At 35.1% G+C, this 121,896-nt stretch overlaps 1 protein-coding gene and 1 long non-coding RNA gene across 6 annotated transcripts; one reads left to right on the top strand and one right to left on the bottom strand.

Annotated features, from left to right (window-relative positions):
- The first annotated feature begins 1,462 nt into the window (after positions 1-1,462).
- SCN3A (sodium voltage-gated channel alpha subunit 3) lies at positions 1,463-118,387 on the top strand. Of its 5 annotated transcripts, none has more exons than XM_055380245.2 (28): positions 1,463-1,730; positions 19,143-19,340; positions 29,402-29,715; positions 35,304-35,422; positions 37,026-37,115; positions 41,355-41,483; positions 42,166-42,257; positions 43,035-43,307; positions 43,491-43,554; positions 49,920-50,061; positions 51,147-51,353; positions 58,759-59,049; positions 64,799-64,999; positions 66,188-66,320; positions 67,679-67,917; positions 74,393-74,566; positions 75,511-75,867; positions 77,701-78,171; positions 90,303-90,423; positions 91,905-92,059; positions 92,818-92,991; positions 105,463-105,585; positions 108,363-108,635; positions 109,367-109,420; positions 110,239-110,376; positions 111,417-111,521; positions 113,373-113,643; positions 114,551-118,387. In XM_055380245.2, exons 3-28 carry the CDS (start codon positions 29,452-29,454, stop codon positions 115,744-115,746), a joined length of 5,856 nt encoding a protein of 1,951 aa, XP_055236220.1. In that variant the 5' UTR covers positions 1,463-1,730; positions 19,143-19,340; positions 29,402-29,451; the 3' UTR covers positions 115,747-118,387. The 5 variants fall into 5 exon arrangements, with proteins under 5 accessions (XP_055236220.1, XP_055236219.1, XP_018878330.1 ...); XM_055380244.2 differs by having other exon boundaries at positions 64,799-65,095; XM_019022785.4 differs by having other exon boundaries at positions 64,799-65,176; positions 66,185-66,320.
- On the bottom strand, positions 64,999-75,704 carry LOC129532107 (uncharacterized). Its single transcript, XR_008677722.1, has 3 exons — positions 75,603-75,704; positions 66,087-66,197; positions 64,999-65,066 (listed from the first exon to the last, which is right to left on the bottom strand). It is a non-coding gene; the product is annotated as an uncharacterized lncRNA (long non-coding RNA).
- Positions 118,388-121,896: the final 3,509 nt, after the last annotated feature.

Raw genomic sequence — 121,896 nt, 5'->3', positions numbered from 1 at the left:
ACAATTGAAAATGAAGTATGTAATTAACAGTTCTTGAACACATGGCTGGGAAATATGGTATCAGCTATATTTGTTTTTCTTCTTTGTATGAGCTCCTTTATGGCAGGCACTGTGTGTTTCTCTCTGTGTCTTTTCAAGTCTAATATAACACTTGACATCATTTTTGTCCATCCATACAGTGGGTTTGTCAATATGAATGTATTCATTTAATTGACGATAAACTGTAACAAAATCATAGTTGTTTGCTCTAAAGTAAATATGAAAGGTCAGATGAAACAATAACATACATCTGGATTGAGAAATCTTAATAACTGATGGATTATTTTTATTTTCTTTATGTATTTTGTGCTTCAATATCCTAATAAATAATATATTTTCTTAAGTCTTTTATTTTATTTATTTAGTTTTGAGACAGAGTCTCTCTGTCACCCAGGCTGGAGGGCAGTGGCAGGATCTTGGCTCACTGCAACCTCCGCCTCCCAGGTTCAAGCAGTTCTCACGCCTCAGCCTCTCAAGTAGCTGAGACTACAGGCACATGCCACCATGCCTGGCTAATTTTTATATGTTTAGTAGAGATGGGGTTTCACCATGTTGGCCAGGCTTTTCTCAAACTCCTGACCTCAGGTGACCCGCCCGCCTTGGCTTCCCAAAGTGCTGTGATTACAGGTGTGAGCCACCATGCCTGGCCTTTTAAAAGTATTTTAAAGACATAATATAAATCATTGATTTGCATTACCTCATTTAAGATGAATTTCCACTGTTCCTGCTGTCATACACACACACCAAAATAATCCAAACGTCTACATTAGCTAGGTTCACTGATGTATAGAATATTTTTCTACATTTAGATATTTCTTGCAAATGTTTTACCAGAAAGCAACACAAAAATACTATCAGTGAGTATGTGTTTACACTGTTCTCTAAGGAGTCAAATTCCTCACCTTGAAAATAATTCATCCCAGGAAAAGAAAAGGTTTTCAAAATACCAGAGCAGGCCACAAGGGAGCTTTTGCAAAACTCTACACGTAAAGGGTAATGTAAACTTAAAACCTAATTTTCAAACAGTAATTTATATATCTTTTAATTTTAGTAGTTTATGTGTGAAACAATCATGCAAAACAACAAAGTGATAAAATTTTTTAAAAAAATTAGTGAGATGCAAATAACTGAATATGTAAAAGGTCTGATACATATTTATATGTAGTAGATAAGTTACATTTTTTTAGTGTGTTGGGAAATTTTAGCTCACATCACCTCTCTACTGTCATCTTGGGGCACTTTCATGACTACCTATGCTTCATGCAGGTTTACTTTCCTCCCTGTGACAGAGGATAATGGGAATGTTTTTTCTTTGGCTCAATTTTGTGTGTGTCCGCCAGTAGATGGCGGTACCACTTTGAGTGCGATCGGCCTTTTTTTCTTTCTTTCTTTCTTTTTTTTTTTTTTCCTCAAAGCTGTTTTCTGATATATGTTGGGTACCATAGAGTGAATCTCAGAACAGGAAGCGGAGGCATAAGCAGAGAGGATTCTGGAAAGGTCTCTTTGTTTTCTTATCCACAGAGAAAGAAAGAAAAAAAATTGTAACTAATTTGTAAACCTCTGTGGTCAAAAAAAAAAAAAAAAAAAAAAAAAAAAAAGCTGAACAGCTGCAGAGGAAGACACGTTATACCCTAACCATCTTGGATGCTGGGCTTTGTTATGCTGTAATTCATAAGGCTCTGTTTTATCAGGTAAGCTGACAAAACATTTCATTATCTGCACCATAGAACCTAGCTACCAGGTCATTTTCCTTACTTTAAAATCATCTTCATGCTGCTATTTTTAACCCAGTGTTGTTTAAATGTAAATTACAGGAACCAAAGGCATCGTTTGATGTGTAAACTGCTTACTATTTCTTTATCTTTCAAAGAAAATAGAGCCTGTCTGGAAATGGTGATTTATGGTACATACTAGGCATCAATGGTCTTGTGTTTTTGTAGATGCTTATGATTAATCGTATTCAGAAAAAATATTTTTTATTATACTTAAAGCTAGTCTAATGAGTTTCCTGGCTGTATGTCATCTATTTAAATGCCCAGTGTGTCCAGTATTTTTTAAATGTAAATGTATAGTGAAATTGGAACTATCATTCTTGTGCTTTAGTCTTTTATTTAACAGCTTTAGAGAGGCCATGCATATAGGGAGTCATAACAATATAGAGGTGTTTGGCTTTGTGAAACACACTATCATTTTTCTCTAAAATCTGTTTTCATAGAGAAAAGAACACCAATACTAACCATTTAAAAGAGGTTGAACCTTCAAAAAATAAAATAATCTCTATATGTTCCATAATATGCTACTTCTTTATCCTTTAATATATTCATTTTATATTAAATGTTTACCTTTTAATTTATTGATTTAAAGATTATTATATATTCTTAATTGTTCTATAAGCTTGATAGATTGCTGTTTTTCTGTATATATTTAATAACTGTTTATTTTTATTAATTACCAGGAAGAACCACTGGAGCCATAAAACAATAATTTACTTTATCTATGATCCATATTGTCTGTAGTTGTATTTAGAATATTCTATATCATAACCATAAATGTTTCATTCAGTTAGCCACCACATAATTAGAATAAGAAATTATTGACAGAAAATCTATACATATTAATTGAAAGATAAGTTTTAAAAATCATACAGTGTTTTAAAATACACAACAGGTAGTATAATGTGGCTTATGAGGACAAAGATAAAGGCATAAGTGCTTGTAGGAATTTGCATGGAAACATTTCATCACATTCACTCCAAATAGAGTGTGCCCTATATGAAATGAAGACTTCTGATTTCAACAGGGCTTCCAGTCAGTACTGGCTAAAAGGGCTTCAAAAATAGAACTTAAGGCCTCCAAACTGTAATTTCTAATGATATGTTGAAAAATATTGACATCTCACTTAATATTTTACATTGAGTAGCAATAATAGTCCCCCCAAAAACATTTCAAAATAGTGGTTGCCTGAGAGGAGAGCCCTGGGTCTTGTCTATTTCAGAAGAATTCCTACCATAGGATATAAGGTAAACTATTTCTTTGGACAGGGTTCCCAAAAACGGCTGTTAATTAACTTGAGTGTATTGTACACACCATGCTTCTCTACAGGTGACTAAATGTGAGTAACTTTGTTCTGAGTAAGCATCAGAGCTGGTCTTGATTGAACTGGTTTACATTTATGAATGAATGCTTAATTTTGGCCCCAAATGTTAGCTTTTATTTTTCTTGGTATAGTTGCAACAGTCTCTTAGTTATTCATCTATACATGTGGTCACCATGTGAAAAAGCAAATACACACAGAGTTCTTCACTTCACAAAATGCGCTCTTTCAAAAATTTCGGAAATTAAACCTGCTTTGATTAAATGATATATCAAACACATTTGAATAACTTACTCTTTAAAAGAATGTAGTGGTGATTTATTTGTAAAGTTGAGAAAAATGCTGTGATTTATTTGAGTACTGAGGATAAAAAGGTTGAACCCTGAGCTGAAAGTCTTGGGATCTGGTTCAAGTTCTGCTACTAGTGAGTTTTGTTGTCTCAGAAAATACCCCAAGTATCACTGAAGAGCATTTTCCTTGCCTACAAAGGAAGGAAATTAGAATCAAAGCTGTATAAGAATACTTTGTTTTTAAAATTTTCTGATCCTCATTTATTTGGATTTTTCTTCAGTTGGTTTCTCAGCTTAATTAAGATACAACTTTGACTCTCACTGAGTTGTAAATTATGATTGATGTGCTAAACATGAAAGTGGTAAAATAGAGAAATAGGGGCGTTTCTTGGCCAGTTCCTTCTGTAGTGGAAACAAGCAGGGAACAACATGGAGAAGTGGTTAAGAGCAAGAGCTTGGCAGGTTACATTTTATGGCCACTATTACCTGACAAGTTATTTAAACTCTCTGAGCCTTTATTACATCATCTTTAAAATAGGAATAATAATGCCTGTGTTACTGGATTGTGTAACTAAAATAATGTCTGTTCAGTGCTTGGTATAGATCCTGGAACATGATTACGAACCTCCTTCCTCTCTCTCCCTGCCATCCTAACTCACATCAAAAGGAACAGGACAAACATAAAGGCATAAATTTTCATCATTGTTATTATTGTTATCGTTAGTGCTGGTGATATAATATCTTCCACCACAACAGGAAGGATAGAATAAAACTGCCAAATAATTATGTACCTGAAAAGTGAATAATTCTCATCCTGGAAGGATGCCCTTGCTGAAACAACAACAATTGTGTACCTATAATAATATCACTTAGTGTTAACATTCCAGGCAATTCCTGGAGAGTTTATAGAACTCATAATACCTTCCAGAAGACAGTTATTTATGCCCAATATGTTACCATGGACTTCAAAACTTTCTTCTTCTTATGAAAATAGAGGCAAAGGGCCTTATTTCACATTGCCTTAAGAGGATATACCTGTTAGACGAAGTTTCTGTAAAGATTCACAAAGGGAATCTAGGTTTCACCAAAACCACATTTAAATGCCAAGTAATTTCTACTAAGACCACCAGATAACTGAACCTAAATCTCAGGAAAGTCTTTGCTATGTGATCAACTCACAAACTCTCTAATGCTTCAATTCTATTAACGGTACAATAAGATGTGGAAAGGCAAATTGTGCTTGATGAATGGTTGATGGACTGCAAAATCCCTGCTTTCCTCCAAAGGTTGTTTCTAAGTGTAGCTTCGTGCTCCTGACAGCTGTGTGCTACTGGGGTCTTTGGGAGCTAGAACTTGGATGACCTTTCAGCACCCCAGGCCTCCTAATCCTTCCCTTCAACCACCCTAGGCCTCTTTAAACTGACTCAAGTAACTGCGCTGTCAGCTTCATCTTCATGGCAGCCAAGATGACTTAATGGACTCTTGATTAGGCAGATCTGAGAGGGCTAAGAGCTTGGGAGGCTTAAAAATATGAGGGTAGTGTTTCTCAACTAGACAAATGCGGTGCTTGGAATTTGTTGCTTATCTGTCTCTCAGTTCTAGGTCACTCCCAACTCTTACGAGTTCTTATTTTTAGGGTTGATGTTAACTAAAAGCATCCATAAGAATAAGCATTTAAAGATTTTTTTCACCAAGAAATGAACACTTGATTATATAGTGATATTTCTTTACATACGTAGCTGTGAAGATTACTTTTTTCTGATTTTCATTTATGTATAGAAACATGAACTCACTGAAGGTTGGGAATTCATGTTTCATTTGTCACCTAAAAATATGTTATTCATTCGCACCTTAATATTAATGGTTGTTTTACCAGTTTTCCAAAACTGTGAGGATTAGTTACCCACCTACCAGTGAAATATAATTACTTAACTCTATTTCTGTACTTTTAGGTTCGTTTTAAATTTTCGATTAATTTTAATTCTAACTGCTTTCATTTTCAAAATTTCATGCTTACGTTTTACCTTATAAACAACTTTCATGGCAAATCCATATGGAACCTGACATCTGAATTACTTCTTGAGGTAGACTGAACAATTGTAACTTGAGGTAGTTAGAAAATTTGGAAGAAAGAAAATCATATTCTTGCTTTATATTGTCGGTTCACACATTTATCTTTGATTGAGAAGCTACTGTTTTAGTTCAGCTTTACCTGAAAATATTTTTCCCTCTGGGATGAAATTAACACATTCTTTGTTTATATTTTAATGGGATGTAACAAGTGCAGACACCTATTTCGGAGCAGAATAGTGTTTCCTCTTAATAATACAGCAATAAATAAAATATTGCTCTTTTACTAAGCACAGACATACTTTGTTTTATTAACTTCCTGATAGGCACCAGCTCTTTGGATACCTAAAATCTGAATCTACATCAGAAATATAATTTGTTAAAGTAGAATAATTCTTTAAAATTTATATGAATACCTACTTAACTGGATACCACAAGTTTCAATGTGCCAAGTATTTTTTTTATTACTTTTTTTAATATCCCACTTCTTTCCTGTAAGGATTTGAAATGATAAAGGACATTCTGGAAAGAACTTTAAAGAAGGTTTTACCCAAGATCTATGAATAAAGAACAACTGAAAAGTAACTTGCAAGCAAGTTTACAATATTAAAATACAGCACATGTAAACATATGCTGGGTGTGGTTGTATAAATGAATTTTCAGGGGTTTTAGTCAGAGAAACCTTATGAAATCTGGAGTTATTTCTGTAAGAATTGAATTAGGTTTTCATTTTTTTGGAGACTGCATATAGGGAGCCCTTCATGTGATTAAACTCTGTGCTGGAGCAAAGTTAGAGAAATGATGGTCCCTTAATTATTAAATAGTGGTTTAATATTGTTTTATTCAATGGGTGAATTCAAAGTCACTCTTTAAATAACTTTGACCATTTTCTGCCAAGAAGCTCCCTTTTGGGAATTTTAATCTCCTGATTTTCAGAATATACTTTATTCTTACTTTGGTTGTACAGAACATTTTGTCCTTTTCCTTTCCCAAGAAAGAGCTTGAACTGGAATAATTCACTAAATTCCAATTCATATTTCTAACAAGTGACATTGCGCTTCTGGTCTAGAGTCCAACATATTCTTGCATAAGGTTTAATAGGACACGTTTTGTGGGCTTAAGCCTCTATTTGAGGACTAGTCGCCTGTTTGTTAGTTTCTCTGTCTCCTTGGTGTTTCTGCTTGTGACATTTATTTTTCTCCATATAAGTTGTTTTTATTATGCCTAACTAAACATGTTCCCAAGTACTCTGAGCATTTTCTTTTCATGGAATTTATATAATGGTTGGTCATGACCTTAAATAATAAATTCTAGAAGAAACGAACATAAATCCTACATGGGCAAAGTAGGTAAGAGAAAGCAGTAAAGCCATTCATGTTGGGCCTGAGGAACTAGAAAGTGCATGCATGCCCTTCTTAAAATGGAAAACGCCTTCTCACTGCTAGGAGACTGTTACATCAAATGACTTCCCTGAAGAAGCTGAAAAATCCAAATTGTTAGTAAATATTTCCCTCTGTTGTTAAATGGAATCATCTATTTCAAATTATTTATAATACCAGATAGATTCAATAAAACACATGTGTAGGCAGGATCTGGCCAAGGAATTGCAAGGTTTCTTTTTCTCCTTTTGCCAAGCTAACCAGTATTTTCGCCAGTTGGGGAAAATAAACCGCATGGAGAGGAAACCTGTTGACCATATTTAGAAGCACAGCTACATTGGCACTCCGATTCCTTTTCTCCTAGTCTAGGCTCAGTCTGTTTCATTTCAAATCCTTGAATCTAAGCATTACCTTCTTGATTTCTAGTTTTCTTCCCAATATTAACATCACCACAATACTTAGCAGCATTGATTCTTTTTTTTTCTTTTTTTTCTATTGCTATTTTCTGTTGCTAGTGATATCTTGTTTCTGCTATGTTGTTTGTTGCAATATGTAATAGTCCCACTTCCACTCTGTTCTTTAAATACTATTGAAATTTGTTTTTAAAGTTTAAAATTTAGGGCAAACACATTGCTGTCCTTTACCTCTGAAAGGGAAAAATACTATTGATATGATATATACATGTCCTTGAGACCTGTATGGTCTCAAAATTCTAAACTGTTTTATTGTCTTTTGTCATAGCCAATAATAATTACATTTAAAATAAATCCTTCCTTAATATCCGTTTTTGACAATGGCCTTAGTTTCTACTATTGATCTTTTTATATTTATACCAAAAATTAATGTAAACTATTAAATTAGCTTTGGAAGAACAGGCAAAAATATAATTCACCATCATATTGTGTTCTGTTACACTGACATAAAGCATGAATAGTATGGGATAAGAATATAAATCAAATATATATACCTGGAATGAGAACTTCTTGGCCAGTAAATAGGAGGTAAAAAAGAAAAAAGCAAAATGAGAAAAGAAAAAAATAGATTTATAGGACCTCACCAATAAAAATGTCAGGAGAAAAAAAAACACAGCTAAAGAGAAAGAGATATGCAAACATACTGAAAGAAAACAAAATGGGGTAGAACATTACCAGCTCATTCACAGAGTGGCCCACAGCTGTGGATGCACATTAGAATCATTTGGAAAACTTAAAAAAGAGCAATGCTTGGCTCCACCTTCAACCAATTCAATCAGATTCTCTGAGGCGGAATCTGGGTATCAATATTTGTTTAAAAGCTCTGCAATTGTAGTTCAAATGTGTAGCCAGGTTTGAAAACCAATTGACTAGAGAAAGACAAAGAAAAATAACAGAAGCCAATGAAAACTTGGCTAGGGAAGTGAAAGATAGTTGACAAATGCTTTTCAAAATAATTTCAAAGTGCTAACCAGCGGGCATGTGTTAAGTAAAGATATTATGCAAATACTTAAGGAAGCAACAAAAAATACACTTGTGTCCATATCTCCCTTGGTTGAACACACTGGCATTTATTTATGTGTTTAAATAATTTTACATTTGAAATTGTTAATTTGTTATCCCAATGATATTTGAAAGTTGATTCAGCTACTGGTTATGGTATATTTTGCAAGCTAACCATACAAACAATGTACACATTTGGAGCTGAGCATCCATAACTTTAAGTTTGTACAACTATACATTCACTCACTGATTTATTTCTTACTTACAAATTGCTATCTGGAGAACTAAGTCTTGAATAATCAGATAAGAGTAGGTCTACTGAAAGATATTCTTTGAATCTCCAAATCATCAGTTGGAAGCAAAACACTTTGATTTTTAATTTTTTAAAAGTGCAATTTAGGCAGATTTGGAGGAAAGGCAGATTCTGTAAACGAACATATTTTTTAAAGCCAAAATGCATTTTAAAAGATATTTTCAGAAAATGGTATATCTGAGAAAGAAGTGAATTAATCTAATAGTGGAGCGAAATTAATAATTAACTGCATTTTTTAAAAAGAATCTCATTCCTAAGATGAGTCAGCTTTTAAGGAGACATTTCCTGGGTTAACACCCCAGTTGCTGTTCCAGATTGGTTTCCCACAGCTGGGTAGGAGACAGAGAGGGCAATCCTCTACAGGTCCTTCAGAGAAGATTATATCCTAAAGTCTTTTCTCTAGAGGATCATCATTTAGTATCAGTATTTAACTATGCTTTCTTCACCCATCTCTAACATTCTGCCAATGTGGTCAGCAAAATGATTATCATAATAGAAAATATCTGTTAAATCTCAAGATGAGAATATCCACATTTTGAGGCAGGTCGCTGGTGCTTCTGTGATAAACAGAAGAAATACTGGCCAAGGAATTGCAAAGTTATCATGTTCGAGGCCAGGGTTATGATGAATGTGTGTGACACAGTGCTTGTGTCCTCTCATTGGGATTGGATCATTTATTAAAAAAAAAAATCCAACCTTTATACACAAAGTATTTGGGAAGTCTGCAATGAAAATATAAATAAGAAACCAATGAGATATTGATAAGAATGAAAGCCTGAACCAGGGGAGGAATGCTTTTATGAAGAAGGGTCACCTTAAATAACACAATCAGTGCAGAGGGGGAATAATTTATGGTTGATATAACCATTCCCCTCTACCAACATGATGACAATTGTAAGAACTAGCTAGATTCTTTTGAGGAAACATTCCAACTCCTTATTCAAAAGCACTTTGAACATTTTGAAAAGGAAAGGGTAAAGCATGAAGGTAAATGAAAAGTGGCAGAGCACATCCAAATCAAGATGCAGATTTTCATGCAAATAAACACTAGAGTTAAGATACACCATGAAAACAACAATAGTCAGCTCCCTCTTATGCATTTGTAAGGAATGGTTTTCTACTCAGTATCTTAAAATTATCCTGTCATTGTAAGACACCTTTCTTTTAAATATCCCATTAAATCTATGATAGTGGTGCCAGTTCAGAAAACACTGTGAGATCAATTTAATCAGAAAATAATACACTTCCTCCTCTCCCCCAACAATACACATCCCTCAAGAAAGCTAAATTTGGGAAGTTTCACACTTAACAAAATAGTTTCTATTTATTCTCTCAATTTATTTCTCAATAAAAATTTTGAAGACAGATATTTAAGACATTAAAGAAGGCACTTGATGTGGGAACTCAATACTTTCTGATCGACTTTTCTGTAAACCTAAAATTGTTCTAAAAAAAGTCTGTTAATTTTTAAAGAGGAGTGACACTTGAAGAATGAGTGAACTCAATGTCTGATTTTGCACTGGCAATTTTATCAGGATCCTGAATCCTCCATGTCCTTGAGGAGACAGCTCAGGTGGCACACCTGGCACACGGCAGGGCATCTCTCCCTCCTGGCATCTTCCCTCTCACCTCTTCTTAGGTTTCTCCTCAGGATTACTGCCCTCACTAGTCAGTTTCTTACTTACCAGGTCCTCTATCCTCTGGAGGGTGAAGACAGACAGACCACGCCAGTCTTCAGCAGTTTGGTTGCTACAATCCCTGTTTAAAACAAAATTTTTTATCATATATAATTTTCTCTTACCTGTGGAATTCTGGATCTCCTTTAGCCTCAAAAGAATTGAGCACTGAGCAGCATCCCCTTCCTGTCCTTATGTGCAGAGACCTTTTACTCTGCATTCCCCGCTGCAGTAAGTGGCATCATCCACACCTAAATCAGGGCAGTGCACACAGTCCTTTGCTCTATTTTGGTGCCAATGATGTGCTCAGAGCCTGAAGGAAAAACACAGATTCTCTGGGTCCTGAATTCAGATCCCAGGAAAGACTTTTTTTTTTTTTTTCATCTTTTCTTTATTTCAAAGGGCCCTTTTTGGGGGAGATATGGCCAAGTGACTGGTCATATTTCACTGAAAACAAGACTTAAAGTTTTCTAGGTTTTTCTTTTAACTGCAATTTGTATGGAATTTCTCAGTAGGAGATTTTTTATATTACCATTTCATGAAGATGTCATGTGTACAAAATTGAATATCTAGAGTTAGAAAGGATTCAAGGGATAGTTCTTTTCAGCAACTGATCTTCAAGTTATATTCTACTCAAGGCATTTATATTATTTATTTATCAAGAAACAGTTTAAATTTGGCCTGCAGAGGACCTATGCAAGCATCTAGTTCACTAAAGTCTTCTAAAAATGAATATATTCTCTAATAGATGTGACACACCTACCTCAGGGACATGATTTATATAAGGTTTAGTGACCCACGTTCAGGGTATAAGGGTATTGCTATACCCTCAAAAGTTTCTCTCAGAAGGGACAAACATTTGGAGTAAGCCTAGTACAGAGTCCCAAAGTCTGGACACTGAACTAGAGTTTTAGTGATAAAAGAGGTACTACAAATTAATTGGTCAATTTCCCACCTCTCCCTTCTTTTTTACTCACACAAACACTAAACATCTGAGATCTCAAGTGTTCAATATATCACACAAGTGACAGCAGAGACAAGTCTAGAATAGTTTGTCTGATTTGCAACTTGTATATCTCTCCTTCTGTTTTCCTCTCTCTTATCTTTTCATTAAATCTCATTTCTAATAAAGATAGGGCAGGGGCATGTTTTTCTAGTATATTGCATTATCTTCTGAGGCACCATCTTGGAGTGACCCACTCTGTAACATTATAACTGTGTACCTAAGGGGCCTGCTTAGTGGGGAAGGCCTCTTTATTTATTTTTTATTTTTTATTTTTTTTGAGACGGAGTCTCGCTCTGTCGCCCAGGCTGGAGTGCAGTGGCGCGATCTCGGCTCACTGCAAGCTCCGCCTCCCGGGTTCACGCCATTCTCCTGCCTCAGCCTCCCGCGTAGCTGGGACTACAGGCGCCCGCCACTACGCCCGGCTAATTTTCTTTTTGTATTTTTTAGTAGAGACGGGGTTTCACTGTGTTAGCCAGGATGGTCTCGATCTCCTGACCTCGTGATCCGCCCGCCTCGGCCTCCCAAAGTGCTGGGATTACAGGCGTGAGCCACCGCGCCCGGCCGGAAGGCCTCTTTATGTGATTGGTTTTTTGCTGATAAAGAATCAAATGGCAGCTGAACTTCAGACATACCTAAATCATCCTGTGCTCCAGTGTGGTTTACCATTTGCACCCATCTGAAAGCAGTGATTAAAACCTCTTTGCTCTGAGCTAGACAAATCCCAATCCTCTGTATTTTAAATCTCAAAGGAGCGCAGATAACATGTGGAGTAGTCAACACCGCCATCTTGAAGTAATGTAAGTCATACCTCAAGTTCCCAGTTCTCAATTTTCCTCAGGTTGCCAAGTGAAAAAGGCAATCGACTCTCAACATTCAGTTGTGAAAACAGTGCGCTGTCATTTTGATTACAGTCAGTAAACAGTCTGTGTTTGCCTGGAAAGAAACTGCCTAAAGCACATGGTACCAGCAAGCAGTAGGAGACATGTGGCTGAGGGCAACACATAGGGCTGTCTATTATGGCTGATGTTGGGGTAGGAAAGGGATCAAGGATTGTTCGGAGAATGCTGTTTGCTTTATATTTGTCATGTTGCCAATGTACTTCAAAATAGAAAGCTTCCTGTAATGCTGTTATATTCTGATTTGCATGTGGTTTCTGCTCCACTGCGCACACAGAGAGAGAATGTTCACTTATGGACCAAGTAGCTTTTTCACTATGGTGTTTCTTAGACCAAAAGACAAAAGCAGCAACCTGACTACATAAAATAGAAAAACTATTGATCCAGAGACAGCCCCCTCCCCCATGTAGAACATCTCAGAATAAGGGATTCGCCTCTTGCTTAATTCATGCATTTGTTCATGGGTTTGATCCCTTGGAGGAGAGTGATGGAGTAGGAAACAGGTATATCTGAAAAAAGCACAGTGCATTAGAAATATAATGAGTCCCATGTATGTAATTTTAAATGTTCTAGATTTTAATATCAAAAAAGAAAACAATAAGATTGATTTTATTAATGATATATTTTGTTTAAGATGATATGTCCTAAATATCATTTTGAAATTTGGCACCTACCCACATTTCAAATGCTCAGTTCCTCATGTGGTCAATGGCTACCACATTGGACAGAATGTTTGTAAGATTTGTTTGGGCAATTGTATCCACCATATATCTGATAATGCCCTGCTTACTGTGGTAGGTAGTCAATACATCCTTCTCCTCAAGGAATTTAATAATAAATGTAGAAGCAATAAGGCACATCTTCAATAACAACAGAAGATAGAATATATATAATTACTGTAAAAATTTTAGTAGGATTTTAAGAGGTGACAGTTGGTGGGCAATGATATTTCAGACAGCGTGAACATTTTTGAACGCCAGATGTCAGAGGCTGGGGTCTTTTAAGGAATGGAAATATACAGAGTATGTAAGATGTAGCTGGAGAAGTTCATTGGTAAGATCATTGTAGAGAGGTTTTGATTAATTTTCCCAAAGAAAAAATTATAGAATTTGATGGCAACATTTACTAGTCATGTGACCTTGGGCAAGTTACTTGTCCCCTCTGAACATTATAGTTTTCTTATCTAAAAAATACAAACAACAATCATGTTTATCTTATATATTTGTTATGAATATTAAATGAAGTAATCAGTCCCTGATAAGTGACCAGTGCTTAATCACTGTTCTCTATTATCATTCTTACTTCTCTAAGATATTTTAGAGTGGGAAATACTTTAGGTAAAGTATTCAGTCTTCAATTTGCTTTGTTTTCAAGAGAGTCTAGTAAACTTGGCATAGTTATATAATTATTTTTGAGGTAAAGAGGATTGTAATGTATGTATTTTGATTTAGATTAAATAAGGCTACATAATTAATAAATATAGTGCCTATAAAGTTTGACTTTGTTTTTCCTATATTGAGTCCTTTTATGTTTTATCATCTTAATATCTATATAATACAAAACAAAGTTATCTGATTTACTTAATCAATACCCCATTAGTGGATGGTTTCATTTTTTCTAGACATTGCTATTATAAAATACGTTGCCATAAATAGAATATGTGAGTTTCTAAAGATTGGGCTGAATTTCCAAATAATAAATCTAAAAAAAAAACTACTAAATTTTTCAGAAACCAAAATTAAATAATTCATTGATTTAAAAAAGTATTCATTGAGCACTACTATGTGCGTGTACTGTTCTAGACACATGAGATTCATTGGTGAAAATAGACCCCAAAAAGGCAAATATTCCAGCCCCTGTGCTGTTTCTGTGCTATCCAGGAGAGACATAAAATGAATAATAAACATTATAAGTAAGTTATATAGTACCTAACAAAATGATAAGTGACTTGGAAACATCAGAGTAGGGTAAGAGATTAGAGGAGAAGTGTGAGCAGGTCTCTTTAAGACGGTAAACTTTTGGCCAAGACTTGAAGGAGATAAAAGAGTTAGTCATTCAGCTTCCTAGAGGAAGAGCATACTGGAATAAGGGAATAGTCTGTGTGTGTTTCCAGGTACAGAGGACAGCTGGAAGCCAGTTAGGCTATAGAGAACTGAGGGAGGAGGAGAATAGAAGGAGGTGCCTTCCACTAGATAACCAAAAGGTCAGACAGATTATAAGGCCTTTTAGGCAATTGTAAGGATTTGGGACTTTTTTTCTGGGTAGCTTCTGGGGGCTTCTGAGCAGAGGAATGATATGATTCGATTTCTATGTTCTCAGATCACTCTGACAGGCGAGGTAAAAACAGGCTATATGGGAGTCAGGCTGGCAGCAGGGAGACTGAAAGCGATTGCAGGCTTCTGTGTAATACTGCTGTAAATCATTTCAAGGTTCCAGGTGCAGCGAAATTACACCATAGGGCATCAAATGAATAAATAAATGAGACTGAAGAAGCTATGATTGTCATCTTTAAGAAACTGCAAAAATGAAAGTGATATGCCCAGTATACATGTTTCTAACCTGAAAAAAAAAAAAAAAAAAAAATGTAAAATCCTGGATTCAATAAGCCAGGTATTGTCAAAGTGTGGTTCCTGGGCTGGCAACATCAGCATTATCTGTGCATTTGTTAGAAATGCAAAATTGGGTCCCAGCCATATATACCTGGGGTGGAGCCCAGAAAGCTGTGTTTTAATAAGAAGTTAGCCCGGTGATTCTGATGCTAAATTTTGAGAACCACTGCTTTAAACTAGGTTGATGAAACTAGATGGCCTGAAAGATTCTTTTCAATGTTAGGATACAGTGCTTCCAAGTTCATTTCTTAATATTTATTTTTATTATAAAATTAAGTATAGTCCTTGAGAAAAAAATGGTTTATAAGAAGTATAGAATCATGCTAAAGAATGAAAAAGCCTTTTAAATCACATAGAGGAACTTGATTTTTATTTATTATATCTCACCTCTTTTAAAAAGTGATGCAAAGTTTTTTATATATATAAAGTTATATATATATAAAGTTTTATATAAATATAGTTATATATATAGATATATATAAAGTTATATATAAATATAAAATTATATATATATAAAGTTTTATATATATAAAGTTATATATATATATATCTTTGTGCAATAGGAATCTCAAGACAAGGAAAATGGAGAAAATGTATGTGATACATCTGTTAAGGACTGTAGGCTAATGAATTTACTCTTTCAAAATGTACACTTAGCTCTCAGCCTCCTGAGCTCAACATTTTTAAAGGAAGAAATGAACTTTATACAACACAAAGAAAGAAGTCTCAGACTTTAAGTTAACATGAACCACCACGAAGGTGATCAAAGTTACTACAAGGAGAATCTCTGGAGCTCCCCAAGAAATGAATGGACAACTTGGCTTCCTAGACAACATTTCAGTATTTCACCCTCTAATATCTTGGTGATTTGCCCATTTGAAGTTACCTCTTTAATAGGGACCTGAAGTCTTAAAACCAAGTGAGCAGATGGTAATTGAGACTGTTACCTCATCACAGAGGTTGAAAAGCCAACCACATTCCCACCTAGATGGAAAGCTGTCCCTTCCTCATGGCAAAGCTGTGAGTTCCTCCATGACCACCTTTGGATCTGCTTCTGTTCTTGTGCAAAATGCTGAACAGCCAGAATTTTACAGCCTACTGCATGACACAAATGGTTGTAACCTGAAAAATTCTGAAGCAGGTATATCATGTCATCAGTATAAAGGAAGATAAAACAATTGAAAGAAAATAAAGTTGCATTCATGGCCAGAGATAAAGAGTAAAGATGCAAAATGATGCTAAAAAATAATGGAGCCATAGTAAGACAAAAATTTTACAACACTGGGAACTAGAAGATCTTAAAGGATAAATAAATTTTCAGGATAAACTAAAATAACCACAAAAGAGGATACAAACTTGCCTCTAGAATATTCAATTGTTGATATTAGCATAAGCATTAATAACAATACTAAGTAGAAACGGCTTAAGAAAAATAAAATTAAAGATTTAATTTGTCTAAAATTCCTCAGCTGGTGACATCTAGCATTTTTAGGGTAAAATTTCTATCATGCTGTTTGAGCTATCACTTCCTTATTTGAAAACCAAAGAATTTCTCCTAAATTACTAAAATGCTGAAATTTTATTAAGATAATTTCAAATGCAGGCTAACCGTTTTTGGGGGATCTCCAGATCCAATAAATGTATTAGGTCATCTGAAAGCAAAGTTCTGGACCATCTTATCTCATCACCTTCTAAATGAAATTCACTTAGTTTAACTAATTGCAACCATCAGAGAAAGACTTTTTTGCATCTTGTATGCATCTGTGCAAAATAAAATTTAAGATGTCTGTTGAGCATGTTGCCTCATGTCCTTTATACTATATCCTAAACAAACTTTCCTCCCTTCAGTTTAGTTCTTGAAAAATGTTTGCTTTTTATATACAACTTTTAGGAAATGTGTTTGTTTTGTTTTTTCCTAAAATAGAACAAAATTCGTGTGATCCAATATGCTTCAATTTTTTCTTAGTTACTGGGGACATTACAGCAAAATTCCAGGCTTGATTGCCAAAAGCACTCAGATCATATTCTTTACTCATTCCTTTAGAGCATCCTTTCTCAAATAGTCATCCATGCATCGCTTGCACAAAACTCACTTAGGGAGTGTATTAAAAATGCAGATCCCTCGGCCCTACCTCAGACCTACTTTTTGCAGAATCTCCAGAAATTGAATCCAGAAATCTGCATCTTTTACAAGTAGCACAGGTGATTCTTTTTTTTTTTTTTTTTTTTTTTTTTTTGAAGTGGGGCGGATGGGGTCTTGCTCTGTCACACAGGCTGGAGTGCAGTGGCGTGATCTCAGCTCACTGCAACCTCTGCCTCCCAGGTTCAAGCAATTCTCCTGTGCGTCAGCCTCCTGAATACCTGGGATTACAGGTGCACACCACCACACCTGGCTAATTTTTGTATTTTTAGTAGAGACGGGGGTTTCGCCATGTTGGTCAGGCTGGTCTCGAACTCCTGACCTTGTGATCCACCCGCCTCGGCCTCCCAAAGTGCTGGGATTACAGGCGTGAGCCACCGTGCCCTGCTGCACAGGTGATTCTTATGCTCACTGAAGTTCAGAATTGCTTAGAGTCCAATTTTATATAATAGTTAATTTGTAAGCCAGGGCTGCTTTTAAAAATAAGTGAGATGCAACTCTTATTAAGATATAACGCAGTTTGAAGTATGTGGCCTAAAGTGGAGTATGAATCCACATGCAGGAATCACTGCGATTTCCCATGGATACTTGGGATTGAAAAAGGAAAAAAAAAAAATACTCTCTCCTGTTTGAAGCCAAGGCCATAAAATATATTTTCTCCAATCTGTAAATCAGTAATTTTCATAACGGTAGGAAAAAGAAAGATAACTCAAGCAAATCAGAAACTTCTGGGATGCTTTTTCAAACTCCACCCTTCTGCTCCTCCTTATTCCCTCTTCGATATCCAGCCCTCCCTTCCTCATCCCCCTCCACAGCCCAGCAAAAAGCTCTCAAATATTTTAAAAATGTATTTAAATTGATGTTTTGGTTATTTAACATACTTAACATCATGTTCATTATAGCTCAGGCTGAAGGTCAAAGTATTTAAAACTTAGTTACCTGTGTACTATGAAGACAAGTGAAATAACATTTATTAAGCTTGTGGCTGTGAAGTAGAGGGAACTAACATTTATTGAAGAATTATAAATTTATGTAACAATCTATTGCTCAATTTCTGATGCAAGGTGTGACTTATGGGTATTATTATTAGCATTTGTGTTATTGTTACCACTTAGTGAGAGGTAAGAGAAGAGAGGCAGAGGCCAGATCATGAAGGCACTTCCATACTTTGCTAAAGTGATTCTGAGTCACTGAGAGCCACTGACAGATTTGAACAAGGGTAGGATATGTGTTTTGAAACCATCACTCTGGTAACAGAACAGAGAAAAAAAATGATGGCTTAGGAGAGAGTTCATCTGGAGACAAAGATTTTATAGACCATGTATAAAATTGTAAAAGTGAGATTTAATGTTTTTTTGTTATGGTAAGTGGCCAAGGGAAATTTACTGGTGAGAATTCATGACTAGTTTGGCTTATGAGCATTGTATAAATGAATTGCAGTAAATATTGTTTTAAATGTCAGTTACTGATTTTAGAATTATATATATTGCCCTTTGAAATAATTATTATTGGTTTAACTCTGCTAAGCCATTGCTATTGGTTATAGTGGAAAGGAGTATGACATCTGGTTATTACATTTAGGTTAATATTTAGCATGCTGGCTTTTTACCTCAGCTTGTCTAAAATATACTCTTATAAGCTACTAAATGGGTTTATTTATCTTATTTTAGTAAGCCAATCAAACTGGGTTTTAGGTGGAGAGGAGAAGGAACTAGAAAATGACCTAAAACACCAATGTGAACCACGTGTTCCACTAGTCTACCTCTTTGGTCTTTGAGATGTATGAGGAAAAGAAGCAAAGGGGAAGATGTAAGGAGGGAAGAGGAGAGAAGGAAGCAAGAGGGAAGAACAGAAGGATGCTCAGGAGTGCCAGCATGCCTTCAGAAAGACTAAATGGATCAAGGCTGCCAAAGAAGGGGGAGCACCCCTGTCCCAACCCTAGGATCCTGGCAGTGGTTCCTGGTCCCATTCTTCCTAAATCATGCTAGGGCATCATTTTAACAAGGGTCAAATATCTTGCTTTGCATCATCCTTGCTTTCTCGATCCAGGGCTATAAAAAAAAAAAAAGGAATAAAACCCAGACACAGAGCCAGAGCACCCCTATGCCAAATGTCAAAGATTATAGGCTAATTTCACCTGTATTCTCTTTCTACAGAGATTATGGAGCAAGAAAACTGAAGCCAAGCCACATCAAGGTTTGACAGGGATGAGATACCTGTCAAGGATTCATAGTAGAGTGGCTTACTGGGAAAGGAGCAAAGAATCTCTTCTAGGGATATTGTAAGAATAAATGAGATAATTCACAGAAGGGATCTGGAGCTTTTCCGGAAAAAAGGTGCTGTGACTATCTAAGGTAACTAAACAACTTCTGGGTATAAGTTTGTTTTTGTGGAAAATAAACTAAAATCTCTACTATTTAACAAGGACAGCTGTATCAGGACCAAAAGAAGGCAGAGGGGTGTTTTCTTCCTTCCTCTACCAGTTTGTTCTTCCAAAGAGGCAAATACATACAGGGAGACATAGCACAGATGACCTTAGGGAATGGAATGATGCCAAAGGCTATTGATGTAAGAAAGAGAGATTAACTCAGTTTTTGTTTTGTTTTGTTTTGAGACAGAGTCTCTCTCTGTCGCCCAGGCTGGAGTGCAGTGGCATGAACTTGGCTCACCGCAAGCTCTGCCTCCCGGGTTCATGCCATTCTCCTGCCTCAGCCTCCTGAGTAGCTGAGACTACAGGCACCCACCACAAGCCCGGCTAGTTTTTTGTATTTTTAGTAGAGACGAGGTTTCATCGTGTTAGCCAGGATGGTCTCGATCTCCTGACCTCGTGATCCGCCTGCCTTAGCCTCCCAAAGTGCTGGGATTACAGGTGTGAGCCACCGTGCCCAGCAACTCAGTTTTTTATATATTTTTCTTTTAAGAGAGACATTCATCCTGTGTATTTAGTAAATTACCCTGGACTGTATTTACTTTAAATTTTATTATATTTATTTGGTAATTGGATCTATGGCTCACCTGACTGTATGGGGTAAAGGTCATCCAAATATGTGGTGAGTACTTGGTTGTGAGCTGGCTTCTGAATTGGTCAAGTTTTTGAACTGACCAAAGACTATTTATTTATTTGGTGTATCATCTGCAACTAACTAGAAAAACTGTCTAAAACTGTCTTAGTCAAGAAAGATGTTTATTGAACAGAACAAGCAGTGCAGAGGTTGTTCAGGTCCACGAGCTGAGTGATCCATCAAAGGCCCAGGGGTAAATATGTCTCTGTGACCTGCCACCCTCAGTGTGTCAGCTTTGCTCTCAGATTGGCATCTCTTCTGGTTTTAATTTGGCTGAAGTAGTGCCATGTATTCCATCCCAATAGAAAAGGGTCCAGAGGACAGAGAATGCTATCTTCTCTTTGTTCTCTTTCTTGGGAGTGAAGAAACTTTTTACAAACAATGACTTGACTGAAGTCCCCTCACCTTTCCTTGGCCAGAATTAGATCATATACCTGGTCCTTAAACAAAGATGGGCAAGGGACTTGAAGGAAACATCTGGAATGGAATGAATACTGGGGGGTCAAACACACAGTTTACTTTGCAAGCATTTAATAGAAACATTAAAGAGATAATAAATCCAATGATGCTGATTTGTCCTTTAAAATGTTGACTTAATTTTTGTTACTAGTTAGCAGTTATCTCTTCAAGCTAATAACTATCTGATAAGGACGAAGCCACAGAAAATATCAACCCCTAAAAATTAATTAGTTCCAGGATAATTATCTTGAAGATAGAGATGAACCCATGCTTTTTTTACTAAGCTATTTTTTTTTCAGAGCCATGACATGGAGTCCAGGTACAGAAAAACAGAAATAGATCATCTCGTTAAATAGTTAACACATGTTGGCAATCATGTGTTTAGCTAATAGAAACAGAACAATAACATAAAGAAGGTCTAGATTTCATCTGTGTTTGGCTATAATGTAGTGATACCCTTGCTGTAGAGTTACTTTCTCAATAGATTTATTCTGACTAATAGTAATGCTGATTTCCTTGACAACACACTGAGAGCAAGAGGTACCTGACATAGAAGAAGCTAGCCTAGGTTTTTAATTTATCATTAAATAACTCCAAAGTGTGTAGCATACATGTGAAAGTAGACGTGGGTTTTATGTTTGTTATTAATTCATTCCTGTTTGCTTTATCTCCTATGTGGAAATAAAGATGAGGACTATATTGCTACATTTCTTAGATTATACCACTCATTCCTGACACAGGGCTTTATACATAGTAACCTCCCAGTAAGGTAGCTGATTTATCCTGATTTTGTTTCAGCAAACATCAAGAATCTTCTCATTTTGCAGGCTTAGGTACCTAGGCTTTTTTTTTTTTTTCTGAACTAGACAGGTTTAAATCTTGGCTCCTTGTCTTATCTAGTCTACCTGCACCTAAGTTTCTTGATCTCTAAAGTGGAAATATTAATGGTATCAACCTCATGAAATTGTAACAGTGATTAAATGGGCTAACATGCATATATGGCATGACAGTGTCTGAGATATAGTAATCATTCAATAGAATTTTATTTATTGTTATTCAATCTTCACAGCCCCCTGATTAAGGTGTTATTTCAAAACTACTGAAATTATAGAAAATAGTGTTTAATTCTGCCTTGGAATGTGTCCAGTGGTTATCATTATAATGTGCTGAGTGCTCTATGTATGCCTTTGATAAATCTTATGCTGTTGGGTGCATATGCTGCCTGAGAATATATGGTAAATAACAGACAATCATTAGCTCTCAGTGAAAATTTCACTGGGAAAAATAACTAATTTTCTTCAACAGGTAGTTCATCGGTCAATCTTGTCTTTTACATTATACCCTTACTATAATAGTCTCTTGTAGATACCAAGAAAATACAGCATCCCATCTCAGTAATGGACCCAGTCCTCCACAGCAACTCACACTCTCCTTCTCAAAGATGTGAAAATACATTACAGATTTTTTTAATGCTATCTCAAGTTGTATGACATACAGCAACTTTCCATCCATAAAGATGAAAAATTTACAGCCTTCTGACACAATCTTGTTTCCATGGAAACAGACCAGAACTAATCGATTTTGACTGCAACACAATCATAAAAATCCCGACAGAGAGAGGGAAAGAGAGACACTACTAATACTACAGGTTATGGACCAATACAATTTGCCAAACTGTCTGCTGTTCTGGAAAATTAGGCAAGATGAGAACCCATAGGCCATGACTAATGGAAAAAAATAAATTTTTCCTTAGTAACACCACAGCATATCTGAAATGTTTACAATGCTATTTTTCTAGATTCTGATTCATTAACAAATATTAGTCTTGTACTCATTGTATTGGCTGGCTTCAAGTACTTTCATAAGATTATGTTAGCATCATAGTACACTGATAGGTGAGGCTAGGAAACTGAAATGAACTAGTCAAATCTATTTTTCTGTAGTTATTTATATACAGCTTAGATCTTTTAGAACAAATCATATAATAGTAAGATTCAAGACAAATATGTCAACTATAATAGAAAAAGTCATAATTTGTGTTTGTCAGTAGACATTTTAGAGATTACTTAGCTTCTTTGGGACTGTTCTTCATTTATTTTACAGGCAGAGAGTTGGACTAATTGTTAAATCCCAGGTATGTCTTTTAATTAGCATCTTGGAAATTCCTCTTTGGCATCTAGGTAATTGTTCTAACTTCATTGTATATCATCCTCTCTGTTCCCTTTACTTAAAAATTGGTAGTTGTGTGAGTCTTGACTCTTCACTCATCATCGTTTCACTTTTTTTCCTTAAGCAATGCCATGAATATTCTTAGCTTCAGCTTCAACCAGTGACTGCTCTTTTTTTTTTTTTTTTTTTGACAAGGTCTTGTTTTGCAGCTTAGGCTGGAGTGCACTGGCAAGATCATAGCTCACTGCAGCCTTGAATTCCTGGGCTCAAGCAATCCTCCTGCCTCAGCCTCCGAAGTGCTGGGATTACAGTCATGAGCCACCATGCCCAGACTCATCCAGTAACTTCTTAATCAACTTTACCCGAGCCCAGACAGCTTTCTGAGTCTCAGATCCATATTTTAATTCTATATCCAGATGTCTCACAGCTATCTCAAACTGAACAGGTTCCAAACAGAATTTATTATCATGCCTTACAAACCTCCATTTCTCTGTTGTGTTAATGTCGATTTGTGGCTTAAGCTGGAAACCTGGAAGTGAGCTTAACCCTATAACTTTAATTCACATCTCCTATCAAGTCAGTCACAAAATCTCATTGTTTTTCTCTCTCCTATACTTGTGCATTAAATACACTCTTCTGGCTGTGGTTTTTCTCCCTAACTTATTGATGGCCTACTATTAATGTATTCCAGGCACTGTGCTCATCCTTTAGGTTCATTTTCTCATTTAAATGTTATATTAGCTCTATAAAGTATGAACTATGATTATCTCCATTGTACAGCTAGGGAAATTATAAAGAATAAAAAAGCTTCAGGAACACAGCAGAGTCAGGCCTTGAATCCAGTTCTGATTTCTAAGTCCATGCCTTTTGGTACCAGAGCTATAGTCAGATCCTTTACTTCTCTTCTTTTGACTATTGAGTGGTGTCTAACTGCTTTCTTCTAGGGCAGTTGTTCTCAAAGTATAGATTTTAGACAACTGGGGATTCCTGGTGCCCTTTGTGTGGGAGCTTTGAGTTCTAAACTACTTTCGTAATAATACCAAAATGGCATTTGTCTTTTTTCACTGTTTTGGCACTTGCACTGATAAAGCAATAGGCATGTGCTAAAACTGCTAATGCTTTAGCAGGAATCAATGCAGTAGCATCAAACTATAGGCGTAGTCTGCATTTTCTTCATTGCTGCACACTCTCAGTAAGAAAAATAATGCCAGTTCACATAATACATCTCTGATGAAGCAGTACATATTAATTTTATTCAAGCACAACCCTAAAAATACATATTTTTAACATTCTGTATGAAATAGGAGGACTATATAAAGTATTTGACTGCATACTGAAGTGTCCTAGTTGTCTCTAGGAAAAGCACTTGTGTGATTGAGTCAGGAGCTGAATAAGCCACTTTTCTTTTTTTCATGGAACACCACTTTCACTTGAAAGAATAACTGACAAACTATGGTTATTCAGACTTGAGTATTCGGCACACATTTTCTCAAAAATGAACAAAGGGAAAGCCTGTCATTTCAGGAAAAGCAAATGACAGCATTTGTTGTCAATGTCAAAATTTGAGCTTTCAAGAGGAAATTGGAATTTGGGAAAACTTTTACCTGCCACTGGGAGCTTGACAGCCTACCCATACATTACAACTTTTCTCATGACATTAGTGGTGATAGTAACAAATGCGATTTTTGGATATTATATAATAAAATTTGTCAAAATCTGGAAGACCTTCATAACAATGTGCCATTTTCCAAATAATTCGTGCATGATTAGGTAAAAGACCTATTCAAAGGACAAGATAAATCAAAAGTTCATTGATATGGCTTTTGATTTCACACAACTAATTTAATAAACTACCATTTGTAGAGTTTTGACATGATATTAAAGAAGGATATTCACAGTTATCTGGAAAGGCAATTAAAACACTCCCTTTTCCAGCCACACATATGCGTGAGAATTCTCTTCATATATTTCAATAAAACAACATATTCTATCAGACTGAACACAGAAGCATTTATGAAAATCTAAATGTATTCTCTTAAGTGACATAAAGATATTAGACTAAATGTGAAACAAATTCATTCTTCTCATTAAATTTTTTTCTGTTTTGAATAATATAGTTGTTTTCATTAACCATCTATTGTCTGTATAAACATACAAGTGCTTATTATTAGTTAATAAGAATTTTTATATTTTTTCATTTTAATTTTTAATATGGTAAGTATGGATAGCTAAGTCCCCCAATAAACAAAAGTTCTTTGGGTTCATGAATGATTTTAAGAGTGTAAAGAAATCCTGAAACCACAACATTTGAAAACTACTGCTCTAGGATCACTCCCTGCCTGTCCACGCTTCATACTGCCACCATCTTTCCAATCTTCACATTGATCATAACACTCCCCATCCATGGCATACTTTCATGTGTAGTACAGGGTCCTCAGTGATCTATCCTGCCTAACTTTAGAGTTTTATGTCATACCACTCCCTTCTGTGCAGGGTGATGTCCACCCATAACGAATTGCTTGTCGTTGCTCCCAAACTCTCCATGCTCTTTCTTGTCTCTGCATCTGCACACATGCCACCCCCACCCCACCTGCTCAATGTGTCTCTACTAATGTGTCTTCCTACCAATCCTTTCCCAACCACCACCACCATAAGACCACAATCAAATTCCAACTAGCCTGCAAAACCTACTCCAATATCACTTCCTCAGGGAAATTTCTCCAAACCATACCTCTCTCTCCCTTCCCTGGGATGAACATATTGATACTTTTTATGAACCTCAGACAATAACCAGCCATATATAACTGTGTTATAATTATCTGTATAAAAATCTGCCTCCCACATTGGACTGTCAGCCCCAGGGAAGTGACCATGGGTTCCTGGTTCAAACAGAGTACTGATTCGTAGAATCCCTCCATAAATATTTTCCAAATAAATGATTTTGAGATCCTTTCCAGATTTGGAGTTCTGCAGTTTATTCCTCAAATACGATATACTGAACCATAATCTTTTTACTAGTTAACAAAGGGATGTATTTGCTTTACCTACACACATTCATCCACAGGCTTTTTGGTTTTTAGTTAAAGAGATCATCTCCTAAGATTTTTTTCATATCTTTTTTGTCCTTGCAAAGACAGCTCTGGAGAAAATTTGATATATTAAATTTTATGTATTTTAATAAATTATAATGTGCATATAATCATTAATAATACATATATTCCACACCAAGGCATCAGTAAGAATTAATTTTTAAAGTCTGCTCTAATATGAATATAAAATTATGTAAGAACTCTGTATAATAAGCTCACAGAGTACAAGAAAGGAGAGGAAAAAAGTAAAAGAGAACTGCCAAAGAACTATGAGGGATTTCCAAACAGCAAAATTGTCAGTGAAGTCATGAGAAACTCTACTCACTAAATTCTTTAATTTCTCAGCCTACCCAAATATTGGGCAAACCCTAATTCCCTTGCAGGGGAAAAGCTGAGAGTCTGGAACTAGCCTATCTTCCGAGGACTTAGAGACAGCAGTATGGGAATTTCAACGAGACGTTTTTACTTTCTTTTGACCAAGATTCAAATTCTTTATTCCAGCCCTTGATAAGTAAATAAGAAGGTAAAGGACTATTTATTTGTAAAAAGTTTTTCATGATTTTGTGATGGCACCTTGTTCCATATCATCTCAGATAAATCAGAATAATTTGTGAAAGTTATTCGGTGATTTCCACATTAGATATTTTAAACCTAATTTTATTTCTAAAACAAAAACCAACCAGGAGAATCCAATTAAGTAAAATGTATGTATTAATATAAATTAGCTATTCCCATCTGGAAAAGGGCAGCCATTTCTGTGTTGAGGTGCCTCAACGATACTGAGGCTGAGACAGGTTAGATGATACAGGCATACTATTAGCAACAGACTCAATACTAACCCAGATCTCCCATTCCAATTGCAGTGTGTTTTTCATTCATTGTCAATAAAGACATCAAAATTAGTTCAAAACCAAATCCTCAAATCAACCTTTTTTTTGTTTGTTTTTCTCCTCTAAGAAAGCGACCGTGTTTCATAGAATTTCCTTAAGACATGTTTGTCGTGCTGTTTCATTTTCATTCAGCACTGGAGAAGAGCCACAGCCATTCAGTTCATGGCAGGTGATATCAGACAGATGGATTACACATCTTTAGGTACTTAAGGCTTGCAGAAAATGCTCAAACTCTTTCTGCACTCAAAAGCATAAAAGCTGTGATTATTCCACACAGCTTAGAGTTGGATTGATGATGTGATCATCAAAATTGACATAAGATTGCTAAAAATATTAGTTTTATTTTGTGCTGCCTCCCATAAATTTAGAAAACACAAAATAAATGATCAGCTGACTTTTGAGTAAAACAGAATTTTTCTCAAACCTTTCGATTCATGTGCTATACAACCTGATGGAGAAAAAAAATGTGCTGCCCAACTATAGAACAGAAGTTCTGTTCAAAATTAGTAGAGAAAAATAACATAACTTTTGACAGGCCTGCTATTTTATTTTATAACTTATATAGAATATACCTTCATAGTAGCAAAAGATATAATGACAATGTTATATCATAAATACTAACTCAAAGAAAAGACATATCTTACGTTAAAAACACTTTTTGGGCCCAGTGCATTGGCTCACCGCTGTAATCCTAGCACTTCGGGAGGCCGAGGCAGGCGGATGGCTTGAGCCCAAGCGTTTGAGATCAGCCTGGGCAAAATGGCGACTGAAACCTCATCTCTACAAAAGATACAAAAATGATCCAGGCATGGTGGAGGGCACTTGTAGTCCTAGCTACTCAGGAGGCTGAGGTGGGAGGATCACCTGAGCCTGGGAGTTCAAGGTTGCAGTGAGCCGTGATTGTGCCACTGCACTCCAGCCTAGGTGACAGAGTGAGACCCTGTCTCAAAAAAATAGTAATAGTATAATATAATAAGTAATGTTATAGAAACACTTTTTTGTCATTGGAATAGATCAGGGAACTAGTAATTAAGATATAAACAAAAAAAACCCACACACATAATAAGCTATATTGTTTTCTTATGTTATTAATAGATCCAGAGCTTCTGATTGTAAGCTCAAATATATGTACTGAGCTGCCAAGAATTAGAGGGCCATTTAGGGATAAACTACTATGGAGCCTAGAATAAATGCGGGGGCAAAGGGGAATGGTAGGAATGGGGAAAATGTCACAGATGACTTTGATCATGACTTTGGTGCCATAGTGGTAGGTTCTTTTATAAGATGACTGATGTACTTATTTTATTTGGTTTGTCATTGTTTCTATATTCTATCTATCTTGATTTTTTAAATGTGATTTTTGGCATAATGCAAAATAAAATAACTCATATTTCGAAATTTACATAGCTGATTTCTTGTGGTTTTGATAGTTCTATTATGTATCCTGCAAATAGATTTTTGTTCCCTTCCCTGAGAAATTGAGCAGGGCCACTCCATCAGTCTGCCTTCCCTTCTTTCTCATCCAGGTGATCGGCATGTGTGAGTGTGCCTCTATACACTGCACTTCTCAGTTCATTCCTTTAATTCCGTAGTCACAATGTGGTTCCAGCACAGCAAGAACTTGTTTAAAGAGTGGTTTGAATTGTGAGGATGCTTGAAACCATAAAAGAGGGAAAATAGCTAGGGAAACTGAAGATAATTTAATTATGATAGTTTACAATAATATAGTGCTTACTAATTCCAAAAACTATTCTAGACACAACATAATTAACTCATTTATTCCTTATGATAACCCAGGAGGTCGGTTTCCCTACTACCCTCATTTTATAGATGAATTCAAGCAATAAGGGGTTACTTTGTCCACGATCACACAGCTCATAAGCGGCAGAGCCAGGGTTTAGAACAGACAGAGTGTAGCACCTGAGTCCATGCTTTTAACCACTATACTAAATGGAAGATTCAGGGAAAACGTCAAAATTGTCTTGGAATAATTGAAGGGCAGCAGATTGAAATAAGGAGTAGACATATTCTCCATTGCCTCATAAGGAAACAGAGTCTGGCTTAATAAAAGAAAGGAAATACTAAAGATAGGTAGATTTTTCTGGCAGCAGTGGCTTCCATGTCCCTGCTGGTTGGTGATCAGATCTTTTCTGGAGCAGCAGTTGTCAATGATGCTGACAACGAGAACAGTGGTTGGGTTTGGCAAAACTTCATTTTCTATCCTCATTTGTATGAGTCAGGGATGTATCACAATAATTGTATTGTTACCAGTACTTCTTTATTTGGGGAGTTACAAAGTTATGAAAAGGCGGGGGGCAGGATGCAGAATAATTAAGCAATTTTATTGACAAACTTTACTGGCATTATTCTTTTGCTGAAAGTACACTATATTTTGGCTTAAAGTGTCAAAACAGAATTTTTTAAAATGCTTTTAAAAAATGGACAAAATTATATCTATTCTTGAGGTAAAATATAATGTTTATATATTATATATACTGTACATTGTAGAATGGCTAAATCAAACTAATAAACATTAAGTACAGACTTTTGATAGATTTATGAACTTGGCTTATTGAGAATGAGGTTGAATGATGATATTTTCAAGTTCAAATGTGTAGTGCAGTACTAAAAGCATGACTTAATGTTTATAGCTTTAAAAAATTACTAAAAAATTACATTTTGGTTGATGTTCTTATGCCCAATCGCTTGCTTTCCTAACTCTTGTGCAATTTTTCTTTTATTGCAGGTAATTCGTATGCAAGAAGCTACACGTAATTAAATGTGCAGGATGAAAAGATGGCACAGGCACTGTTGGTACCCCCGGGACCTGAAAGCTTCCGCCTTTTTACTAGAGAATCTCTTGCTGCTATCGAAAAACGTGCTGCAGAAGAGAAAGCCAAGAAGCCCAAAAAGGAACAAGATAATGATGATGAGAACAAACCAAAGCCAAATAGTGACTTGGAAGCTGGAAAGAACCTTCCATTTATTTATGGAGACATTCCTCCAGAGATGGTGTCAGAGCCCCTGGAGGACCTGGATCCCTACTATATCAATAAGAAAGTGAGTATTGATTTTAGACTTCTAATAGATCTTTAATGAAACTCTTAACTGTAATATACTTTTCTGGGCCTTATATACAGCATCACAATTTTTCTTCTGTTAAAGATTTTATAATACTCTTCACTGTCACTTATTTTTATCACAATATAATAAAACAAACATTTATAAGAAATGAAGTCAAGAGTTGGTTACAGTGAGGAAATATGAATAGATGAATGATTTCTACAATTTCACAGTGATAATTCAGATAGTCAAAATTAAAATTAATATCAACAAAGTGAAATATCTGTTATGGCTGACATATTCAAGCACAGGGTAGACTACAGAATAATATCTATGCAGAAAAGAATTATGAGCATATGTTGTACTTAATTATTTTTTAGTTCATGACTGACTTGATGTACCTTCACAATAATTTGTATTCTAGAGGACAATAAATAATCTTCTGCTTAGCATCCTCCTGTAGCCAGACAATACATGAAGAAGCATGTTCACCCAGAGATTCCTTTCCCCCCCAGTAACCTAGAATATGATTAGGATCTTCTCTTAACCTTATATAGTTTGTGGCATGCTAGATTCTGGATCATGTATACCATTAAAACATCACCCTGAAGAAAAAAATGTCAAAATTGGAAGACCAAAAAGAAAGAACTTTCAAATTTTCTCCATCCATACATGATTTAAATTAGTGGTTATGACTGTGTTTTCCTAATGCTAAAATAAATGCATAATTGTATCAGAATTAGCTGGTTTCTATAGTTAAACTAGCTGGGTGATATTTTATAGAAAATATAAAAAATAGGTGGTACACACTATGCTTTCTAATTGGATATTAAGGCATTTTATAACCACGATTTATATTTTACACTTACAAGCGTAAAATAGCTCAATGTAGAAACTAAAGATAAATTAATATCAACTATGAGTTGATGACTTATAGATTATGGAAGATATTGAACACCTTTATTAGTCAAAGCACATCCTTTTAAAAGTTTATAATTTATAAAATCAGTGATGGCTAAAGGCAATGACAACCATTCAGACATGGAATTAGTCCTGTTGTTCTAAATAAGTACTTCTCAAACTTGCACATCCATACAGAATACCTCAAGATGTTTTAATTTGCGGATTCTGAATCCATAGATCTGGGCTAGGGCCAGAGATCCTGAATTTCTTACAAATCATCAGGCTGTTACATGGCCACACTTTGAATAGCAAGCTTTAATGTTTTATTTAAAGTCATAAGAGTACATGTAAATAGCTAAACAGAGTCTCCTTTTTCCCCTTTTATAGCTAGTTTCATAAAAGGTGACATTTAACACATTCATGTACTTCTAAAAATAACTTATTTCAACAATTTACTATAGAATTGATAAAGAAAAATTTGAAATGTAGTTATGATGATTACAATAAGTCACCCCCGAAGAAATTGGAAAAAATATCCGGTGAAAACTGTTGCTCTGAAGGATATGTTTGTAAAGATATCTTTAAGAAAGGAGGCATGATTTACTCTGCTATGATTAAAAGTATTTGCTACTTAAAGAAAGGAAGTGTCCTTAAAAAAGAGACTCAATCAGGCTGGTAAGATTAAGCGGGAAACAAAAGGAGAACAACAGAGGCAAACGTTAGTATTTTCCAAGGGAGACAGAACTTTAGTAATAGCACTGAAAGCATTTTCTTCCCAATGGCCAGGCCACCTCATTGTGGAGGGGCTACACTGAACTACCTAACACATGCTCTTAAACATTCCACATCATTTGATTAGGTCAGCTGGCTTGGGCTCCATATTCAGCAAGAAACCTTCTGACTACAATTTGTTTTCCCCTAAACCTGCTTGAAGAAAAGAACGTGATCGTTACATCACTACAATTATCTCAGTCCATATGAAAGTAATGTATCTCATTGTAAATAAATACACTGGAGGCCAAGCATGATGGCCCACACCTGTAATCCTAGGGCTTCGAGAGGCCAAGACAGGAGGATTGCTTGAGGTCAGGAGTTTGAGGCTGCAGTGAGCTATGACTGTGCTACTGCACTCTAGCCTAGGTGACAGATCAAGGTCCTGTCTAAATAAATAAATAGGTTGGCATTCTTATTTTATGTACCAGGTTTTCAAGTTTGGTTAATGTGAGTCTGCCACTAAAAAACAGAATTGTCCTCCGTTGTTGACAAAGTCAATTTTTATTGCCTCCATGGCTGAGAGCCAGACTTAGACCCTGATTTATTCATAGTGGCTGTGAACCATCTTGAGAGACATCTAGACAGTCTTTACGGTTGGCTGCACTGCTTTCGTTTATGAAGTATCCATAAAGATGAAGATTGAGGTGCTATTAAACAAGGAGGTAATTTGTCATTCTTAGCATAGAAGGAGTAAAGTAAGAAGCTAATGGAGGAAGTTTTAGAATTTAAAAATATGTTATGAAGCTGTGTTAATTATATGGAAAAATACAAGTAAAAGGCATTTAAAAACTTTAAAGCATTATGTAACTCTTTACCATCATTAATTAGTGATACATTTTGAATACCTAATTTAATTAAATGAGTAACATCACAATGTATTTTAATGGCATTTAATTTGACCAGGGTACTATTAATAATAGTGACAGTGATAATCATAACTAACTTTTCTTGTGCTCATACTGTGTCAAGCACTGCTAAGTTCTTGAACTCATTTACTATATAGTGAACCAGTGAGGCAGGTCCTATTGTTAGCTTCAGTTTGTAAATGGGGAAGTGAAGCACAGAGAGATGAGGTAACTTGCTCAAGGCCACACTCCTTAACTGGTGAATCCAGGATCTGAGCCCAGGCATTCGACTCCAGAGCCAGAGCTCTTAACCACTAAGTGAAATTATATGCTATGCCTATTAACATAATAAAATAAAAGGGAAAGTTAAAAAATTGGCTGCATCATTTTTTGAGTTCTCTGATTGATGTGGTCCTAATCATTGAGATGTAAATCTTATTCTTGCCACAAAGTAGTAAAACTTTTAGTAAACTTATAAGATGTGCATCTAAGTAACATTCTAGGAAAAAGAAGCAAGTAACATTCCAGAGTACAAAATAGCTGGTTTAACATACTTCCAGCTGTAGCAATGACGATCTATCTCTCCCCTATTCATCTGTCATTTTCTCAAGTAATTTTCAGTTTAGGTATATGTCTTCATATCATCAGAGCCCCAGAATTTCAAATTCTTGCAATTCTTTCACTATGCAGGACATTAGTATTTTATTCTGCATTTCTCAGAACTCAGGGTTCTCTTTGTGTCAGGTATTGTTCCTGAGACAAAAACTGGGATTGTAGTCTTAAGGCCTGCTCGGTTTTAGAACCTATAAATTCAACGAAGATGCTCTTAGCATGTCAGCTGTAATTCCGCTAGTACTACGAAGGCTAATCTTGCAGGAGGAGCAAAGGGTTGATGTTCAAAGGGATAATTTATTGCTGTTCACTCTGTTTTTGGAGATAGTTCAAAATGAAACTCTCTCCTAATGTCGCAAGCAGAAATTGCTTTTTCAGGGAAATTGTTTCAAAAGAGCATGAGTACCTGAACCTTAAATTACGGTGAGCTTTTTCAAGTTATGCTGTTGTGTTGTTGAATGCCTAAATGGATCTTGACTGTTCAACTGTAATATTAAATAATCTAATCTTGTGACTCCAAGGCAACCCTTTAATGCTTCTGTGCTTCAACAACAGTCTTTCCAAGGTCCACTGTCCTTTACACATAGTCCTACTGCTAGTAAAGAATAGTTTGCTTGCCCGCTTCATAAAACTATTCACATTTATAGTGTGCAGTTTCTGGAAAATTGTTAGTTAAGTAATGGTTGGCTCTATGGTTTTAAATACAAAAAGGCAATGAACAGAGAAACTGTGTAGTTTCTGAAAAATGGTTAGTTAAATAATGGTTGGCTCGATGGTCTTAAACACAAAGGGATAATGAACAGAAAAACTGTTCGGTTTCTGGAAAATGGTTAGTTAAGTAATGGTTGGCACCATGGTCTTAAATACAAAAGAGCAATGAACAGAGAAATTGTTTTGCCTGCCCTTTATACTGACAATATAAATATTTTTGTCTACCTATTCAAACAAAGCACGTTGTCAGCGAACATAAATGTATGGCATATAGCCCCTAGTTAAAGGAGAGAAACATATTATTAAGTAAATGGATATACAGAATAGATGTCTTAAAGGTAAATAGTATCTTTAAGGTAAACCCACATTTAATTAAAACAAGTGTTTATTTGCAAACCAGGCTATTAAATACTGTGAAAAAAATGGAGAAAAGTAGATTACAAGCTCTTTATGCTCAATGGTTTATAACAATTTCTAACCTAGTTCTCACTGGAATGAACACTATGTGTAAATTGCTACTTGACTATAATTACAAGCAACATGTAAAAGAGTACAAATTAATATACTAAGACTTACTGGTAAAGAGAAACAATTAGGGAGTGATCAGGAGGTAGTGTGATTTATTTGGAAGGACATGATTAAGGAGGTGATTGATAGCTGAGAAAATTCCCAGAGAGAAGGGATTTTCAACCTTGATTGCATATTGGAATCGCCTCAGGAAATTTTTAAAAATACCCAAATCTGTGCCCATCCCTCAGAAATTTTCATTCAATTGGCAATTTTAAAATCTTTACAGGACAGCCTAATATTCAGGCAGGATTAAGAACCTCTGACATAATAGGGGGTCACTGTAGGTGGAACTATATTGTAATGTGTTGTGGAGACATTTCCCTGAAATGAAGGGAGTTTGCATTAAATGACCTTTCAGTTGCCACCTTCTTCTAGGAGTCTATGACATTCATATTCAGAGTCATAGGGAGAGTTTGACTAGTTGTGAGTGAGGCTGACAACTGAATTGAATTGGCCATAGCAAAGATGACTCTAGTGGGAAAAAAATAAAAGATGATTCTATCGGAACATGGTAAATAATCACTTGTAGCATAGCTAATGCTAAGTGGATGATTGTAGCTTTCAGATCATAGAATTTTAATTGTGGAATGCCCTTTGAAATGGTGTATTTCAGACTAAATTTCAATGCATCCATCTCTCTTCAGTATTAGCTGAGAAGTTGAACCCTTCTCACATATCTATAGTCAGCAAAACCAGATTATTCAACCTGTTTGAACATTTTAAATCTACAGGGACAATCAGAAGCCATCATAAACTTTGAAGTTAAAAGATTTGATGTGATTAAAATACTTATAAAAGATTATTTTAGTAGCAATGTGTACAGAGTAATCTGAAAAGTTACCAAAGCTGAAGACAGATGGTAAGCTTTAAATAGAGTTGGAATCTGTAACGCTACATTACAATTCCATAAAAAAATTTGTGTAGAATTGTCAGGTTGTATCAGCAAGTTGGAACCTTAGAGATAGATTAGGTAATAGTAAATAGTATCTTTATTTGTAACTATATGTTAATTTAAACATCTAACATGTTTGTAGTTATGATATATCAACTGGTTTAAACAAACAAGTTTGAACAAACAAATTCTATTTTTTAAAAAGTTCTTCATGTATGTAAGCTCTTTAAATAAGCCCATGTCTAATTTAGTAAATTTACTCGTATTTTCTTTTTCAGACTTTTATAGTAATGAATAAAGGAAAGGCAATTTTCCGATTCAGTGCCACCTCTGCCTTGTATATTTTAACTCCACTAAACCCTGTTAGGAAAATTGCTATCAAGATTTTGGTACATTCATATCCTTTTAATGTGAATTGTCTAAATGCTATTTCTAACAGTTGATTTTAAAGAAAATGTCAGTTATATTTTCAAGTATTTGTAAAGTTTCTTTGAGATTAATGGTAACATTGTTAGTTTAATTCATTTATTTGCATTGGTTTTCCACTATTTATAACGAGAGTATTATAGAATGACTACAGCATTATGGAAGAAAATATGTAACCAACCATGATAGTGAATGTGCAAAGGAAATACATAGTAGGAAAAAGAGCAAATCTCCTTACACCTTTATCAGCTTCAATGAGATCATATATAACCATTGCTAAAGATTAGATTATGGTTAGTATTACTATTTGCATTACCAAGTGTTCAAACTTTTATGCCTTAATTGTTTCTGTATCTTCAGCGCCTGGATTTATCCTTCTTTGTGTCCTTCCTTCCTTCTTTCTGTCCTTCCTGTCTTCTTCCCTTCCTTCATTCTTCCCTTTTCCCTTCCGTCTTATTCCCTTCTTTTTTCAGTAAATATTTATCAGACTCCTACTATGTGCTCATGTACCTGGTTGAGAATATATATCAAAAAGTCGAACTTGAAATTATTTACAATGTTAGTCAAAAAGCATATGTAAAAGGGCAGAATATGTTTGGATTTCAAGAAAATTCTCAAGTAATGATAAAATAGAATGGTGATTTTCTGAGGCAGTGTTCAAGAATGGGAATTTTGTATAGGCAGATTCAAAGCAGGCTTCTATATAAACTTAAAGACTGATTCACCTAGAGACAGGGCAAATGAAACTGATAACCTTTTGAGGTATGAATTCTCTCATTCTATGGCTTGATGTTGGAAAGTATTTATATTCTAAAATAAAATATTTATCTCAAAATAATCATAAACTTTCTTACAGGGAAGTCTGGACTTAGATCCCAAGAGAACGTACTACAGCTAATTCTCAGAAGAGCATCAGAATAGTGCTATCTGTTTAGGTGTAATGTGGACTAGATACAAGAGTATAGCCAGATGGTCTGTTGGGGTCCGCCACAATCTAAAGTGTAAATAAAAAGCTAGAAAATAACATTACCTTATCAGCACAAAATTGGATCTCCCTCTTTTATGCTATAAATTGTAAAGGAGTAAGTTACATCACTACAAACCTACTATTTATGATAGAATTCTCAATCAATGTAATCTTTGATTATACTGGGCTCTACATTCTCACACTTTTTACATTGCATTCGTTAACGTTTTATAAGTCAGTGAGGATGAATATATCTGAAGTATACCTTTTACACTTATGGCATACTATAAACTTACTAAGGGATGGTGAGTTCTTCTTCCAGAGCAATTTCACACAACTGATTGGAATGCAAAATAACTTGCATTTGCTTCAAATAGAGATCATTTTTCTATTAAATTCAGTTTTGTGAGTATATGGTATAAAATGAAAAAAAGAGTGCACCAAGGCCATATCACAGGCTTTGAAGTTTCTTATTATTTTATCATTGTTTTAAAACAAATAATATTAATTTCACAGTTTTTGCATCGATAAACTTTTTTGTGTATTTTGGATCATTTATAAATGGCCATGGTAACCTACTAACATTTATTCCTTAACTATAATCTACTTTATTCAGCATGCTTATCATGTGCACTATTTTGACCAACTGTGTATTTATGACCTTGAGCAACCCTCCTGACTGGACAAAGAATGTAGAGTAAGTAGGAATAACTTCTGGGAATGAGAAATGCACACTCAAATTCTCTAGCAATCTCCTTGTGGGTATAGTCTGACTTATGGTTTCCACTTCTGTCTAAGAAAAAGTTATTTTCATAATATGAAAGAAGATAAGGGAAGTTCTTTGGGGGAGCTATTCTTCTATGAGGTAAGTATTTTTCCAACAAAATCATGACAATATCTGTTAAAGAGAGGTTATAAATTAGTATATGCTTTCTGGTAAACTAAACCAATCATCTAGCCTAAAATTAAGTCTCAATCATGGTTAATCATTTCAGGTAAAATACAGTGATCAGTTCAGTAATTTGATGAATTAAATTATTTTATTCTAGTATATAGTGATTATTGTTGTATTCGAATAGAATAGATTTAGGTTTTTAGCTCTAAATTAAGTAGATGTCTTAATTATACATCTAAGATGTCTAAGTTATATTTAGATATGTAAGTTTTTTATACACAACATGTGTGCTGAAACAGCTTAGATGTGTTCTGTAAAAGAAATAAAATGTCTTCCATAAAACTGTGTTCATAAAATAACAGGGATTAGGGGAAACATGATTGGGGGAGAGTAAAACTTAATGGAACTTTGTAACTAGAATACAACATAGAAACCATAATAATCCCAATAAAAAGACACTTGCCCAGTTGATTCTTTTCTAATGTTTGTACCTAAAATCATAGCCATTGAGTTCTTTGTGGCCTCATATCCCAGGCCTCATCCTTTCTCCCTTGAAATGGAGACTGGGGATATTTGTATGATTTCATCAAAATAAAATGCTTCATTCTGTATTTTAATACATGGAGAAAGGTCTAAGCACATTAGTTGTTCAGGATGTTAAACCAGGCCCTTGTTGCACTAAAAGAAAACACTTCTGTGGATGTTGTGTATTAGTATCAAGATCTTTTTATTATTATTATTGCAAGGGATTTTCCATTTAAGTGTGAGAAAAAATGCCCTTCATTGTTTCAAAACATCAATATGCTGGGGAAAACTGTGCATGAACTAACACAATTTCTGCATCGTAACAACATTATTTCATTTTCTTATTTTTCAGTCACATATGAGGTTATTTGCATCAAAGAAACATAGTTTTTAGTGAAACAAAGTGGTTATATAGGCTATTTATATATAGTATAATACAATAATCAGGTATCTGACTGGTTAAGTAAAAAATGCAGTATGCTGTTTTTATTGTTATATTTTTAAAAGCAATGTACAATCGGAGATAAGATAGTGTAACAAATACTGCCACTTTTAGTTCCGTTTTTATAGATTTCTCTGAGGATTTACTGTACCACTCTAAGCCATTATTTGTCAGTTATTTAACATGTTATTTTAAAAAAAATAGTAGCTTGAAAATGCTGCCTAGAAATTATTGTAATAGAGAATCCAGCTCCCATATTGAGGAAAGCCATTTAACTTAGAACTCTCATTTACTATACATGATTTTGGAGTTAACAAAATGGACACTCCTATGTAAGACTACTCTGTATGTGGTTTTCCCAGCAGAAATTATTGAAGCATTTAAACATGTATCAATTTCATTTATTTGTATAACATTATTAAAAGATAGTTAAAAGAAGGCAGTTGGAGTTTGTGACCAGCCTGGCCAACATGGTGAAACCCCATCTCTACTAAAAATACAAACAATGAGCCAGGTGTGGTGGCAAGCACCTGTAGTCCCAGCTACTCAGGAGGCTGAGACAGGAGAATCGCTTGAACCCAGGAGGTGGAGGTTGCAGTGAGCCAAGATCCCACCACTGCACTCCACCCTGGACGACAGAGCGAGACTCTGTTTCAAAAAAAAAAAAAAAGCAATTGAATATACAGGCCTCTCTTTCTAAAGAAGCAGTAATAACTTAGAGATGATTATACCCATTATGAAGGCAGTCTTAGCTTTAGAAAGTTTTTGATTTGCATCATTCAGCTGGAAAACTTTGCTCAGGTTTTCTGATCAATTGTCTTCAGTAGCTTGAAAGCAAGACAGCAGGAAAAAAGCAAAGTAGTAGTAGTTACTACCCCAAACCCTGGGTTCAGTGAAACAGAAGATAACTTAGTTCTGAGATGAAAACTGAAGTCATCGATATTTGAAACAGTCCCTGTACAAAGATGTGGCATACACAAAACCATATTATATAGTGAGGGGAATGTTATATAAGGCAAGGCACTTCTATAGACTGCATTTTATTTAATTTTATTTATACTGCATTTTATTTAAACCAATATATTTAAAATATGAAAATTCAACAATTAAGATTAGCCAAATTTCAAGGTTTTAAAACACCAAAGTTACAGGAACATAGACAGAATTGTTCCTGTGACATAGACAGAATTGACAGCTTGATTATGAGCCTAGTGTGGGCATAGCCACAAAAGATAAAGGTCCCCTGACTCCCACTTACCTGCCCAACCTAGTTACTAATAACCATTTTTGAATACCCATTCTGTGTAGAGCTCTGTCTCAGTAGGCTCTAGGACTCTCTTCCATGGACAGCCATGAACACTTCCCATACATTCCAAATGTACCCACATATTTTCTTAATTTCCCCAAATCAAGAACAAAAGTAGGGACTTTAATCTTATTCCTAGTAACTCTATAGATAACACAGAATTGCCTCAGCATAAACCGCAGGGCACTAACCACTAATACAAGAAACAGAACATACATGTGTGGTGTTTCTAGGCCTTTAAAAGGCCAGCTATCTCTACAGACAGAAATATCACGGTGATTATGTGTGTCACACAACGATCCAAACTACAACACAGTAAACATAAGCTTGATATTGTAAAATATATCTCTTCCTAATAGTCAGCTACTTCATATAAGTAAAGATAGGAATTATTGCTTATGAGATCAATTGAATTGTTGGGGGAGAAAAGGAAGGGAATGTACTTAAGAAAACTAGACTTGAAGATATCTGCATAAATTATCCTTGATGTCTTTGTTCCCTCATATGAAAGAAACTTGTGCAGAAAACATTTCAAAATAATGATCCTAACATTTTTCATATATAAATACTGGTAGGCTGAAAAATCTAATGAATTTAATATGAGTAAATCAAATCTTTGTGGCTTGGGTGAACTGCTCTGAAAAATAAACTTAAATTGTGCTTTTAAAGAACACAATGTTGAAAAACAAGTACTCTCAACTATTTTGGGAAAAAAACGAAAACAGCAATAACATATTGTCAAGACTCAAAGAAAAGAGGGCTAGAAATACATGACATTAAACAGCAAATAGAAAAGTCTTCCACCATTTTGGAGGCTGAAAATTGAATTTAAGCAAGGTTTGAATGATTTAGCCCAATTGCATAGAGATAGTAGGTGATGCAAGGTTAGATTTAAGAATTTTGTGTATCCGTGTATTTTGGCATTTGTGCAAACACACACATATAAAATACTAGTGAACTGGAACATTTCATATGATAATATATACACACACACACACATATATCTATACAGCACGCTCATGCACACACACACACATACACTCAGGGTGGGAGGGAGGAGGGCAGGGAGAGAGAAAGAAGAGAGAGAAATGGGGGGCAGTTTATAACTCTACATGATTCTTAAAAATTGAAAAAAAAGAAATATATTTTCTATGGTAGACATGTAAACTAGCCCTCAAAATGAGTCTACTCATTAAGAAATTTGAATAAAATATTTTATTATTTAAGTAAATGAATCCAAGCTATGTTGCCTCTAAAGTTGTACTGTCCGATGAGGAAGCCACTAGCCACATATGGCTATGGAACCTTGAAATTTGGCTAATATTAATTGTTGAATTTTCATATTTTAGATATATTGGTTTAAATAAAATGCAGTATAAAAAATAAGTTGACTTGCTTCTTCTCATCTTTTCACTTGCTACTAGGAATTTGAAAATTACATTTGTGGCTTACATTACATTTCTATCAGACACTGCTGCACTAGAAGGTCAAACTAGATGATTATCCATAAGATACATGAAACTATTATTCTAAAACCCAAATAGTTAAACAAGATTAGATTCCTAAAGAATATATTTTCTCTTCAGTTTAACTCTTTACTCAGGCTTGTAAAACTAACTAAATGAATAGATTATTTGGTAAATAGAAGTAAGGAACAATATTTTAATGAACTGAAAAACCACAAAAGGATAGGATTTGCTATGATTGAAAACATTTATTTTAACAGTTCAAGCAAAATTGTTAATTTTGGCTTGGATGTTTTTCCTAGGTACACATTCACTGGAATCTATACCTTTGAGTCACTTATAAAAATCTTGGCAAGAGGGTTTTGCTTAGAAGATTTTACGTTTCTTCGTGATCCATGGAACTGGCTGGATTTCAGTGTCATTGTGATGGCGTGAGTAATTTTGAAAATTTGATAAGCGCAAAGGAGTGAAAATAGTCATAGTACAAACAAGGTCTTTGTGTCATATATTAAATATAGAGCTTTCTTGTTAGTCAAGTTAACTATATGGATTGTGTATTTTAAGAATACATATTAGAATACATATTGCAATGTAAATATGTCCAGTAAATGATCAATAAATGGGGTTATCTTCATGTCATATAGTCTTTCTCTTCATCAAAGTGAAGTTATTCATTGACTACAGTTTAATAGCAACAACTGTACTTGGATTAGTTTTGCAAACAAAAGTGTTCATATTAGTGAAAATTACATTGAAATAAAGCAACACAATTTTGTTTCTTAAAAGCAACCTTTAGCATATGGCAGCCTGAGGTCTATAGCAATTCCATTTGTTAAACTCACAGGGCTCTATGTGCCAAACCCAGCATTAAGTCCTTATTTAGTATAAACTTTGCCAAAACTATCAGTAACTCTGATTTAATTCTGCAGGTATGTAACAGAATTTGTAAGCCTAGGCAATGTTTCAGCCCTTCGAACTTTCAGAGTCTTGAGAGCTCTGAAAACTATTTCTGTAATTCCAGGTAAGAAGAAACTGGTGTAAGGTAGTAGGCCCCTTATATCTCCAACTTTTCTTGTGTGTTATTGTGTTTGTGTGTGAACTCCCCTATTACAGATATGTGACAGAGTTTGTGGACCTGGGCAATGTCTCAGCGTTGAGAACATTCAGAGTTCTCCGAGCACTGAAAACAATTTCAGTCATTCCAGGTGAGAGCTAGGTTAAACACCGAGGCTGACTTTAATTATTGAGTTTGAAATCAATTTATGTGACTTACAGCATTAGCCCTGTTGCTTATTATTACAGTTCATCCCGTTAAATAATGCAAAATGATGTTTCAATGTCAGTTTAGCTCCTAAAATTTTACAAATTACATGCGTATTTATAAAGTCAGCCTTTGAGTTTAACAGAAAATTGCATGAGACATCTTCAAAAAATGCTAATTTGGGCCTCTTGCGCTCTCTCTCTCTCTCTTTTTCACTACCACGGCTTTACTAACAGATTTGGATTTTACCATTCGCTGCAGATGTAGTTCAAAAATGGATCTCCTTTTACAAATATTATTGTTGAAGAGCATGTATATGGCATGAGACTTACATTATTTTAAAATTCTTTTCTCCTCTAAATTACTACTGCTTGGAGGCTAGAGTAAAGAATGGATTGGTGGAAAATGGCTGCATGAAACACAAAATCTGAAATGAAAAATAACTCCCAAGTTTTTTTGTATGTTTGTTCAGCATGTAAAACCACACAAACAAAACTTCCTGACTAGATATTTAAACCTTCATATTGAATTTCCAGCAAGCACACTGTTCATGTATAAAATCTGCTGTTCATCTATTTCCCAAATCATCAGGCTATCCATACAGCTTTGGTGTCTAAATAGTCAAGCAATCATTTATGGGGGAAAGAGAATGTGTGTGACTATTAAGAAATCATGGTTTCTGGCACTCTTCCTCAGGTAACCTATAGTTCTCTCTCTGCAGGTTTAAAGACCATTGTGGGGGCCCTGATCCAGTCGGTAAAGAAGCTTTCTGATGTGATGATCCTGACTGTGTTCTGTCTGAGCGTGTTTGCTCTCATTGGGCTGCAGCTGTTCATGGGCAATCTGAGGAATAAATGTTTGCAGTGGCCCCCAAGCGATTCTGCTTTTGAAACCAACACCACTTCCTACTTTAATGGCACAATGGATTCAAATGGGACATTTGTTAATGTAACAATGAGCACATTTAACTGGAAGGATTACATTGGAGATGACAGTAAGAAGTATTACATTATGTTAACCTTAGTGTTGCTGAATGAATTTTCAACTATAAATAGTTGAGACTGTGGATGTACAGTCACCTTTGTAAATAACTGAAATAGTCCAACTCTGATTTATTACTAATACTAATGTGAATAGGATTAATATGAAATAAAATGGGGTTTTTTTGTATTAACAGGTCACTTTTATGTTTTGGATGGGCAAAAAGACCCTTTACTCTGTGGAAATGGCTCAGATGCAGGGTAAGAAACATAATATATTTTTTAAGATATAGAACTCTTTGCGAAAAAAAAAGTAGGTAGGAAAACATCTACATGGTTATATGTGTAGCCTTACCATGTATGCAATAAAGAGTGGTGCTGCTCCCCTAGGAAGTGCCTTGTCTGCCTTACTGGATTGCCACTGGTCCTAAACTCACAGCCATTAAAAATCATCCCTTTGTGAAGACCTTTCCCCAAAATTTCACAGTTAAGATGTTCTTAAATTGATGCTCCAATGTGTGAAGGCCCAGAGTCTGTCTTTGCTGTACATCCATCAGAGCTGTTAGGAAACACAGGAACACAAGATGGGCCCCTTTTTATTGGTGTACATATGTATCAATGGGATGAGTTTTGTCGTGACTGGAAAAGACCCAGACTATAATGTGGTCTTCAGGGTGGAAGCACACTTGGGGAAGTGCTTTGAAATATTTAAGTATTCTTGAAAGAGCATGAATTTCTGTATACAAAGAAGCCAAGGGTGCATGTGTGCCAAAGGCATGTCCAAGTATCAGTTGACATAATGAATAGTTCTTTTAGGCCACATGTTACAATAAAAGATGCCATAATATCTTAGTCATGCTGTTATTCTCTAACCCTTAAATATTTTCCTAAGAGTATTGTAAGTTAATTTTAAATCAAAATAGGGAATTTTTTAAGAGCTGAGAGATAGCGATAGTAAGTGACTCTTAGGACATGGAACTTAAATATATTTTGAGTCATCCTTTAAAAAGGGAAACTGGTGTAGCCATAAAAATCTAAGAGAGTTAATGAAAATGTATACTAGTCATATAAATAGAGCTTTGGGGAATTTTTTTTCCTGACAGTTTTCCTAGCCTTATTATGAATGTAGGGGGTAAGAGCATAGGTTGTAGAGTTCATGTATGCCAGGGTTCAAATCCTAACTTCACCATTTGTAAGCTCTTTGACCTTGGAAAAGTGTCCTAGGCTCTCTGTACCTTAGTTTACTCATCGTTAAAATGGAGAGAGTAATATTCTGTCCCTTTAATAGTTGTGATGATTAATGATTTAATACACATAAAGTATTTGAACTATCACATGGAAAATTGTAAGAATTTATTGTATGTACCAGCCTAAGCAACAAAGCAAGACCCTACCTCTACAAAAAAAAAAAAAAAAAAAAAGGAAAGAAAGAAAGAAAAAAAAGAAAAGAAAAGAAGAAGAAAAAAAGAAAAACCTAGCCAGGCATTGTGATGCACACATGTAGTCCTAACTTCTCAGGGGGCTAAAGTAGGAGGATTGCTTGAGCCTAGGAATTCCAAGCCACAGTGAGCTATGATCATGCCACTGCACTCCAGCCTAGGCGATAGGCTGTCTCTGAAAAATGGCTGGGAGCGGTGGCTCACACCTGTAATCCCAGCACTTTGGGAAGCAGAGGCAGGGGGATTACTTGAGGCCAGGAGATCTAGACCAGCCTGGCCAACATGGCGAAACCCTGTCTCTACTACAAAATACAAAAATTAGCTGGGTGTGGTGGGGCACACCTGTAATCTCAGCTACTCTGGAGGCTGAGGCACAATAATCTCTTAAACGTGAAAGATGGAGGTAGCAGTGAGCTGAGATGGCACCAATACACTCCAGTCTGGATGACAAAGCGAGACCCTGTCCCCCAAAAAAAGTTTTTAATAAATTTTAAAAAAAAGCACACTCTCTAAAAAAAAGAAAAGAATTTATTGCCTATTAACTATTATTTATTATGATGATGATTAACATAAAAGCCCAGATAAAATTTTGGATAAATTTGGTTAATACATACTTTATTCCTATTAAACCATAATAATCTATTCCCTTTAATGAATTCCTATTATGGCTTAAGTAATTTACGTCAACAGTCCCCAGCCTTTTTGGCACCAGGGACTGTTTTGTGGAAGACAATTTTTCCACCGACCAAGGGTGGTGGTGGGAAATGATTTCCGGATGATTCAAGCACGTTACATTTATTGTGTACTTTATTTCTATTATTAGTATACTGTAACATATAATGAAAGAACTGTACAAGTCACCATAATGTAGAATCAGTGGGAGCCTGATCTCAAATGATTCACCTGCCTCGGCCTCCCAAAGTGCTGGGGATTACAGGCATGAGCCACTGCGCCTGGCCATTGGTGATGAGTTTTTTGTTTTTGTTTTTGTTTTTTTTTGAGACGGAGTCTAGCTCTGTCACCCAGGCTGGAGTTTAGTGGCGCGATCTCGGCTCACTGCAAGTTCCACCTCCCGGGTTCAAGCTATTCTCCTGCCTCAGCCTCCCGAGTAGCTGGGACCACAGGCGCCCGCCACCACGCCCGGCTAATTTTTTGTATTCTTAATAGAGACCAGGTTTCACCATGTTAGCCAGGATGGTCTCAATCTCCTGACCTCGTGATCCGCCCGCCTCGGCCTCCCAAAGTGCTGGGATTACAGGAGTGAGCAAGGTGATGAGTTTTAAATACAAAACCATTTTGTATTTAAGCGGCACATTCCATTAAAGAAATAAATGATTTGTATTTTATTAAAATTAAAAGCTGCTGTTTTACAAAGATATTCTTAAGAGAATGAAAAGACAAACCAGCAACTGGAAGACAATATTTGCAAAGCACATATCTGATTAAAAAAAAAAAAGACTGGGGCCAGGTGCAGTAGCTCATTCCTGTAATCCAGCACTTTGGGAAGCTGAGAGGGGAAGATCATTTGAGCCCAAGAGTTTGAGACTGGCCTGGGCAGCATAGGGAGACACTGTTTCTACAAAAAATAAAAATAAAAAAATTAGCCAGGCATGGTGTAGTGTATCTGTGGTACCAGCTACTCAGGAGGCTGAGGCAGAAGGATTACTTGAGCCTGGGAGGTTGAGGCTGCAGTGAGCCATAATCAGACCACTGCACTATAGCCTGGGCAACAGAATTATACCCTGTCTCAAAACAAAACAAAACAACAAACCAGTGTCCAGAATATCTAAAGAACTCTTAAAACTCAACAATAAGAAAACAAATGACCCAATTTAAAACTGGCAAAAGATCTGAACAGATACCCCACACGAGTATATAGTACAGGTGGCTATTAAGGAGGTAAAAAGGCACTCGACATCATTTGTCATTAGGGAATTGCAAACTAAAACAACAAGGAGTTACCACTGCACATCTGTTAGAATGACTGAGAAATGTATCTGGCAATACCAACTTCTGATGAGGATGCAGAATAACAGGAACTCTCGCTTATTTCTGGTGGGAATGCAAAACTAGACAACCGCCTTGGAAGACAGTTTGGCGGTTTCTTACAAAATAAACATAGTCTTACCATATGATCCAACAAGTGCACTTCTAGGTATTTAGCTGATCAACTTGAAAACTTATGTCTTCACAAAAAAACCTGCATGTGAATATTTATAGCAGCTGTATTCATAATGACCCCAAACTGGAAGTAACCAAGATGCCCTTCAATGACCCCAAACTGGAAGCAACCAAGATGTCCTTCAATAGTTGTATAGATAAATAAATTGTCCCATACAATAAAATATTACTGAGTGATTAAAAAGAAATGAGCTATCAAGATACAAACAGATATTAATGAATATTAAATGCACATTTCTAAGTGAGAAAAAGCCAACCTCAAAAAGCTACATACTGTATGATTTCAATTACCTGACATTCTAGAAAACACAAAACAATAAAGATGATAAGAAAATAGTGTTTTCCAGGGGTTCATGGTGAAGGATTATCTAGGTAAAGCAAAGGGGATTTTTTTTTTAGGGTGAGAACCTGTTCTCTAAGATTCTATAATGGTGAATATGAAACAACGCATTTGTTAAAACTCATAGACCTTTATAAAACAAAGAGTGAATCTTAATATATACAAATTAAAAAAAATCTTTTGTGAGGTTTGGGGATCCCAGGAAGAAATGGAATATGTGACAAAAATATATAAATGTATTGCAAAATATGAAACGACCTCACTGTAAGTGGTGGGGTAATAACATGCCAACCTAAGTAACTTTGGAAATGAGTGGAGTCTGTAAGACTAAAGGTAAAAGGAACAATACCCTAGTTGATAAAGTTGTTTCCAATGGTAGTATAGATTAACAATCCTGAAACCACTGTGCATGTGTACCAGTACAGAGCAATTACAAACATGTGTATCTCCTTGTTCTGTCAGCTGAGAGGGCCTAGAAGCAATGACACCCCAGCAGCAACAAACACAGCTAGCACTCAGATCTTGGTTTCTAATACCATTTTCCAATAAAAAGAACTAGTCCTTGGAGAAATGGTTGATTCTAGGACTGTGGCAGAAATTATAAAAGATGAGCCTGGAGCATCTGATAGTACCTAAAAGTAAGAAAGTGTTAAAAAAAAAAAAATGCAACCCACAACCATGGTGTATGTCAAACTGTTACAGGTGTCAACTGAAAGAGCTTCCAATGGCCAAAGATGAAGCCATTTGAACAAATAAATGAAATATCATTGAATTGTAATCCAAAATATAAAATGAATATCCATGACTACATGTTAATTGAAATGATTGAATAATTAAATAAAATATGAATGGACAAATATCCGGTGCAGAATAATTTCAAATAATTTTTGTATATACTTAAGATCATAACTGCAGGTTCCTTAAATGTGGTCTGTACACAGTGACTTTGTTTCAAAGAGCACATATGGAAAAGGAAGAAAAGGGAGTAAATTTACAGTAGAGAAACCTAACACTACCTCAAGACAGGTGGTGAAAGTTAACATCAACAGTGATAAGTCATAGTGAGTGATAAGTACGTACCCTTGGCATGATGTGATGTGACGACAGTGACATTTTACCTCTGTAGTCTCCCACCCAAAAATCCATAACCTAAATATAATCATGAGACAAACATTAGACAAATCCCAATTGAAGGGTATTCTACAAAATATCTGACCAGTAATCCTCAAAACTGTTTTGGTCATCAAAAACAAGGGAAGTCTGAGAGATTGTCACAGCCAAGAGGAGCCTAAAAAGACATAACTACTAAATGCGATGTGTAACCGGAATGGGATCCTGGAGCAAAAAAAGGACATTAAGAAAAAAACTGAGGGCTAGGCACAGTGGCTCTCGCCTGTAATCCCAGCACTTTGGGAGGCCGAGGCAGGTGGATCACGAGGTCAGGAGATGGAGACCATCCTGGCTAACACTGTGAAACGCTGTCTCCACTAAAAATACAAAAAATTAGCTGGGCGTGATGGCAGGCACCTGTAGTCCCAGCTATTTGGGAGGCTGAGGCAGGAGAATGGTGTGAACCTGGGAGGCAGAGCTTGCATTGAGCCGAGATTGCGCCACTGCACTCCAGCTTGGGTGACAGAACGAGACTACATCTCAAAACAAAACAAACAAAAAAAAAAAACTGATGAAATCTGAATAAAATAGTAACTTTAGGTAATAATAATGTATTAAGGCTGGGTGCGGTGGCTCGCACCTGTAATCCCAGTACTTCAGGAGGCCAAGGCGGGAGATTGCTTGAGCCCAGAAGTTTGAGACCAGCCTGGGCAGCATAGCAAGATCCCATCTCAATTAAATAATAACAATATATCAATATTGAAAATGGCATGGAATGTATGAAGACTGTACTATCCTCATACTTTTTCTGTAAATAAAAAATTGTTATAAATATTAACTTTATTTTAGAAAATTCTACAAAACCAGCTAATGAAATGGTTGATTCCACACTCTTTGTCTGTTTTCTGGCTTTTAATTTTTTTTTTTTTTTTTTTTTTTTTTTTTTTTTGAGGCAGAGTCTCGCTCTGTCACCCAGGCTGGAGTGCAATGGCACAATATCGGCTCACTGCAAGCTCCACCTCCCGGGTTCACGCCATTCTCCTGCCTCAGCCTCCCGAGTAGCTGGGACTACAGGCACCCACCACCACGCCCAGCTAATTTTTTTTTTTGTATTTTTAGTAGAGATGGAGTTTCACTGTGTTAGCCAGGATAGTCTCGATCTCCTGACCTCGTGATCCGCCCGCCTTGGCCTCCCAAAGTGCTGGGATTACAGGCGTGAGCCACTGCACCCGGCCTTAATTTTTAACTATTGATTCTTGCCACTTTGTAAAGAGTAGAAATATGGTAATGTCAGAGCTAAAAGTGTGTGGTTGCTAGTTTTCTGCCATTCTAAATGTCCGTAAATATTTATTCGCATCTAAATTTTCTATTGGTCTTCCTAGTGAATTTCATCTGATAAGTTTCACGGTGGGCAATCACCTAAAGTGTTCTGGAAATTAAAGCAAGATAATTCGTCACAGATAGCAGCTTTGGGTTTTGAAAATTCCTATAAGTCAAATAAATTGAAATTGCTGTAATTTCTATACTGACCCTACCTCCATTTCTCTCTCTTATAGCCAGTGTCCAGAAGGATACATCTGTGTGAAGGCTGGTCGAAACCCCAACTATGGCTACACAAGCTTTGACACCTTTAGCTGGGCTTTCCTGTCTCTATTTCGACTCATGACTCAAGACTACTGGGAAAATCTTTACCAGTTGGTAAGGTCCAAATGAGCATGCATAACATTTATTTTTATAGACATGTATGAAATGAAAAGCATAGGCTGGGTGTGCCTGTAATCCTAGCACTTTGGGAGGCAGAGGCGGATGGATCACTTGAGTCCAGGAATTCGAGACCAGCCTGAACAACATGGCAAAACACCATCTCTACCAAAATACAAAAATTAGCCCAGCATGGTGGCGCCCATCTGTAGCCCTTGCTACAAGGGAGTCTGAGGTGGGAGGATCACCCAAGCCCAGGAGGTGGAGGTTGCAGTGAGTCGAGATCATATCATTGCACTCCAGCCTAGATGACAGAGTAAGACCCCATCTCAAAAAAAGAAAGGGGAAGGGAACGGGAAAAGGAAAGGGAAAGGGAGAGAAGGGAATGGAAAGGAAGGGAAAGGACCTGCTTATAACACTCTGGAACACAGAGGAAGGTCCAACATAAAGCAAGTGTGCCAGGAATCCTAATTGCTCACTGAGTCAGTACCTATATATGTACACTGAGGACTTTTTTATGTGAAAGGCATTCTGCTAGGAACTTGGAGATGCAAATAATGTTCATGACTCTTAGAAGTTGATAATCCAGTTGTTGGTATATAAACAGCAGGTTAAAAGATTTTAAAAATCAATGATGTTGATGTGAAAATTTCAAATTAAAGCTCTAGCTATTAACTGAGACTAGAAGGGGAGGGGAGCAAAAGTCATCTATAGATAGTATGGTGAATAGCTGCAGTGCAAATGGAATCTCACTGAAAGGATTTAAAGGTTCAGTGCTCTTACTTGTCATATTATTGCTCTGCATATGAACTCTAATAAAAGCATTATAATGGGGCTCACATATATATCCACTATATATGAGTTTAAAATGTATTTATATCAAACAAGACTGCAGTCAAGCCTCAGATAATCTGATTCTTAATTTTGTGTGTTGAGCATATCAATACCAAAAAATTCTTGGTGAAAATAAACTGGATACTAAAAAGCTAATTAGTCTACTGACTATCTAACTGTGGTAATCAGATATTTATTTGGGGACATTATACTAAAATACTGATGGAATTATCCCCCATTTCCCCTAGACATTACGTGCTGCTGGGAAAACATACATGATATTTTTTGTCCTAGTCATTTTCTTGGGTTCATTTTATTTGGTGAATTTGATCCTGGCTGTGGTGGCCATGGCCTATGAGGAGCAGAATCAGGCCACCTTGGAAGAAGCAGAACAAAAAGAGGCCGAATTTCAGCAGATGCTCGAACAGCTTAAAAAGCAACAGGAAGAAGCTCAGGTACTGAGTGATAAAAGCAAAGATTTATCATTATTATTATTAGTTTCTAAGTAGAAATAGTGTTATACTATAGAGGGTAGATTGGAACTGCTTTTTCATTTTATATATAGGCATTGTCATTAGAAAAAAAAAGTATTCAAATATGAACTTGTTTCTGAAGTTAGAGTCTAACAAACTTTTTAGACACTGTATATAAAGAAATCAGCTAGCGGATAGAAAATACATTAGGGATAAGGTTTACTATGGAATTGTCTCATAGAACCTAAGAGAGGAATTTAATTTTTTACTTAATTTAGAAAAGAAATAAAACTGATATTTCCAATTATTAGTGATTCACCCCTAATTATGACATTTGAGATTTTGTTCTGAAGTTAATTGATTTTAAAGGTTGACAAGATACTTTATATATACCTGTGCTTAACAATTCTTTGGGATTTCTGTAGAAAAAAAAAAATGTTTGCTATAGCCCACATCAGGATATCAGGAAGGTATTTAAAGTTAGATGCCAACTTGAGATTTTTATTAATATTAAAGGCTGTGTGAGCTAGGGGTATAGTGAATGGGGCATTAATGTGTTGAGGAGAAGAGACGGAAACACAGTACCGTATTAAAAGACAGAAAAAAAATCCATATACTGAAAGGTGAAGACTCGCGAATATATAGTAAAAATCTGATTCATGCCAGTTAGAATTATAATTTCTCAATATTTTTGCCAACATTTGGTATGGCCAGTCTTTTTAATTTTAGCCATTCTAATAAGTATCTCATTTCTGTTTTGATTTTCATTTTCCTAATTACTAATGTTGAGCACCTTTTTCTGTTCTTATTTTCCATCTGTATAGCTTCTTTTATGAAGTGGTTGTTCAAATCTTTAATCCCCTCCTTTTTTTTTAGTTAGGTTGTTTGATTTCATATTATTGAGTTTTGAGCATTCTTTGACTCTTTGGGATGTAAGTCCTATATCACATATATGCTTCTCAAATATTTAAAGTGCAGTTTATCCAGAGTATTATTTCTTAGCTTTTTTGTTTAAATCATTCTTTTGGATCTAAGAAATTTTTGCCAAGTCAACCCCATGAGTATTTTCTTCTACATTTTCTTCTTAAGTTAGTTTTATGCTTTATATTTAGGTAAATAACCCATTTTAGTTAATTTGTATAACATATGAGTGATATATTGAGATTCACTTTTTAAAAATATGAGTATCTAATTATTCCAACTGCATAAAAACAAAATATTCATTCTCCACTGCATTGCCTTTGAACTTTTGTCAATTATTAGTTGTCCATAGGTGAGTGTGTCTATTTCTGAACTCTATTCTGTTCAGTTGATTTATTTGTCATTTTTATACCAGTACCACACTCTCTTAATTCCTGTACCTTTTATGACGAGTCTTGAAATAAGATAGTGCAGGTCCCCAACTTTTTGTTCTTTTTTTTTTTTTTCAAAGCTGTTTTGGCTGTTTTATGTCCCTTGTAGCTCTGTATGAGTTTTTTTTCTAAGTTTTATATATATATATTTTTTATTATACTTTAAGTTCTAGGGTACATGTGCACAACATGCAGGTTTGTTACATATGCATACATGTGCCATGTTGGTGTGCTGCACCCATTAACTCGTCATTTACATTAGGTATACCTCCTAATGCTATCCTTCCCACCTCCCCCACTCACCAGTTAGAATGGTGATCATTAAAAAGTCAGGAAACAACAGGTGCTGGAGAGGATGTGGAGAAATAGGAACACTTTTACACTGTTGGTGGGACTGTAAACTAGTTTAACCATTGTGGAAGACAGTGTGGCGATTCCTCAGGGATCTAGAACTAGAAATACCATTTAACCCAGCCATCCCATTACTGGATATATACTCAAAGGAATATAAATCATGCTGCTATAAAGACACATGCACACGTATGTTTATTGTGGCACTATTCACAATAGCAAAGACTCTGTATGAGTTTTAAACTCCATTTGTCAAATGCAATTTGAATGATTTCTATTGCTGTCTTTAAGTCAATTATCTTTTCTTTTGAACATTTAATCTGCCGCTAATTTCATCCAGTGTATTTGTCATCTGAAACATTGTAGTTTTCACCTCTGCAAGCTTGATCTGTCTTTTTTATATTTCATATATCTCTAATTAACATTGTGAACATACACAATACAGTTATAACAACTGTTTAAGTTCCCTGTCTGCTAATTTGAACATCTGTGTCACTTCTTGGTCAGTTTTGATTAATTTTTCTCTTTATCATGGGTTACATATTCCTGCAGCTTTATGATCCTGACAATCTTCAATTGAATTCCAGACACTGTCAATTTTACTTTTTTTAAGTGCTGGATATTTTTGTATTCCCATAAAAATTATTGATCTTTGTTTCAGGACATAGTTATGTCGTTTACACAGTTTGATCCTTTTGTATCTTTAAACCTTTGAAAATTTGTTAGGCAGGACCAGAATACCATTTATTCTAAGACTAATTATTCCTCACTAGTGAATCAAGACCCTTCCTAATACTCTACCCAATGCGCATTTAAAACGAAGTGTTTGCCAGTGTAGGAACAGACACTGTTCTGGCACAGTGTGATTGCCAGGTGGTGTTCTCTCTAATCCTCAGCCTCAGGTAGTTTTCTAAGACAAATGCTTGGTGAATAATCTTCTCAGTACTCAAGGAGAACCTGAGAAGATCCCTAGAGTTCTCTCTCTGCTCGACTCTCTCCTCTGTGGTACCCTGTTCTGTGAACTATACAACCACCCTGATTTTCCTAAACTCAGCTTCATCTCATCCATTCATGGAGTCTGCAGAGATACTTCCTCTCTACATCATAGTCTGGAAGTTCCAGTCCATAAGCTAAGAAAAGCATAGAGCTGACTGCTTGCTTTTCCATTTTCCAATATCTTAAAACATCCTGATCTGATGTCCAGTGCCTTCAAAACCACTGTAACATGTATTTTGTCTGTTTTATTGGTTGCTTCAGGAGAGAGCAAATCTGGTCTCTGTTACTCAATTTTGGCCAGAAGCAGAAATCCAAATAATATTTTTATGCACTGACTTTTTTGAGGATTTTTTTCAGATGAATGGCTCCACATATTTGAAGTATTCTTTGGATGACAGTATATAATAGAAATTGGTATATTCAAAATTTAAGTTTTTAACAATTCTGAGTTACTTTGAAGATGCACAACAAATAGCATTAGGTCCTTTCTCAAGGCATTTTTTGGTGTAATGGAGATACAGCAATGAGTTGTTTAGTGAATTATTGAGCTCAACTCTAGGCATAGCTTTTGCTGAACATGCTAGCTTGACCACTTTCATCTTACCATTGGATACAGAGTAGTAATGTGGATATACCTTATTGATTTTATACAGAAAACTATAAACAAATTTGGTGAAACTTGAAAATATTTTAAAATATACCTCATGCTTGCCAGAAAGTTCTACATTTGAATTATTTAAGAGTTTTATTCTATATCACCATAAATAAAACACATTTATAATATAATAAAATAAAAATAGCTATTTACAGGGCAAATACTTTATTTCAAGGTTTTAAATAAGTGTTATAGGAAATAATATTCATAAATTGCATATGATTGTATTTTAAAGCACTGGGTTTTTCTATTATCATTAATAAAAGCAGACAAATTAATGTGCTTGAAAATCCTACACAGATAATGAGTTTATTCTAAAATGCAGCCATTTTAGGGTAAAATATGACATCAATTAAAAAGAGTATAGTCTTTTCGAACTTAGAAATAAACATGCACTATTTCTAGTAGAAGTTTAAAGAACCTACGATTATGATGAGTTTGGCTAAAAAACATCAGTTCTATTAACTTAGTAGTCAGTTACTGAATCTTAGTGACCAAATCATCACAATTTGATTCAGCTTTAGCTTCATACATATAAAATTTAAATTTATCCAAGGTAAAGTATAATACTGATTGGAGTAGCACAGTGCCAAATCCATTTTAGTTCCTTATTGACAACACAGGTAATGATGACTAGTAAATTATCAATGTTGAAGCCAGGAGGAAGTGGAGGCAAAGACAGAATTAGTGCACCTATAATATCATTTATGCTGCAGTGTAGCTTAAGTCTCCCTAACCACCTATGACTCTTCAAAAGTTACTATCTAGCCAATGACTTCATGAAGGCTAGCATCACTTCCATCTTTTTTATTATTGGTTGAGGGGCCACCTAGGGCTAGTCATTGTGTAGGCATGAGAAAATAATGTGGAGAAACACAAACCCTGCAAAGAAATCAATGTTTTGTCCTAGATCATTCTAATTGTGTTTGACATTTAAATTGTGATATTTAAGTACCTAATGTTGCCCAGCTTAGTATATCCCATAGCAGTCTATATTGCTCTGATAGGAAAAAATTTGGGAGTAAGCTCTAGAACAAAATTCGAAATAGTAGCTCTTAAGAAATCTAATATAATTGGGGTAGAACAGAAATAGGTATAATGTCTTGTAGCTTTGAATGGGATTTTAACTGGATTATATATATAAAATGAATGAAGTATTAGTTATGTGGTTATATTTTTACGGACACACAGATACAGTGAGTTACAGAGCCTACTTTGAATCACACAAAAATGTTATAAGAAAATGTAATTTCCTGAGTAAATATTAAGTGAAATTTCTTATTTGTTAAAAGAGGAATTCAGCAAGTTGGCTGTGAAAGTAACACAGTTATTCTCATATGAAGGACATTGGTAGTGTCACAGAGTTGGGTATAAACAGGTACACAGACATGAGAGATGACAGGAAACATCTGCCTTTGAGGGAATTGGCAAATCACTGGAAGTGGAACAAATGACAGATTTGAGTTGATGAGTGACACAGAGAATGTGTCTGAGGTTACCTTTGTTGCCTTAGAAATCTGTTTTGGTTTTGAGTTATTTGAACTGTTAACCAGAATAGGTTTGGAAATAATGTCTTATGCAAAACAAAGTTTGTGGCCGGGTGCGGTGGCTCGCGCCTGTAATCCCAGCACTTTGGGAGGCTGAGGTGGGTGGGTCACTTGAGGCCAGGAGTTTGAGATCAGCCTGGCCAACATAGTGAAACCCTGTCTCTACTAAAAATACAAAAATTAGCCAGGTGTGGTGGCTCATGCCTGTAATCCTAGCTACTCAGGGGGCTGAGGCAGGAGAATCGCTTGAACCCAGGGGTGGAGGTTGCAGTGAGCCGAGATCATGCCATCGCACTCCAGCCTGGGCGACAGAGTGAGACCCCATCTAAAAAAAAAAAAAGTTTGGAAGTGATTTAAATGGACATAAGTTTTAGGATTATGGTGAGGGACTATTACCACCACTTCCTTTGTTTGCAGGAACAAACAAGTCAATAAATGATTAACACTGTGTGTTGTGTGTTTGTGTCTATATAAAATAGAAAAGAGAATTAAGGACTTTATTTGGATAAGAAAGGGTATATATATTTTCACTGTTTCAACAAATGGTGTATATTATGTACCTCATATGTATCCAGAACTCTGTAAGTATATTTAACTTGCTACAGATAAGTGATTCATTTATTCACTTTATTTTGCATATATAGTCAGAGTTATAAAATGTACTTAATATTTCTCATTTTACATCATGAATTATATTAAAAGTGATACTGATGATCAATAATTCCATTAAAAACCTGGCTATATGACTCTATAAAATTTTATAAATATCTAAATTCTGAATTACTGTTTTATTTAAATGCTGGGTATTGTCTTATATCAAGTCTTAGATTTGAGCTTCCATTATGAATATAGTGCTTAATATAAATAAATATGTTACATTTTATGTGTTGCTTGGTCAAACACATAAATTTAAAATCATATTTAGTACTAAGTTTCCCTCCCTGAGATCATTGTAATCCTAGAGAATTTGCAGCATAGTAATTTTAGATTTAAAATCTTTTTTAAATTTTTAAACATGAAGTTTAAAAATGAAAACTACTTAGGAGAGTTTGCTTCTTCTCAAGAAAGATGAAACATAAAGCACAAAGTGTTGTCAAAGCATTATAAATAGGTTTCATCTCCATTTCTTCCTAAAATATGTTGTTATATAGACTGTTATGACAGTCTTTTACGACGTCTTGAAAAGTCAAGTCTTTTATGATGTCTTGAAAAGTCAGCTTGCTATCTGTAGCAAGTTAAGTATAAGTTCTATAAAGTTCTTCAGAAGCATCAAAGTCAAGGTTAAGTATGTCTTGTTCTTCCCCCACCCCCACCCCAGTGTCTGAGACAATTGATAGCAAAGTACATTTTTAAATCTTTATTCACCAATTATTTACTGAGCCTTATTTATGTCAGGTGACATACTAGTCACTGAGCATACAATGATACAATTTCTATCTAGCTTACAGTTAATGGGAAAGATAAACAATATATTAGATAAGTTAGATTTGTTTGTATTTAGTGATGACATATGTAAAAAGTTTAACTGATATTGTCATAATTTAATTTTCACTTCTGTGGTTACATTTACAAATAGTACTATACTTAATGAGAACTCAGCTTTGATGCACACCATATTGTTTCATATCCTCTGTATTTCATTGTTAGATCATTTCCAGTCTAAAAATACTATTTGCCATGTTTCACCTCAGAGCTGTGTTTCATTTGTAGGTACAGAAATTCAAAGTGCTTAAGAATACTTAGTGCTGCAATATAGAAAGAAAATATTTGAAGCAGTTCTCATAATCCTTTGAATGAATTTATGTATTGCTATGTTAATCCTTTGTTGTTATTTATAATATTAAATAATTATGAACGTTTAAAATTTTTAAAGTGATATGTAATAAATTCTCTGGGAGTAACATGATCACAGAGATGTGAACTACAGTCCTAAATGTAATTCAAAGGAAGGAAGATGATAAGCTATCTAATACATTTCCCTACTTCCATCTGGAGGTAAAATAGTAGACACTTGAAATGTTTTATGTTCACAAAAAAATAAAAGAGACAGTCTTTTGTACTGGATTTAGAGGGGAAAAATATGACTCAGCTGCTCAGAAGTGCACACAGGAGGAAACGTTTTACAGATGGAATCAGAATGGTAGTTAGATGAGCAACCACCACGAAGAAAACATTTGCTTTTTAAAGTATAGAAGACACTTTGAAGAGAACAGTTGTCACCCCCCCCCCCCCAAAAAAAAGACAATCCAGAAGACAGGCAAAACCAGATTTTTCTTGCTTTAATGCATACACTAGCATATTGCTTTATATGATTTAAAACATAAGGATCGTTGTTAAGTAAACTCTTGTGGTGAGACAAAATAAAAGGACTAGAGGATAGACTTTTCACTTGTAGTTAATGTGTCTTAAATGGCAATATTTTAACCATACTCAACTGTTTTCAAAGCTCTGTGTTCTAAATAGTGCCTGGCTTTGTTTTATGACAGGCAGTTGCGGCAGCATCAGCTGCTTCAAGAGATTTCAGTGGAATAGGTGGGTTAGGAGAGTTGTTGGAAAGTTCTTCAGAAGCATCAAAGTTGAGTTCCAAAAGTGCTAAAGAATGGAGGAACCGAAGGAAGAAAAGAAGACAGAGAGAGCACCTTGAAGGAAACAACAAAGGAGAGAGAGACAGCTTTCCCAAATCCGAATCTGAAGACAGTGTCAAAAGAAGCAGCTTCCTTTTCTCCATGGATGGAAACAGACTAACCAGTGACAAAAAATTCTGCTCCCCTCATCAGGTATGATTTTCTACTAAGTGCTCTGGTTTCTTTATCATTGCTATTGCTTTTTAGTTGTTGCATTTTGTTTTGGTACACTTTTGTACTATCTGACTTCAGTGAGGGACAGGGAACTAACATTTAATATAGTCGTTTAAATTCTTATAATAGATTGTCTTCAAAGGGATTTTTATTAAACCATTAATAAAATGTTCACCATTTTGAGACTGATATATATATACAGATAGATATATTGATATAATATATAGATATATATAATATATATTGATATAACCTATATATATATCAACCTGTATATATATATGTGTGTATATATGTGTCTATACACACACACACACACACACACACACACATATATATATATAACCTACACTAGCAGACTTTTCAATGAGAGTTTTGGAATCTCTTGTTTACATTTTCCGTTTTGAGACCCTAGATAAACTTATTTTCTTTGAGAATGGGTTTCTGCCTTTGTTATCCAAAGTTGTGATTGTAACATACATATAAATTTTGAAAAGAAGTGTTCTTTGGGTTTTGTCTTTATCCTTTGATAAGAGAACTGGACTATGGTGAGTCTCCATTTTGCTTGCATAGGGTCATGCCATGATACATTAGAATGAAATTATGACCTAAATGTTCTTGAAGAGAACAGCATCAAAGGTAGTCTATTTTTGCTCTGATTTAATGCCAACTACCTGGTTCTTCAGCATAGTTTTAAGTAAAAGAGTAAAAACTAGTTTCAATTATTTGATGTTTAGTAAGTTTTATGGATTAGTAAGTTAATGTATTGTTTACATATGTCTGATGTAAAGAATAATTAGTTACAAAATCTGTGATAAGTACAATTATGGCTTTGAATACTATTTGGCACCATTAGAATTTCATGTGCTATGAATTGCAAATGCTTCTAATCATAACAATCTTGAGTCAGAATTATACCCTAAAAATAATGCTTCGAGAGATAATATATAAGATTAATTTAATCAAAAATGGCAAATCAACCAAGGGGTATGATATATTTTTCATAAAGAAAGAAACTTCTAAAAAAAAAAACCAGAAGTAATAAACACAAAATTCAACATAGTATTTACTTTTGGTTGGGAGAAAAGGTAATATGCAAGTTCTCAGTGAATGTTTTATAATCTATCTTTAATATGTAAACAAATATTTTTAAAGAAAAAAGTAAACTATATTAATAACTTAAAACGTGTATTCTCATATTAGAACAAAATGGACATGAATACACAAAGAGTTTTAAGATAAAGCCATTTTTCTGCAGATAACATCAATATCAAGAAATTCAACTATTACTATCTTGTGTAATACAAATATAAAATATATTATCAAATCAGTATAACATATTTGGAATTAACTTGAAGCTCTGAAGGGCAACTTGGTTTCTCAGATCAGATTTTTTTTTCTTAAAGAGTCACCCTTGATATTTTGGAATTCTTAAAACTATTAGGAGTTATTAGAATTAAGAGTATATGAAACTATAGCATAATGATGCTACAGTGAACACAAACTTTTGTGTTCATATCTCAACTCCAAACTAGTTCTGTGACCTTGGTCAAGTCACTTGTACTTTGTAAAATTTCTGTAAAATAAAGTAAGAATACCTGTGTTAAAGAGATGGGGACTAAGCAATATATAGAAAATCTGTGTGACAAAGAGTAAGTCTCTTATTAAGTTAAAATCGGTGAATGAATTTCAAATGAGGGAAAGCAAACTTCTGAGTAGTTTCAACTACTAACAAATGTATATACATAATTTGATAGCAGTATTAGTTCCTTTATTGTTTCATCATTTTGCTCAAATAAATTTTGTAGATCAGTTCATTCAATCCAATCAACAAATATTTATTGATCGCCAACTATGTAGCAAGCATAGTTCAAGATGCTGAAAATACCTCAAAGAATAAAAGAGACTCAATTCACTGACCTCATGGAAATTTTTTCCAAAGGAGACGGACAATGAACAAAATAAATAAGTTATAGACTGTGTTAGAAGGTAACAAATGTTAAGGGAAAAAAAAGTAAGCAGGAAAAGAGGAACAGGAGCCATAATCGGAGGTAAAATTTTAAATAGGGTGGTTTACAATGACCTCACTATTAAGACATTTTGGGAAAGATTTGGAGGAGGCAAAGAAAGAGGCTCTCTTAAGGAACAGCATTCTAAGCTGATGAAAGAGGCAGTGCAAAACCCTGACATGGTAGCATGCCTGGAGTGCTTAAGGAGCAACTGGTAGACTTGGTTTGCTGGAGCTGAGTGAACCACAGACAGGCAAGAGCAGAGAGGTTAGCTGATGGCCAGTGTTTTAATACTAAAGCAGAATCAGTACATACATATGGTAGATGTCGTTCATTTTATATTTGTAAATAGGCAGAAGATAGATGGATAGATAGATAATTTCAAAAGTGAAAGAAATAATCTATTAGTTTTAAATTTGCATATCCCAGTAAAGACAGACTAAGAGCATTAACAAAACTAACAAGCAGAAATATACCATAAACGGTTTACAATTTCTGCTTCTGTAAACAAAAAAGGAATCTGGTAGAAAGAGAATCAGTGAAGGTGGTGGGGACAGGAAGCGTAAGATAGACAGTAAATACTGCTCAAATCAAATGTATCTTCTGAAAATGTCAAAGCAGAGAGGGCATAAATTGTGGGTGCCCTGCCTTCTATTCACATAAATTACAAATGTTATTTTATGTTTATTACATTATTTTATTTTTAAACAGATAATATGTTAGTTGTAAAAAATAAAGAAATACTTAAAAGTATAAAATGAAACCTCAAAATGCTAAGTACTTCTGACAAATATTCACTTTCCTTGTTCCCACTAGAACATCTTAAAATTCCCAGCATCTTTTTCCATCTTGACTTTTCCCAACCCACTTTGAATCCAAACCCTACATGCATGATTGTGTCTTATAGACCTAATTTCTTCTATTTTCCCTTTTGTTACTGAAAATTAAGAAACAGTCTACATTTATCTTCTGGGAACAAGATGAAAAAGATACCTGGGAAATATGTTTTGACATGCCTGAGGTAAAGAAAGATGGCCTTTCACTCCTTAAAACATTAAAGCTGGTTTTCCCTAGAGAAAGTGTTGCCACAGCTGTGGGTATTCCCTCCACTCTGCTGCATCTTCTAGTGTGTTATTTTTGGTTTATTTTCTCTGAATGCTATTTCTGTTATCTTCTTTTTCCGTCTCTGTTGCCTTGAAAGCTGCGCTCACACCCATTATTATACATTCCAAAGAGTGAATAGAAATTTCAAATAAACTCAGAGATCTGGAACGCCTTTGAAAATACCTGACATAAAAATATCCAAATTAAAGGCATGTCCCAGATACATAGTGGATGTACACACGTACCACATACTCCCAACCAATACTGTGTAGACCGATTTTCAGTTTCCAGAGACAGTTTCAGAACATAGGTGTATTGAGGTGATTATACTCAGCCATCCTAGGGATTAATGTAAGACCAAGTTAGTATTTCTCTGAGTGTAGGATGAGGTCCACCCTGTGTTAGGGTCACCTGGAATGTGTCAGGAAAATTCAGATTCCAGAGTCCTATCTGCTACTTCCTAAATCCATATTCCAAAATCTGGGACCTAAAAATACATATTTTTAACTCTCAGAGTGATTCACATACACTCAAATGTTTCAAAACACTAGTTCTGGGCTGGGCATGGTGGCTCATGCCTGTAATCTCAGGGCTTTGGGAGGCCAGGGCGGGCAGATCACCTGAGGTTGGGAGTTCGAGGCCAGCTTGACCATCATGGTGAAACCCTGTCTCTATTAAAAATGCAAAACTTAGCCAGGTGTGGTGGCGGGCACCTCTAGTCCCAGCCAACTCAGGAGGGTAAGGCAGGAGAATAGCTTGAACTTGGGAGGTGGAGATTGCAGTGAGCTGAGATTGTACCACTGCACTCCAGCCTGGGCGATAGAGCGAAACTCTGCCTCAAAACAACAACAACAACAACAACAACAACAACAACAACAACAACAACAACACGAGTTCTGGATATAACTGTTATTATATTGATCATTTAAATGGAGTCTGAGGAAAGGAAAAACATTAGCATTCTTTATTAATGGGGGGATGAATTGATGTCTTCACATGATCTAATCTCTTGATCACTTTGCTGTAAAATCACTCTATTGTCTGCGCCTCGGTAGACAAACCTGCTACAGGAATTGAGTGTCACATAGACACAGCCTCCGATGGACAAGCTGGACAGCCAATAGTTCCTGTGGAGAATCTAACCAAATCCAAAGGAACAGAGTACTTCTTAGTGAATAATATCCTTCCAGAATATCACTGAGACAGAGGACAACAAAGATTATTCTGGCGCTTTGCAGTCTGGGAAAAGCCATGAAAATAAAGCTAAAAATGGGTCCTAAGAAAATCAGCATGACCTAACTAGGCAGAGGAACCAAGAATACATTTGACAGAGTCTGCCTTTTCTGTTTTTTCCACTAAAATCATTTTATTTGGTTTTATACTAAAGCTTAGAAGAAAGAGAAGATCCAGGAATGTTTGCTGCTGACATATGTATATGTATATGTATGTATGTATATTACCCTGGGTGTGAAGAGAAGTAGGAAAGGGAATGAGAGAGCAAGGAGGAATGCCATTGTTCATGATGAGGGGAGAAAACAAATATTCTGCAGACTGAATAGAGATGTTTTTGAAAACTATCTGCAAGACAAGAATACACACAGAAATATTTGGGGTTGCTAGTTTAAAATCCTTTCAAAATGTGAAAGAAGGAACTTCAAGCTAAATCCTCATTTTCTGGTACTAGGAAATAGTTTGCTTAATTTATTTGGGAATAGCTGTAATGAAAAAGGTTTTGAATTGTCTCTTTCTTTTTAATATAATTAAAATAAAACAGAAGTATATGTTGTTTTTTACACCACCCGCTGGTGAAGTCATGTTATATGTCTTGCTTTTATAAGCCAGTGTTATATTTTACACAAGAAGAGTAATTTGTGTAGCAGTTTAGGAATCCTCTGTGTTGTGTTTGCTATGACATATAGTCTCTCAAATAAGGTGAATCATTGGTTGCCATTTGGGAAACTGTTAGCAAATTTGGAAGACAACATCGTAGGTAAGTTTTGTGACTTCTGTTCCCATGTGGGTAGAGACAAACAGTTTCAGAGAAAGAGTAAACTACTTTTCTTTCAGAATTCAAAAGAAGAGAATGGAAAAATAGTAGTTTTTTAAAAAAGTAATTATCCTGAAGTGAAATATTGGCTACAATGCAACATTTGAAACAAATATTTTAAATTTGAGCTAACATTCTCTCTTGAGCCAAAACTTATTCTCCAGGCTACATTCCCTTCAGATTATAGCATTAAGAAGTAGAAGCTACTTATTATTTGTTTAACCACCACGCCCATCAAAAGAAATCATTTATCCTTTTCAGCATCTGGTCCCTAACCTATAGCATTATGATAACCCAATCCACCTAAAGTGACGACTAAATGAAGTGGTTGTATACTTAGTAAATTGCAAATCAGTATTGTTAGTCAGAAAAACACTCTTTGTACTTAAATTTGCTTTAATAAAAATATCAAAATATATGTGTCCTCTATAAATTTGATTATCCATGTTTAAGAGCAAGAGTATACTAACTCCAAAGAAAACAGATCCTTTAATATTAATACTTTATTAAATAATTGCGTTCTTCCCCTACCCCCATCCCATTCCTTTCCTTTTTGCTTTCTCTGCAGTCTCTCTTGAGTATCCGTGGCTCCCTGTTTTCCCCAAGACGCAATAGCAAAACAAGCATTTTCAGTTTCAGAGGTCGGGCAAAGGATGTTGGATCTGAAAATGACTTTGCTGATGACGAACACAGCACATTTGAAGACAGCGAAAGCAGGAGAGACTCACTGTTTGTGCCGCACAGACATGGAGAGCGACGCAACAGTAACGTTAGTCAGGCCAGTATGTCATCCAGGATGGTGCCAGGGCTTCCAGCAAATGGGAAGATGCACAGCACTGTGGATTGCAATGGTGTGGTTTCCTTGGTGGGTGGACCTTCAGCTCTAACGTCACCTACTGGACAACTTCCCCCAGAGGTGATAATAGATGACCTAGCTGCTACTGACATTATTCACCAATTTGAAATAATCAAAGCCTGGACAGTTTAGGCTGTCATACCGTCCTGCTTCCTCAAAATGAAAGTTGGTAAAAATAATACATGATTAATCAAAGGGAAAACAATAGAATATTGAGAATCAATTGAATTGTATGGGACCATTAGCTTTTGTTGTATGGGAATTACTTGTAAGGGACCATGGCTTTAGGTTAAAAGGGCCCCGTTTTTAGAGTCTGCTATGAAATACATATCTGCAAATTTGGTAGACCTACCGAGACAAATAATGGACATTTTCACCATCAAATCTATAAGATGTATATTCACCAAGAATTGTATAATTATCTATTCATATTCTGGAAAATTCATATTCTTAAAATTAAATATTATAACCAATTTGTTGATAATGGGCAATTTCATACAACTGTCAATATTTACAGTGCTATTTTAAAATGACTCTAAAATGTGTTGTTTTTTAATAGGATAAGATATAGAAATAATTAAAGAAATTTCAGGAAAGCACACACATTTCATCGTACATCTGTGTTTGTGCATGGAAAAAATTGGCCCACATATGTCAATATTGTCAATACAGCCTCAAAGAAAATAATTCAGCCTTGAGACTATATAATCATAATATTTATTGGGGGGAGATTGATCTGATTATTAATCATTGATAGAAGATAAAAATAATTTTCACCTGAATGAAATAAAATAATAAATGACTTTAGCATGTTTACAACAAATTTCCTTGAAAATTGTGACAGGTTAATTAAAATAGTTCTGTAATATAATTGTGTTATACAACTGCATCCCGCTGGTGAATTCCTCTTAAAGAGTACTACCTGTGATAACTTTTTTTTAAAAAAAAACTGTTTATAACTTAGCAATAATTCAATATTTTATTCCTTGAAAATTCTTACCTGGAAAAATTGCATGTAGCATGATTTGCCAAAGAAATGCTATGTGGTGTTGTATTACTTATTGGGAAGAGTGGTTTGAGCCATCAGTATTTGGTTTGCAGGGCACCACCACTGAAACGGAAGTCAGAAAGAGAAGGTTAAGCTCTTACCAGATTTCAATGGAGATGCTGGAGGATTCCTCTGGAAGGCAAAGAGCCATGAGCATAGCCAGCATTCTGACCAACACAATGGAAGGTAAGAAGCAGGTCATGGAACAGCCAACTTTCTGTGATTATGTGCTTTGTGAACTATTCCTTCTTTTCATAGAATTACTGAAATCTGTTACCCAGATCAAAACTATATATTAGACCTAAGAATGTGATATATGGAGTATATTATCACATTGATTACAAAAACTAATATTGGCCTTATTTCTTTTTGACTTGGGTCCTTAACTTACTTGCAGAGTGATATTTCAACACTTGATATTATATCAATGAGGATTTATTCTTATGTTATGTTACTCATATGCAAATAGAGTAAACTCTTCCCCCTTTCTAAGTCTTGGTATATAGAAGCATAAGGAAACATTTCTTTCAGGCTTTAGTCTGTTCTTCAGGCATGGAAGTGTTGATAGGGTTGCGGGAGCACTTGAATGAGTTGGGCAAATCAAAACCTGTCCTCCACTCCAAGAGAGATCCTACAAAAGGGTCTCTCTTCCATCTTCTACATACACAGCAACCATTACATTCCTCCAAAGGACCACGGAAAGAAATGTTTGTTGATTTTGACACAGAGGAATAGGCAGCAACTATTTATACACTAAACTTGTTCATACATCACACAGCCCTCTCTCCTTGAAGTCTGGAGAGAGAATATATTAGTACTGCCCTTTTTAGATCAATTATATGTCAATTCTAACATATGTTCTTTAGAAAACATCAATTACATTTTATATCATGTCTTCTTGGTGTATTAGATATACAGTCACATAATAATTATTTTGTAACAGGCCTCATCCATTAAAATTTCAAGCAATATTTTAAATACATGATGCTAAAATTCTAAAAGATATGTACAAACCACAAAAGTAGATTTGAGTCTGAATTTATACTAAAAAGAAAGGCATACTACATTCTCATTGTGTGCAAGATTAATGTTGATATGGAAACTATGAAAGGAGAGAATAGTTCATAAATGTTATCACACACATGAGGGATCACAACTTTAGACAATGTTTTTAAAAAGGTACTTTCAGAAGAAACACTAATTATTTAAAATTTTAATAGTTGTGTAATGCTTATTTAAAATTCTGTTTTGACAAAGAGAATACAGCACTTTAATCAATCATAACCTAGTCATTTTAAAAGCAAAATATTAAATTCAAAGTGCTTATTTTCTGTATTCAAAAGAGAAAAAAGTCGATCTATATGACATTTTAATTAACATTTTCCGAAAATATTTAATGGGATTGTCTTCTCAAGTTTCTTAAGTAATATGAACTTCTATTTTCAAATATAAGCATCAATTTTGTTAAATAATGTAAAATCTACTAGCAATAATAACTCATTTTTGTTGTTATTTACTACTCTTCCTTGTTATTGTCCCTCCAGAACTTGAAGAATCTAGACAGAAATGTCCGCCATGCTGGTATAGATTTGCCAATGTGTTCTTGATCTGGGACTGCTGTGATGCATGGTTAAAAGTAAAACATCTTGTGAATTTAATTGTTATGGATCCATTTGTTGATCTTGCCATCACTATTTGCATTGTCTTAAATACCCTCTTTATGGCCATGGAGCACTACCCCATGACTGAGCAATTCAGTAGTGTGTTGACTGTAGGAAACCTGGTAAGTACATTTGAAGTTTACTTATTTACTTTGGTAGAGGTGGGAGAGATAGACCAAAGGGAAAGATGTATTTGTGCTGTGTTGAACCCAAAAATTATATCCTCTTTCCTCATAGAAAGAAATATCTAAGGAATATTACAGGGAATCTCAGAGACACAGCCTAAAACTCAACTGGTATGAATGCTGATTGTTTAGGCCAATGTCTGTGCTGATTGATCATGGTGTCTTACCAGTTGTAAATGTCTCAAAATCTTTACAGTTGTTCTTGCTGGAAATGTGGGTCCAGATAAACCAGGAGATCTAATACTGGCTCCACAAACATGTGGTTTTAACCCACACAGCCTCTAAAACAATCATGTCCATTGAAGGGATGACCCAAAGATTGATGTATATGAAAAAAAGAACATCATTGTTTCAAGTTAACTACCTAATAAAAAGCTTCAGTGATAATCATACAAGAAAACAAATAGTTGCTAAATTTGCATTTGTGATTTAGCCATACCTCTGGTTCAAATTACTGAGCATTCATCTGTGTCTATGTGTGCTGATCAAAATGGGTGAACAAGTAAGAAAAGGGTTTACATATATTATTAATCGAGAGCTTTCTCTGTACTAAAACAAACTTGGGGCAAGGGGTAGTGGGGAAACTGGAATGGAGGGAAAAGGTAGACTAACAAACTAAGTAAAGGGCAGTATTGCAGTCTGACTTTAGGAACAGTTTTCATCAAGGGCTTAGATATGGCCCACAAGTTCACTGCATCATTTGTCTTTAGATCAACAAATGTTCAGCAAGAGCTCACTGATTTTCCATCCTACAACCTCTACACTGAAAAGCATGAATCTCCTTTTGAGTCTCATTCCAAAGACTCTCCTGGTAGAACTTAGGCATAATTTAGGTCACATGCTCACTTCTGATTTAATCAGCCTTGGCAGAGGGTGGGGTCATGTTGAAAACATGGCAGTCCTGAGGAATCATGCGTGAAGGAGCAATTGCTAACAGAAGGGGGAAAGGAAATGCTGGTGGACAACTGGATAATTGTGTGCCCTAATAAGTGACCTCAAATTATCTGCATTATTTGACTCAGTAGAACACCCACCATATTCTTGAGATTTTCTTCATCTTTGGCAAAGGCCGTGTCCCATTTTTCTGTTGCCTCTCTCAGTGTTTACATGCTAGTCACTCAATAAATAACCCACTGGTTGATACCTACCCAAAAAGGCTGCTTCAAGTAGCATGATTTTGCAAAAGAGCACAGGCTTTGCAGTGGAGTGGAATTGAGTTTGACCTTAGTTGCCTAGTGCTTACTAGTGATATGGCCTCTGGACAAGTCTGATAAACAATCTGAATCTTTGTTTTCTATTATTGAAATGAGTGTAATAATACCCTTCGTGCAGAGTTGTTGTGAAGGTCACATGAGGTAATGTGAAAGCACCTAGACTGTGCCTGGCATCTAGCATGTGCTCAATAAACAGTTTCCTTCCTCATATATATGCTATTAACCTTTTAGACCTTTCTTTGAAATAATGATGGAAAATATTTCTGGTGTAGTTCTTGTATTTTTCCCAGGATATTGGACAGTTAGGGAAGTTGAACAGGTGGAGGAAATTTGCCAGAGTGAAGCAGGAAATATAGAATTCCAATGCTGAAGCAGTTGAGTATGGAAACACAGGATAAGAGAGGCTGGATTATAAGATGATTGAATGAAAAAGCACTAGACAAAAGCATCAAATCTAGGTCCTAGTCAAAGTGTTCATGGTAAATATCTGTGTGGTTTTGAAAAGTCACTTAGATCCTTGAGTCTATTTTCTCAACACACGTATAAACAATGAATGTGTTGGACTAAATGACTTTTTATGTATGTCCCAGTTCTACAATTCTATGACTTTATGGGTAGTAACTGAAATAATGAGGTGGGAAAGTGGAATGGGAGACTGATGCCTGGTAGATTGTTTGTGATAGAACCATCTATAAGTTCAGGTTAGTGTTGGGGAAACAAAACTTGCCAAGATAGAGAGCATAAATTACAGGGAACAGACTTGAGTTATTTATTTCTATCCATAAAAATAGGAGAATATGTAAACTGACTGTCTCTATTGGTTGATACCTCCTTACTATAATGATTAACATATCAATAATGCATTGCATAATTTACAAAGCATTTGTTCATAGAACATCTACCCATAGAATTTCCTACCCATAACAACCTTTATCATAAATATTTATCCATATGAAAGTAATACATGTTTAATATATATGCAGAGAAAGAGCATGTGAGAGAGAAAGAAAGAATTTCTATCATTGGTGCTAAGCTGACTTAGGACTATATCATAGATCATAGATGATTACACAGAATGTTTTGTGGAGAGCTTATAATTTGCTCATTAAAATAAATTTAGAATATCTACAGACTAGTTTATTACTGCTCAAATTATTGCATACTGCCTTATGTTCTACATGAGGACGCTGAATTGTGGAATTTTCCATCTTAACTTAGATCAATATGCCCCATTTTGCATTCTGTTTCTGCAGTACATAAAAATTACATCACTTCCTTGTTGATGAGATTAATCAAATTTGAGTATCAAGAGACCTTGAATCTCAATTAAGTTTTGCTAAGGTGCTCCGTATTTTTGTGGAGTATTTTTTTTGTTTTGTTTTTTAATCATTATAAAATGCTTGCTCCCATCATAGGGATTCAATCAGCAAAATATAGCCTATCAATCATAGTAGGTTAGACAACATCTTCATCATAACAAACATTTCCAACTTACCTGACAATGCTAACACTAGATTAAACTGTACCAAAAACAATCCCATTGATTTTTAGGGCCTTAACTGAAAACAGTTACAGAGATATAGCTGTCATTTTGGATTGCTAGTTGTAATAAAAATATTATTTTTAATGAAAAGTTTTATGGTGGGATTACATTTTTAGATAAGCGTAAATTTAGGGCATATGTTTTTAAAGGCATGAGATCTAGTCATTTTAGAAGAGCTGAAAAGATCACCTTATGATTTTCTATAGAAAGAGATATTTGTAGATTATTTACCTGGATGGTTCTAGCTCACTTTAAATAATATATTTCTATCATCAGAGTGCCTATTTCAAATAATAGCTGCTTCTAAAAGTTTTATACATGAAATAAAATTTGTATAGTTACAACTTATTTTACATTTACCAGGCAAACTCACTATTTGAAAAAAAAATCTTTGATGTGTTATTCTATAAAATGAAAAATATATTTTTCAATAGGCATTTCACCATATACTTGGATTTTCATGTACTAGGCTTGCTTAAAATACATTTTATTTCTATTTGAGTGAATGGATGACTACCATTAGGCTGTTTTTTTTTCTGTGATGGGTATTTCCCATCTGTGATTGGAAAAAATGAAGTGTTAGCTGCATTTATATATTCATAAGGGTGGATCAAGATTTCTTTTAAGTGGAACCAAATAATTGTTATACTGTTATTTTGACAGAATTCCTTCAAGATAAAGGCTGATTTATCTTGGTAAATGCTAAACTTGACTTTACAGTCATAAACTGCCACTTGTAACTATAGCAAATTAAGAGAATTGCTTTAAAAGATTTTCTGCAAGAGTAATTTCATAATTCTTCATGTCCTGTGTCTCTCAGCCTATCGTTTTGAGTTAAAAAAAGAAATGTTGTGTTTGTTTAATTGTTTTTCTTTCTGTTGTCAAATACACATTTATCTAGCCACTCAAGTGACTTATTAATCTCAATTACATGTATATGCATACTGAGTATTTTCTCCTGCTGGTTTCAATTAAATCTGCAGCTTCTAGCTCTATTAATCCATTAACCTTAATTCTGAGGCATACATCCAGAGATCATTATTATAAACAATCTGTGGCAAACTTACTTTTGTTTCAGGAATGTTTATAAAATTATAGAAATAAGATGGTGTCCCTTAAAAAACACAAAATCAAAAACAAAATATGGTTTTTACGAAATCAATTTTTAATAACTTTCAGTAATATGTGGATTTGTTCCTGATGCGATACTGCCCAGAAATAAATTTGGTTGTGATTATGTTAGAAATGTAGTGTACCAACAAGGGCAATAATTCGGTAGCTATTATTCAATACCAGAGTTAAAATGTAGACCATGAAATGTTTAAAATTAGTGTTTTTCTTGGAAATCCAGAAGATTCATTAAATAATACCACTCTACTTAATAAAATACTCTCCTAGAGGAAAAAAAAAAAAAAAGCTAGACATGGCTGTGTGTGTTGGCTCATGCTTGTAATCCCAGTACTTTGGGAGGCTGAGGCGGGTGGATCACTTGAGGTCAGGAGTTCAAAATTAGCCTGGCCAACGTGATGTGAAACCCTGTCTCTACAGAAATTACAAAAATTAGCTGGGCATGGTAGGTAGCCCATGCCTGTAATCCCAGCTACCTGGGAGGCTGAGACTGGAGAATCACTTGAACCAGTGAGCCAAGATCACGCCACTGTATTCCAATCTGGGCAACAGAGGGAGACTCTGTTTCAAAAAAATAATAATAAAAATAAAAAATGAAAATAAACATACGTGTGCATGTGTCTTTATAGCAGCATGATTTATAGTCCTTTGGGTATATACCCAGTAATGGGATGGCTGGGTCAAATGGTATTTCTAGTTCTAGATCCCTGAGGAATCGCCACACTGACTTCCACATTGGTTGAACTAGTTTACAGTCCCACAAACAGTGTAAAAGTGTTCCTATTTCTCCACATCCTCTCCAGCACTTGTTGTTTCCTAACTTTTTAATGATTGCCATTCTAACTGGTGTGAGATGGTATCTAATTGTGGTTTTGATTTGCATTTCTCTGATGGCCAGTGATGGTGAGCATTTTTTCATGTGTTTTTTGGCTGCATAAATGTCTTCTTTTGAGAAGTGTCTGTTCATGTCTTTCACCCACTTGTTGATGGGGTTGTTTGTTTTTTTCTTGTAAATTTGTTTGAGTTCATTGTAGATTCTGGATATTAGCCCTTTGTCAGATGAGTAGGTTGCGAAAATTTTCTCCCATTTTGTAGGTTGCCTGTTCACTCTGATGGTAGTTTCTTTTGCTGTGCAGAAGCTCTTTAGTTTAATTAGATCCCATTTGTCAATTTTGGCTTTTGTTGCCATTGCTTTTGGTGTTTTAGATGTGAAGCCCTTGCCCATGCCTATGTCCTGAATGGTAATGCCTAGGTTTTCTTCTAGGGTTTTTATGGTTTTAGGTCTAACGTTTAAGTCTTTAATCTATCTTGAATTAATTTTTGTATAAGGTGTAAGGAAGGGATCCAGTTTCAGCTTTCTACATATGGCTAGCCAGTTTTCCCAGCATCATTTATTAAATAGGGAATCCTTTTCCCATTGCTTGTTTTTCTCAGGTTTGTCAAAGATTAGACAGTTGTAGATATGTGGCATTATTTCTGAGGGCTCTGTTCTGTTCCATTGATCTATATCTCTGTTTTGGTACAAGTACCATGCTGTTTTGGTTACTGTAGCCTTGTAGTATAGTTTGAAGTCAGGTAGCGTGATGCCTCCAGCTTTGTTCTTTTGGCTTAGGATTGACTTGGCAATGCAGGCTCTTTTTTGGTTCCATATGAACTTTAAAGTAGTTTTTTCCAATTCTGTGAAGAAAGTCATTGGTAGCTTGATGGGGATGCCATTGAATCTATAAATTACCTTGGGCAGTATGGCCATTTTCATGATATTGATTCTTCCTACCCATGAACATAGAATGTTCTTCCATTTGTTTGTATCCTCTTTTATTTCATTGAGCAGTGGTTTGTAGTTCTCCTTGAAGAGGTCCTTCACGTCCCTTGTAAGTTTGATTCCTAGGTATTTTATTCTCTTTGAAGCAATTACTTGGAACCAACCCAAATGTCCAACAATGACAGACTGGATTAAGAAAATGTGGCACATATACACCATGGAATACTATGCAGCCATAAAAAATGATGAGTTCATGTCCTTTGTAGGAACATGGATGAAATTGGAAATCATCATTCTCAGTAAACTATCACAAAGACAAAAAACCAAACACCACATGTTCTCACTCATAGGTGGGAATTGAATAATGAGAACACATGGACACAGGAAGGGGAACATCACACTCTGGGGACTGTTGTGGGGTGGGGGGAGGGGGGAGGGATAGCATTAGGAGATATACCTAATGCTAAATGAGGAGTTAATGGGTGCAGCACACCAGCATGGCACATGTATACATATGTAACTAACCTACACATTGTGCACATGTACCCTAAACTTAAAGTATAATAATAATAAAATAAAATATATAAAAATAAATAAATAAAAATAAAAAATGAAAATAAAAAAAGCTAGACTTGAATTGATTTGTCACATTCTCTCACTTTAAATTTTAGATATTTTTATTCCTGTTAATGTTCTTCTTTATAAATTCGTGTAGCATCAGTGTTTTTCAGTGCTCTTGAAGTAGTGCTGATCTCTATTTTTTAGGTCTTTACTGGGATTTTCACAGCAGAAATGGTTCTCAAGATCATTGCCATGGATCCTTATTACTATTTCCAAGAGGGCTGGAATATCTTTGATGGGATTATTGTCAGCCTCAGTTTAATGGAGCTTGGTCTGTCAAATGTGGAGGGATTGTCTGTACTGCGATCATTCAGACTGGTATCTATTTATATATATCCCTGTCGCTCATTGGCACATTTATTTTGAAATTGAATCAATGTATATTTATATAATTATTAATTTTAATTTTAAATTTATATCAATATGTGACATTCTAAGGAAACATGTAAACATCCTCTTTAAAGCTAAACCATTTTCTAAGAATGATGAAAGCGTTCGAAATACTTTATAATGATTAGGTATGTAGGGCACATTAGAAAACCTACAAGTACTTTCTAAAACTGTGTTTTAAGTTTATGAAGCTTTTTTGGCCTTACAGTCTGTAAAGATACGCAAATAAAAATTTTAGACCCCAGTTAATTTTAGCTTTTTATTAACCCTACTTCTAGGAATGGGGACTGTTTTAAAGCAACATGTGGGAAAATATTTGATGTTATTAGTATCTTAAATAATTGTATAAAAAACTTTTTGAATTATCGCAAAATTTTATTGAGAAATATGTAAAATTTATTCAAAATTAAGCAAAATGTGTATTTTTTCAATTTTTTTCTGTACATTTTTATCACATTATTTAGGTTATTTTACTTTTATATTGGCCTATAAAAATGTATGATTTATACTTTTAATATTTCTTTTTACTGTCTAAAATAGAATCTGAAGATAACATTCATTTGCTAATTTAAAAAGTCTCCAATCAAAATACCATTTGTTTACATGGGCATATCTTTTGATGAATCAGAAATGTTTTATTTATTATTTCTGAAATGTTTTATTTTTATTTTTGCACTTAAATGATATTATGACCAGATTTACAATTCTAATATTGTTAACACTATTTTTTCTGGATTTGAAATTGAATCAGTTCAGTATATTTTGAGTTTTTACATCTACCACGTGTGGTTCTATGATACCACATACTAATAAAATAATGTCTAAAATTATATTATGATTACTACTAAGAGCATCTTTTCACTTGATTACAGCTTAGAGTTTTCAAGTTGGCAAAATCCTGGCCCACACTAAATATGCTAATTAAGATCATTGGCAATTCTGTGGGGGCTCTAGGAAACCTCACCTTGGTGTTGGCCATCATCGTCTTCATTTTTGCTGTGGTCGGCATGCAGCTCTTTGGTAAGAGCTACAAAGAATGTGTCTGCAAGATCAATGATGACTGTACGCTCCCACGGTGGCACATGAACGACTTCTTCCACTCCTTCCTGATTGTGTTCCGCGTGCTGTGTGGAGAGTGGATAGAGACCATGTGGGACTGTATGGAGGTCGCTGGCCAAACCATGTGCCTTATTGTTTTCATGTTGGTCATGGTCATCGGAAACCTTGTGGTACGTATGTATTACAAATGCTCATAAATTAGAACAAGAGCAGACAGTAGCTAGGAAGGTGGCCAGATGTAGTAAACATATCTCTGGTTTATAGTAAGTGGCCTAGACTGAAATCCCCCTATTAGCACTCAGAGAATGAGCAAGTTATTTAACTTCTCCTGGGCTCTGGTTTCCCATTTTTTATGACATTGGAATAATAAAACTGAAATCATATCTTTAATGTAAAGATTAAATCAGATGTATTTATGAATGCCTGGGGGCATAAATATTAGATTTTCCTTTCTTCTTCAAAGAAAGTAAATTTTTATCACTAAGAAGAATTGTATCCTAATATTGTTTTGATAAGAAAATGACCTCTACTAAATCTAAAAAGACAACTATCTATTCTATAATCAAATTGCTCTTTGCATGTTCATAGTTCATGTAGTTTGCTTACTCAGAGACATAGGTTGCATAGTACCAAATTTTGAAGACACATTTCAATGAAGTAGACCATTATATTTTAGCTATGCATTGTAATTATCCAAGTAACTTGGAAGAGGACAAAATGTTTTCTTCCCTGAATTTGCATTACTATAGGAAAACCAATTATTACAGTTTAAATTATTCATATGTATGGACATTGTCCAGACTCAAAGGAGTTACTTTTAACTGTGACTTAAAATCACTAATGTAAAAGCATAGTTTATATATTTATATGTTTAATGTTTAAATTTCTCAGTCATGCGTGGGCAAAGCATTTCTTTATGCCATCATATTGGGCCTTTCCTTTGAGGGATACATTTCAGATAAACTTCTTCAAAAGAATGCTACTGGGATACCTACCAACATGTAATTTTTTTCTCCAGAATAGTAAATTAGGGAGCTCTAGATTCTGAAAAAATCTGATACAGAAGTAAGGAAACAAACTGGGGCTTTTGCCTTGCATGTCTTCCTATAGTGTAACATATTCTGAAACTCAATAACTAACTACATTTCAGGCTAAAAATATTACTATAAATTTTCTCTTACATCAGAAATAATGAATTATTCCTGCATTAACCATAACTTATCAGTTGGCTGAGTAACTTTTTCACATATCCCATGATATTCTGAAAGTTAAAATTGCCTCATACTTTCTACACACACACACACATACACACAAAGAAAGAAAGAAAAAGAAAAGTAACTTATGTGGGTCTAGCCTAAACCCTGGTATACTTTTAGATTTCTCTCCATCTGTTGAGCTATTTGAACACATAAATTTCAAAGTGTATTTGATGGGAAACGTGTTAAATTGTATATAATTTGCACTTAGAAATTTCTGCTGTTATAAAAGTTTGTGGCCATTGGGCCAAAGGAATTTGTATTTCAAGTATATAATTTGGAACACATCATCAGGCTATTAAATAAATAAGTTCATTCTTTATATACACAAAGCTAGAAATTCCCTAGAAAAAAAAAATGGTAAGATGAAGTAAGATAAAATGATTAAGATGAAAGTATCTTTTTCTCTCTCTCTCTCTCTCGTTGGCAGAATCCTTGAGGGTGGGATTTTGTCTTTGCGCTGGCAAACCTGAGTAGACACCATTTAAATCTTAGAAGCTCTGCTTTCCTATTGTCCCTCCCAATAGGAAAAAAAGAAGAGGTGCTTGTTTTATCATTTTGCCCTTAGAGCAGGATATTAGGTCCTTTAAAGAGTGTGTGACTTAGACATGGCATCTGAAATATAGTAAGCATTCAATAAACATTTGTTGAAATAATTTTAGCAAAGATCTATGAGTTCCCTTTTTAGGGTGTTATTTAAATGCATATTTCAATATTAAAGTAGACATTTTTCTTTTTTTCTTTTAGGTTCTGAACCTCTTTCTGGCCTTATTGTTGAGTTCATTTAGCTCAGACAACCTTGCTGCTACTGATGATGACAATGAAATGAATAATCTGCAGATTGCAGTAGGAAGAATGCAAAAGGGAATTGATTATGTGAAAAATAAGATGCGGGAGTGTTTCCAAAAAGCCTTTTTTAGAAAGCCAAAAGTTATAGAAATCCATGAAGGCAATAAGATAGACAGCTGCATGTCCAATAATACTGGAATTGAAATAAGCAAAGAGCTTAATTATCTTAGAGATGGGAATGGAACCACCAGTGGTGTAGGTACCGGAAGCAGTGTTGAAAAATATGTAATCGATGAAAATGATTATATGTCATTCATAAACAACCCCAGCCTCACCGTCACAGTGCCAATTGCTGTTGGAGAGTCTGACTTTGAAAACTTAAATACTGAAGAGTTCAGCAGTGAGTCAGAACTAGAAGAAAGCAAAGAGGTAAGAATGCTTTTAAAATTTTTGTTCCATTTCCTATGATAACCATGTACTACAGTTATTTACTATTTTCATTGTGCTTATATGCATTATCAAAAAGCAATATTGAAAGTCATATGTATATAGTGATGTTGGAAAATCACAAGATACTCTTTATTGGGAAATGGATTTCTAAAAATTCCAACTTTTCACAGGAAATTAAACCATTCTGAGTATTTAGTATATTCATTTTCTTGATCATTTGAAAATGTGGTTAAAAAATGTGGCCTTTTAGGCCGGGCATGGTGGCTCATGCCTGTAATCCCAGCACTTTGGGAGGCCAAGGAGGCAGATCACTTGAGCTCAGGAGTTCGAGGCCAGCCTGGGCAAGATGGCAAAATCTCCTCTCTCCAAAAGTATGAAAATTCACTGGGCATGGTGGCACATGCCTGTAGTCCCAGCTACAAAGGAGGCTGAGGTGGGAGGATTGCTTAAGCCCAGTAGGTACAGGCTGCAGTGAGCCATGATCACATCACTCTACTCAACCCTGAGTGACAAAGCAAGACCCTATCTCAAAAAAAAAAAGTAGCCTTCCAAAAAAGAGATGTTATTTAGTACATTACACTCTCAGCTACATTACGTTCTTTAAAAAATAACTTATTTTTGTCATCTCCTTACTCTCTATATTAGGTTTTGCTATGATTTTTATGTGAAAACTTTATGTACTTTTGTTAACCTCTGAAAGTCTTATTCACTATGATAGTGTTTCATTTATGAAAGTGTTATACACATTAGGAAAGTACAAGTAGGACTTATTATATTTTGCCCAGTCAAGGATGAGCAGATCTATAGTCTTCCAGAGTAACTTGAAAATACTAAGAACTACTTTTAAAAGCTTCACTTGAGGGCTATAGTTATTTTGTAGGTTAATAAACCTACTCTTACTGTTGTGTTACTAGGAAAGAGAAAAAAGAAGGAAGGAAGGAAGGGAGGGAGGGAGGGAGGAAGGGAGGGAAAGGAGAAGAGGGAGGAAGGAAGGAATGAAGGAAGGAAGGAAGGAAGGAACGAAGGGAGGGAGGGAGGAAGGGAGGAAGGAAGGGGAAAGAAAGGGAAAGAGAAAGAAAGAAGGAAAGAAAGAAAAAAGGGAAAGAGAAAGAAAGAAGGAAAGCAAGAAAGAAAAGAAGGAAGAAATGAAAGAAAGAAAGAAAGAAAGAAAGAAAGAAAGAAAGAAAGAAAGAAAGAAAGAAAAGAAAAGAAAGAAAGAAAGGAAGGAAGGGAAGAAAGAAAGAAGAAAGGGAAGGAGGGAAGGAAAGAAGGAAGGAAGCAAGGAAGGAACAAAATTGTTCCTACTGCATGATTAGTATTCTTAAGTTTCTATCATAGTAGTAATGTTATTAATTCTTCAATCCTGTGTTGTGGAAAAGAAGATTAAAATTCTTTACTATTATTTATTTATAGACGTTTAATATATATGAGTACGAAGTAAGTCTAGCACAGATGGAGTTATCAAAGACATGTTTTAGCTTGAGGGTATAATGTTGACACAGTAGGAACCAAATCAACAATGTCTGATTTCGTGATCCTATTTTGGAACTCTTTTTTTTAAATAAGTGTATCAACAAAACTTGATCTGAAATCCCTATAATAGGTAGCTGACAATCTTACAACTCATAGCTTCCTGACTATTTTCAGGTATTTTAGAGTTGCTGAAAGATAGTATAATAATAAGTTGGAAAATATTTTGAAAAAGGTAAAATACATACAAAATTAAGTAGTGATATTTTTTCTCTGAATTCCATTTAAAGTCTGCTGAGTTCAACTCTAATTTATGTTGTTCATTCTGACAAACTAAGAATTCAACTCTAATTTTATTTCCCATCACCTGGCATGAATTTATGTGAGAAGAAATACCAGTCAATTAACAAGAACTTACTGAGCACTTTTTGTGAATTCAGCAATCTGCTGGATACTAGGGGTGAAGGAGAGCTCTATAACAAAACTCTCCTTCAAGGAAATCTTGACATATTTGAGTAAGCTAACATGAACTCATGAAATTATTAAAGACCTATTAAAAAATTTAATCCTGGCTGGGCGCGGTGGCTCACGTCTGTAATCCCAGCACTTTGGGAGGCCGAGGCGAGCGGATCACGAGGTCAGGAGATCGAGACCATCCTGGCTAGTACTGTGAAACCCTGTCTCTACTAAAAAAATAAATAAATAAATACAAAAAAAATTGCTGGGTGCGGTGGCGGGCACCTGTAGTCCCAGCTACTCGGGAGGCTGAGGCGGGAGAATGGTGTGAACCCGGTAGGCGGAGCTTGCAGTGAGCTGAGATCGCGCCACTGCACTCCAGCCTGGGCAACAGAGCAAGACTCCATCTCAAAAAAAAAAAAAATGTTTAATCCTGTCAGGTTGCATATAAGGCTATAGGTATTGAGGAGAGCAAGAATAATTGCTAAATGGAAGAGATAAAATTGAAATAGACCTCAAAGTTTGGGTCAAATATAGATTAACAGAAAGCAAAATGCTGAAGCTTACTAAAGGAAAGGTGGAGCTGACAGTGAACTTGGTATTAAAGAGAGTTTAGGGTTATCATTGCAGATTATCATGCAGTGATAATCTACATGAGGTAAGTGTTGGTTGAATATATAGTGGAAAATATGTTTGAATGTGTGAGGTAGTTTCAGATTATAAAGTTTTAAAGTAAGCCAACGAGTTTGGAGTTAATAGGGAGCTATTTTCTGTTCTGAAGCAGGGGAAGGCAATTGGAAAGTGGTATTTTAAGAACATTTATTTGATATCAAAGAGTAAAACAGTTTAGAGTGAAAGATAAGAAAGATTATCTTGGGGAATATGGTGATAATCATTCGATAGCAATGAGGTGATAAAATTCTCAGCTAGGGCAATAAGTAATGAGAATTGAGACTCATTGGCAACTTGACAAACCTACTAAAGAACCTGGGAAAATGGAAAAACAGCAATGCCACTTTCTGAAATGGTCTTTAAAAAGGGCTACCCAGTTTATGTTGGAAAAGGAGTTCAATTGGGATATACTGAATTAGAAGTGTCAGTGTTGGGAAACAGAGTCTGAGTTAGAGGTTGGGGTTTAAAAATAAGGTATAATGTTTGATAATGCAGATTTTATAATTACCTGATTCCCTGAAAATGGAGGAGCTCATCAAATAAGTAATTATAAAGTGAAAGAAAAAAGAGAAAACTAGAGACAAAGTAGCATAAAAACTTGGGGTCAAAAGAGGTAGAAAAGCTAAAAGATAGAAAAACTTTTTCTAGATTAATACAATATAATTTTTTGACATCAGATTTATGGAAAGTAAATATCTTAATTTCCTCCTACCAAACAGTTGGTTTCCAAAGTATTTTTAAAATTTCATAATGACCACAGATATTTCAAATGACTGCTAATTATAATGCCTTTTTAATGGCTTAAACATCATAAATTTAGAATAACAAGATATAAATCTCTCCTTTGTTATGTACCTGGAAGACATTTCTTACCTAAACAAAAATGTCTTATGGGGTGATTTAAATAACTACTTTATCCTCCTCTTTCAAGCTAAATTTTGAATGCATAGAATTCAATTACAAAATGTAAAGAAATTATTTAAAATATATAAATATGTTAGTGGGAAAATCACTAAATAAATATAAAGGTATATATTTTTATAAAGCTAGAATAAAATTTCAAATTATCTTGCACAGTAATATTAAATTCAACAATAAATTTTATATGAATGATTTGGTAAAATGAATACTTTAAAAACCCACCAAAAAAGTAATAGGGAACTCTCATATATGCTCACACACAAGATAAAATGCAGACAGTTTTTAAAATAAAAAGCCAATACCAGCATGTTCTAATATTATAGAGCAGATTAAATGAATTCTAGCAAAGTGCATTTTTGATTTGAAATTTCCAAAAGCTGCTAGCATACTTCAGGTGCACACTTATATTGGCTGGGTTATTCCCTTTTAATAGCTATCACACACATGAACACATTTAAAATAACATATCCATAAAGTGACATTTTGGTTCATGTTTCTTAGGTTTTTGACACAAGTAGCAAGAGAACATTGAACTCTACTTTGCAGAGCACAGAATATCCTTCCTCTTTGCTAATAAAGTGAGCACTCACATAAGTTAAACCCACCAGAGTTATACATTTTTCACTAAAAAACTTGCATGAAATGTCTGCTTGAAAAGGAGACAGTAAATTAATCATTAATTTAGATGGTATTTGGAAACTCTAGTTACTGTGTTTCCTCTGTTCATTTTCATAATAAAGGATACCTGACTAGCGCAGCTAAAGAGAAATGATCCCTAAAAGTTTTTAGAGATAAACATGGGAATTGCTGTTATATATGTTATATATGTGTGTATATATATTACATCTGTATATATGAATACCACTAACATAAATAGGCTGGTATGGAAGCAAATATAAACTTTTGCATGAAAAAAGTTCAGGAAATTGAAGGCATGGATTTCAAAATAGTGATTTTTTTAATCTTGCAAAAACTTGGAATTATGCGAATCTTTTTAAGAAGCTCTAATGTAGAATTTGTTTGTTTTTATATTTTTTAAGTTCTCATAATCATAATTTCTTGAAATATTTATATAACTATGAATTTTTGCAATTTAATTCTTAAAAGATTATTGGTTTGTCTTCCTAAGTGAAGGATATAGAATAAATGCTTTTAACAATCATATTTGAAGTTGAATTCCAAACACAATCTAGCAATATCATACTGTGACCTTCACTGCTTACCATTCTTACTTCTCACAGGAGTAAAATCAAGCTGGAGCCATCAAGAATGCAGCTCTGGTGTTTTTTAACCAGCCAGAGGCTCGTGCCACCACTTTTACCCAGGTTATCCAAGCAAGTTGTACATGTACAATCACGTTCTAAATGAATTTTGACTGGCCTGCATGCTACTCAGCTATGTTCCTTCCCCTGCCATGGCAAGGAAGTGCTAGACTTGCCCAGCTGCTCTCTGCTGAATCGTGTGACACATCACAGCATGGTCAGGCGAGATGGGCAATCCCAACATCATATTTAATTCTGCTAATGAGTTTTCTAATTTAGTCTTTAGCCTTTTAAAACCAATTGCATGCTCTATAGGATTTGTAATATCTATTTTAAAACATGATAGGAATGTTTATGGTTCAATATAGTCAGGGATGTAGGAGGGCATGCATTTTTCTGTTTCTCTGCTTTTATTTCATTAAAATAAGACCACAACTTTTTATTGTTGATTCAGCCTTTATAAGTAAATTGTATTACCAAAATAAGCCTCACAGGGTTTTTTTCTGATAGTACTGCCATTTTCAGATTATTATATTCAGATCTATGAATATAATTTTCAGCCTATCCAATTCCTGTGCTCCAGATGAAAATGTTTGCTTTCATGTTTTGGGGGAAAGGTTCTGTAAAAAAGAAAAAAGAAAGAAAGAAAGAAAAAAGAAAAAAAAAGAATAGGGTGATCCTGAGGTTTGGAGATGAAGGGCCATAGTCTGTATGCATTTGGGCAACACATATCTTGGATTTTCATATAGGTTGGGAAAAGTTATGTCTGCAAAACCATAGTGATCATTGTAACTTAAAAAAGGAAACATCATGATATATGGGATGAAAATTCATTATATCTTGATCATTAAGTAATTGGCCTAGTGTACCCATTTGTTATTTGAAATGTCGATGATTTATGTTAATTTCTCCCTAAATGTTCTACCCAAAACTGACCAGGCAAAAAAGACATTTGGAAAATTTACTATTTTCAGTTATTAATTATTAATTTTAGTTTTGTGAGGAGTAAAGGGCATCTCCCAAGATTATTGTAGATTTGTGGCATAATAAGCTTTTATTTTATTCTGTTCACTCAACTTTCTCCATTGCTTACTGGAATCTCAGCCAGAGTGCAGGTTCTGGGAGGGAAATTTTGAAGGAAATGTAAAGAGTTCATAAATATTGGGCAGTTTTCAAGGCTTCTGGTGACAAGGAATATCTAATTAGTTTGGGGTTGTCTCTAGGTTTAATTTATGCATACTCTTATTTTCCTTAGGGATAATTGAGAATTAGTTGCAGAATGCAAAAAAAAATGAGAAATAAAATTATCAATGGAAAATAGTAACAAAGATACAGTCCATGGTGATTTATGCAATTTTTATTCAGCACCAAATTTTTAGATTTAGAATAAAACAACATTATTAGTCACTGAAGAAAATCTGATTTCTTTTTCTTTTTTCTTCACCAGCAGAATAGAATTAAATGGTAATGGCATATTATTATTTACACCGTGTTTATAACAGGATTCCCTCCTTTTCAGAGTCTTTATGGAAACTTTGAAAGTAGATGTTTGACTAAGGTCCGGAGCACATGCCCTTCTGGACATGACTTTGTGCTGTTTTTGGAATTTGGAAAGCAATGTGATAATGACTCTAGCTTTCAGTTTCTCTGTTACATGGCCAGTGTCTTCCAAATGTTCTTTGTGAAATTGAATGTGAGATAATTTTTGAGAGGAGCAGATGGGTGTGTGAATAGCCATTTTAAACCCATCTCAACCTTTGAAGATGGTCTTGGTGTTTTAGTGTACTTCTGCTGAAAAAAAAAAAAATTAAAGCTGGTTCAGACGAATACTTTTGTATCCTTTCTGAAAACAAATGGGCTTTTTCTTTTTCCTTTTTGATGCTCTTTTACCCTACTTTTCAACTACAACATAATTATTTTCAGTTTCACATACCATGTTCTTATTCAGGCTATTTTAAAAATAAAAGGAGCTCCGGGGATGTTGTACATTTAATATATGTCCAGGCAAACCAGATGGTGGTGGTTCATATTTTTAATCTTTCGATAAGTGATCGTGAAAAAAAAAAAAAAAAGAGCTACTGGTCTTTTTCTTCCCGCCTAGGACAAGCAACCCAATGGCTTCACTGTGTGGCTGTCTTGTTTTTCAGGTGAAATATCATAAGTCAAGATATGGTTATGTATATCCAAAAGATCAGACTAAGGCCCTGACAGTGTGTATGACCAAAACTTTCCTCTTCTACTAGCAAGACAAAAATCCACAACTTTTTAGAGAAATGGCTAGATTTTAAAGGCAATCTGTAATGGCTGAATCTTTTATTTTGCCTCTTGAATCATACAGCAGTTTGTGAGAGTCAAATATTTGATAGCTGATTGAAAATAAATGAAATGTGAGCGCATTTCAGTGGAAGTAGGCCAGTTGCTAACATTCTCTTCTATCTCTGAAAGTTAAATTTCATTATTTAATTGGATAAAAATCAAGAGCAATATTTGTCATATGGGGGAATTTCTATATAAGGTCATTCTATTGGGCGGCGGGGAATGGTCTCGTGGCCTTTTTTGGGTGTTAACTCTATTGTTTCTTATGTTGAAATAACCCATTCCTGTGAGTGGTATTTGTAGTTAACCTTCTTGAAAACTTCATATTCAGGTACCATGTCTTTGAGGACATGGTTCTTGGATCAGCGTGCGGCTTCCACAGCATTGCGCCGGGCTTGTGCTACAGCCAGGCATGTTTTCTGCGGCTGAATTAGGCCTGGAGAATGTTGCATCTTAAAACCTGCTTTCCAGCGTGCATTTGTAGAGCATAAGCCATCATCCCTCTGTAGACCCACTCGTTTCTACAAGGGATGGAAGAATTTAACCTTTAAGTGCCATAAAATATTGGAGGAGTAGGGAGAAAATAGTACAAGAAAACAAGTTTGAACTTGTACTATGTGGTTTTATATGGAAGCTTTCTATTATTATGCCTATATTCCCAATTATATTTTTCTAACTACTTCAGGACAAGTATGAATTTAGTTATTTAGTATAGTCATCTAGTTTCTTAATATGGTAAATTTAATTTCAGGTTTCTTTGCTTTTTTTATATCATTGTAGTATCACAGCTATGGCAATATAAAGAAAGTAAGTTATTCTTTATATTTATTGGTCACTTGCTTTTAAATCAGTTATATGCTTTTAAATAAATTTGAAGGTCATTTTGGTTATGGCTATAATAAGATGTATCACAAACCACCCTTGACTAGAATGTGAATGCCAAAGTGTTGAACTTATTTAGAAAATGTTTAGATTATTTAGATTATATCAGTGTATAGAATTATGTATATAGTATAGATATGTATTATATAAATGTATACAATTTAAAATGCTTATATAGTTTTTCAGGGTGTAGATTAGTGATTTAAAAAATACAGCAGTAAAGTTCTTTATGTATCCAGTGACTAAAGCATATCAGGTAGTAGATCATAATTCGTAAGCTGATGTAATTTAATAAGAAGGTGATTCACAATTTAATTTATAAATGTAGGTAAATGCATGACTTTAGAAATTTGATACAATATTTTCATAACTTCATACAATTAAAACATAGGTACTTTCCTATGATAAATATGTGACCTAGGGCATTAAAAAATAATGTAGTAGCATTTCTGACTAAGAAGATTAAATTGGCCAGGTGCAGTGGCTCATGCCTATAATCCCAATACTTTGGGAGGCCAAGGTGGATGAATCACTTGAGCCCAGGAGTTTGAGACCAGCCTGGGCAATATGGCAAAACCCTATCTCTACAAAAAATTTAAAAATCAGCCAGGTGGGCCGGGCGCGGTGGCTCACGCCTGTAATCCCAGTACTTTGGGAGGCCAAGGCAGGCTGATCACGAAGTCAGGAGATCGAGACCATCCTGGCTAACATGGTGAAACCCCGTCTCTACTAAAAATACAAAAAATTAGCCGATCATGGTGGCAGGCGCCTGTAGTCCCAGCTACTAGAGAGGCTGAGGCAGGAGAATTGTGTGAACCCGGGAAGCAGAGCTTGCAGTGAGCCGAGATTGCACCACTGCACTCCAGCCTGGGTGACAGAGCGAGACTCCGTCTCAAAAAATAAATAAATAAATAAATAAATAAATAAATAAATAAATAAATATAAAAGTTAGCCAGGCACGGTGGCATGCACCTACAGCCCCAGCTACTTGGGAGGCTGAGATGGAAGAATCAGTTGCGTCTGGGATGTTGAGGATACAGTGAGCCATGATCATGCCACAGCACTCCAGTCTGGGCCACAGAATGAGACCCTGTCCCAAGGGGGGAAAAAAAAAAGATTAAATCATGACTAAGGCAGATTCTTCAACTTGGGAAAGCTGACTTTATGTCAACCTTCATAGATAAGGAAGCCTCCCATAAAACACTTTTTAGTGAAATGCAAACTAATCTACCGTCTTCTAAGCTTTGGTTCATAAGAGTCCTGGGAGCTTGCAAAAGCTTTGCCAAGATTCCCTCTGAGCATTCCTTGAGGGGCTTTCTAGAGCCTGAAAGATTATCTTTATAATCAGAAAATCTCTGTAATAACTGTAAAGCAATTCTCCATGAAATGGGTTCTACTCCTTGGACAATAGTAGAATGGTGGCTGGGTTTTTTCCTTGTCCATTGTCAAAAGATATGTTGTGCTTCACAATGCCAGTAGGATAGAGGTGAACTGTGATCACTGTCCCTCTCTACCTTAAGATGTATAAATACATAACCTCCAGAGCTATTAGAATAGAGATTATTTATAGCCAAACAAGTTAATCACATTCACGAATATATGTAATCTAATGACCTTCCCAATAACAAAAAAATACACCCAGAGGTCCATATGTGTAAACGATAGATTCCGTTGTCATTCAGGTTAGTGGTTATTAGGACTTGTGCTGTAAAGGATTTGCTTTAAATATGTATGTATTTGTATTAAACATAAGACACCTGCAGAATACATGGAAGAATTATAATGTGAAAAATTAAACATCTCACAATTATATTAGCAGTGGTAACATGGGAAGTGAAGGGTGAGTATATTTTCTAAAGTTTTCAAATGGAAAAGTACCTGTGTGTGTATACATGTATAATTACTTTTTTATTATTAACATATTATTTTTTATTAAATCATTCCTATTTAATAAGACAATGCATTTTCTAATATAATTAGATAGACTCTCTCAGGACCAGACTTGACTTATATATCAAAATGGAGAGATAGAATTATCTAAAGACTATAATTCTCTCTATAAAGTGACATTAAAAGGTATTCAAACATTCATCGATTCACTCTTCATGAATTCAACTTAACTATTCAGTGTCTATTCTATACTTGGTGATATACTGGATCTTTTGGTATATATATGTGTGTGTATGTATGTAGTTGGTATACGTGTGTGTATATATAGATGTATGTAAATATGTACATATATTTAGGAGAATATTTGGTCAAAGGAAACAAGTATAATAGATTAAATGCTCTATAAAATTTAGCATGAAGAAAATCATGCAAGAAAGAATGGCTTCATACAGGAGGTTGAGGTTTACTATGATGAGGCTCAGAAGTTATTAAGTTTGGATTAGCCGAGAGGACAAAAAAACATGAAACTTTCTATAACTAACTTCAAATACTTTGGTTTCTTATTGTTATTACTTATAAAGTGGATATTAATAGCTGTCACTCATCAAAAGCCATAGTAATTAACCCATAAACTACCAGTGAAATTGGAAGAAAAAGTGGCTGAGACCAAACAATTATCCAGTATTTTCTTAGTTACACCAGAAGCTGCTACAATTCTACCCAGCAGTAATTTTCCTAGGTCTTTCTTAAATGAATAAAAATATCCTGGCTATAAGAAGCAGAAAAATCCTAGGAGAGGAAAAGATGTCTTGGCTTTCCCACCTCTCCATAATGTAGAGGAAATTAATGGTTAAAAAAAAAAAAAAAATTTTGTGCTATCATGACCCTAAGAACTATCAGCCAAAAGTGATGGCCTAGCTTCTCTATTTACCATACTCCAACCTAGGAGGTACTCTACTAAAAAACTGTATTTTGATTTAAAGTAATTTTCATAATATATATATTTGGACATGGCTAATGTCAGGTTAAATATCAACTTTAAAGTAACACCACAGAAAGTATCATCTGGATACTACCCTTTAATTAGTTCACATTGTAAAATATTAAACTACATTTGCATTACGTCTTCATTAAATCAGGAATTTTGAGCCAAATTTCCCCAACATGAACTGTGTTTATGGCCTTTTTAAAAATAACACAGTAACTCTTTCAGAAGGCTTTGGCAGAGTGACCCTAACACTCAGCTACCAAAGTTAATGGGGGCTTTGAAATCATTAACATGTCCATGCACTATTGTTTCATCTTAAAAGCTTTACATTATCTAGGTTGTGCTGTGTGTCATGTCTTTGCATCTGTTTTCATAAAACATTGCACAATCCTGTCTTCCCAAGTGATCTCAGAGTACTTATTATTTATTCTTGTAATATTACAGTGGCTCTTCTAGCCATGTGGCATGTCACAATGATTTAGTTAAAGGAAGTATTCACAGCCGGATCACACATTGAATTCAGAATGTGCTCCTAATGAAAGTCTATAGAGATTCTGGACAATGCCATTTATGAGGAAATTTCCATTTCATTTAGAATTCTTTGACAAGTATTGAATTCAGTTATGCAGTTCAAAAAAAGAGAGAGATCCATCATTTTTCTTCTAGTAAAATAAGAAGAAAATTATGTAAGCCAGAGAAAAATAGAGCTCAAAGTTGAAATATAATGACTGTGACTAATGTTAATGTGCTGCTCTTTCTTTCTAAAATTATAGAAACATGGACAATACTTAGAAACAACTGGTAATATTCTTTGCCCTTTGAAAATTTCCATCTGAAGAGGTGGAAATTAAAATTTGATTTGACGTATTTTAATTAACATAATCATGGCTAGATGTCAGCATACCACTTTATCCAACTATTCTTGGTTTGGCCTCAATGTATTAAGTTATATTCATATGGCATTCATATACAAATGCAGATCATTAAACAAGTTAATCAGTATAATCCGTCCATTCCAGACCACCCACACTGAATGTTGTCTAAACTTTTTTTGTCTGATTCAGGTCACTAGTCACGTTATTTTGAATAGTACAACTTGATTTATGTTAAATTATTAGTACATAATGATCAGTAATGCTAATAGAGTTAAATGCTATCACTACCATTTTTTTTTCACACAATGACACAGTATTTCCCAGTTAGTTAAATAAAAGGGGGAAAATCACATCTTTGAAATGGGATTTTGTTTCCAGAAATTAAATGCAACCAGCTCATCTGAAGGAAGCACAGTTGATGTTGTTCTACCCCGAGAAGGTGAACAAGCTGAAACTGAACCCGAAGAAGACCTTAAACCGGAAGCTTGTTTTACTGAAGGTAAACAAGCTCTGATGTGATTAAATACAATCTCCCCTTGTTCTTTACGGAGACTGAATATGCCTCATTTAAAAAAAAATTTATGAAACGAGGTGTGGTGGCTTATGCCTGTAACCCCAAAATTTTGGGAGGCTAAGGTAGGAGGATTGCTTGACCCCAGGAGTTTGAGACCACCCTGGGAAATGTAGTAAGGCTTTGCCTCTACAAAAAAAAAAATAATAAAGAAAAAATAAATTAGCTCAACATGGTTGTACATGCCTGTAGTCGCTGCTACCTCAGCCACAGCTGTATCTTAGAGCTTTTGCAGGGAGTCGAGGCTGCAGTGAGCCATGATTATGCCACTGCACTTCAGCCTGGGCAACAGAGCAAGACCCTGTCTCAAAATAAATACATAAATTAAATTAAATAAGAAAAATATTTAAAATAAATAGTGAAGGCATGTTTATCTTTATTTTCCTTTTTTGTCTTTTAAAAAGTTAATCTCTCTAGATTTCTGGATTATATTTACAGCAGTGACTATTCCTGGACAGTTAAAATGATCTGATAGGTCTTTTTTTTTCTCATTCTCCATAATGTGAGGAAGCTGACCCTATGAGATAAATGGCATTCTAGAATGTCATGTCATTGATATTGTAATCCCTTCAGAACTCCTTGGCAATGGTGTGATTTGATTTATAGATGCTACAGTAATTACATTCCCTCCCTTACAGTTCCAATGCGGTTAATGTGCTTTGGCTAGAGCTGTTTTGAGATGTAACTGTATTGTGAAGCTTTGGCAGGGAAAGCAATAGCTGTTCTCACAGAAAGCAGCACAGTGTGTTGAACACAAATCAATGAATATCTATCATTCAATGTGATTGGACTTAATCTGATGAGTAGTAGCTCAGAGACTTACAGCAGAAGAGTGGATGGGAGTTAGAAATAATGCGAAAGCTAGGAGGGGGAGGACAAAGGGAAAAGAGATACTGACTGACGAGCTGAGTCATAGGTGTGACTAAGAAAAGCACTGAGACTGAAAAATAAATTAGCTTCGGAAAATTGACAGTGGCTGATGCCTGGGAAGACAGCGAGATTTTCTGTGCATGTGTGCATGAAAAGAATTAAAAACCCAGGATCACATCAAAATATGAATAAACAAATCGAACATGTAGTTTTGCCTCAAACCTGACAGATGCACCTGGACTATTTTCATCAATGGCCTTGAGGCAAAATAATCCTGACTGGTGGTGAAGAATGAAACTATTGTTACTTAAGCAAATCTAGATAAAATATTTCCTTGAATTCTAAGTAGCTGGCTGAGTATATAAGTCTGAGAATAATTCATTATACAGGAGGGATGCTGACGATAACTAGGAAATGAAGGAGATGGTTACCCTATGAAATGATTACCTGGAAGTGGAGTGGGGAAGGAGCAAGAAAGTTTATTTTTTCCTATTTAAGATTAAAATATATATTTTTAATTAACTATATTTGATTTTTAGGATGTATTAAAAAGTTTCCATTCTGTCAAGTAAGTACAGAAGAAGGCAAAGGGAAGATTTGGTGGAATCTTCGAAAAACCTGCTACAGCATTGTTGAGCACAACTGGTTTGAGACTTTCATTGTGTTCATGATCCTTCTCAGTAGTGGTGCATTGGTAAGTGAAATGCATATTGGCAAGAATCAGATTCTGGTGAAATACTTTATTCTCCAAAATTACCAGATGCAAACACTGAGCTTCAGAATCAAAAGAAAAGGCATATCTGTGTCTTGCAGAGCTTGGCACCCAAGGTTTAACGATGCAAAATTCAGTTCCGAACAAATCAGCACCATGAAACAGCCAGATGGAATTTCTCATCTGGTGTTTATCTAACAGATGTTTTCCTCACTGAGACAACCATTTGCAGAGACATTCTGTAACCACGTTACTTTCCCTGTCAAATACCATCCAGTTCTCCCTAATAATTGTATTAACATTTATGGACTAAAAGTGTATTTTAGGTTTTTTTTTCATGTATAATCAACTTATTCTCTCAAAATAAGCCAGATCATTCAGGAAATTGTAGAAAGTAATGTTTGAATAGGCCAGTTCTGTCCCTCATTAACAGAACTTCTAGTTATTTCTGAGTTCATATTACTTCATTAAAAGCATGTCTTTGTAACAGTAATTGAGATAGAGACTTAGGAGTGAGAAGTAGGAAAGAAAGCACATTCTAAATCACTAAAGGCATGACGTTTCCCTGCCAGCATTTTCGCACTTAGTTTAGTCTTTAGATTTTGTCTGATGTTCAATGTTTATGTAAAATATCAATAATCAAATTATTGTTTTGTACTCACTATTATACTAAGCAATTTTTTTCAAATATTTAGAAGAAGCAAGCCATTTAAGTAAAATAAAATATTTTTGATTCATAGGCCTTTGAAGATATATATATTGAACAGCGAAAGACTATCAAAACCATGCTAGAATATGCTGACAAAGTCTTTACCTATATATTCATTCTGGAAATGCTTCTCAAATGGGTTGCTTATGGATTTCAAACATATTTCACTAATGCCTGGTGCTGGCTAGATTTCTTGATCGTTGATGTAAGTATCTTAAGTGATTTTTATAAAATTGTTTTTAAAAGAGGTAAGTTTGACATTTCATATATTTCTGTTATTAAAACTGACTTTCACTAATAATGACATAATTATGCAGTTATTTAAACAAAACTGTAACATATGCAACAATGAGGAATATCTCATGGGAAAGAGTAGAGGAGGGCCTAAAAACATGGGCAGTGGTAAGAGCAAACACAGGGAGAGTTGTTCTTTACCATAAACAGACAGCTTTTATTTTTCTGAAAGTTAAGTGCCTCAAGGTAAGTAATAGATAAATAATATGTTAATTGACAGATGTAAGCACTTAGCTTATTAACAGTTCAGTTTAAAAAAACAAACAAACATCTCCAAGAAGCAAAATAAAAAATGACTGAAGGTCAGAAAGTGTGTAAACTGCACTTTAATCCCTTCCTAGAGTACGTGTGACTAAATACTGTGAAATTAACCCATGTACTGAGTTCATTCAGCCACAGCCACATACATACCCACAGACACAACAAAATGCATTTCCATTTTTAAATCAGTAGTTAGATCCCAATAGCTAATCAGGTATTTACCATGCAAAGAGTTAGGTGTAGGTCTGTTCTGAATCTGATTACCCTGGGGTGAGTAGTCATAGGAACATTGCCAATTATGGAATCTATCTGACTTGCAGCCTGTTTTTTTATTGCAAGTGACAGAGAGGCACTGGGACAACATGACAGTCCTCTGATTCCTTGTAGTCTGTGATATTCCATTGCACAAGGCTTCACAGCCTCCTAACAAAACAAGGTGCTTCAAATACTATCTCTAGCCATTTCCTAGCAATCACAAAGCTCCTTATTTTTAGCTCTAACACTTGCCAATATGAATCAATGATTGCCATATGTGTGCATCGTTCTTTTTCTCATTTTTGACGAGTCTGGGTCTATCCAGATTCTACTCTTCTTCCTCCCACAAACACATATTCACAATTATATAACCAAAATGTGTTTAACCCTTTAAGTTGATAAGAAATCTGCTGTCAAGTCACTTTTAATAGACCAGAAATGACTTTCAATTTCCTTGGCTGGCCTTTCATTAATAATAGAGATGAATTTCAACATAACTCTGAAAAGCTATGCACAAATGGAAACTTAGTATTTTCACATTCCGCAGCTAGAGTGGACCTTAAGGAATATCTAGGGTTTATTCAAGACATGAGAAAACTAAAGCCTCAGTTTAAATATTTTTTGGAGATAACACAGCTTCTTAATAATGAAGTTGATATGTGTCCAAATTTACTAATTCTCAATTCAGTGCTCCTTTCCCTCACAGATTTTCTGCCTAACTGATCCATTATAAATATATTAGTTGTAATAGGCAAATGTGTGTGTGTGTGTGTGTGTGTGTGTGTGTGTGTATGTGTATGTATCAGACTGGCATCAGACTGGCTTTGAGATTTAGCATTTAAAATCTCCACCTTCTCTGTCAAAGATGGAACACTAAATACATTCAGTGATCCTTTCTGGTTCAAAAAGATTTTTATCATGTATGAAGATTATGATCTTTTTTTATTTTTGAGATGGAGTTTCGCTCTTCTTGCCTAGGCTGGAGTGCAATGGCGCGATCTTGGCTCACTGCAACCTCCGTCTTTGGGGTTCAAGTGATTCTCCTGCCTCAGCCTCTCGAGTAGCTGGGATTACAGGTGCCCACACCATGCCTGGCTAATTTTTTGTATTTTTAGTAGAGACAGGGTTTTGCCATGTTGGCCAGGCTGGTCTCAAACTCCTGACCTCAGGTGATCCACCCACCTTGGCCTCCCAAAGTGCTGGGATTACAGGCATGAGCCACCATGCCCAGCAAGGTTATTTTAAAATGTGATAGAAGTTTTCTAGAAAATTCTGACTTACAGTTACTGAACTACTGCATTGTACTTCGAGTATTTCTATGTACTCCCCTTATATAGAAAACATGATCATGATGTAAAAATCTCTTGAGGTTGGAGGTTTTCCATCATGTTTTTATCCTTGCACACCTAACACAGACATTTAGACATCTATTGAGTAATGTTTCAATGAATGACAAACGAATGGTGCCCCAAAATTACTTTGCTTTTAGTGAGTCAAAATTAGCAGATTGGAACTGGGTACTGAAAGCCTCCTCCTTTGGGCAAGTTACTGTATCTTAAATGGGTCTATTTTCTTAATTTTCCCAAAGCAGGGGTTAAATACATGAATTAATGCAACCTCAGATAACAGCTTGTCCTCAGAGTACTGGGGATTCACTAAGCTAAAGTAAATATAAGGTTAAAACAGTGTTTGAAAGTACAAATAAAATGGACTTAAAGAGTTTAAAGTTCATAGGGTATATCACTGTAACAAAATTAAAGTCACAGAAAGGTAAAGAAAGGAAGCAATCAATGAAGCAAGAAAATAAACAGAACACCAAAAAAACTTCCTTTCAAATGTATCTTTTGAAAACTACATTCACATACTTGAGAAATAGGTCTGTGTAAAAAATGTAACCTCTTCAATTCTCTGTCTAAAAGTAAAATTAGATTTATAGTGAGATATCTTTGTAATTTCCTAAAATTCATTCATTTATTCAATAAATATTTTTGAGTACCTTATAAAGGATCATATGCCATTCAAGACAAAAGAGAAATGAACAAAACAGACCTAGCCTTGTTAAGCTTACACTCTGCTGGAGGAGAGGAACAGACAGGAAACGTGTAAACAAGTAAAATCTAAAGATAAGATAAAGGCAGATCACTGCTATGAAATAAAACAGGGTACTAGGCTGGTAAATTACTGCGTGTTTGGGGAAGCGGAGGGAGGGCAGGAGCAGTGTGTCAGCTAGTGTCCAGGAGGGTGTCTAAGGGGGTGCATGGGGGAGGGTGCCAGTCATTCGAAGACCTGGGAGAAGAGAGGAGAAGAAGCAGAAGCGCTTGAAGTGGGAATGAGCCAAGGAGATAAAAGAGACAGAAAGAAACTGGTGTACTTGTATGTGACGAAACATGAGTGAGAGTGGCAGAAACCGAACTCAAAACGTACACAGTGGCCATGGCAAGAAGTTCATATTTTATTGTAATTTACTATACATCATATATGTTAACATTATGTAATCTATCATATATTAGTTATAATCACCATGAGAAGCCCCAGCAGCAGGATAAGCAGGGATCTGACCTACTGTTACAAAATGATCATATCTGGCTATGGAGAGGGGGAGGCAAAGAGTAAAAGCAGAAAGATCAATTAGGAGGTTGTTTTAATAATGCAGGAAAGTGGAGATTTTAGACCAAGGTGATGAGACTTACTGATAGGCTTGATATGTGGAGTGAAGAAAAGAGAGGATTCAACAAATGGATTTTCTTTCACCATGAACAAATGGGTAGAGGATAGAACCATTAACTGGGATGGGGAATATCAGAAAAAGATTTGGCAGGGTAGGTAAACGATGGGTGGGAGAGAGATGTATTCATTTGATATATATTCATTTGAGATGTTTATTAGACATTCAAAACAAGGTACTGAACTTTATATAGATCTAGAGCTCAGGAGAGAATCCAGAATCTTATGTATATAAATTTAAGGTTCATCGAGATGTATATGGCATTTGAAGCTACAAACCTGTTTTAGCTCACCTAGGCACAGACTGCAAATAAACAAGGCAACCCAGAATCAAACTCTGGGGACACTATAACATTTAGAAGTTGGGCAAAGGAGAACCAGCCAGTAAATTAGACTGAGAAGTAGTAATTAAAAGGAAAACAAAATATGCATGGTGTCATAGAAACCCAGAGAAGATAGTTAGGTTTTTCCAACGGAGAGGTGATCAATTTTATCAAAGCCTACAGTGAAAAAAAGTCAATAATCAAGCAATATTGGTATATAAAATTGACATTTGGATTTGGCAAAATGAAGGTCATTGGTGTTGTGGATGAGAGAAAATAATGAAGATGAAGAAATGGAGACAGCAAGTATGACACTTCAGGATGGAATCAAGGGCAACTTAACTCATGCCTCTGCCTTCCAGAATACTGCACTAGAAGGACCACTTTTTCAGATTCTGTACAATTCTTTTCTTCTCAGCTGAAGGTCAAAAAGATACTATGTTCATTTTAAAAAACAAAATATACCTTACTATACCATTCTATAACTACACAAACTATACTATAGATGCTGCTATTGACCACACAATGAACTAAATACATAATTTAATTAATATTTATTTAAAACATATTGAAAACATCAGATTTCTTGAGGTCGTTATCAATTTTTGCAGTCATCTCTGAGAAAATGCATCTGAGCATCTCTCATAAAAACTTTGTTTGATTCTAAAACATCCTAACATGCTAATGTGTGAAAAACAAACTCTAGTAAAAGATTCAACCATCATGAAGTATTTATTGCTCACAGGTAATTTTCACTAACAGCACAGGTTAAAAGGAGATGCTTGATATTATGGCTTTGGAATGCTTTTCCTGCTTAATCACATGCTCCTTAGAATCCCATAAGCTGCTCTGCTGAGGTGAACAAAAGCACCATAGGGACACTTTCTGATCCTAACATGTATTTCCATTTGCCAGCAACCCCTAGGATCTAGTATTTCCTGCCTTAGTTCTTGACATTTATTATTGACATATTGGCAACCTCAATAATGGAGCTAGATTGTTATTAGTAGTAATAGTAGTAGAAAGATATTATGCCTAGTACTTTGTAAGCACTTATTGTGGGAATGGCACTAATTAAGAGCCTTACATAATAATAGTGAAAATTACTACCCTGACTTAATGCACACTGTATACAGGTGCCACCAAAAGCACTTCACATGTGTTAACTCATCTAATCTTCAAAATTCTATGAGTTAGAAACAACTATTCTCAATTTGCAGGTAGGGAAGCTAAGACAAAGAGAGGTTAAGTTACTTTCCCATGTTAACGGAACTAATAAGTGGCCAAGCTGGATTTGGTACGAAGTTGTCTGGCTCTAATGACTGTGTTTCTAACCCCTACATTACAAACCTCATTATAAATGTCTCTTTTACTTACAAAGTATTTATTAATCTTTTAACAAGCTTTTGATTTTTTGTATTATTATTTCTATTTTGCTACAGATGTTATCTCTATTTCACAGGTTTAGAAATGTCATACAGCTAGTAGGTGGTAGAGCTACCTTTACCCAACACTGGGTTCTTTGATCCATATTTTACAATAGGGCACAGATCTATTTGGCATATTGTGCTGAACTAGTCAAAGAGTTCCCATATGACACCGAAGGTGATTGCATATAAGTGGTGGTGAATGAAAGCAATGAGATGGTGCCTTGCTAATATGCAGACACCTGCCTTGAATTTTATCTAGCACTCTTGTGCAGAGAATTAGAATAAATTAAAAGAGCTTTGGGGTAAAGGAACTAAATAATTATAAATTATTGTCATTTCATATTAATTTCTGATCTCTCTCTCTAGATATATTTCCGTGTAAACAGTCTAGTATGTGATTTGACTTTTTCTATAAATGTCTTCTGATAGAAATGATTCATTTTGTCCATTTCTTGGAAGAATTTAATTCTCCTTTAGCATTATTAATTAATTAATAAGAAAAATTTCTCACAGGCCAGGTTTAAAAAGATAATCCTACTAATGTAGCTATAAATTTCTACAGCCCATTCTTTGAAAGAGTATGGCTTTTAATAGAGACTTTTAATCTCTAATTCTGGTCTTTTGTTAAACTCCAACCCATACTTCTAACTGCTTCCTAGATAATACATGTTAATACACCTGTTATCTGCACATGTTCATCATGTTTCCCCTCTAAGTCATGCATTTCTTTCAAATTCCCTACTTAGTCTGATGGTAATGTTTGTATAAATCCAGGCCAGATGTCATCTTCAGCCTTTCTGCCTTTCACCCCTCACAACCAATCAATCAGCAAGTTCTTCTCCATTTTATTGACTAATAAATGAGTGGACAGTCTCGCCCCTCCTCTTCAGCACATCAACACCACTGCAATCAACTGGACCAAGCAATAGCTTACTAAATGTTCCTGCCTCCAGTCACAACCTCTGCAAACATATGTTTTAGGAAGACCTACATCACTCTTTCTCTTCTTAAAGGCCTCCCCATGGGATGCAATTCATCACCCAGGATTCTAAATGGTGACAGTAAAGGCAAACAAGCATTATCATTTGTAATACTAATAACAACCAACCTTAATTGAGCTATAAATTGTCCTTTGTCTTCAATGCTTAATTTGTTTAATCTTCACAACAACTTATGCAGCATCTACTGTTACTTTCCTAGTGTGTAGATGGGAAAATTGAGGCACAGAGTAGTTATCTAGTTAAGTAACATATAACATACATTCATTATGTAAAATGTCAAAAACAATTCATATCTTTCCAAAAAGAAATAATTACACCTGAAGATACAGTCATAATTACACACTTCATAAACAGAAGTAATTATGCTCACAATGAATCAAAATTGCACTTTAAAATTTTTTCTAGGAGTGTGCTTGAAGATGATGCATCTATTAACAAAGATACTTTGATTTGTTCTTTTTCAACATAAAGAACATATAGTGTTATTTTGATTTAATCATCTTTAAATTGCCAAATTAAAAATTCCAGACAAAGAAATAAACTTAGAGAGATCACCTGATTCAAAGTCTTCATTTTAAAGACCCCTCCCCCACTGCACATAGTGTTTGGAATGTTTAAGTGAAATTCCTGTGAAACTCATGGCTTCTTTGTACCATATTGTAGTCACCAGTGATGAGTGCACCAGATTTTACTCATCCTTTTCCCAGGGATGAATGCTTAGATCGTCTGCTTCCTGCTATTATAAACAATACCACAATGACCACGGTATTTGCTTTTATATAGCATGTGAGCATTGTGAATTTTCTAATCATGTATAAAGTTAAAGACCAATAAATAAACCATAAAGATAAAAGTAGAAGAGAAAGCAAAGAGGCGGCCCTTGAGTTACAAACTTACAAACTCCCCTTACATAAAAATAAATTATCCTTTTTTTTTCTTTAGGAGACAAAGTCTCTCTCTGTCACCCAGGATGGAGTGCAGTGGTGCAATCATAGCTCGCTGTAACCTCAAACTCCTAGGCTCAAGCAACCCTCCTGCTTCAGTCTCCCAAAGTGCTGGGATTACATGCATGAGCCACCACTCCCAGTCTGGACTTCCATTTCTGACTGAGATTGCATAGAGACTGCACTTCCCACAGCCTCTGGAAGCCTGCGCTCTATTCCTGCTGTACACCTTACCCACCCTAGCTGGCCAAATCCCTCTGTCACCAGTATCCCCAACCTCCCATCTTCACTAGAGCTCTCTGCTACCATTCCCATGGCAGCTTTGTACCTGCCCCTCACCACTACCTGAGCCCTTTTCTAGGAACTACTCAGCAGATAGGAAATAGGGCTCTTCTGTGGTGGAAGCAGGAAGGTGTGCAGCTAGCAATCTGAAATTCCGGGTGCCCTTGTCCTAAGAAATACTGAGCTTAAATACCATGTGCTATTTAAGCCCCTCAGTACTATTAATGGGAAAAACTCAACTTCAAGATATACTGGAAGAGACATCTGTGGTGTTGCAGGGAAACCCAACAACAATGTAGATAACTGTTTAAATGTTCTCATGTCTGTAGCAAGTACAGATTTTACTCCAGAAGTTGTGAAGTTGTATTTTATTCTGCTCTCTGAAGGGTTGGAGAGCGTTGGGTGAAGGGACTCAAGAGTGTCCAGCTTTCCTGTATACAAAATTTTAATCAGTTCTGTTTTCAGCTCCATCAATTGCCCCTCTGTTTTTGAGCAACCAAATGCCTCCAGTTCCAGAGCCTTCTGAGCATTTGTTGAAACAATTTGAGTTGCTTTTGCAGGCACCTGGGTTTCTGCTGCTCTTTCTCTGATGAGAAAGTAATTATTCCTGTGCTTTCCACAGTCCAGAATGTTTTAAAACTCTTCTTGTTGCCTCTTCTCCTATTATCTTTGTCTGTATTCCTTTGCTTTTCTTCTAGTTGAACTTCAGTAGGGGGTATAAATAAATATGTTGTTCAAACAGATATAGTAAAAGTTTAGAAAGAATCTGTGTGTTTTACTATTTAGTTAATGAGCTTTTACTGGATGAGTTTTAGGAGCTCTTTTTATATTAAGGAAATTTAGTATTTTGTCACATGTGGTATGAATATTTTTCTAATTTGAGCTTTTGTCTCTTGAATTCTTTTGTCATGTATAAATTTTTCATATTGACTTAGTCAAATTTATCAGAACTTTTTTTTCTCTTGGTTTTCTCATGTTTATGAAGACCCATTTCAAGACTATTAAAAATATTCCGGGTTTTTTTTTTTCAGTTTTTTAGTTTGAGAATTTTGTTTGTTTCTTTGTCCATTAGTTTATATTTTATGTTTTAATTTTTGACCAACCTGAAATTTAATTTGGTGTAAGGTGTGAGGTAAGGCTCTAGTATTATTTTTTTCTATCTGGCTTCTCATTTAATGAATAATCAGTTGTTCTATTTCTCCTCTCATTTAAAATTCTCTCCTTATCCATGTGCTAAATCTCAGTATCCACATGCTAATTTGAGCTTTATTTTATTTCATTCATTCTTTGTCTGCTAATATAACAGCTTTAATTACTGTATATTTATAATCAATATCTGGTGAAATTTGTCCTCTCTGCTTTTCTTCTTCAGAAAATTTTAAATTATTATTATACTTTCACTTTTTCTGAATTATATTTTTAAAGTTTTTGTAGTTCAAAAAGACTCCTACACAAACTTTTTTAAAAGTTAAGATGAAAAATGTATTTATCAACCGCCTAAAATAATTATATTATTGGTTATAATAGTTTTTCACTTGATTCTCTTATGGGATTTTTTAAGATAACAACAATATATCTGCAAACAATGATTTCTCCCACTTCTCTAATTCTTATAACTCTTCTTTTTCCAGAAAGTGTTAAATAATAATGTTGTTGATGGGCATATTCTTTTATTCTGATTTTAATGAGAATGCTTATGGATCTCATCATCAAAAATTACACAAGCTTTTAGATTGAAATATATCATCAGAATGTACGGAGGTGATATAGAGTTTTTATCTTTTATTTGTTCATGTTGAACTTTAAACATTGTCTTTAGCCATTTTCAAGGAAAAAAAAATTCCTATTGTTTGGTTCCTTAACCAATCACAGGATTTCCAGAATCTTCTTTGGAACCATCAACTCCATCCTGCATTATTCTTTTCTTTCTCAGTCTCAGCTGCCATAAGAATGTGGAAAGGTGTGGATGACAACTGAACCAACCCCTGACACCTCTATCACAGACATTTCCATTTATTTACTGTGTAGTGTGATATGGTACCTAGGGTCATGTAAATTAATATTAAAAATTTAGTTTTTGGAAATGGGTATCTCATACTTTGCACACATTGGCAAGAGTGCCTTTTGTGTTTAGCACAAAAGAGATAATATTAAAACAGTATGTATTGAAAGGTTGGGGACAAATTTGCTAAGGTGAAAAACACATTAGACATAAAAACAGAAGACCTAAATTCTAGTTATATGTTTACCTGTGGCCATCTTTCCTTGGAGTGGTCATTTCACTATTCTGAGACACAAAGATAATGAGTGAAAGAGATCACTGTGAATTGTAAAGCACCCTACCAATGTAGTCATTTTCTTCAAACTTTATGTATGTTGCAAATCTTTAAAATTCTTGCAAGGAGCTATCTCCACTTATAATAGAGATTTGAAAGATCTCATTTCAAAATAGCTTTTAAAGCATATTTTTTCACATCAGTTAAACCACTAAAGTAAGGTTTTGCCTTATACAAAATGACATTGTAGCTTAAGTCATGCAAACCAGAAAAAAATATTTATGTATGTGATTGATCAGATTGTGATAATCTTATCAGAGTAATTTGCGTGGAAAAATCATTTTAAGTTATTTGATTAAACCAATCTGCAGTGAGTATTCTCAAAGTCCTAAAAATATTTTAAATTCCCTTTATTTTCCTATATAAGTCAAATACGCAACAGATCCCAGCACAGATTTGTCAGAAAATCCAATGTCAGGTAGTTTTTTATGATCTCTCCTTGGGAACTTCTAGAAATTCTAGGACATATGTAGCCTAGAAATGTGGTGCTAATTTCTTCTGATCCTCACATATTGTGGCTGCAACTCTGGCACTATGTCCTCTGGGCCATGAGGTCCATTAAAATAAGTGTAGCTTCATTAAGCCCAGCTTCTCTAACAACACACAATTCCATGCCATGTAGGGTGGTTAGATGCAGGTGGTGCCTTTCAACCTTTAAACTCATGGCTTCGTATCTTTCCCGAACCCACTGTTGTGGATATTACCTTACTTTTTTTTTTTTTTTTTTAAAGAGAAAAGAGGCTCTCACTCTATAGCCCAGGCTGGAGTGCAATGGTGTGATCATAGCCACTGTAACCTGGAACTCCTGGGCTTAAGCAATCATCCTGCCTAAGCCTCCCAAATAGCTAAGGCTACAAGTGCAAGCCACCATCCCTGGCTAATCATTTTTTAAATTTTTTTGTTGAGATAAGGTCTCACTCTATTGCGCAGGCTGGTCTTGAACTCATGGCCTTAAGTGATCCTCCCACCTCAGCCTCCCAAAGCACTGGGATTACAGGCATAGGCCATCACACCCAGTTTTACTTTTCTTTTCAAAGCATGAGCTTCCTTACTTCAAGGTCTTGAGAAATCTGCAGCCACGTCCCTTTAAAATCCCATGTCTCAAATAAAGGACTTTGTTGGGAGGTTGAGAAAAATCTTCAGATAGTAACTCTGGAAACATAAAGAAGCTGTTAATTCCTCCTGAGGAAAAGGAGCATAGAACATAGAAGCCTGTGTGTTCTCTAATAACCTTTCCAATCTTTCCAGTCTTCTATAACAGCAAACCTAAGACAGAAATGAATAGCTCAATCAATTATCCTGCCACTAATCAAGTTTAGCAGTCAAGTCATGTATTATTCTGTTCAATTCTTAAAATGTATGCTAAATTAAACAATGAGAGGACAGTGGCTTCATATGTTGTTAAAGCCTAGGTTCTGGTTTTGGTATCACTCTTTATATCCTGTGTTCTTGGGCACATTATTGATTTCATCATATTTCACAAGATTGTTGGGAGGATTCACTTAAATCCATTTTCAACAGCCTTTTTTCATAGGAAATTAAGCCCTAATGCTCTTAAGCCATTGTGGATATAATGAATTAATTTCTGTCTTATGAATTAAGGAAAGCACTAGTTATGTACCATCTTTGAAAGAACTGAGAAGATGGTCATTCAAATCATTTTCAGTGCTCTATGATTCAGATGAAGAACAAACATTTTTAAGGGATGCAAAAGGTTACGATACGCTTTTGAAGTCAGATTATTTGGGTTCAAATCGCCAATTCTACCTCTTATTAGCTGTGCATCCTTTTGTTGTTGTGGGTGGGGGTGGCGCTCTAACTTCCTCACACATAAAGAGGTGATGGTAATGGTAGCTATATCTTTGGATTTATACATGAAGATATGTTATTATATTGAAAGAAAATTAAAGCAAATAAAGTTCCTCCCCAAAAAAAAGGACATGTCTTCTTTGATCTTTCATATATTTAAGTAAAATTTAGTATAAATACAAGTTAAGTCTTATCAAAAACCAGAAGTGTTTTGGATTTTGGAATATTCGTTCTATGTCAGTTGAGCATCTCTAATCGAAAAATCCAAAATCCAAAATGCTCCAATGGGCATTTCTTTTGAGTGTCATGTTAGCATTCAAAGCGTTTTGGATTTCAGATTTTTAGATTAGGGATGCTCAGCCTGTATCAGGAAACTGTACCATCTCTCTGAATGACGAGGACTATATTCTAAATCTTAAGTCCAGCAGTTTGGATAAAAATTTTCCCTGGAATAATTATTTATCCAACATATTTTGGCTAAAGTATATCTGACCAGACAGCATTAGACATGTTAAGAGAACAATGTTTCATCCCAGCTGATAAAAAAACATATACGATCTGGAAAGGGAGATAAGATATCTAATCAGTGAATGCTATTACATGGTGAATGCTTCCAGAATGCATAACTAAGATATTACATAAACTCAAGAGAGAAACATTATTTCTAATCAATAATATTAAGCACACATCCATGGAGGATCTGGCATTGAACTCAATCCTGAATTATCAGTGGTATATGCACAAGTTGAAAAGCGGTCCATGGTATAAAATATCTAACTGGAGATATTGACACGTGTTGATAAATATGGGCAAGTATTCTGGTTTCATTGGTTAAAAGAAAGCAATAGTATGAGATGAGACTGGCAATATAAGATGATCCCACTATGTGGAAGATGAAAGTTGCCAAGGTATGTCCAAATTAATATTTAGTCTGCACTAAATAGATACCACACCCTATACCTTCAGTCAACAGTTTATTTCTTGGTGAACTAATTAATTTTTTTTTTCCTTTTGTAGGTTTCTTTGGTTAGCCTGGTAGCCAATGCTCTTGGCTACTCAGAACTCGGTGCCATCAAATCATTACGGACATTAAGAGCTTTAAGACCTCTAAGAGCCTTATCCCGCTTTGAAGGCATGAGGGTAAGAAGAATAGACACTCTAATTATTCATGTCAAAATTACATGTAGGTAATGATTTAGATAGAAAAGGGTGCCATACTCTTCTGATATTTATTTCATAGAATTACAGAATTAGAGCAAAAATCTTAGAGATCACAAAGCCTAGCATTCTGAAACTGGAGTTTATTTAAACAGGCTCTCAGAATTTTGGGAGGACAGAACTGAGACTAGCATCCAGGTCTTCTTGTCACAGTTCAAATATGTTTCTACAACACTCAAAAACCTTGGACTGCCAGTTATTTCTTTTCATTGCTTACACCCCTTGAAATGACTACTGACTACTGACATTCATCCGTGATGGGGAGTTTCTTTCTCTCAATAGTTTGATTCCTTCAAAATTACTGGTAATGAATGAAAGGTAAAATGGGTTTTGTGTGCTTTGCTTCTTGAATTAATATCAGTAATAAAAATTATTGCATAAGGAAACAACATTGAATTTTAGCCTCTAACAAATTGCTAAATAACATCCAAAGTGAAGGGTTAAGGTAATTAAGCATTTCAGGCAACCCCCAGAGTTTTTTGGTTGGTTGGTTGGTTGGTTGGTTTGTTTTTAGACGGAGTCTCGCTCTGTCGCCCAGGCTGGAGTGCAGTGGTGCGATCTCAGCTCACTGCAACTTCCGCCTCCCGGGTTCACGCCATTCTCCTGCCTCAGCCTCCTGAGTAGCTGGGACTACAGGTGCCTGCCACCACGCCCGCTAATTTTTTGTATTTTTAGTAGAGACGGGGTTTCACTGTGTTAGCCAGGATGGTCTCGATCCACTGACCTCATGATCCGCCCGCCTCGGCCTCCCAAAGTGCTGGGATTACGGGCATGAGCCACTGTGCCCGGCCCAGAGTTTGTTTTATAGATCTTTTTTCTAATTGAGCATTCTGAATAAGGTTCACTTTTTCTATAGCAGTTGTATTTTCCTCCCCAGCTCTCTTCCTTAATATGTATATTATGCATCTAAACATAAAATCACACTTTATTATAGATACCACCCATTTGCCATGCCCCTCAGTAGAATTCAGCACAAAGGCCAGTTTTGTTTAATCTGGCTTGTGAGTGCATGTGGATATTTAATTTATTCTAGGTCATAGGGCTTTTATGTTAGGATGTTAGGAGATGGTTTGTTTGGGGCAATAAAAATATTTCAACCTTGACTTTAAAGTTCACCCATCAGGGAGAATTAAGCCACTCTCCAGACTCTCCAGAATCATTGTAATCAAAGAAATATTTGGTTTTTACATTGTAATTTCATTTCCTTGCTAATGCTAAAGAAAGTTAGACGATAAAATTCATAAAAATTACTATACAATTTCAAGTTCTTTTCAAACCAAACTTTTACCATTACTCATAATACTTAAGCTCTCATTTGGTTCCATGTTTCCTATTCACAGTTCATTTATGAGGGGAGATAGCAACTGAGCAAAATTTAAAACTTATAAATTTTCTCTAATCTGAAAAATATTCAAAGTTTAGAATTTTTAATTCAGTCATATAGCACAATTAATATTCCAGATGCAAATTATGATAATGTATTGCATTTACTTGAAAACAGGAGAACCTGTGGTGGTGTGTACCAAACTTGTCCAACCCGCCTTATTTTGTTATTGTTGTTGTTCTATATTGTTTTAGGCTATTAACAGCCTGAAGCCATGGTTTTTAGTTTCTATCTCTAGTGATAAGTGGAAAAGAGGGATGAGGAAGGGACTTTACTGGCCCAGCCAGAAACAGAAACTAAGAACCCAGTGAATGCATTGTCTCCCTGGCAAGTATAATGCATATGGCTTAACTTCCAAAAGAAACAAAATTCAAGTAGCATAGGAAATGTTTACAATTTTGGATTTCTGGTTTTGATGTCAATTTAAGATTCCTTGGTATTGATTTCTAAAATAATGTTTGCAGTATTTTAAAATAAAACAATACTTTTATTTAACATAAATGATTAACAGAATGGTCCAACATGAAGTAGATTAGACAAGAAAAATTACTGTCGACTTTCATAAAAATTTCAAAATACATCTTAATATCTTCTGAATTTAATGAGAAGTGAATGAATTTTCCTTTCATGAAATAGGTCAGCCTGGGTTGATGAAGTAGCATGTGCTCCAAAGTGAACATTTAAGAGATTGTGAAGTATTAATAATGGGAACTTATCCAGTACTGTTACGACCAGATATAAATTCCACTTTTTCCCCTAACTTAATACACCTTTTTATTGAGATTTACTAACAGGGGAAAAACGGGACCCAGTAAATTCCTAATCCCGTTCTTCGTAGTCATAAAAAGTTAACTTGATCTGAGAATATAGATTTAAGGCATTTTTAATACTTTGTTTATGTGTAAAGGGTTTGTTTACTCGCTTTTTCAAATTATCATTCATTCATTAACACTCTTGAAAATTAAAATGTATTACTGAAAGATGATTATTTTTTCTGTTGGCATTTAATGCATCTTTCTATTCTTTTTTCCCCAGCATACAAACATTTTCTGACTCCATCTTACTATACCAGGTTTTTGATGATTTCTTTTCATACTGTAGCACATTTTGCTTTCCTTAAAACCTTAGCTCTTTAGTTGTGCCATTGTTTGTTTTCCCTCAAATATGTGCTAGAAAATATTAGAAGAAACAACTTGTCCACCTAGATTTTTATTTAACTCTTTTCAAGCACATATTAATACTAAACAAATACATTGAAGGAATGGTTTCCATTCTAAAGGTTTGTAAGCTATGTTCCCCTCGCTGTCTCTTCTAGGTGGTTGTGAATGCTCTTGTTGGAGCAATTCCCTCTATCATGAATGTGCTGTTGGTCTGTCTCATCTTCTGGCTGATCTTTAGCATCATGGGTGTGAATTTGTTTGCTGGCAAGTTCTACCACTGTGTTAACATGACAACGGGTAACATGTTTGACGTTAGTGATGTTAACAATTTGAGTGACTGTCAGGCTCTTGGCAAGCAAGCTCGGTGGAAAAACGTGAAAGTAAACTTTGATAATGTTGGCGCTGGCTATCTTGCACTGCTTCAAGTGGTAAGTGGCTACTGTACGAGTTTTGAAAAAGTTTTCAAGATGTTTCAAGCAAGATTATTTCCCTGATGTTCTTCGTTTGAATGACTAACATTTGACAGTATGAAAAAAAGTTAACGATAACACCTATAATATCAGCTTGAATTGATCATAAAAAAGATGTTACAATTATTTTATAATGTATGTTCCTTAGTGTTAAGCTTTTAGTATGTTTTAATGTGATTTTATATTTCTGCTTTCTTTTTTGTTATATTTTTGGGTACTGATATCATTTTTAGTTTTCTGTATCAATTATTGCCAAAGGAGCAACTTTAGGTACTAAAATAACAATGCATATTTGTAGTGATGAATTAAATGTATAAATTATTAGCCAGATAATTTATTATAACAATGTCTAAGAAATATAATTCTACTATGTGTCAAAATGCAAATCATAGAGCTTACACTTTAACATATAAGGGAATTGGGACTGAGATGGCAGTTTCATGAATAAAGTCTTTCACTAAATTTTAGTGTAGGAAGAAAATAGAATACTTTCAAGAAAAAAAAGGAAACAAGTTCCAGACTTTAAATACAAATGTTTTTCTATTTCAATTTTATTTCAATCTCTTGATATGAAATTTCACAATATTGTACAAAAAGTTATTTGTTATAATACTGTCAGATTTTCATCTGGTTAAATATCATTGTTAGGTGAAATTTTTATGAACGATTCAAATATATGTTATTTACAGGCCACATTTAAAGGCTGGATGGATATTATGTATGCAGCTGTTGATTCACGAGATGTGAGTATCACTCAAATATTATTTATAGGTTCTAGATTTCTTATGGTGAATATTGGTGGTAATTTAAACACTGAAACATCCAAAATTCTATATTAGAACATTTAATATTGCATATAAAAAATGAACAGTCTGCTTCAATATAGATGATGCTTGATTAATGTGTGCCTAATATACAATATGTAGCTAATATGAAAGGATATCTAGCTGCATGGATTCTAAGACATTAGATTGGTCCAGTAAATGAGACTATTCTGAGTGGAAAAGTTGTTCAGTGGGGAAGTAACTTGTCTCTCCCTATCCCTGGAGAGTATGATAAACCAGACTCTGTGAAGCAGCTTCCAAGAATATCATGATACAGAGAAGCAAGCAAGTTTCAGGGACACTCAATTTAGAAAATAAAAATAAAAATAACTCCACAGAACATATCTGTGCTGAATTTTCCTCTTAGAAGTTGATGTTCTGCTCTTAAAGCCGTATTTCCAAAATTCAGCATTTCCAAAACCAAACAGAAAATATTGCAAAACATTATGACTAATAATAGGCTCAAAATGTTTTCCCTGCTTATATCACCGTATTTATGTTAAAGAATATGTTAAATGTAAGGCACAATGGGAAAACAGAACCAAGAACAATCATAAAACTTGCAAACCTTCATTTTACTAGATCATACTAGTTTTAAAAAATTGTTTTTGTAGAACAATATCTCAGGGTAAGGCAAAAGTAGCACTGTATTAAGTAACAGCACTCAATAAATTACTGATTTAGTGTAAGTATTTATAGTATTTTTCATATTATTTAATATTTTCAATATCATTTAGGTTAAACTTCAGCCTGTATATGAAGAAAATCTGTACATGTATTTATACTTTGTCATCTTTATCATCTTTGGGTCATTCTTCACTCTGAATCTATTCATTGGTGTCATCATAGATAACTTCAACCAGCAGAAAAAGAAGATAAGTATTCTTTAGCTTTTACCTTTCTTCATTCTGAGGTTCTGTCTGTTAATACAACCAAATAACCAGAATACCTGTGGTCATGACAGACTTAAATCATGTTTATATTATTTTCAGTTGCCCATGTGGTTATTTAAGCTGCAGGGATTCCAGCCTCTAGTCAGTGGCTCCTCTCAAAGTTTATCTATTGGATAGCTTTCCAACCCAAAAATGTGTCCACTCCTTCGGACCCATCCAATGGGTCTCCAGTGCTTTAGCTTGGCTTACAGAGCCTCTCAGGAATTACCTCCACCCAGTTTTCCATCTTCATTTTTTCCTACACTTCACTCTATACATGTGTATTTCCCTACTACATAGTCACCACCCATACATCTATATGAGTTTTCTGCCCTTTTCTGAACAAGCATTCTCTTGTACCTCCATGGCTTTTTGTGATTTTTTTTTTTATCCTGGAATGTTCCTAGAAAACCCATAATCATCTTTTGAGGCCTAGCTTAAGGGTAAGCTATGTAACAGCTTGTCTCTGAGTCTCTGAATTCATTGTTGCCTCTGCAGTACATTTAATTTTTTTGTCATATCAACATACACTGTCCACCTACGTTTTCAGTTTCCTGCTCCATTTAGAAGCAGAATACTGTATCTTATATATTTATGTAATTCTGACACCCAGCACATTGTCTAGCACACAGAAAGTGTTCAAAAACTGTTGAATGAAGAAGTAAAATTATCGGCAGTGAAATGGACTAAGAAAATGTTTTCTGTTTTGCACAAATATATTTGAGACCCTTGTGCCTACTTTTAAACATAGTATAATCAAATTAGGATCCTGTAGTGATCAGAGTTTTATGTACGTAAGGATTTTGCATAATATTAAGATACTCAGAATTTCACATAAATGGGAAAAGCAGGATAAATGTATATGTAGCAGGATAATATCCACTTAAAAATTAGAAAAGATTAAAGGAAAGACAAATATTTTTTGTGAAAGTATTATTGGAACACATATTAGAATTGTAACCAGTTTTATACTATGTCTTTACTTTGGAGGTCAAGACATCTTTATGACAGAGGAACAGAAAAAATATTACAATGCAATGAAGAAACTTGGATCCAAGAAACCTCAGAAACCCATACCTCGCCCAGCAGTAAGAATTACTTGTCTCCTTTAATGTTCCAAAGCCATGCGTCCATATGGTCAAATTGAGCAATGCTCTGGAGCAGAACATATTAGGTGATATCACCAATATTGAGCCCTAATTATAAAGTTCATATTTTGCATCATAATTCACAACTTCTGCACTCATTAGGAGTTACCACATTCCAAAAAAGGAGTTAATGTTCTTTATAATTTGTGAGTTGAAGACTTCTAGCTCAGGGTTCCCGATAAATACTTCCAAAGCAAGGTTCACTTTCCTGCTACCAACAGCACACCTGGTTCCTCCTCCTCTAGCCTTCCCATCCCACTCTCCATGGCCTCCCTCTATACTCTCTGCTCCCTCCATTCTTAAGACTAGAAAATATTCCAAACCTGTTTAGAAAGGGAAAAGATGTCATCAAAATTGTTCGTTTCACCAAATACACCAAAACAGAATAAGGCATATTCAGAATGCATACTCTGTAGAGCCTCATGATGATGGAATGATGTAATAATGACAGATTATGTTCACAGAGCTGGACTCTAACTCAGCTATTTTCTGAGATTGGTAAGGAGTAAGGAAACTGAGGCCCAAAGAACACACAAATCATGCCCCAAGTCACAAATCTTGTAATTGCCAGAACTGGGACTTGACAAGGCCCCATAAATTCTCTAAGTGACTTGACTTTACCATATTTATAAGAGTAGTTGGAGCTGGAATGTGAGGGAGCAGGGTAAGAGGGGAAAGGATTGAACCGACTTTACTACAGTTCTTTAAAAATTAAAACATGGTCAGTTCATGACCTTTGATTTTTGGTAAGCCATGAAGTTTTAAGTTTTTACTCTAAATGATTAATAATATATTTCTTTAATAAAACTGTATTTACTAGCCATATTAATATAAGAATCTTTGAAAGCATGTTGTTCCTGAGATGACTGTTAATAAGACATAGAAAAAAAGTGTTTAAAGTCATGCATTTTTGTTAAAGCACAGGGCATAGGTAAAGAAGGACAGATGGAAAGAAATACAGATAAATTAACAAACCCATACATAGATTCACAGAGCTAGAGAAGTAGAATTCAATAGAAATATGACTGATGTATTTCAGGGGAGGGAAATAAGGTATAAACCAAAATTTCTAAAACATTGATAAATGAATTGGTGTATTCTCTATCTAAATATCTGTTGATATTAACCTACTTTGTAAATCTTTGTTATTAGTTGTCACTATTTTTTATAAAAATTATCATACTTATTCAGATCAAGCAAAGACTACATATATTATCAGCCAATTGTCACAAATTTATGTGTTTGTTTTTGTTTTGTTTTTTAAGAGACAGGGTCTCACTCTGTCTCTCAGGCTGGAGTACAGTGGCAAGACCATAGCTCACTGCAGGTTCAAACACCTGGGGTCAAGTGATTCACCTCAGCCTCCCTCGTAGCTGGGACTGCAAGCCTGTGCCACCATACCAGGCTAATTTTTTTTTTAATAGAAATGAGGTCTCGCTATGTTGCCCAGGCTGGTCTGGAACTCTTGGCCTCAAGACAGCCTCCAATCTCACCCTCCCAAAGTGCTAGAATTACAGGCATGAGCTGCCACGCCCAGCCTTAATTTATGTCTCGTCGAGCTTTGTCTTTCCATAGGACCTATATAAACCAAATATGCTTTGTTTAGCTATATAAATTTTTTTTTCCATTTTTTTTAACATGAAGAGAAAAAAAGCACACAAAATTGTTTGGGGTAATATGAGGAGGGTGCACATCCATCGCCGTATGTGGAAGGGCTTTATCTACAATTTTACTGCATTATTCTTTATGAAATATATATAGTAACCTTATTTCTCTTCTCTCACTTTCTAGAACAAATTCCAAGGAATGGTCTTTGATTTTGTAACCAGACAAGTCTTTGATATCAGCATCATGATCCTCATCTGCCTCAACATGGTCACCATGATGGTGGAAACTGATGACCAGGGCAAATACATGACCCTAGTTTTGTCCCGGATCAACCTAGTGTTCATTGTTCTGTTCACTGGAGAATTTGTGCTGAAGCTCGTCTCCCTCAGACACTACTACTTCACTATAGGCTGGAACATCTTTGATTTTGTGGTGGTGATTCTCTCCATTGTAGGTAAGAACAGCTTAATTACCAAGAGGTACAGTTACAGAGAAACAGTTGCCCCAGGACCTTCTAGCTGATTAACATGGAAATTAGGTCTGAGAATAATAATGCATATAGATGTAAAGTTCAACACTAGCATATTTGAATAAAAACTCTGAAACCTGGGTTTATTCACAAAGCTAACTAGTCAGAAACCATGTTAGGAATACCAGATTTGGGAAAGAGGTGAAGAAGACAGGAAATAAACATTATCAGGTACTCTCCTAATCTTAAACCAAGGTCACAGGCTAAAAGAGGCAGATGGCTTAAAAAACAAATCATTATAATGCAATAAAGTTGGTACTGTAAGAAGCACTGAAGAGGAAGTAGCCATCTCTGCTGGAATGAGTTAACACAGGCTTCCAGAGATAAAGGTAATGCATCCTAGGTGGGTCTTCAAAGAAGAGTTGAGATTTAGTAGGAGAAAAAGAGAGATGGGGAATTATAGAACCCCAAATTTAGAAACTTCAACTTTAACCTCATGTCAAAATGGCCCATTTCTCTCTAACTGAAGAGTATCATTAAAAGATAGAAAACAATATATTCAGAGATTTCAGAAATATTTTTGTTTGTAATTGCCACAATTCATGTGTAGGGATAACTATTCATATAAATTGGGTCTATATAATCTTAAATTGCCATGCTACCATTGGGGATTATTTGGATTTTGCAAAAATTCATATTGGTTTATGACATTACAGAATCACTGAATAAAACTCTGTAATCTGTAATTGCTAATGTCAGGGAGTGGATCCAAATATTTAATAGAGGCTCATATTCATAACAAGTTTGTTGTGTTCATAGACCTTAAAAAAGATAAAGCCATCATGTAAGTGAAAGATATTATCTGTTTAGCTGTGTTCTATGTTTTCCATAGGTATGTTTCTGGCTGAGATGATAGAAAAGTATTTTGTGTCCCCTACCTTGTTCCGAGTGATCCGTCTTGCCAGGATTGGCCGAATCCTACGTCTGATCAAAGGAGCAAAGGGGATCCGCACGCTGCTCTTTGCTTTGATGATGTCCCTTCCTGCGTTGTTTAACATCGGCCTCCTGCTCTTCCTGGTCATGTTTATCTATGCCATCTTTGGGATGTCCAACTTTGCCTATGTTAAAAAGGAAGCTGGAATTGATGACATGTTCAACTTTGAGACCTTTGGCAACAGCATGATCTGCTTGTTCCAAATTACAACCTCTGCTGGCTGGGATGGATTGCTAGCACCTATTCTTAATAGTGCACCACCCGACTGTGACCCTGACACAATTCACCCTGGCAGCTCAGTTAAGGGAGACTGTGGGAACCCATCTGTTGGGATTTTCTTTTTTGTCAGTTACATCATCATATCCTTCCTGGTTGTGGTGAACATGTACATCGCGGTCATCCTGGAGAACTTCAGTGTTGCTACTGAAGAAAGTGCAGAGCCCCTGAGTGAGGATGACTTTGAGATGTTCTATGAGGTTTGGGAAAAGTTTGATCCTGATGCGACCCAGTTTATAGAGTTCTCTAAACTCTCTGATTTTGCAGCTGCCCTGGATCCTCCTCTTCTCATAGCAAAACCCAACAAAGTCCAGCTTATTGCCATGGATCTGCCCATGGTCAGTGGTGACCGGATCCACTGTCTTGATATTTTATTTGCCTTTACAAAGCGTGTTTTGGGTGAGAGTGGAGAGATGGATGCCCTTCGAATACAGATGGAAGACAGGTTTATGGCATCAAACCCCTCCAAAGTCTCTTATGAGCCTATTACAACCACTTTGAAACGTAAACAAGAGGAGGTGTCTGCCGCTATCATTCAGCGTAATTTCAGATGTTATCTTTTAAAGCAAAGGTTAAAAAATATATCAAGTAACTATAACAAAGAGGCAATTAAAGGGAGGATTGACTTACCTATAAAACAAGACATGATTATTGACAAACTAAATGGGAACTCCACTCCAGAAAAAACAGATGGGAGTTCCTCTACCACCTCTCCTCCTTCCTATGATAGTGTAACAAAACCAGACAAGGAAAAGTTTGAGAAAGACAAACCAGAAAAAGAAAGCAAAGGAAAAGAGGTCAGAGAAAATCAAAAGTAAAAAGAAACAAAGAATTATCTTTGTGATCAATTGTTTACAGCCTATGAAGGTAAAGTATATGTGTCAACTGGACTTCAAGAGGAGGTCCATGCCAAACTGACTGTTTTAACAAATACTCATAGTCAGTGCCTATACAAGACAGTGACCTCTCTGTCACTGCAACTCTGTGAGACAGGGTATCAACATTGACAAGAGGTTGCTGTTTTTATTACCAGCTGACACTGCTGAGGAGAAACCCAATGGCTACCTAGACTATAGGGATAGTTGTGCAAAGTGATCATTGTAACTACACCAAACACCTTTAGTACAGTCCTTGCATCCATTCTATTTTTAACTTCCATATCTGCCATATTTTTACAAAATTTGTTCTAGTGCATTTCCATGGTCCCCAATTCATAGTTTATTCTTAATGCTATGTCACTATTTTTGTAAATGAGGTTTACGTTGAAGAAACAGTATACAAGAACCCTGTGGTCCTACTCTACAAGTCTCTCAAATGATCAGACAAAGGTGTTTTGCCAGAGAGATAAAATTTTTGCTCAAAACCAGAAAAAGAATTGTAATGGCTACAGTTTCAGTTACTTCCATTTTCTAGATGGCTTTAATTTTGAAAGTATTTTAGTCTGTTATGTTTGTTTCTATCTGAACAGTTATGTGCCTGTAAAGTCTCCTCTAATATTTAAAGGATTATTTTTATGCAAAGTATTCTGTTTCAGCAAGTGCAAATTTTATTCTAAGTTTCAGAGCTCTATATTTAATTTAGGTCAAATGCTTTCCAAAAAGTAATCTAATAAATCCATTCTAGAAAAATATATCTAAAGTATTGCTTTAGAATAGTTGTTCCACTTTCTGCTGCAGTATTGCTTTGCCATCTTCTGCTCTCAGCAAAGCTGATAGTCTATGTCAATTAAATACCCTATGTTATGTAAATAGTTATTTTATCCTGTGGTGCATGTTTGGGCAAATATATATATAGCCTGATAAACAACTTCTATTAAATCAAATATGTACCACAGTGTATGTGTCTTTTGCGAGCTTCCAACAGGGGTGTATCCTGTATCATTCATTAAACATAGTTTAAAGGCTATCACTAATGCATGTTAATATTGCCTATGCTGCTCTATTTTACTCAATCCATTCTTCACAAGTCTTGGTTAAAGAATGTCACATATTGGTGATAGAATGAATTCAACCTGCTCTGTCCATTATGTCAAGCAGAATAATTTGAAGCTATTTACAAACACCTTTACTTTTGCACTTTTAATTCAACATGAGTATCATATGGTATCTCTCTAGATTTCAAGGAAACACACTGGATGCTGCCTACTGACAAAACCTATTCTTCATATTTTGCTAAAAGTATGTCTAAAACTTGTTTAAATATAAATAATGTAAAAATATAATCAATTTTATTTGTCAGCATTTTGTACATAAGAAAATTATTTTCAGGTTGATGACATCACAATTTATTTTACTTTATGCTTTTGCTTTTTATTTTTAATCACAATTCCAAACTTTTGAATCCATAAGATTTTTCAATGGATAATTTCCTAAAATAAAAGTTAGATAATGGGTTTTATGGATTTCTTTGTTATAATATATTTTCTACCATTCCAATAGGAGATACATTGGTCAAACACTCAAACCTAGATCATTTTCTACCAACTATGGTTGCCTCAATATAACCTTTTATTCATAGAAGTTTTTTTTTATTCAACTTTTGTAGTATTTACGTATGCAGACTAGTCTTATTTTTTTAATTCCTGCTGCACTAAAGCTATTACAGATATAACACGGACTTTGTTCTTTTTAGCCATGAACAAAGTGGCAAAGTTGTGCAATTACCTAACATGATATAAATTTTTGTTTTTTGCACAAACCAAAAGTTTAATGTTAATTCTTTTTACAAAACTATTTACTGTAGTGTATTGAAGAACTGCATGCAGGGAATTGCTATTGCTAAAAAGAATGGTGAGCTACGTCATTATTGAGCCAAAAGAATAAATTTCATTTTTTATTGCATTTCACTTATTGGCCTCTGGGGTTTTTTGTTTTTGTTTTTTGCTGTTGGCAGTTTAAAATATATATAATTAATAAAACCTGTGCTTGATCTGACATTTGTATACATAAAAGTTTACATGAATTTTACAACAAACTAGTGCATGATTCACCAAGCAGTACTACAGAACAAAGGCAAATTAAAAGCAGCTTTGTGAACTTTTATGTGTGCAAAAGATCAAGTTCACATGTTCCAACTTTCAGGTTTGATAATAATAGTAGTAACCACCTACAATAGCTTTCAATTTCAATTAACTCCCTTGGCTATAAGCATCTAAACTCATCTTCTTTCAATATAATTGATGCTATCTCCTAATTACTTGGTGGCTAATAAATGTTACATTCTTTGTTACTTAAATGCATTATATAAACTCCTATGTATACATAAGGTATTAATGATATAGTTATTGAGAATTTATATTAACTTTTTTTCAAGAACCCTTGGATTTATGTGAGGTCAAAACCAAACTCTTATTCTCAGTGGAAAACTCCAGTTGTAATGCATATTTTTAAAGACAATTTGGATCTAAATATGTATTTCATAATTCTCCCATAATAAATTATATAAGGTGGCTAATTGGAATTCATTGGCTTCTTTCTGCTCAAGTCAATTTACACATCTCACTGACACCACAGAGATGCCAAAAGTTGCTTTGCAAAACCTTTGTAATCATTATCCAAGTGATCTATAAGGAATCTATTAATTGGTATGCATTATACCTAAATGACCATCTTCCAGAATTATCAGAAGAGACTTTAGTTGAAAAGGGAGAATACTTTTAAAAATATACCTACCTAGCTAAAGGATATTCTGAAAATACTGTCCAGAATATAGAGTTGCTAATATAATTTGACATATTTTTGAAATAACTACTTCCATAATGCGACTTCATGATAGGATTCTATCTTGAAAACGCAGGTAGAATTGGCTGGGCGCGGTGGCTCACGCCTGTAATCCCAGCACTTTGGGAGGCCAAGACGGACAGATCACAAGGTTGGGAGTTCAAGACCAGCCAGGCCTACATAGTGAAACCCCATCTCTACTAAAAATACAAAAAAAATTAGCTGGGCGTGGTGGTGCATGCCTGTAATCCTAGATACTCAGGAGGCTGAGGCAGGAGAATTGCTTGAACCTGGGAGGCGGAGGTTGCAGTGAGCTGAGATCGCACCACTGCACTCCAGCCTGGGCAACAGAGTGAGACTCTGCCTCAAAAAAAAAAAAAAAAAAAAAAAGTAGAATCAATCAAGTTGCCATAGAAATGACAATACTATGAAATAAAACTTGAAAACTTGAATTCACTAAGTGAAACTAAATGGTTGCTTTCTAATAAAGAGAAAACACTTGTATGAAGAGAAAAATGGGTGTTCTGGTTTTCAAATATTGTAGCCAAAAGATAATGGCTATAAAAATTTATATATCTTAATAATTTTCAAAAAACTAGTATATGGTAAAATAACAAGAAAACCATTTTTGTGTATTTCAAACAACTTAATAATCATACAGAAAGTCAGTTGACCTTTTTTGCATAAATGAAAAAGGTAAAAAGAACTGAACCAATAGTCCTTACATTTGGCTTTTAGTTTCAATTTTGGCATCAAATTAGCTGTGTAATGTAGGCAAATCAAATTCTAGCCCTCAGATTTTTCCATCATTAATAGGGATGTTGAATTTAGAATATTATCTCTGGTATGCCTTTAATTCTAAAATGCAATGTTCAAAATCAAAGTGATCATTCACTTTGCCTATTCAAAGTGAGTAATTTCCTCTATATGGGAAATACTTAATGAGAAAAAAATGATATTGTCAATAGACTTTTAGAAACTTACTAAGATAACATTAAACAGAAACACAACATTTGGCTTTGACTTTAGCCTCATTAAAAAAAAAAAGAAAACTCTTCTTATCCCCAAAAAGTTTTATACAATAAAGTTGAAGGATGCTCTAAATAACTGAAATTATGGCTATTATTTCTTCACTGTGAAGTTACAGATTTCTAAAAGACAATATCTGATATATATAGAAGATATTAAAATCAAGAAATCACTAGTCATTTGTAAAATTGCCTCAAACCACGAGTGTAGTAAGTTCTTTGTCATTAATTACATTTACCACAACACTTCAACATACTGGGCTTAAATCTTATAATCTCTAGAGCTAAGTTTGTATTACAAAAGGATAAAATATGCATATCATTCTCTTATAACATCTATAATTCTGTTGCAGAGAAAATAATTGATAATTCTTAATTCTTCTTTTCTTCTTCTTCTTTGAGATTGAGCCACTGCACGCCAGCCTGAGTGACAGAGCAAGACTCTGTCTCAAAATAGAAAAAAAAATAACAAAAAAAGAAAAGAAATTGTTACATGAAAGTAACATAATACTTAAAGGTAAATTTATAGTAAAAAATTATTTTATTAAAAAAAAATTGCCAAAATTCAGTGAGCTGAGGAATAATTTAAAAACAAGGAAATAATCCCTAAGAAACAAGAAGCAGTGAGATGATGAGGAAGAGGATGGATAGATAGATAGATAGATAGATAGATAGATAGATAGATAGATAGATTGATAGAGATATAGATAGAAAGGTAGTCTATGAAATATAAAAAGTAATAGAATAAATACAGACAAATGTTGGTTCTTAGGAAAAAAACTAGTATTTTTATACCTCTGGCAAGATTAATCAAAAAGAGTAAACAATAGGAGGAAGGAAAAAGGGAGAAAACTATAGGTAGAATGCTATAAACTTACATTTCAAAAGCTATGTGAAATAAAATGAATACATTCTAATAAAAATAGCACACCAATACTGGAGGAAAAATAACAACTAATATTTTTTCAAAAATTTATAACCTTTGAAAACTGTGATCAATGGTTAAAATCATGCCCCAACACAAAGAAAGACAAAACACACATGGTTTTGTAGGCAAGGAAAAGATAATCACATACAAATTCCTCCAAAAATTAGGAAGGGAAGAAACATTTCCAAACCCATCCTAGAAGCTAGAATAAACATTGATACCATACCTAGGCAAGAAATAATAGAAAGAAAAATTACTGACAATTTTACTCTTAACACCAATGGAAAAAAAAATTTAACGCAATATAAGAAAAACAAACCCAGCAATATATGAAAAATATAAATTAGATAGGTCTTCTAGAATAGCAGAGTTAGAAATTCAGAGGACATTCTTACCAGCGAAACAACAATTTAAGAGGTAAAAATTAGAGCAATTATTTAAGTTCTCTGGAAATTTTCCTAAGGGTATACAGCAAACGAAGAAACACTCATTCAAGAAAATCGACTGAATATCAGTAAAAAGAGTGAGAGTCTGAGGCATTTAAGCCACAACTCACTCCCCTCCACCCCAGCCTCAGTTCCAACTTACAGAACCTTTATCCTGGGTACTCTAAGAGTGAGGGACTCCTTCTGACCCTAGCATCCAGCCTCAGGAGAAACAAGATAACTTCACTCCCCTCCATCATCTCCTCCTCTGCCAGCCACATATTACAAGAGTTATATTCCATGTAGGCATGGCCAAGAGGACTGGTTGTCCCTTGCCCTATCTATCCCCTATTTGTAGGGTAAAACTGCTACCCCAAGCATGGTAGAAGAAGAATCCTGGGGCTCCAATCACCCCACCACAAGACACTCACAGGACAGAGTTTTCACACCAGCAATGTCTTGTAAGTCTACCCCAGGGCTGCCACCCACCATCTAGTGCCTACACTTAAAGAGGGAGTGTCATTGTGGGAAAAGCAAGATCATGTCCCCAGTACTGTTGTGGCAGTGTCAGAATTCTGCCCAGGGGAGAAGTCAAGCCATAAAGACAAAGAGCTTCACAAAAGTTCTTGAGGAGACTGACTTTATTTGAAATAGAAAGTGGAGAATTCCATGGCTAAGGCTGTTTTCAAAAACAATAGAGATCATAATGAACATTAAGTTAGAGGAGGCTGGGAGCTCCATGATGCAAGCAAAACTTCAGAGCAACCAAAAGTTTAATAGAGTGAACCAGGGAAAGAAGCAACTAAAAAGAGCCTTCGTGAGTCAGGAAGACAGTATCTATGCAATAGGCTGCATCCACTCAGGAGAA

This window comes from Gorilla gorilla, chromosome 11 (assembly GCF_029281585.2).
Source record: "Gorilla gorilla gorilla isolate KB3781 chromosome 11, NHGRI_mGorGor1-v2.1_pri, whole genome shotgun sequence".
NCBI lineage: Eukaryota > Metazoa > Chordata > Mammalia > Primates > Hominidae > Gorilla > Gorilla gorilla.
This window is presented reverse-complemented; position numbering and strand designations above follow the sequence as displayed.

Excerpts from the sequence above, each read along its gene's own strand:
- SCN3A (XM_019022785.4), top strand. The coding sequence starts at position 29,452 with ATGGCACAGGCACTGTTGGTACCCCCGGGACCTGAAAGCTTCCGCCTT. Across the intron at positions 43,308-43,490 it reads GGATTACATTGGAGATGACA|GTCACTTTTATGTTTTGGAT; the intron begins GTAAGAAGTATT and ends TTGTATTAACAG. Across the intron at positions 67,918-74,392 it reads TGTTGACTGTAGGAAACCTG|GTCTTTACTGGGATTTTCAC; the intron begins GTAAGTACATTT and ends TCTATTTTTTAG.